Below are 144,179 nucleotides of genomic sequence, written 5' to 3'. Positions count from 1 at the left end.
ACCGAATAGTGCGCCCCGCCCTCTTCTTCTCAAGTCCCTTTGTGTCCACGCCTACAGCAATTAGCACCCACAGGCCGCCCTTCCCCAGTCATAGCATGCCTGTGTACGGAATACATGCCTTGTAGGCTGGAAACAGAGCAAGGATCCCTAATGGAACATTGCATTTGGATATAAACTGGGCAGTGGGGGGAAATAATGTATGCAAAGTACAGCAAATATTAATAAGCACCAACCATAAGGCTCTGACTGTATTTTCGGTGCAGTTATATGAGCCTGCAGGCAGAATGTATAGAGAGATGTCTGCCAATGGGGAGAATGCAGATGTGGGCACTGATACTGAGTATAATGGCACAGATCTCACCTTCTATTTACATCCAGGCTGGCATGCATTGACCTGCCCAAACATTAACTTGTAAATGGGCCTGGCTGATTGCTGACGGTTGCTATACTTTACACATTTATGGAATCAACTGAAATGTTTAGAATGTGTTCCTTTAGACATAATCCAATCATTCAAGGATCCTGCAATTACAGTAGTGTAGCGGGTGACCATGTGCAAAACCACCCGCCATGCTTGTGGTGCCATTTATTGGTGTGCATTCCCTATTCTATAATACCTCATTCTGCACAGCATGCTGTACATTCCCTATTTAATACCACCTCATTCTGCACACTGTGCTGTACATTTTCTATTCCATAACACATCATTCTGCACACCGTACCGTACATTCCCTATTCCATATTACCTCATTTAGCACACCATACATATTCCTATTCACTCAGTGCCGGCTGGTGCTCAAAGTTTTTGGAGGGGTGCAAACAAACTGGAAAAATTCAGAAAAAAAAAACATCACTGTGCCCATCAAACGCAGCCACTGTACCCAACACAGTCACTGTGCCATCAAACGCAGCCACTGTGCCTATCAAATGCAGCCACTGTGCCCATCAATCGCTGCCACTGTGCACATCAAACGCCACCACTGTGCCCATCAAAACGCAGCCATTGTGCCCATCAAACACTGCCACTGTGTCCCAAATGCTGCCACCATGCCCATCAAACACTGCCACTGTGCCCCAGATGCTGCCACTGTGCCCAATAAATGCTGCCACTGTGCCCCAAATGCTGCCACTGTGCCCTAAATGCTGCCACTGTGCCCATCAAACGCAGTCACTGTGCCCCAAATGGCTTAATAGAGGAAGGCTCAGCTAAGGGAAGGTGACCAGATTTTTAAAATGAAATCCAGGGACATCTTTTTTTTTACTAGTAATGGTGGCAATCAGCAACTCTCTGCCCGTCGCCCACCTCACAGCCTGTCATGTCTTACTCTTCAGGCCCCGGGTACTACTGGGTGGGGAGCGGAGGAAGATCTCTCCTCCAGGGAAGACAAGGAGATAAGCAGGCAGGCAGCTGGCCGGGGAAAAAAGGGGGGGTAAATTCTGCGCTAATAGGACTGAAACAATATTATTGATAAACTGGAAGTGAAAAATAAAGCTGCAACATAAGAACATGTGATAATCATGTGGAAAACAGTAAAAAGAAACGATAGTGGTGCAGTGAGTAGCACTTTCGCCTAGCAGCAAAAGGGTCGCTGGTTCGTATCCTGACCACGACACCATCTGCCTGGAGTTTGCATGTTCTCCCTGTGCATGCGTGGGTTTCCTCCGGGTACTCCGGTTTCCTCCCACACTCCAAAGACATGCTGGTAGGTAAATTGGATCTTGTCCAAAATTGGCCCAGTATATATATGTATATCTGTGTGTATGACTGTGTGTCCCAAGCGTGTCACGATCCTACGGGGTAAAATGACCGCACCAGCCAAGCAGACTCTGGCTGGAAAAAGCGCCCAGAGGCGATTCAGTTCGCATGAGTTGCGCTATACAAGTCATTCATTCATTCATTCACTAAATAGAGCAAATTATGTGAAAAATAATATTGAAAAAAACATTGAAATATACATTGAGTAAAACTAGTGAATGTACTCCCAATGACAGATCACTCTGTCCGCATATATGAATATAAATCACCTTGCATATATATATATAAAAACAAAAGTGACAAAATATAATATATTCAGGTGAATAAACAATAGTGTTATATGTCCTAATAGGAACAAACATAAATGTCCAAGAAGAGCCAATAAGTAAATAAGTGAACCGTAAAGATGTTCCAGATAGATGGGGCAAAAATATCTGTTGTAAAGAGGAAACATACAAAGGGCAGATAGATGTGCACTGCAAGGACAGAGAATGAAGCTGCTATCCACCACCACCATGCTGTATCTTTCTCCAGTGCCACACAGAATAATAAGGGGGGACCCTTACCAGAACAGTAGGACCTCAGGGGATAAGGTCAAAAGCGCTTCTGCAGATATAAACCTCTGCAAAGGTTATGTGGTGAACCGGATCGTCCAAACTCCAACCTCCTCAGGATCTCCTCCTCTGAAGCGGATAATAGGGATGGTATCACCTCCTCCAATGGGGACCAGCCCGTGGGTCATAGAAATTAGTAAAAAATAAGCAGCAATGTGCGTTATCTCTTAAAAAAGGGGGTATTTTATTGTAAGGCTCACAAGCATTACAAAAAAGCAATAGAAAGTTAAAAAGCCGGCATAGATATAAAAACACACAATATGAGCGCCCGTGCTTCCGGGGTCACGTGGGAACGTGGTGATGTCACTGGCCAGGGACTTGAGCCAAAGCAGAAGAACATGCGAGCGGAGCGGAATGGGCATGCACCCGAAACTGAAGAAATATTCACTCTGCTCCTAACAGCACATGATCATCAGAAAGGGGCACAGATAACGGAAGAAAATACACCCCCCCTAAGCTAGTGGGAGCAGCGGAGCGAGGGCATGCAATTCAGATTTTCTTATTTTTATTCTGCATTGACTGTCTTTGAAATTACCCCAGTCCCTGTTCAAATCCAATCCGGGGTCAAAACCGGGGACAGACTTGGTCCGGGACAGTTTCCTCATTCCGGGGACTGTCCTCCGGGAACCGGGGATGTCTGGTCACCCTAAGCTAAGGCAATTTGCCAGTGAGTTCCCGCAGCAAGCTGGCCACCCTCCCACACTTTGTCGCAAGGCACTTTTTGTAGTTTTGTTACCCTTTTTATTAAAAAGGGGGACTTGTGGTTATGCTTATTCATTTAGCTCAAGTCCTTAATGACTGAGCAATTTATTCTGGAGAGATAAGTTGTGTCTTGAGTTTTAATTAACCACTTCCATACAGGGCTTTTATACACACCTCCATACCGGGCCTATTCTGGCACTTCTCTCCTACATGTACAAATCATCATTTTTTTGCTAGAAAATTACACAGAACCCCCAAACATTATATATGTTTTTTTAGCAGACACCCTAGGGAATAAAACGACGGTCATTGAAACGTTTTATCTTGCACGGTATTTGCAATAATTTTTCAAACGCCTTTTTTTTGGAAAAAAATTGTTTCATGAATTAAAAAAATAACAAAACAGTAAAGTTAGTCCAATTTTTTTGTAAAATATGAAAGATGATGTTACACCGAGTAAATAGATACCTAACATGTCACGCTTTAAAATTGCACAAACTCATGGAATGGCGCCAAGCTGCGGTACTTAAAAATCTCCATAGGCAACGCTTTGAAAATTTTTACAGGTTACCAGTTTAGATTTACAGAGGAGATCTAGTGCTATAATTGTTGCTGGCACTCTAACGCACGCGGCGATACCTCACATATGTGGTTTAAACAGCGTTTACATATGTCGGCGGGACTTGCGTGTGCGTTCGCTTCTGGCAAGCTACTGGGGACATTAAAATTCTTTTTTTTTTTTTTACATATTTATTTATTTTTTTACACTTTTTTTTTATTTTTTATTATCACTTTTATTCCTATTACAAGGAATGTAAACATCCCTTGTAATAGGAATGTGTGTTAAAGGTACTCTTTATGGAGAGATGTGGGGTCAATAAGACCCCACATCTCTCCTCCAGGCCTGAAAGCATGAAATCGGTGAAAAAAAATTCACCGATCTCATGATTACAGTTGCTTAGCAGCCGCAATCGCGGCTTTGTTTACTTACGGGGACCTGGGCGTGACGTCATCACATCGCGCCCGGGTCCTCCGACGGTCATAGAGATGACTGGTGACCATCTGGTCACCAGTCATCTCCATGCTTCCTGCCAGCGCCGGACGATTCGTTCTCCAGGCCCCCGATGGCACGGGAGAGCCCGGAGAAGCACCGGATGGCGGCGGGAGGGGGGAGATGTCCCCTCCCGCCGCCTGTAAGAACGATCTAGCGGCGGAACCGCCGCTATGATCGTTCTTACGTTGTGCAGAATCGCCGGCAGAAGAGAAGGATATCTGAATGATGCCTCTAGCTGCAGGCATCATTCAGATATCCCCCCACAAAGCCCAGGACGTCATATGACGTCCACTCTGAATGGTAGAGATCCTTTGTGGACGTCATTTTACAATGGGCCGGTATTGAAGTGGTTAATAATTATAGATTTTATATTATATTATTGATTATTATTTATTTATACCAATAAATGTGCTGCGGCCAAAATTTTGACAGACATCTATTTACTATAGATGGTTGTATTTATTAAGGGTAAAAGGTGTGGCCTGCATTCTTATGCTCTTGTGGCAGTTTTGAATTGTAGGTATGATTTACAGAACTGTTCAGAATTGTCTTCCCCACAACCGTTCTTCTGCCTACCATAACACACTATATTCCAATTTCCACAGCATACCTAGTGCCAATGTTATATCTGCCTGTTGTATCTTGTTGTTTTCAGTGTCTGGTGTTTTTTCCCCCCAAAGTTCAGCTATTCTATCTAGGCCCTACTCACATGCTAGCTGCCTAAGTGGCAATCATCTATCACCATTACTATCATAGGGGAGGGAGGGGAGTGAGCCTCATGTTCTTCCACATACAGTACCATGTATTTCTTTTTACTTCTGGTGGCCAAACTGAGCTCTTTTGCTTTGGCCTGCAGTTTGACTTTTTCTATTCCTGGGTCCTTTTTGGTCCTAGCTGGCCCACCTGTGCTATAAAAAGGGGGAAGGCTGAGTTCCAGGGACATTCTTGGCAGGATCTTCCCAGTTGACTTGGTTCTGACTGTATGTGGAATCGGGATTGCTGCTAATGACACTGGGACTTTCAGGGACCTTCAGCCATGGACATTGCCATTATGAACTCTCGCCTCACAGAGGTATGCCTGGGCAGCCACACCACAATAGTTAGAATTAGGGTAAAGACATTGTTCATATGAAACTGTTATGCCATCAGGGGGGTACAGGCAGTACACCTGTAAGGGGCCCGGAGGTCCCCAGGGCCCCGGATGGCAACCCCCCTTTTTTTTTATTAAAGGGCCCAGAGGTTTATTTTTTTTATTTTTTCTAAAAGGCCAAGAGGTCCCCAGGGGCCCGGAGGTCCCCATGGTCCAGGATGGCAACCCCCTTTTTTTTAAATTTTTTTAAATTTAATTTTTTATTATTATTATTATTTTTTTGTAAGGGGTCCGGAGGTCCCCAGGGCCCCGGAGGTCCCTATGGCCCCCGGATGGCAACCCCCCTTTTTTTATAAAAAATAAATAAAAATAATATATATATTTTTTAAAGGGCCCAGAGGTCCCCAGGGCCCTGGATGACAACCCCCCCTTTTTTTTTATATATATACATTTTTTTATTAAAGCGCCCAGAGGTCCACAGGGCCCCGTGTGGCAACCCTCTTTTTTTTTTTATAAATGCTTATTTATTTATTTTTAGATATATTTTAATAATAAAAAAAAGGATGGCAACCCCCCCCCTTTTTTATAAATTTTTTATTAAAGGGCCCAGAGGTTTCTTTTTTTTCTTTTTTCTAAAAGGCCAAGAGGTCCCCAGGGGCCCGGAGGTCCCCATGGATCCCGGATGGCAACCCTCTTTTTTTAATTTTTTTATATATATATATATATTCTATTTTTATTAAAAAAATGTAAAAAAAAGGGGGTTGCCATCCGGGACCATGGGGACCTCCGGGCCCCTGGGGACCTCTTGGCCTTTTAGAAAAAAGAAAAAAAAGAAACCTCTGGGACCTTTAATAAAAAAATAAATAAAAAAAAGGGGGGTTGCCATCCGGGGCCCTGGGGACCTCTGAGCCCTTTAATAATAAAAAAATTAATATATATATATAAAAATAAATAAGCATTTATAAAAAAAAGGGGGGTTGCCACACGGGGGTCTGGGGACCTCTGGGCCCCTGGGGACCTCTGGGCGCTTTAATAAAAAAAATATATATATATTAAAGAAATAAAACATTTTAATAAAATAAAAAATATATAAAAAAAATGTATTTATTTTTATTAAAAAAAGGGGGTTGCCATCCGTGGCCCTGGGGACCTCTGGGCCCTTTAATAAATATATATATAAAAACGGGGGGTTGCCATCTGGGGCCCTGGGGACCTCTGGGCCCTTTAATAAAAAAAAAAAATATATATATATATATACATTGGCGACTAGAACTGTTTGCTGAAAGCAGGAGTGTTTCCTATTCATGATTATGCACCTGAAGCTACCTACCCTTTTACCACTTTACTTCTTTTCTACTAAAGTTCTGCAAATAAATCTCAGAAAAAGAAGTGCATTGTGTGGACATTGAAATTCATCAGACTCTCCTTTCACCCTGGACAGCGAGAAGATAGAGGTAATGTGCCACCCAAAAATACTCAGCAGCTCCTTCGGGGGTAGTGCTACATATAGTATATAGAAATATGCCACATATATAGGGTAAGCATTTAGACATATATGGAGAAACACCCACCTAAATAGCGATTAATAAAGTAATCCAAATGACTTGAAAAATCAAGTGCTGGTTCATATAAGATCAGAGGATAGGATAAAGCTCGGGTCCAGGGAATATACCTGTATGATATGGTGTTTCTCCATATATGTCTAAATGATTACCCTATATATGTGGCATGTTTCTATATACTATTATATTATATAGAGATGTGGTTCTACTTTGTTCTTTTCTTCACATCAAATTTCCCAATTTAATTTATTATTGGTATCCAATTTAATATACAGACAGCCCTTTACATTCTGGGAGTGAGTTTTGGATCCTCATTGGGAGCATCTGTGGACGGGGCTGGCAGGCTCTTGCCGTGTACGCATGACCGTTTTTCATGACGAGAAAAATGCCATTTTTAAAATTGGTCATTAAAAACGATTGTGTGTGGGCTCCAGAGCATTTTTCTCGACGAGAAAAATGGGCATTAAAAATTTAGAGCCTGCTCTAGTTTTTCTCGTCGTTTTTCTCGTCGTAAAAAACGGTCGCGTGTAGGCTTTAACGACGGGGGAAAAAACATGCATGCTCAGAAGCAAGTTATGAGAAGAAAAGTTTGCATAATCAGCCCAAAGGGTGGCGCTATTTGAATGGAACTTCCACTTTATAGTGCCGTCGTACATGTTGTACGTCACCACGCTTTGCTCGAGCATTTTTTTTTCACGATCGTGTGTATGCAAAGCAGGCTTGACAAGAATCACGTAGAGAAAAAATGTGTTTTTTTTAATGACATGAAAAACGGTCGTGTGTACAGGGCATCTCTTTTCTCTCCTGTTTTCCGTATACCATCATCAGCTGCTGTGATTTGCCTTTTCGGTTTTATGTGACAAGTGGATTCTTTTGCTGTAAGATACTCTACTCTTGAAGTCCCCTGTCTCCATTTTGTATGCTCTGTCTGTTCTCATGTTTTTATTGTACACAATAACTATTTTTGAATATTTGCTGTACTAATATATATATATATATATATATATATATATATATATATATATGTTTTACTAGATGATTGGCTCTACATGCTTGAATAAAACCCCTGAAGAAGGGCTTGTTTGCCAGAAACGCTGGGTTCAGCTGTGAGAGCTTTCCACACAGGCATCCACATCCATCTATTTATCATATTTGCAATCGGATGTTATCGAATTTGTAATGCTTTTCTTGTCTGTTATCAACCATATATTTTTAATCTTTATATGTATATCAATAACAGCCATGTACTTTTTTACTTAAATCTCATTGGTTTTCTCAGTCGTTTTTAAAGTCCCATCCTCCAAAGTTCTTTTGAATTTATATTACAGCCTGGTCACGAGGTACGGGACGTAAAAGCGTTAATAAGGCCCGCGCTATGTGCTCGGAGGGACCCCATTCTGTTTCTGGGTGTGAGAAAACAGAAGTACGCTGGACTGGTAGAGTGGGCACAGGCCAGCACGTTACTCCTAATGCAACGTACAAGTTACAGTTAGTGACATGGGACAAGTCGCTTTTCAGAAGAATTCTGTATTTTATTATGGCACACAGTGAAGGTTCACCTCTAATGCCACGGTCTGAATTTCCGACAACAAATGTTCGATGTGAGCTTGCTGTCGGAAAATCCGACCATGTGTATGCTCTGTCATGGACTTTGGAATGCTGAAGTATATTTCCTTGAAATCTGTTACACAGTGGGGGGTCTTCTGCCCTGTCTTAAAGCGGGGGTTCACCCTAAAAAAAAAAAAATCTTGGTCTACCATGCCATCCAGCATACTAGCGTCAGCTACAGTATGCCTTTATTTTATTTTTTTTGCGCTGTACTTACAGTTTAATCCTTTAGTTTAGTTTCAGACTCCCGTGGGGAGTAGGCGTTCCTATGAAGAGGGGAACATGATTGACGGCCGGCTATGGCGCATCACGCGTTCCAAAAATAGCCGAAATAGGACTCGGATCTATACGGCGCCTGCGCAGTCAGCTCCTAGTCTGTGCGCAGGCGCCGTATAGCGCCGTGAAGAGCCGAGTCCTACTCTGGCTATTTTCGGAACGCGTGACGCGCCATAGCTGGCCGTCAATCATGTTCCCCTCTTCATAGGAACGCCTTTCCCCGCGGGAGTCTGAAACGAAACTAAAGGATTAAACAGTAAGTACAGCGCAAAAAATAAAAAAAAAGGCATACTGTAGCTGACGCTAGTATGCTGGATGGCATGGTACAAAGTTGTTTTTTAGGGTGAACCTCCGCTTTAAGGCTAACCCCCCACTCCCTCCAGACATCTCCATGGTCTGGAGGAAAAGCATTGTTCTGTGTCTGGCTGTTTGTGTACATTGATTGCCCCCTGGGGCTTCTGTCTCATTACACATAGCAGTCCTTCTATTCAAGTTATCGGACCAATCCCTGCTGACACGGTTTCAAGTCCTCATTTGCATGGCTAAGAGGACCTAATTGAGAACTACAATGTATTTACAATTGACCAATAGGAAAGTGGTTGTTGGGGGCGGGGTGTTCGAACTGCTGTATAAAAGTGTGTTGTATGCATCCATTAAAAGAGTTTCCTGTTTGAACTTACATACAGCCTGCCTGGTGTTTGTTCTGATGGATTTCGAACGGCACATAGCTGTAGTTCGAGTCCCGGAGCCTTGGATGACCGAACCATCAGACGTTGCGATCTGCAATCTGATTCAATAGCAGCAGAGGAGTGTCGGGAGAGTGGAACCGAGCGAACAAGGGTCTCGTTACATTGGTTGGCAGCAGTGGGATTTGCTCTCCAGTTACTGGGACACTCCAAACCACCACAGTCAATGACCAGCTATGCAGCATGCAGGAGAGCTACACTGAAAGACTTACTTGAGAGCCGTGGAGGGACCGGTGGGACAAAGAACAAAGCCACCCTTATCAGTGGGCTAGCCGAGATGGATCAGAGGGATGGTGATGCAGGACCCCGGTCAGTTGAAGACTTGTTTCAGCAACGAGTTCGAGAGCGGTTAGCATTATATGGTGCTAACCCATCAGAGACCGCCATACAGAATGCCATTAGGACATCCAGCTGCAGGATGAGCGACAAGAGAAAGAACGAGAGCGACAAGAGAGAGAACGAGAGCGGCAACATGAGCAGAGAATGGCAGAAATACGGCAATCAAAGAAATGCCTAAAGATGCAGCACCTTTCTGTAAGTTGCCCTTTCGGGCGTTCAAACTATTTAAGGAAGGAGAGGAGGAAATTGAAGCATTCCTGCAGGACTTTGAGAGACTATGCCAGATACATGAAGTACTGTCCCAAGCATAGGTGTGCGCAGCCTATTGCATTATGGTGTGCACACCAAAGCTCAAACACACATGCGTGTGTAATATACCATATATGGCAGTGGGCAAGTCAGGAGGGCTTTGTCAGCAGGGCAGATTGGTGTCAGTAGTTTATCTTTATTTGTATTATTATTATTATTATTTTTTTTACATTTTTTTTTTTTTTTTTTGTAATATTATATTTTTTGGTTTTTTTTAGGAGCCCTGTTTGGGGGCTTTGGTGAAATATCAGTGGTCTAAACAGACCCCTGATGTCTAACTTTTGAGACAGAGAAAGGGACTGAGGACAGAGATTCCCCAGTCCCTTTCTCTGCAGCCAGGCAGCAGGGGGAATCTGCATAGTACAGGGTGATAAGGGTGTGACAATACCGCCTATGGTCCCAAGATTGGGTCGCCTTACTGGCGAGTAATTTAACTCACAGAGCGGCGGATGCGTATCGGGTCCTGGAGGACGAGGACGCTAAAGACTATGACCGGGTAAAAGAAGCTTTGCTAGCCCGATTTGCCATTACACCTGAAGCCAGCCGGATTAAGTTTCGAGAATCCCGGAAACAAACCAACACAACATACGTGGAGTGGGCACATCGTCTGCAGCGGAACCTTAAGAGCTGGTTCAACCATAGAGGACATCACCCAGCTAGTACTCTTAGAACAGTTCTTTAACCACACCCCTCCGGTAGTACAGGATTGGGTGCGAGATAAGCGACCACAGACTGTACAGCAAGAGGCTACTTTGGCCGATGAATATCTGGACTCTTGAAGGTCAGGCGAATGTGAGCGCTATCCACTGTCTCGGCCCAGTTTACCAGCCTCTAAGTCAGCTTCAGTACCTCAGTGGTCCGCCTCTAGACCCCCAGCCCGACCCAACACTCCTACCGGACCTAAGTGCTATACCTGTAACCAAACCGGTCATCTGCAACAATTTTTCCCTACCCAATCCATGAGGTATCGAGAGACTAATCATCCATCCAGACCAGCGGCTCATTGCTTCCAGAATGAGCCCAACCATTGAGATGTTCAGGAAGAGTGCGGCAAACTTTTCAAAGTGGATCCTGTCCAAGCTGCTGTCGGAGATAATCGGCAGCACCATCGCCAGGCAGTATGGGTTAATGGGCCGCCGGCCCAGGGACTCCGCGATTCCGGGGCTACGATTACCCTCATCCAGCCTCACATGATTCCCCAGTCAGCCCGAACCGGCCAGACTGTTGCAGTCAGAGTAGCAGGGGGCAAGGTGCTACGTTTATCCACCGCCCAAGTCCTCTTGGATTGGGGCTCAGGGGAGCAACATGTGCAAGTGGAATTACTACGCGAGTTACCCGCAGAAGTACTTTTGGGGAACGATTTGGGCCATTTAACTTCCTCGTATGCCCCAGAGGCCGCCATGGTCGTGACCACCAGACATCAGAGCCAACTTCAAGGCAACTCCACTCCTATGGGGACCCAGGTAAGACCAAATCCTCCTACGTTACCCCGACTTGACAACACCGTGTCCTGGGATTCTCCCTCCGACGTTAGGCAAGAGACTCAGAGTGACCCACCTTTAGCTGGTTATCGGGACAGGGCGGGCAAGGATCCAGGTGGGTTGGGGGAAGACAGAATAGAGTAGGAGGGAGGGTTTCTTTATCGTTACACTGAGGGAATGGACACTGGGAAGCGACAGGGTCCCCACAAACAGCTAGTTGTATCCCAGAAATACAGACGGGAGCTATTGCGACTGGCTCACGACATCCCCTTAGCCGGACATTTAGGGATAGCCAAGACCCGGAGTCGGTTGTCTCATGCTTTCTTCTGGCCCAGATTACATGCTGAGGTATGAGAATACTGCCGGACCTGTGAGACTTGTCAGAAAGTAGGGAAGACAGGGGATCACCCAAAAGCCTCGCTGCAACCCCTGCCGATTATTAGAGAACCCTTTAGCCGCATAGCGGTAGATATTATAGGCCCACTGTCCCGCCCCAGTGCCACCGGGAAGAAGTATATTCTTACGGTGGTGGATTACGCCACCCGCTACCCAGAGGCCATTCCCTTATCCAATATCCAGGCGGATACAGTAGCAGATGCCCTACTGCGGGTATTCACTAGGGTAGGGTTTCCCCAGGAGATATTGTCCGATCAGGGTACCCAATTCACAGCTGAGCTGACGCAGCAGCTCTGGCGTCTCTGTGGGATTAAACCCCTCCAGAGCGCTCCCTACCACCCTCAGACTAGTGGGCTGTGTGAGAAATTTAACGGGACCCTAAAGCAGCTGCTTCGGGCCTTCATGGAGAGTAGGAAGGATTGGGAGAAATATCTTCCTCATCTACTGTTTGCCTATAGAGAGGTACCCCAAGAGTCCACAGGGGTTTCCCCATTTGAGCTGTTATATGGGCGAAGGGTTAGGGGACCCTTAGACTTAGTGAGGGCCCAGTGGGAGGGGGTAGAGGATCCGGAAGGCCTCCCCATCCTTAGTTATGTCTTGGAACTCAGGGAGCGACTGCGGGAACATACTGATCTAGTCCATGAGAATATGCAATCGGCCCAGAGTCAGCAGAAGGTTTGGTATGATCGGTCTGCGCGGAATCGCACCTTTTATATCGGACAGAAAGTCCTGGTACTAAAACCCCTGAAGCAAAATAAATTACGGGCCTCCTGGCAGGGCCCCTATCAGGTGGTAAAACAGCTGTGCGATACCACCTACGTGGTTGCCAGTTGTGCAGACACAAAAATTAAGAGGACGTTCCACATTAATATTATGAAGGCCTTTAATGAGAGGGCTGAGGCAGTAGCCGCCATATGCGCTCCGGCTACCTTCCAGCGGATGATAGATGAACTCCTCGATGGTCTGCAAGATTTTGCATGTGCATATCTTGACGACATCGCAATCTATAGCCAGACCTGGGAGGAACATCTTAGACACCTGGGAATAGTGCTAGATAGTATCCGAGCCGCAGACCTGAACCTAAAGCCAGACAAATGTAATATCGGGATGTCTGAGGTACAATATCTGGGACATAGAGTGGGATGTTGGAAGCAGAGGCCAGAACCTGCAAAAATAGAGGCTGTCCTAAACTGGCCGGTTCCCAGAACCAAGACCCAGGTACTTGCATTTTTAGGGACAGCAGGGTACTACAGGAAGTTTGTACCCCACTATAGTGACATAGCCAAACCCCTAACGGACCTGACCAAAAAGACTCTCCGAGTGCAAGACAGCATTTCATCAGTTAAAAACCGCCCTAACGCAAGCTCCCATACTGGCGGCACCCGATCCTAACAAACGCTTTGTCGTTCATACAGATGCCTCCATGTTCGGACTGGGAGCTGTACTAAGCCAAGTTGGCGATGATGGGAAAGAGCACCCGGTGGCGTATCTCAGCCGCAAGTTGTTACCCCATGAAGTTGGATATGCTGCTGTGGAAAAAGAGTGTTTGGCTTTAGTCTGGGCTTTAAAGAAATTGCAGCCCTACATGTATGGACGCTCTTTTACCGTCATGACGGACCACAATCCCTTGATATGGCTTAACCGGGTGGCGGGAGAGAACGGGCGATTACTGCGGTGGAGCCTGGCTTTGCAACCGTACAATTTCACCATACAATATCGGCCAGGGACTCAAAACGGGAATACGGATGGGTTATCCCAGCAGACAGACCTGGAACCTTAAGACTGCTTTTTCAACATCCTCGAGTTGACCCGTTCGGGGTCCCACTGTGGCTGTTGGACTGTTTCCCAGGGAGGAGTATTGTCATTGGCTTTGGAATGCTGAAGTGTATCTCCTTGAAATCTGTTACACAGTGGGGGGTCTTCTGCCCTGTCTTAAGGCTAACCCCCCCTCTAGACGTCTCCATGGTCTGGAGGAAAAGCATTGTTCTGTGTCTGGCTGTTTGTGTACATTGATTGCCCCCTGGGGCTTCTGTCTCGTTACACATAGCAGTCCTTCTATTCAAGTTATCGGACCAATCCCTGCTGACACGGTTTCAAGTCCTCATTTGCATGGCTAAGGGGACCTAATTAAGAACTACAATGTATTTACAATTGACCAATAGGAAAGTGGTTGTTGGGGGCGGGGTGTTCGAACTGCTGTATAAAAGTGTGTTGTATGCATCCATTAAAAGAGTTTCCTGTTTGAACTTACATACAGCCTGCCTGGTGTTTGTTCTGATGGATTTCGAACGGCACATAGCTGTAGTTCGAGTCCCGGAGCCTTGGATGACCGAACCATCAGACGTTGTGATCTGCAATCTGATTCAATAGCAGCAGAGGAGTGTCGGGAGAGTGGAACCGAGCGAACAAGGGTCTCGTTACATTGGTTGGCAGCAGTGGGATTTGCTCTCCAGTTACTGGGACACTCCAAACCACCACAGTCAATGACCAGCTATGCAGCATGCAGGAGAGCTACGCTGAAAGACTTACTTGAGAGCCGTGGAGGGACCGGTGGAACAAAGAACAAAGCCACCCTGATCAGTGGGCTAGCCGAGATGGATCAGAGGGATGGTGATGCAGGACCCCGGTCAGTTGAAGACTTGTTTCAGCAACGAGTTCGAGAGCGGTTGGCATTATATCTCCAATCTGATTCAATAGCAGCAGAGGAGTGTCGGGAGAGTGGAACCGAGCGAGCAATGGTCTCGTTACATGCTCCATCGGACATTTCCTGTCAAAATTTCCGACAACAAATGTTTGAGAGCTGGTTCTCAATTTTTCCGACAATGAAATCCCGATCTATAGCCAATTACGACGCACACAAATCCTATGCATGCTCGGAATCAATTTGACGCATGCCGACACATTAGAATAATTGAACTTAATTTTCTCGACTCGTCATAGTGTTGTACGTGACCTCGTTCTTGACGCTCAGAATTTCCAACAACATTTGTGTGACTGTGTGTATGCAAGACAAGTTTGAGCGAACAATCCATTGGAAAAAAATCCACGTTTTTGATGTCGGAATGTCCGATCGTGTGTACGTGGCATAAGTCAGGGAACTGCGTTATTATTCGACTGCTCACACGACCGCAGTCTCTGTCTGCTCCTGCGCAAAAGGTACCCCCAGTGTGAACGGCAAGAAGGCACTGCCCACACACTGGCTGAGCAAGAAACAAATCATCTAAGGCAAGCTAAAGGGTCCTGTGACAGTGACCCATCCAGGGGCAGACTGAGCTGCTCATGGGGCCCCCCTGTCCCTGGGCCATCGTTCAGTGCCCAAATGGTCAGTCCGCCCCTGTCTATTTTTGTGTGCTCCATAGCTGTGCACATGTGTACGATGTAGCTTAGTATTGCAGATCTTCACCCACTGGGTGTACCAGTATGCGGTTGTGGTTTTGTAGTACAGAGTGATATCATTATTATCCAATGGGGAGTTCAATGATTCCAGATGTAGCAAGAACTCCTTTAGGAAGGTCACTGTTTCTACACTTGATCTGATAATGCGTTAGAGACTCAAGGGATACCGTAGATGTCTGACACACTGCAAGGAATAGTGAGTCATGGTTAATGTGATTTCCTAGAATGCTCTTCTGCAGTAATACAGTTATACACAGATATATTAATAATTCGTATCACCATTTATCTTTAGAATCTGCTGCTGTTCCTGTAATTAAAACCTAAAATATATATTAAAGTTATTGTTATAAAGAGCTAGAATATTTCTCTTAAGATGCAATAATTATCAAATATCTATATTTAATCATAATTAAAGCTTTACTTTTGGGATGATTTATGACACTTTGCAATTTATAATTAGATTTTTAGGGACATTTTCTCAGTATAAAAGTATTCACACGTATTTATAAAGCTAGGAAACAGCTCATTTGTAGCGGTGTGCTCTACTAAAGTGTAAGGGCTCGTTCCCACTGCCCACACGCTAGTTTTAGTTCCGTTACCATGACCTGTGGTGAGGTGGAGGTGTGATGCTTTAAAATTAAGTGTTAAAAAACGACACTTTATTCATGTCCCCACACAGCACTATGCTGAGCTATGCTGCAGTGCAGTGACATGCGGTGACTCTTGGTGAGCTGGAGTAAAATGCTGTGCTGTGTTGAAGTGTCAGCGGGCACATAGGAAAGGGTTGTTTTCTATGTGCTTTAGCAGTGACTGGCATTTATCCAGTGCAGAAAAATACCAGCCATCCATAGATGTGCCAGGTGTGCCTTGGAACACCCTAATCACTTTGTGTGGTGCCGCCTCCCCCCGAAATCCCCTCATGCCCCCCTCCCCCTTGCAGTGCCACTAGCTTATCTCCAGGGGTCAAGTCCTGGGGAAAAAAGTGTGGGAACTCCCACTCAATATCCACTCCCCCACCAACAAAAAAAAATGATACGCTCATATGCATAATTACTAAACCACATTTTTTTTAAAGCAAGTTCTTTCTAAATCCCGCGGTTATTGCGGCAGACCTCCGCAATGTCTCTTGGGAACAATGACAAAAGCTCCCAGGAGACATTGCGGCATCAAGGAAGTGACGGAATACCCGCACGCTACCCGATGAATCCATATACAGGACGCGGCCAGTAACATAAAGGATTACTAAGGTTCGCCTGCCCCTGACAGTGACTCGAGCTGGGCATCGCCACTTAGTGAAGGATTGGCTCGGGCGGCTCGGCTGCTCTAGTCCTTCAAAGGGTACTGCGTTCTTGCTGTGAAAAAAGTGCAGGAACTCCGTTCCCACGCGTTCCCGCAGGACTTGAGCCCTGCTTATCTCCTCTTCTCACCTCTCATCCTCGGCTGCTGTGGGGGATGTTTCAGAATGGAGAGCGGGGAAAGGGCTAGTCAGTATGTCACTTAACAGCCCCTTTCCTTTTCTAAATGAACACAGTGAACCTACTAAAGCATAGTAATCACAGTTTACTATGCATTAGGGCATGCCAGGGGTGCACACCCTAATGCAATAAGCTGTGCACACCTATGCAGTCTTTATACTATGTGTGAACGAGTCGTCAATGTAATTTGTTATGAGGTTTAGGTAGTGTATTAAAGGACTTCAGTGTATATAAGGCTTTGTAGAGATGGGGATTGACAGTATAATATAATGGCTGTGCCAAGGTCACACCACACAGTCCTGTGCCATGGCACTGAATGGACTTTACAAACACGCAGAATGTTTTTCCTAATGCCCAAAGAACAATTTAATATGTCTCTCCCGCTAGCAACATATAAGCTCCAATAATATGGATATGTTAGCATATGGCTAATTAAAGATGGTTGTATGAAATCCGCTTTATTTATTATTTTATTATCTATTACAGGTACGTATATAGCCCTGTAAGCTTTACACACATATAGTACATTCACATCAGTCCCTGCATACAATATCTCACAAAAGTGAATACACGCCTCACATTTTTGTAAATATCTAAATATATCTAAAAATGTGACAACACTAAAGAAATAACACTTTGCTACAATGTAAAGTAGTTACATAGTTAGTCAGGTTGAAAAAAGACATGAGTCCATCCAGTTTAACTATAATATATATATATATAAAATATCATACAATCCCATATACCCAATTCTATACCCACAGTTGATCCAGAGGAATGTGAAAAACCCCAGCAGAGCATGATCCAATTTGCTACAGCAGGGGAAAAAATTCCTTCCTGATCCCCCGAGAGGCAATCGGACTTTCCCCGGATCAACTTTACCTACAAATGTTAGTACCCAGTTATATTATGTACATTTAGCTCTTACTGTGAAGAAACCTTTCCGTATTTGGAGGCAAAATCTCTTTTCCTCTAGTCGTGAACAGTGCCCTCTTGTCTTTTGTGTTGACAGTAAAGTGAATAACTCAACACCAAGTTCACTATATGGACCTCTTATATATTTGTACATGTTGATCATATCCCCCCTTATTCTCCTCTTCTCAAGAGGGAATAAATTCAGTTCCTCTAATCTTTCCTCATAGCTCAGCTCCTCCATGCCTCTTATCAGTTTGGTTGCCCTTCTCTGCACTTTCTTCAGTTCCCTGATATCCTTTTTGAGAACTGGTGTCCAAAACTGAACTGCATATTCCAGATGAGGTCTTACTAATGATTTGTACAGGGGCAAAATTATATCTCTCTCTCTGGAGTCCATACCTCTCTTAATACAAGGACTTTGCTCGCTTTGGAAACCGCAGCTTGGCATTGCATGCCATTATTGAGCTTATGATCAACTAAAACCCCCAGATCCTTCTCCACTACAGATCCCCCCAGTTGTACTCCCCCTAGTATGTATGATGCATGCATATTCTTAGCCCCCAGGTGCATAACTTTACATTTATCAACATTAAACTTTATCTGCCACTTAGTCGCCCAATTAGACAGAGCATTGAGGTCGGCCTGTAAATTGGCGACATCCTGTAAAGACGTTATTCCACTGCATAGCTTGGTGTCATCTGCAAAGACAGAAATGTTACTTTTAATCGCAGACCCTAAAGATATTAAAAAGTAAGGGTCCCTGCACTGAACCTTGTGGGGTACACCACTGATAACCTTAGACCATTCAGAGTAAAGCCCCATACACACTATCAGTTTTCCTGCAGGTTTTTGTCCTCAGGTTTACCAAAACCATGTAGTGCAAGGGCTGGCCTGATTGTATATGAATTAAAACTCTCATGCCGCGTACACACCATCGTTTTCTGCGATGGAAAAATGCGACGCTTTATGTGCTTTAAAAAAACGTCATTTTTCAAACTTCAATTTGAACAACGACGTAGCATACACACCATCGCTTTTTCACAACGCTCTAGCACAGCGCAGTTCCGTCAATCACGCACGACGTCACTATAAAGGGTCGTTTCCATGCGGAAGACGGCCTCTTTTGCTGATATCGTGTTGCTGCGTGTTAGTAAAAGTTTGGTGAGATACGATTCGTGATTTTCAGTGACTGTGCTTTAAATTTCGTTTTCTTGTCTATAAGCTGAAAAACACCTTAACGAATGTGCTGATTCCATTCTGAACAGTCGTTTTACATGAATGAGCGCTGCCGTCTCCTAACTTGCTTCTGAGCATGCGCGGGCTTAAATCGACGTTTTTACGTACACACGGTCAATGTTTAGAACACAGAAAACGACGTCGGCCAAAAACGACACATAAAATTGAAGCATGCTTCAATTTTTTTCTGTCGTTTTTTAGAAGACATAAAACGACGTTTTTGCCCACACACGGTCAATTAAATTGACGTTTTTGAAAATGACGTTTTTTTCCATCGCAGAAAACGATGGTGTGTACGCGGCATTATGCCGCGTACACACCATCACTTTATGTGATGAAAAAAAATGACGTTTTTAAAAACGTCACTTTAAATGACCGTGTGTGGGGGAAAACGTCGTTTTATGTCTTGTAAAAAACGACCAAAAAAAATTAAAGCATGCTTCAATTTTATGTGTCGTTTTTCAAAACTTCATTTTTTACTTCACAGAAATTGACCGTGTGTAGCAAAAAACGTCGTTTAAAACGACGTTTTTTCACCCACGCATGCCCAGAAGCTAGTTATGAAGCGAGCTTCAATGGAAAAATGTGGTGGAACGTAACCTCGCTTTGCTAGAACATTGTGAGAAAAACGATGGTGTGTAGGCAACTTCGTCTTTGAAAATTGAAGTTTAAAAAACGTAATTTTTTACTTCACAGAAAATGTCGTTTTTTTTTCATCACATAAAGTGATGGTGTGTATGCGGCATTAGGCCCCGTACACACGGTCGGTTTGGTCCGATGAGAATGAACCGAAGTTCATTTTCATCGGACGAAACCGACCGTGTGTATAGGCTATCGGTCTGGTTTCCTTTGGTCCAAAATTTCTAAACATGCTTCAAAACCGAACCGATGGTTAGTACAGAAAAGCATCGGTTCAAAACCCGCGCATGCTCAGAATCAAGTCGACGCATGCTTGGAAGCATTGAACTTCGTTTTATTCAGCACGCCGTGTGTTTGACATCACCGCGTTCTGACCCGATCGGATTTTGGACTGATGGTGTGTACACATATCAGGCCGTACGGCCACTTCAGAGGTGAACCGATGAAAACGGTCCGACGGGCCAGTCTCATCGGTTTGGTCCGACCGTGTGTACGGGGCCTTAAGGTTTGACCTCATATTAGATGGTTTTGGTAAACCTAAAGACAAAAACCTGCAGGGAAACTGATAGTGTGTATGGGGCCTCAGAATCATTAACCACTTAAGGACCGCCTAACGCCGATATACATCGGCAGAATGGCACGGCTGGGCACAGGCACGTACAGGTACGTTGCCCTTTAAGTGCCCAGCCATGGGTCGCGCGGGCTCCGCCGCCGGGGGGCTCGCAGCACAGTCCGAAGCTCCGTGACCGCGCCCGCAGGAACCGCGGACCTGATCGCCGCCAGTGTCCCGCGATCAGGTCACAGGAGCTGAAGAAGGGGGAGAGGTGTATGTAAACAAACCTTCCCCGTTCTTCTCTGTGGCTTGTCACTGATCGTCTGTTCCCTGTGCATTCCCTGTTCTAATAATATTAGTCTATGTCAAAAATACTTTAAATTAGGTAAAGATATATGTATGTAATGACAAGACCTATTTAACAACAGTGTGAATATACCCAATGGTTGATACAAAAGTGAATACTTTATAATCTAAATTGGTGATTGGATTGTGACATATGAAGATACAAAAAAATGAATAAAGACTATTGTGAATATGGGGCCAAATCCTCAAAAGGGATACGCAGGCGGAACTGCTGTTCAGCCTGCGTATCCCTGTGCCTATCTTTGGAACTGATCCTCAGAAGCAGTTTTCCAAAGATAGGCAGAAGATCTGACATCTGTAAGACACTTACACTGTCAGATCTTAGGATGCAGTACCGCATCCGCAGCTGGGGGCATTTCGCATTTCATTTGCGTATGCAAATGAGGACTTACGGAGATCCACAAAGCTTTTCAGCTTTGTTTTTTCTGCGTAAGTTTACGTTTGCATACGTAAAATTAGGGCTGCTTTTACAAGGTGTAAACTGTTTACACCTTGTAAAAACAGACCTTTTTTTCGATCGCCGCGATTTTTTTAAAATTTTGAATTTTATTTTTCGGCGCATAACTTTTTTTTTACCCGACGCAACTTTATTGTCCCGTCGCAATCCACAAAGCCCGGCGTAACGTAATTTCGCGCGCTGCCCGTCGGGAAAATGACGTCACAAGCATGCGCAGTACGGCCGGCGCGGGAGCGCGCCTCATTTAAATTGTCATCGCCCCCAGGACCGCCTTGCGCCGGGAGAATTTAGGTTACACTGCGTGAAATTTCTAGGTAAATGCTTTGTGGATCGGGCACTTAGGTAGAAATTTCCCGCCAGTGTAACTTAAATGGGAAAAATTAAGTTAGGCTACGATTTTGAGGATTTGGCCCATGGTTCCTGTCGGAAATAGTGTAAAAAATGATTGAGTGATATATAGATAAATGAATAGTGACCAACTAAAATGCAGATAATAATCAAAAATATAAATAAATAAATCTTTTAAGTAAAAGCATATAGATCGTGTAAAAACCGACCCAATGACATTAATATATTGTTATAATTAGTGGAATTATAGCGTATTAAAATATAAATGTAATGAAGATGAATGTGTGATAATAAATATCGATGGAAATAACAATTCCCTATAGATATGCATATGAGTGCACATGCATAACAATAAGCACATCCATTTGATATCAAGTGTAATTTAGCAGAGGCAAGATGTCAAAATTTACACATACAGTAAATAATGAATGTAATCCACAATATTGGATGCATATACCGATGAAAAAGAAAAAATTTATCAAAAGACATCGATCTCTATTTAGGAAAATCAGCCAGATATTTTAATTGCCTTATTATCATTCGGATGCATATTCCAGTGGCGGCTGGTGCTCAAATTTTTTTTGGGGGGGGGGGGGGGGGGGGGCGCAAACAAACTGAAAAATACTGGGGGAAAAAAACATTGATTGCGCCTCATTTAAATTGTCATCGCCCCCAGGACCGCCTTGCGCCGGGAGAATTTAGGTTACACTGCGTGAAATTTCTAGGTAAATGCTTTGTGGATCGGGCACTTAGGTAGAAATTTCCCGCCAGTGTAACTTAAATGGGAAAAATTAAGTTAGGCTACGATTTTGAGGATTTGGCCCATGGTTCCTGTCGGAAATAGTGTAAAAAATGATTGAGTGATATATAGATAAATGAATAGTGACCAACTAAAATGCAGATAATAATCAAAAATATAAATAAATAAATCTTTTAAGTAAAAGCATATAGATCGTGTAAAAACCGACCCAATGACATTAATATATTGTTATAATTAGTGGAATTATAGCGTATTAAAATATAAATGTAATGAAGATGAATGTGTGATAATAAATATCGATGGAAATAACAATTCCCTATAGATATGCATATGAGTGCACATGCATAACAATAAGCACATCCATTTGATATCAAGTGTAATTTAGCAGAGGCAAGATGTCAAAATTTACACATACAGTAAATAATGAATGTAATCCACAATATTGGATGCATATACCGATGAAAAAGAAAAAATTTATCAAAAGACATCGATCTCTATTTAGGAAAATCAGCCAGATATTTTAATTGCCTTATTATCATTCGGATGCATATTCCAGTGGCGGCTGGTGCTCAAATTTTTTTTGGGGGGGGGGGGGGGGGCGCAAACAAACTGAAAAATACTGGGGGAAAAAAACATTGATTGCAGCCATTGTGACCATCATATGCAGCCACTTGTCCCCAACTTGTGCCCATCATATGCAGCCACTTGTGCCCATCATATACAGACACTTGTCCCCAACTTGTGCCCACCATATAAAACCATGTGTGTCCAACTTGTGCCCACCATATTCAGCCACTTGTCCCCAACTTGTGCCCATCATATGCAGCCACTTGTGCCTAACTTGTGCCCATCATATGCAGCCACTTGTGCCCAACTTCTGCCGATCATTTGCAGCCACTTGTGCCCAACTTGTGCCGATCATATGCAGCCACTTGTGCCCAACTTGTGCCGATCAATTGCAGCCTTTTGTGCTCAACTTGTGCCCATCATATGCAGCCACTTGTGCCCAATTTGTGCCCATCATATGCAGCCACTTGTGCCCAACTTGTGCCCATCATATGCAGCCACTTTTGCCGATGATATGCAGCCACTTGTGCCGATCATATGCAGCCACTTGTGCCCAACTTGTACCCATCATATGCAACCACTTGTCTCCAACTTGTGCCTATCATATGCAGTCACTTGTGCCCAAATTGTTTCCGATCCCTTTAATTGTCGCCGCTGTGCCAATTGTCCCTATTGATGTCACTGTGCCCTTCGTCGCCGCTGTGCCCCTGTCCCCCCCCCCACACGGCACTTACCTTTACATCCACGTTCTCGACCCTCGCCTCGATGTCTTCTCCCGCCCTCGATGACGCTTCAGCCAATCAGGTTACCGGTAGCCAGAACCGGCCAACCTGATTGGCTGAGACACCTGTCAGTCTTATCCAAGGAGCGCACATAGTGTGCGTTCCAAGGATAAGCTTCTGGGGACCCGAGGGCTGTACTCGGAAGGCCTATCAGAGCCGCTGGCTCTGATAGGCACTTCCGTACAGCCAACCAGCTGCCGTTATTCAGCTGGCTGGCGCTCAACATCTGACCAGCTGAATAGTGGGCGGCAGCGGGACAATAACATAGATTTGTGCAATGCATGAATCTATGTTATTAGACTCAGTGGTGGTGAGAGCCATAGGGGGCGGCCCTCCAGCGCCCTCTATGGACGAACCGCCACTGGCATATTCTAAGTTCTGGAGAGCAGCCCTCATCTTTGGAAAATTTGCTCTCTTGAAATTAAGTGTTTTTATCTTTCCTGTATGTGATTTTTGCTTACAGCTAACATCAAGTGAAATCATGTTATGATCACTGCTACCCAGGTGTTCCTTATCTGAACAATAGTAATACGCTCTGCATAGTTTGAGATTACCAGGTCCAACAGAGCATCATTCCTAGTTGGGGCCTTAATAAACTGGACCATAAAATTGTCCTGTAATAGGTTTATAAATTTTTGCCGTTTAACTGTCCCAGCAGTGCCATTACTCCAGTCAATTTCTGGGTAGTTAAAATCACCAGCCCTTGCCATCTGTGCAAGGAGCCGAGTCTCCACCTCCTCATTAAAATTGGGTGGTCTATAACAAACTCCAATGATTAACTTTGAACTACGCACATCCGTATACAGTTCCACCCATAATGCTTCAGACTCATCACACTCGCCATCCACCGTGTCCTCTTTCACACTCACTTTGAGATCACTCCTCACAGAGAGACAGACCCTTCCACCTTTCCTTTTTACCCTGTCTTTCCGAAAGAGTGCATAGCCAGGAATATTAATAGCCCAGTCATGTGAGGAATGAAGCCAAGTTTCAGCAATACTGATTACATCATAGCTCTCCTGATGCTCCAGAGCTTCCAACTCACCTATTTTGCTTGGCAGACTTCTAGCATTGTTGTACAAACACTTTAATGCATTAATATATTTTGACCAGTCACATACTATCCTCTTTAGTGTTCCGAGATTGCAACTAGGACTTGCCACTATACTTACCTTGGGTTTATGTGCTTTGGTTACCCTACCACTAATAACCCTAACACTACCCTCTGGAATATGTTCCACGCTGACTATCTCTATCTCTGGACCCTCCCCCTCGTAGTGAGTGTACAGCTTCAAAATAACTATATACACAGCCATTAACGTTTAAACCACTGGCAACAAAAGTGAGTACACCCCATAAGTGAAAATGTCCAAATTGGGCCCAATTAGCCATTTTCCCTCCCCTGTGTCATGTGACTCATTAGTGTTACAAAGTCGCTAGTGTGTTAAATTTGGTGTAATCCCTCTCACTCTCTCATACTAGTTACTGGAAGTTAAACATGGCACCTCATGGGAAAGAACTCCCTGAGGATTTGATCAGCGATTGAACAGGACAGGTTGCACTCAGAACAGTGCACTCAACGACCAAATAAGTTGAGTGCACGTGCTCAGCATCAAATCCAAAGGTTGTCTTTGGGAAATAGACATATGAGTGCTGCCAGCATTGCTGCAGAGGTTGAAGGGGTGGGGGGGTCAGCCTGTCAGTGCTCAGACCATACGCTGCACACTGCATCAAATTGGTCTGCATGGCTGTCGTCCCAGAAGGATGCCTCTTCTAAAGATGATGAACAAGAAAGCCTGCAAACAGTTTGCTGAAGACAAGCAGACTAAGGAGATGGATTACTGGAACCATGTCCTGGGGTCTGTAGAGACCAATTAAACGTATTTGGTTAAAAAAAAAAAAGATTTTCCATTAATGTGAGGCCTTTTGATACTTCCTGGTATGTGGTATAATTTGCCACCACATATGTTTATACAACTATATTTTAATTTTTTTGAATTTTGATTTAATGTACTATTCATATTAATGATATATGTTTTTATTAGGCTCTATATGTGTATATAACCCCTGAAAAAGGGCATCAAGCTGGAAACGTTGGGTTTAATCGAGAGTCTACATATATGTGTCTACATAACCTCTACATTGTATGGATTTGTATACGCTGTCTTCCATGATTTTGTTTTTATATAATACTTTTTTGTAATTAATAAAACAACCCTTTAACATATCTATAGTGTTTTTGGCCACTTTTAAAATCCCATTCCTTCAGGGGTTTTTTTCTTTCTATATAAACCAGGGATGTGGTGACCTAAAACCTGTTTCTGTAGATATTGGGGCTCTTTTTCTTAGATGACAGGAGTGGCACTCGGTGTGGTCTTCTGCTGCTGTAACCCATCTGCTTCAAGGTTCAATGTGTTGTGCATTCAGAGATGGTATTCTGCATACCTTGGTTGTAACCAGTGGCGGAACTACCGCCATAGTGACCCACGCGGGAGCCTGCCGAGTGGCTACAATAGAGCTGCTGTGCTGCCCACCCCCCGCCACCGGTCTGTCTGTCATCTGTGACCTGTTGTGGAAAGGGGTGGTGGGTGGGCGGTGCCGCAGCTCTATTTCTATTGTAGCCACTCGACAGGCTCCCTTCTCGTTTATAACTCGTCTGTGGTCTTCTTGAAAATGTCCGCCTCTAATTTGCTCCCCCTCAGCCTTCAGTAATAGTGGCAGAGACACCGCTGCTGGGATATAAAGGGCTCCAATGGGGGGGACAGTGACACCTGAGATGTAGCATGTTTAGGAGATATTTCCACTACCTATAAGTAAGCCTAATTCTAGGCTTACCTATAAATATGTAAATGAAGCACAGATACTCAAATCACTGAACACCACATCCCGATATAAACAGAAAACAAGAAATGCGGGAAAGGGTGACAAACCCTGGGATTTTAAAGGTGTTAATATTGGAAAATTCAATCCAAAACAATGAAATAAATATAAAAATAATAATTTATTCAGACATATAAATTGGTTTTTAAATAACACAGAATATCAAACAAGACATGGATGGTCTCATAGGTGATGTTAGCGACTAAAACAGTAGTAGAGGAACCTGTTGGAGGAGGCCTCCTCCAACAGGTTCCTCTGCTACTGTTTTAGTCGCTAACATCACCTATGAGACCATCCATGTCTTGTTTGATATTCTGTGTTATTTAAAAAACAATTTATATGTCTGAATAAATTATTATTTTTATATTTATTTCATTGTTTTGGATTGAATTTTCCAATATTAACACCTTTAAAATCCCAGGGTTTATCACCCTTTCCCGCATTTCTTGTTTTAGGCTTACCTATAGTTAGAAGTCACTAAAAAGGGTTTACAACCACTTTAAGCATGGTGGTGGGAGTGTCATAGTCTGGGGCTGCATCAGTGCTGTCAACACTGGGGAGCTACAGTTCATTGAGTGAACCATGAATGCCAACTGTGACATACTGAAGCAGAGCATGATCCCCTTCTTTCGGAGACTGGGCTGCAGGGCAGTATTCCAACATGATAACGACCCCAAACACATCTCCAAGATGACCACTGCCTTGCTTAAAGAAGCTGAGGGTAAAGGTGATGGACTGGCCAAGCATGTTTCCAGACCTAAACCCTATTGCGCATCTGTAGGGCATACTCAAAGCTGTGAAGCTCTGGTGAACGTTATGCCCAAGAGGGTTAATGCAATGCTGAAAAATAATGGTGGCCACACAAAATATTGACACTTTGGGCCCAATTTGGACATTTTCACTTAGGGTGTACTCACTTTTGTTGCCAGCGATTTAGACATTAATGGTTGTGTGTTGAGTTATTTTGAGGGGACAGCAAATTTACACTGTTATACAAGCTGTACACTCACTACTCACTAGATTGTAGCAAAGTGTCATTTCTTCAGTGTTGTCACATGAAAGGATATAATAAAATATTTACAAAATGGGAGGGGTGTACTTACTTTTGTGAGATACTGTATATATACAGTATATTCTAATGTATTGATACCGCCGCAGGAGCTGCTTAACCACTTCCCGCCTGCCATATAACAATATGACGTCAGAAAAGTGGTTTAATTATCCTGACCTTACATCATATGATGTCAGTCAGAATGCACCGCTATTGCGCTCCTTGGGGGGCATGCACAGCAGTGATCGGGAATTACGCTTTTCCCTCGGAAACAGTGCATCCCGATCAGGGTAAACAGCCAATGAAATCGTCTGTGTCCAATTACAACCGGTCACAGCCCATCTGTCACACAAGCCACCACCAGTAGCTTTTTTCTGTTTTTTGGCCGTGGCATGTTGTTTTGTGATCAACTTTTAATAAACCAGGATTTTTTTGGAGTGCGGCTGTCCCAATCTTCTTTCCTCACACCAGTACTGCCGTCGGTACCGCCATCAGTACCATCTGGATCTGTCACAGCCCATCTGCCACACAGACCATCTGTCACACAGGCCTGCCACCAGTACCGCCATCGGTATGCCATCAGTACCGCCATCGGTACCACCACACAGGCCCGTCATCAGTACTGCCATCAGTATCGCCACACAGTCCCGCCATAAGTACCATCACACAGGCCCGCCATCAGTGACCTTTCAGTACCAGCACCAGTTCCGTCACACAGGCCCGTCATCAGTGACCTGTCAGTACCACCACCAGTACCGTCACACAGGCACAACAAAAGTACCGCCATCATGTGTCAAAGAGTTTATACACCATATAACATCCTTACCATGTCGGATGATGAGAGCAGCGGGGAGCTGCCATCATCCGATTCTGGTTTGGAATACGAGCCAGTGGAGGGTAGTGGATCGGAGTCCAAGTCAGCAGAGTAAACCGCCCCTCCTAAAAGAATAAGGAGATCAGTACTAAGATCAGAAGACCTATTTATTTGGTAAGTACATGCTGTGTGTTAGAAATATGCAGGGCCTTTATAAATGTGTAATTTATGCTCCGAGAACACCTGGAGGTGCTACTTGGATGTTGGGCCTCTGTATCTGGCCAGGCTGTGTAAAAGTCTCACATATGTGGTATCACTATACTCAGGAGGAGTAGCAGAATGTATTTTGGGGTGCAATTTTTCCTATGTACATGCTATGTGTTGGAAATATCTTTATACTTTGTGTAAAAACAAGTGTTTTGATTTTTTTCCCCACTTTTTCCGAAAATCAACCGTTCAAAAGACTCATTATGCCTCATAGATTATACGTTGGGGTGTTTACTTTCCAAAATGGGGTCATTTTGTGGGCGTTTCCATAGTCCTGGTGCTCCAGGGCCTTCAAAAGTGTAATCAGTGGTTGAGAAATCAGTTGTGTAATTTATGCTCATAGAACGCCTGAAGGTGCTACTAGGCAGTGTAAAAATCTCACACATGTGGTATCACCATACTCAGGAGTATCAGAATGTATTTGGGGGTGTAGTTGCAAGTATGCATATGCTGTGTGTGAGAAATAACCTGTTAATATGATAAGTTTGTGTAAAAAAAAATGTTTCCAAGAATTGTGGGAAAAAATTAAAACTTAAAAAAACTCACCATGCCTCTTACTAAATACCTTTTACTGTCTACTTTCCAAAAAGGGGTAATTTGGGGGGTATTTGTAGTTTCCTGGCTTGTTAGTGTCTCTCTACTTTGGGTTATTTTTTACCACAGATATGTAGCAGTATACATTTTGGCCCAAAAAATAAACATATTTGTAAAAATTTACAACAGAAACTAAAACAAATAAAAAAATTCACTTTTTCTTTTGCTTATATCGCAATTTTTTTTAAATAAAACAGCAGTGATTAAAAACCACCAAAAGAAAGCTCTATTTGTGAGGAAAAAAAAAGATAAAAATATAATTGTTATTGGTCTGGGAGGGAAGGTGTATAAGTGCCCTGTATTGAAGTGGTTAAGTTAGTTCAGTCCGTTACTCTGCCTCTCAACCCTAATAACAGCCTCAGCCCCCTCTGGCACACCTGGCAATAGTGTAAGTTAAGGTGGCCAGATTTTTTAAATGAAATCCGGGGACATATTTATTTTTTTCCTAGAAATGGCAGCAATCAGCGACTCTCTGCCCATCGCTGCAGCTGCCCGCCTCACAGCCTGTCAAGACTTACTCTCCGGGCCCCGGCTACTACTGGGTGGGGTGCGGAGGAATATCACTCCACCAGGGAAGGTAAGGAGATAAGCAGTCAGGCAGCAGGCTGGGATTTGAGCCAAGGCAAAAGAACATGTGAGCGGAGCTGAATGGGCATGCACCCAAAGAAATATCCCCTCCGCTCCGACCAGCACATGATCATCAGAAAAGGGCACAGATAATGGAAAAAATACACCCCCCTAAGCTAGTAGGAGCGGCAGAGCGGGGGTGTGTAATTCAGAATTATTATTTTTTTACTTCTGCACTGACTGTCTTTGAAATTGCCCCAGCCCCTGTTCAAATACAATATGGGGACAAAACTGGGGACAGACTTGGTCTGGGGACAGTTTCCTCAATCTGGGGACTGTCCCCTGAAACCGGGGATTTCTGGTCACCCTAGTGTATGTGCATTGACCAATGAGAAACACACACATTATGATAAAGCACAGAAATTGTCTTTACTGCAATATTTCTGTGGAAGAATAACAGATAGTAACAGTATATAGTCAAGTAATCAACTAGAGAGAACAATATCTGAGATTTAGGAGCAATTCCAAACTTGAGAATGTCCCCAAGAGCTGAGGCATACTTAAATGGCAAATAAAGTACAATATGACACTTTAAATTGGATTGGGTACCTTTACTCAGGTTAGCTCTGAGTCCAGGCAGGAGGAGAGCAGAGGAATGACTCCCTTTGTGTCAGGCCTCTTTCTCTTGTCCCTTGACACCACAGGCCCAACTTTAAGCACTCTATACAAGTCAACCGGTAATGGCTTAACTTCTTAGATAAATTGTTCCACACCCCCAATGCATATGCAGAGCCCTGAATATGTGTGTGCGGATCTGTATGGCACTAGAAGCTTCAGTCCTTTTGAAGAAAAGATACGATTTGGTGTCTTCAGCTAGCCACTTTCGTTGGTGCACGTAAACTCCTGTATAGCGGTCCAAACAACACAACTGGCCCAGCTTATCAAGTGAAACAGGCAGGATCTTCCTCAGCAGGGCAAACACAACAATGATGTCTGTATACAGTGTCCCAGAAGTGGATAACCTTATCCCTGTGGCACTACAAGTGTCAGCAAGATGACTACCAGCAATGATGTCTGTATACAGTGTTCATACTCCTTCTATAGTGCAGTGTCTCTGTTCCCTGCAGATGGGCAAAATGCCCTCTCACCAAATCATGTGATCAAGGACCAAACGAACATCCTGGAACAGCAGGCTTTCTTGGTGACCCGACTAGACGCCTCACACTGGAACGCTTCACCATCGGTGCAGGTGCGCCTCGATATGCACGTGGAATCCCCCTCTTTCAGGCTGAATTTCCTGACTGGCGGTGGAGGCCTGAATTGCACGGGAGATCATCTGAGAGACAGCATCTCTCCTACAGGTCTGATCTCTCTTACTGACTCATCGTGACGGACTTTCCCTCAGGACACAAAATGAAGTCCTCAACCCCTTTATGTGCAGAGCATCCAGGGTTTGTAGTTTCTCTCTGTATACCAGTCTTTGGGGCTGTTTTGTAAGGGAACTGCATGTCCCATAATCCATTGCAGCTGCTTCCTGCAGTTCAGTACAATCTCCCTGATTGGCTGCTGTACTGTGCCTTTCTTCTTCCTGCCAATAGGGTCACAGGGGAGGCTACAGAATAAACAGTTTTGTGTGTGAGAGCTCATATTACATAAGACTCAGTCAGTGAAACAGGGAGAAGCAGGGGGAGGAAAAAGCCCATGCAGACACTGACAGGTGCTTTCCCCCTAACTCAAGCTATGAAGCCTGTGTACACTGCTCCGGCCAGCTTGGCAGGGTTGCGGGAGAAACGAGACACCCGCTACACCAATACAGACATTTTTGCATTTTAAAATCATATAAACTTATGAAAATAAAGAAAAACAGAAAATTGAAAAGGGAGCCATAAGGAAAAAAATGTGTTTGAATATCTAAAAATATATTGTGCATTTATAGGGGCAGATCCACAAAGATCTGCCCCGGCGCAGCGTATCTGAGATACGCTACGCCGCCGTAACTTACTTTTTTTGGTTTGAATCCTGAAAGAATTTGTGCCGTAAGTTACAGCGGCGTAGTGTATCTCTCGCGGCGTAAGGGCGCGGAATTCAAATTGGGCGCGTAGGGGGCGTGTTTCATTTAAATGAAGCGCAACCCCGCGCTGAACGAATTGCGCATGCGCCGTCTCTAAATTTTTCCGCCGTGCATTGCGCTAAATGACGTCGCAAGGACATCATTGTTTTGACGTGGACGTAAATTACGTCCATCCCGATTCATGGACGACTTACGCAGACGAAAAAAAAAATTCTAATTAAACGCGGGAACGACGGCCATACTTAACATAGCAGGTTTAACTATACGCCACCAAACAGCAGCTTTAACTATATGCCGGAAAAAGCCGACTAGAGACAACGTAAACGAATGCGACGGCCGCTCGTACGTTCGTGGATCGTCGGAAATAGCTAATTTGCATACTCGACGTGGATTACGACGGGAACGCCACCCAGCGGACGCCGAAGAATTGCATCTTAGATCCGAAGGCGTACGAAGACGTACGCCTGTCGGATCTAACCCAGATGCCGTCGTATCTTGTTTTGAGGATTCAAAACAAAGATACGAGGCGGGAAATTTGAAAGTACGCCGGCGTATCAGTAGATACGCCGGCGTACTCGCTTTGTGGATCTGCCCCTTAATTTTTTACTCAAAATGCAACAATTAGGTTTTTAAAGTCCTAAGCCCAATATATAAATATTTATAATGTAATACAGTACATGCAAAAAACAATATATTTTCTTAAATAGTACAGTCATGATAAATGATATATAAGAAATATGTAGAATTCAGAAAAAGTCAGATTTAGTTTAAATGTAATGCTATGCTATGTGATGGTAAGTAGAAGTAACATACAACAATTAGGTAATCTTTACTTTTTGGAAATACATTCAGTCATCAAGCTTTTACCACACCAACTTTACAATATACAGTATATTTATAGTCCACCTTCATAGGATTAAGTTTTTTTTTAAGGGTGCTGTTGCCATGAAGCAAGGAATGTATGTGCCCTCAGGGTGCAATCAGGTTTAGGCAGGAATGCATCACTCATTGGCAATTATCAACATATTTGTTTTATTTTTATATCTGAACCACCTTTAATGTGCCAGGCTTCTGCTGGTTATAAGGTAGCTTCAGCAAGGACCTTTTTCCCCCCCCGTAAAGACTGTGTAGTCTACAGTGGTTATGTGCAACTCCCAGTAAAATGGCAGCCATTTAGAGTTCCACTGACAATGTTTAGGTCAGTTAGACCGATTGTTATTGGTTATTATACCTAAGGTGACCATATACAATATCAATTTGTGATCAATCTAAATATAAAATATGTCAAACAAGCGAGTCATCAAATATCAAAGACTGCAACACTTATGGTATTCATTTAAAATGCTATATTTTTCGTGGTTTGGTAGGTTGCATAATCTACAAATTAATGTTTTACCTCGAATACTGTACTATTTTGAGACCCTAGCTATAAATAACTTGGACCTACTAATGGTTTTTCAATGGAAATAGTTTGATTCATCTGGGGGGGGGGGGGGGCAAGAGACCCAGGGTAATTAGACATACTCTTTTCACTCCAAAAGCAAGATTCAGCTTGGGGGTCATAGACCTCTGGAATTATTCATACTTGCAAAACACTGATGCCTTGGATGTCCACAGAATGCATGAAGATGACCCATCGGTCTTCCAGCCATCTGATGTGGCTACCGTCTAAAGCAAGGCTGCCTGCCCTTAATGGACGGGCCGCCCCTGCCCTACTTTTTTTTTTTATTATTATTTTATGGGACTGGCTTAATGCATCTTGTTATTATTATTATATAGGATATATATAGTGCCAACAGTTTGTGCATCGCTTTACAACGTTAGGGCAGACAGTACAGTTATAATATGATATTTGGGGCGTGGCCAAGACCGGCATGTGAGAAGACGTGTGTCTCACAGCTCCTCTGCAGCACAGTCTATTGATCCTCTCCCAGCACCGATCCGACGGTTTTCAACGGCTCTCCAGCTGGCTACCACCCCGGTCACCCTCCCGGTTCACCGGGGCTCGAAATCCAAGATGGCGCCGCCGCGGCCCTGGCTCAACGCACACCACGAGGCAGTGAGAAGTCCAAAGAGGGGGCCAGTAAAAGAGCTACAAAGGTGCAGGGTAAGGTCTACCTGAGGGATATGACATATTACACCCAAAAGCTGGGGGGCCCACAAGATCAGCACGTGGGGGGAGCCGCAGAGCATTGCCCTATGGCCGTGCAGGCCTTGCAGGAGCAGTCTGATGGAGAGGCGGGGAGCAGTGGGGAACGTGCTGGGACAATTGAGCAGTCTCTCACCCTGCAAACAGATACAGATGCAGAGACAGAGGACACTGAACAACCAACTCTGGCTGAAATACTTAGAGCGGTTCATGTATGTACTGCTTCGGTGAATACTCTTAAAGATTAAAGGGGATTGAGAGAATATGTGTCCCTGCTGCAACAGGATCTACAAAAGATCCGTGAGCGTACGACGGCTGTAGAGAGCAGAGTGAGCGAGATTGAGGATAAGCTGACCCCGGTTGCCCGGGAGGCTTATGTGGCCCATCAGCTCGCTAGGGACACTAATAACAGAGCCGATGACATCGAAAACCGTTTAAGGCGCAACAACGTCCGTATAGTGGGGTTACCGGAGAAGACTGAGGGCCGGGACCCCACCACCTTTGTTGAGGGCTGGCTGATGGAGGTCTTCGGGAAGGAGGCCTTTTCCCCATTTTTCACAGTTGAAAGAGCGCACCACACGCCTGGCCGCCCAACACAGCCTGGCGCCCCCCCTAGACCCATCCTGGCCCGGTTACTACACTACAGGGATAGGGAGGCGGTGCTGCGACATGCCAGGGAGAAGGCTAATGTCCAGGTGAATGGAGTCCGGGTGTCCTTCTACCCGGATTTCTCTGCGGAGGTGCAACATCGTCGGGCTAAGTTCTCGGATGTGAAGAGGCCCCTGCGCGTGCTACAAATACCCTACGCTATGCTATACCCTGCCAAGTTGAGGGTTACTGCCAACCGGCAGGCCCATTTTTTTTAATCAGCACAGGATGCTGCATTGTGGCTGGATCGTAATGAACAAGCCTTGCGTCACCGTGATAGAGAAGAAGGAGACTGATTCCATGGCTGCTGATCCAGGTCACTAAGTTCTATTTCTAGTGCATTGCCTGCACGCTCTTCTGAGAACAGTTACAATACAGGAGGAATCAGGAGGCCCTGCTCATTAGAGCTTACAATTTAATTTGTCAAGTGATACAAGACCTAATAACTGTGGGGGATGAGCTGATGGAGGAAATAAAATAAAAGTACAGCTGATAGGTGGATGCAGGATAGGCTTCTCTGAAGAGATAGCCTAAAAGTGGATAGAGTAGGAGATAGTCGGACAGATTGAGGTAGGGAATTCCAAAGGATGTACATCTCAGGAGAAGTCCTGGAGGCGAGCATTGCAGGACATTTCAAAGGAACTACAGAGCAGGACGTCTTGGGAGGAATGAAGAGAACGATTTGGTTGGTATTTAGAGACTTGGGCCCAGATTCACGTAGATCAGCGCATCTTTATGCCGGCGTAGCACAATCTCATATGTGTTACGCCATGTAAGTTAGAGAGGTAAGGTCCGTATTCTCATATCAAATGCGCCCAATTTTGCGCCGGCGTAAAGTAAATTCGTTGGCGTAATCCGGCGTAATTCAAAGTAGGAAGGAAGTGGGCGTGATCCATTTAAATTAAGCGTGACCCCATGCAAATGAAGGGCCTAACGAATGGCGCATGCGCTGTGACATGATCGTATGTCCCGCAGCCCTCTGCGCATGCTCACAACTACGTCCGGCGTAAACCCTGAGATACGCCGGCCCACCACTTACGCCCAGGGCATAAATACGCCCAGACATGTGCTCGTCGAGTGCAAAAGTACACCCATCTGTTTGTTAGTGGTGTAAGTGCTTTTGCTGTCTTTCTTTGTGCCATGCCTGCTCCTCGCAGTGATAGGAGGAAGAAAAACTTCTCCCCAGAGGAGAGGGCGATTATTATATCGGCCATGGAGAGGTATGATGCTCGCCTCCATGGGGCACAAAGTAAAGGCATGAGCAAGGCGAAAAGGGATGAGATCCTGATGAGGATCACCACCCAGGTCAATGCCCTTGGGAATGAGGTAAGGAGGCCCCAGGACATTGTTAAGAAGATGAACGACCTGCGTAGGAAGGTCAAGGAGAAGCTGGGCAAGATGAGGAGGCATGCCAGCGCCACTGGAGGTGGACCAGCCTCTACTCTTAGGCTGACTCCTGAGAAGCATCCCCCATGCCAAAGACGATCATGCACGTTCGGTATATCCTCTCCCGTGCCCTCCTCCTTCTACGCGCCTCTGCACACACTAGTAGTGCTTTGACCATGCCTGCCCCTGGCATGTTGGCATAGGGATGTGTTGTCCTGCAAGTGTGGTTGCTTAGCTCGTCCGTAACGGTGCTGCTGTAGTTGTTCTCCAGCTGACTTGCGCACGTCTGGTGCAAAGTTACCCCTGCTTTATGAGGGGTAACTTTAGGCCGGACGTATGTCTTACGCGCACTGTGCGTAGCGTAGCCTGCGTCGGACGCACGTACGTTCGGGAATCGGCGTATCTCTCTCATTTGCATATTTGAATAGGAAATCAATGGGAGCGCAAGATGCGCCCAGCGTAAATATGCGCCCACGCAATGCCGGCGTAGAAAAGTTACGTTGGTCGGATGAAGCCTATTTTCAGGCGTATCTGGTTCTGTGGGTACGGCGCATAGATACGCCGGCGTATATATACACTTACGCCGCGCATCTCGAGATACGCCGGCGTAACTTCTTTGAGAATCTGGGCCTAAGTTAGTGATGTAGCTTGGGGCCAAGTTGTGGATGGCTTTGTAAGTTATTGTTAGTATTTTGAATTTAATTCATTGAGTGAATGGCAGCCAATGGAGGGATTGGCAGAGTGGGGTAGCAAACACTGAGTGGTTAGTAAGGTGGATGAGCCTTGCAGCAGCATTCATGATGGACTGAAGGGGTGATAGCCTATTTAAAGTGTAATCCAGTGAAAAAGGGAGTTGCAGTAGTTGAAGTGAGGGATAACCAGGGATTGAATTAGGAGCCTTGTGGTATCATTGGTTAGGAAGGGGCGTATTTTGGAGATGTTGCGGAGGTTGAGGCGGCAAGCTTTGGAAAGTGATTGAATGTGGGGTCGAAACAAGTGTTCAGAGTCCATGACAACACCAAGCACCCTGGTAATGCGGGGATGAGTTGATGGTTGTGCCATTGATCTTGACAGAGCAGTCAGGGGGAAAAGCATGTGGGGGAATCAATTTAAAAAAAAAATTGACTTCCGTTTATAAAGTCTTTACAACACCATGGTGATATTTTTAGTCGGACTGCCTTTGCATCTTGATGCAGATCGTGTGATAAACAATCTGGTTTCATATCAGCAATTTACTCCATGTTAATGCCACAACCCTCTAAACAACAATTAGCCAGATTCACGTAGACTTACGCTGGCGTATCAGTAGATACGCCGCTGTAAGTCCGAATGCGCGCCGTCGTATCTTTAGGCGTATTCTGGAAACCAGATACGCCTGAATTTGGCCAAGATACGACCGACGTAAGTCTCCTACGCCGTCGTATCTTGGCTGCCTATTTACGCTGGCCGCTAGGGGCGTGTACGTTGATTTACGCGTCGAATATGTAAATGAGCAAGATACGCCGATTCATGAACGTATGTACGCCCGTCGCAGTAAGCTACGCCGTTTACGCAAGACATACGCCGGTGTAAAGATAAACCACCAAAAAGATGGCGCAGCCCATGCAAGGTATGGACGACAGAAACAGCTGTCGTATTTTACGTAGTTTGCGTAAGCGCACATGAAGGGGGCTGGGCGTAGGTTACGTTCACGTCAAAAGAATTGAGTATTTGCGACATGATTCTGAGCATGCGCGCGCATGCGCCATACCAACGGCCCTCATTTACATGGGGTCACGGTTACTTTACATGTAGCACGCCCACTACCTGCCTAATTTGAATTAGGCGGGGTTACGCCGGGCCATTTGCGCTACGCCGACGTAACTTAGGGAGCAAGTGCTTTGTGCCTTGCCTCTCTATTTTACGTCGGCGTAGCTCAAATGAGCTGCGCTACGCCTGCTTAAACATACGCCCATGTATGTGAATCTGGCTAAATATATGTTAAAGTGGGAACATGACCTGAATGTGGAAATGGCTCTCAAGGATTGGCATAAACTAGCGGGGACTTGCTTCCAGATCGTATACTGTATTAACACTTGCCCACCGTGCTATAGCCAAATGACGGCTACAGCGCGGCCAGCCAGTTCTGGGAGGGCATCATATGATGTCCTCCCGTGACACTGCTGATCACAGATTGAGTTAAAGAGCCAATCACTGGCTCTTTACCATGTGATCAGCTGTGTCCAATCACAGCTGATCACGATGTAAACAGAAGCTGGCTTGTGTAAAAGGGAATCTACACTTTAGAGGCAACGGGCCAGATTCACAAAGAGATACGACGGTGTATCTCCTGATACACCATCGTATCTCTGAGTTCCATCGGTCGTATCTATGCAACTGATTCATAGAATCAGTTACGCATAGATATGCCTAAGATCCGACAGGTGTAAGTGACTTACACCGTCGTATCTTAGGCTGCAATTCCAGGCCGGCCGCTAGGTGGCGCTTCCGTGTCTTTTACGCATCGAATATGCTAATGAGCATTTACGCCGATTCTGAAACGAACGACCGCCCAGCGTTTTTTTTTTACGTTGTTTGCGTTCGGCTTTTTCCGGCGTATAGTTACCCCTGGGTCTATGAGGCGCAGCCAATGTTAAGTATGGCCGCCGTTCCCGCGACGAAATTTGAATTTTTTACGTTGTTTGCGTAAGTCGTTCGCGAATACGGATGGACGTAATTTGCGTAAACGTCGAAACCAATGACGTCCTTGTGACGTCATTTGGAGCAATGCACGCTGGGAAAATTTCCGAACGGCGCATGCGCTGTTCGATCAGCGCGGGGACGCGCCTGATTTGAATAGTACACTCCCCCGGAATTTGAATTCCGCCGGGGGATTTACGATACGCCGCCGCAAGTTTTGAGGTAAGTGCTTTGTGAATTAAGCACTCGCCTCAAAAACTTGCGGCGGCGGATCGTAAATCAGATAGGTTACGCGGATCTAAAGATCCACTAACCTATCTAAATCTGGCAAAAATGTCCCTTTATATGTCATCTACTATTTTGAATGTTACTATTGGCTGATTTTGCTTGATAAAGGCTTTTTCAACTGTTTACAATTGTTTTGTATGTATTGTCTAAATTCTGTCAATATAAATTATTGGAAACAAAAACGCTATCTTTTGGAAATAATCTACTAAATCTGTTCATGTATTCAATCTGTGTTCATTAGATCGATTAGAAACGATTAGTACAAATCCACCACAGCCAATCGAATTGCTCTTGTCAGAATGGATTAAAAGCATCTAATGGTGGCTTCACACCGATACACTGATTCACTGCTATTTACACGCAGTGTACCCGCAGTTTTTGTGTAGGTTAGCTTCCCTTTTTCCATAGAGTTCTGTTATGTCCAACGATTTTTGTGTGTTTTCTAAAAGCGCACCAATTAAGGCTTGCTTGCGCGACTTTTGTAGCTGCCCGGACCAGGAAGAGTCAGCTGGCTTCTGATGACTGAGAAGGACCAAGATGGTAGTGTGGACTTCTGAACATCACATTGCAGCAGGACGATAGGGAAGTAAATTTTCTCTTTAATTGTTTTATTTCATTATTATTGAAAATACGTTTGTCATACAGAGCAGCTCAAATAGGCCAAGCATGCCACATTCCTTATTCTTTTATTTATCCTTATTACTCAGCTTACTGTTTATGCTAATGTACCATGGACCGTGTAATTACTGGCAGCGGTTCCCAGAGATCTGAAAGTTATTTCAAGGGTTCCAGCATATTTAAAACATTAAGAATGGCTGCTCCAGTAGTCAACATAATGTAGCTCAGCTCACGCCACTCTCCTTTCTGAGAACTCCTGTTCTCTGCTTACATCATATATTAGAAAGCTGAGTCATTGTTGAGAGGGGTAGCTGAGCTCCTAGAAGAGTGACTTGAACAACTTTAGTGCTTCTGCTGTTTAAAGGAGAAGTATGTTTTTTTTTTTTGTTTTTTAAGACTCACACTTACCTAGGTGGATGCAGCATCGGTCCCCCGCCAGCTCTAACACTCAGAACCAAGTGAACAAACACTGCAGATTGCTCAGCTCTCAGAGCTCCCTGAGCAGAGAGCTGGTTACTGTCAGACACTGCTGTCTGCTCTGACCCCCCCCCCACTCACTGGAGGGCTGGGCTGTGTAGGGGCGGGAGGGGCTGGCTGAGAGGATGAGCTGGATGCTGGTCCAGATATGTGGGCAGATCCTGACTTCATTGTTGCAATCTTACCCGAGCCTGGACCGGCTCTATGACGTCAGCAGACAGCGAGCTTCAGCCCGTTGTCTGCTGAAAACAGGTCACAGAAGTGCAGAACGAAGAGCTTTGGCTGTACTTCTCCTTTAAACTTTGAGTATGAATTGCTCTGTTGTGTCTTCAGTAAATAATGTATTTATGGTACGTCTCTCACCCTGCACAGCCAGGCATATGAATTCCCAGACATCCAACAGTCAAGAAACAGCCTTTGTACTTATTTTTTGATGTTTTAATTTAGGGGATTTAACTTGGATGGAGATAGGGTACTTATGGGATGCCCTCAAGTGGGAGGAAATTAGGGACTAAAACTATAACTATATACTAAAACTATATACACCACTGGTACACACTCACACGTCTCCTCTTCTGCCTCCAACACAAACTTGCTTGCAGAACTCCCAGGACCAGCTAGCAATGAATTGCAGACCTGACACTGGGTAAGCCAGACCCAAGCAAAAATGCCCTTTGCAGGTAGGGACTGCGGGCCCCTATGGTGTAGAAAAAATGGTAGTCCTAGTGCTAGCTGTCCCACATGGCTATTGATCCCAGCACCACCTCTTAAGGCCCTGTCAGCTCTCCTGGCTGCAGCTGCCTATTTCCACTGCCTGTGCCACCGCAGTCCTCCTTCCTGGCTCTGCACCCATCCCAGACTGCTTGCTCCCAGTCCTCTCAGGTGTGCCTCCCTAGTCCTAATGAGTATGTGTCACTTACCAGCCTTCTTGGCTGAACCTTGTTGTTCCTCCTGGAGACTTTACCTGGCAGTGTTCTCCTGCTGTCCTCTCCTTTCTCCCATGCCTCCTGTCCAGGACACCTCTATTGGCTGTAGGGAGGTCCTGTCTGCATCCAAGCCCAGACCCAAGGTCACCCCCCCTCCTCCAGACTGGGGAGCTCCCTCAAAGGTCACAACAGCCTAACACTCCATCTCCAGCTACAACACAAACAACTCCTCCACAGCTGGGCTGACCCTGAGTATTTGAGGGGGCCTACCCCCTGCCAACCCAAGTTGGGGATTGGTTAGGGCCCTCCGAATACTTCAGGCAGCTCCACCTCATCTTTCCTCCTATCTTTCCAGAAGGTTCCAGCACGTTTTAGAAATAAGTGGGAGGTCTTAATGATGCTGCCTGTTCTCCAGCTCTCCCTAGATTTCTGCCAACCCAGGAAACAAAAACAAGCAGGTTCGGTTACCAGCCAAGCTTGCATAAATGTGCCTACACTGACAAAAAAATTATCTTTCACATCTAGCACACTAAAGGGTGCTATAAACACATTTTTCATCATTAGATGTTTTGTGTAGTACTTACAATATTTTGCCTTCAATTTATTCTTTCCCTTGGCCACTAGTGCAGACTTATGTTGCAAGAGTGACCGCTTGGCTTACAGGGTACAATGATGCCCCGATGCAGCTACCCTTACGTACCTGCTTTCAGAATAATGTTATGATGCTGGGTTTGTAGGCAGCCCAACACCAATAGACATGACTCTTGCAGGTGAATGGCCGCGCATGCGCCATGGCACTATGATTTATGGGACATGTAGTCCTGAGGAAGGTGGTCAGATTACTGTAAATTCCTGATTTTTGGGGAAGCAGCACAGATGGATGTAGAGCCTGAGAGTGTAACAACACAAAAAGGTATCTGATAGTAGATATTTATTGCAATAATAATTTAAAGTGACATTGAACTCTGGTTTAAAAAAAAAATCAAGTATGTATTCTTAACCCAAAAAAGTACCTTTGTTTGGTCTCAGACTCCTCCAAATCTCCAAATTCCTTCTTTTCACTGCTATGATCCAACAACTTCCTGTTAGAGGGTGGCTATGATTGTTCTCCATGGTCCCACTGTATATAGGAACATAGGGCCAAATCCACAGAAGAGATACTCCGGCGTAAGCCGTCGTATCTCTGGTTCTAACTTTGGAACTGATCCTCAGAAGCAGTTTTCCTAAGTTAGGCAGAAGATCCGACATCTGTAAGGGACTTACACTGCCGGATCTTAGGATGCAGTACCGCATCCGCCACTGGGGGCATTTCGAGTCGAAATGCCTCTGCTAGTATGCAAATTAGCACTTAGGGCGATCCTCAAAGCTTTTGTGCCTAGTTTTTTCGCCGTAAGTGTTAGTTTGCCTGGTGTAAAACTAGGGCTGCTTTTACAAAGTGTAAAGTTAGTCACACCTTGTAAAGGCCCATTCAAGCGACGGCATTTGGTATGCATTCCCGAGGGAGAACTCCACGGCAATTTGTAAATTCCAAACCGGCATGGGTTCCCCCCCAGGAGCATACCAGGCCCGTAGGTCTGTTATGGGTTGTAAGGAGACCCCCCCTCCGCCGAAAAATTGACGTAGGGGGTCCCCCTACAATCCATACCAGACCCGTATCCAAAGCACGCTACCCGGCCGGTCAGGAATGGGAGTGGGGACGAGCGAGCGTCCCCCCCCCTCCTGAGCCGTGCCAGGCCGCATGCCCTCAACATGGGGGGGTTGGGTGCTCTGGGGCAGGGGGGCGCACTGCGGGCCCCCCCACCCCAGAGCACCCTGTCCCCATGTTGATGAGGACAGGACCTCTTCCCGACAACCCTTGCCATTGGTTGTCGGGGTATGCGGGCGGAGGCTTATCGGAATCTGGGAGTCCCCTTTAATAAGGGGGCCCCCAGATATCGGCCCCCCACCCTAAGTGAATGGATATGGGGTACATCGTACCCCTATCCATTCACCTGTAGGCAAAAAGTAAAAGTTAATAAACACACAACACAAGGCTTTTTAAAATAATTTATTATTCTGCTCCGGATGCCCCCCCTGTCTTCGTTATTAGCTCAATTACCAGGGGGGGCTTCTTCTTCCACTCTCCGGGGGTCTTCTCCGCTCTCCGGGGGGGGTTTCTTCTTCCGCTCTCCGGGGGGGGGCTTCTCCGGACTCCGGGGGGCTTCTTCCATCTTCTCCCCTCTTCCGCTGTTGACTCGGCGAACCCCGGTTCTTCTGCAGCTCTCCGGTGCCTTCTTCTTCAGCGCTGGCCACGTGGGTACCTGCCGGAGCATGATGGGACGGTGATGCCTATATAAATGTGATGCAAGGCGCGCTTCCATCATTACAGCGACAACAGGCGACGAGGCAACATCGGAAGAGGGGAGAAGAACAGAAGAGAAGATGACGTCACAGAAGACCGCGCCGGCTGCCTGTTTGAAATCGAGCTAACACACAAACATAGCAGGCAGCCAGCGCTGAAGAAGAAGGCACCGGAGAGCTGCAGAAGAACCGGGGTTCGCCGAGTCAACAGCGGAAGAGGGGAGAAGATGGAAGAAGCCCCCCGGAGTCCGGAGAAGCCCCCCCCCGGAGAGCGGAAGAAGAAACCCCCCCCGGAGAGCGGAGAAGACCCCCGGAGAGTGGAAGAAGAAGCCCCCCCTGGTAATTGAGCTAATAACGAAGACAGGGGGGGCATCCGGAGCAGAATAATAAATTATTTTAAAAAGCCTTGTGTTGTGTGTTTATTAACTTTTACTTTTTGCCTACAGGTGAATGGATAGGGGTACGATGTACCCCATATCCATTCACTTAGGGTGGGGGGCCGGTATCTGGGGGCCCCCTTATTAAAGGGGACTCCCAGATTCCGATAAGCCTCCGCCCGCATACCCCGACAACCAATGGCAAGGGTTGTCGGGAAGAGGTCCTGTCCTCATCAACATGGGGACAGGGTGCTCTGGGGTGGGGGGGCCCGCAGTGCGCCCCCCTGCCCCAGAGCACCCAACCCCCCCATGTTGAGGGCATGCGGCCTGGCACGGCTCAGGAGGGGGGGGGACGCTCGCTCGTCCCCACTCCCATTCCTGACCGGCCGGGTAGCGTGCTTTGGATACGGGTCTGGTATGGATTGTAGGGGGACCCCCTACGTCAATTTTGCGGCGGAGGGGGGGTCTCCTTACAACCCATAACAGACCTAAGGGCCTGGTATGCTCCTGGGGGGGGGAACCCATGCCGTTTTTTTCGTTGAAAATTGGCATGGAGTTCTCCCTCCCAGGAATGCATGCTGAGCGACGCTGTCATTTTTTTTGTAAATTATTTGTTTTCCCGGCGCGTCTTTTTTTCACCCGTCGCAACTTTAGTGTCCCGTCGCAATCCACAAAGCCGCCCGGCGTCAATTACGTTCGCGCGATGCACGTCGGGAAAATGACGTCACACGCATGCGCAGTACGGCCGGCGCGGGAGCGCGCCTCATTTAAATTGTAAACGCCCCCCGGAGAGGAGGAACGCCTTACGACGGCGGCACTTAACTTACACGGCTTGAAATTTTTACGTAAGTGCTTTGTGGATCAGGCACTTAGGTAAAAACTTTAAGTCAGTGTAACTTAACTGCTGAAAGTTAAGTTACGCCGCCTGGCTGAGGATTTGGCCCATAGTAGCATCTATTGCCTGCTCCTGAGATGGACCAAGGGGGAAAAGCAGCCATTGTCAACCAAGCGATACCATTATATAATTTAACATACGAAGCTAGAGGATGCCCAAAAAAGTTCTCCAAAATATGGGACTCCTGGGTTAACTCAGAGAGTACCATACCACCTGCCCCCTAGGGTACAGCTCTTAATAGGGATACTATGGTTCCAGAACTGCCAGTGCCTAGGCCCTGACTAGGGTATATTGTGCTATGTGATGATATTTTCTGTATGCTGTTTCACAATGTTTACCTGTATACCCGAGTATTGTATTGCACTTTGACTGAAGCGATGTTCGCTAGGATAATACACCTGTGTAGTGTTTGTTTGTTATGTTTTTTTTTATAAACTATAAAAAAAAGTTAACCTTTAAAAAAAAAGGGGGAAAAGCAGAGATTATGGAGCTCACAGAGAATGCTACAAGGAGGCAGAAAAACACAGTAAGAAACAATTTCATGACAAATAGATTACAGAGTCATTAAAGTGGTAGTAAACTCTGTTCTACCACTTGTACTTACAGGCAAACCTATAGTAGGGCTTACCTGTTGGTATTTTGAATATCTCCTAAACTTGCATTTGCACATACAATGCCAGACCTTCAGAGACTGTGCTGTAAACGGGGGCTCCTGCATGCCTGCAGGAGTGACATCATCATGCCTCAGCCACTCATGTACCCAGAGGATGCGAACCCAGAAGGAAGACTGGGGAAAGATGTCAGCCCTCTCAGTGGTGACAGCATGGCACTGGGGGGGCTTCGTTCTAAGGTAAGTCTCTCATAATGCGCTAAAATGCAATGCATACTAGCACATTATGACATTGCCATGCAGGGGATTTCTTTTTTTTTTTACATAAACTGCCTTTTACTACCGCTTTAAGTAGGGTAACTTCAAAGCTGGATTAAACTGAACGGCTCGGGTGAGCAAATCGCTGGATCATGGGATAGTTGAGTGTCTGTTTATTAAGAGTCAGCAGCTACATTTAAAACTGCTTTTAAAATATAAGTTCACCCTAAAACTAAAATCTGTGGGGCAGATTCACATAGAATCCGCGGCGGCGTAGTGTAAGCCATTTACACTACGCCGCCACAACTTACTGGAGTAAGTGCCGTATTCTCCAAGCACTTGCTCCGTAATTTGCGGCGGCTTGTGTAAATGGCCCGGCGTATGGGCCGCGTAATTCAAAGGGGGCGGCTTGTATTTAAATTAAGCGCGCCCCCGCGCCGATCGAACTGCGCATGCGCCGGCCGTAAAAGTAGCCCAGTAAGCATGCTCCAGCTCGCGACGGAAAACGTCAATGAAGCCGACGTGAGCGTCATTGACGTAAAGTCCTATTCGCGAACGACTTAGTAAAACAACGTAAACAACGGAAAAAGACGGCGCTGACCCGACGCCATACTTAACCACTTCCCGACCGCCTCATGTACATTTACGTTGGCAGAATGGCACGGACAGGCACATCAACGTACCTGCACGTGCCTGCCTAGACGTGGGTCGGGGGTCCGATCGGGACCCCCCCGGTACTTGCGGCAGTCGGATTCCCTCGGGGAGCGATCCGGGACGACGGCGCGGCTATTCGTTTATAGCCGCTCCGTCGCGATCGCTCCCCGGAGCTGAAGAACGGGGAGAGCCGTATGTAAACATGGCTTCCCCATGCTTCACTGTGGCGGCGTATCGATCGAGTGATCCCTTTTATAGACTGCAGCCACACCCCCCTACAGTTGTAAACACACACTAAGTTAACACTAACTCCTACAGCGCCACCTGTGGTTAACTCCCAAACTGCAACTGTCATTTTCACAATAAACAATGCAATTTAAATGCATTTTTTGCTGTGAAAATGCCAATGGTCCCAAAAATGTGTCAAAATTGTCCGAAGTGTCCGCCATAATGCCGCAGTCACGAAAAAAATCGCTGATCGCCGCCATTAGTAGTAAAAAAAAAAATAATTAATAAAAATGCAATAAAACTATCCCCTATTTTGTAAACGCTATAAATTTTGCGCAAACCAATCGATAAACGCCTATTGCGATTTTTTTTACCAAAAATAGGTAGAAGAATACGTATCGGCCTAAACTGAGGAATTATTTTTTTTTTATATATGTTTTTGGGGGATATTTATTATAGCAAAAAGTAAAAAATATTGCATTTTTTTCAAAATTGTCGCTCTATCTTTGTTTATAGCGCAAAAAATAAAAACCGCAGAGGTGATCAAATACCACCAAAAGAAAGCTCTATTTGTGGGGAAAAAAGGACGCCAATTTTGTTTGGGAGCCACGTCGCACGACCGCGCAATTGTCTGTTAAAGCGACGCAGTGCCGAATTGTAAAAACCCCTTGGGTCATTTGGCAGCATATTGGTCCGGTCCTTAAGTGGTTAACATGGCATACGGCGGACTGACGTAAGGTTACCCCTCATATAGCAGGGGTAACCTTACGCTTACGGAAACGACGTAAACGACAAAGAGGCGGCGCAAAATCGTTTGGGAATCGGCGTATCAGGCTCATTTGCATAGTCAAATGAGAAATCAACGTAAACGCCACCTAGCGGCCAGCGTAGAATTACGTCTAAGATCCGACAGTGTAAGTGACTTACACCTGTCGGATCTACGCCGTATCTATGCGTAAATGATTCTAGGAATCAGACGCATAGATACCTGGGGCCAAAAACAGAGATACGACGGTGTATCTTGAGATACACCGTCATATCTCTTTTGAGAATCTGGCCCTGTAAATCTACTTGTATCCACAATCTCTGACTAGCCTATATAGTAAAGAAGAAATCGCTATACACACCTTTTCTGAAGCCGCTCTGGTCTGGTCCCATGCTAAGCTGTCAGTGGCGGCCTCTCTGTGGATGAGGGTGCAGAGTAGGCAGCTGACAACAGGAACCCCATAGTAAGTCTATGGGAGACATCACTTTCCTGGCATTTCACAGCCGTCATCGGCTATCTCCTGCACAGAGCATCCGCTGCTGGAGTTCGGACCGGAGCGACTTCAGAAAATGTATGTATGAAGATTTCTTCTTTACAGGGCTATATCAGATAGTCTTATGCCCCGTACACACGACCGGGCTTTCCGACGGGAAAACTGCGAGGAGAGCTTTTGGCCAGGCCATGTGTATGCTCCCTCGCAGTTTTTCCAACAGGAAAACTGCCAAACCCACCGGACAAAAAAAAAAAGAGAACCAGCTCTCCTTTTTCCCGCCAGGATTCCCAAATGAATTTTCCCGTCAGAAAACCTGGCCGCGTGTAGCAGAAAACTGCAATTTTTGGCTGTTTTCCTGTGGGAAAAAACTCAGATGGAGCATATACACGGTCGGGATTCCAGAGGAAAAGCTCTCATCAGAGTTTTTTCGATTGAGAAAACCGATCGTCTGTACAGAGGGAAAAGTAGAGAGCAGGTTCTCGGTTTTCCCCTTGGAATTTCCGACGGAGCTTTTCCCGTCGGGAATTCCGGTCACGTGTACTAGGCATGAGATTGTTGATGCCAGTAGATTTACAGATTTTAGTTTTAGGGTGAACTTCCACTTTAAAGCGGAGTTCCACCCATATAAAAGTCAGCCGCTACAAAAAGGGTAGCTGCTGCCTTTTATTAATCTGACACTCACCTGTCCCAGGGTCCAGCGATGCGGGCGAATGAAGCCCCGCTGGTCTTCCCCTCCTCTCTGCGGCGCTGGCATCGTGACTGTGGGCGCCCGGCTGTGGCTTCACAGCGAGGCACGCACTGCGCATGCACGAGCTGCGCTGCGCACCGTGACTGGCCGGGCAATCATCTGGGACCTTTGATGTGTGCCAGATGATTGCTGAGAAGGAGGGGAGAGAGGCGAACTTCCTTCCGTTGCCGCAGTGCCTCGGGAGGAAGTGGGAGCTGGATCCCTAGAAAACTAGGGTATCTGCTCCCCCCCCCCCCCCAAAAAAATGACATGCCAAATGCACAGATGCAGCTGGTCCGGTGCGATTTTCTGGAAAAACGTGTGCTTTTTTTTGTCCGTTTCAGGTCTGAGTTCAGCCCCAAATTTGGGCTGAAATCGGACCTGAAATGGTGAACTGGCACACACTGGACCCCTGCTGTGCTATGGATCCGGCGATGGTGTGAGCCCAGCCTAAGGCTGGGTTCACACTATCTTCGCATGCGGCTCACAGCAGGGGCCCAGTGCGTCCACGTTCACCGTTTCGGGTCTGATTTCAGCCTGAATTTTTGGCTTAAAGCGGAGGTTCACCCAAAAAATATCTATATAAGATCATATTCTTTATACTTCCAACATGTACAGTAGGCCCTTTTTTTTGGCTGTACATACCTTATTATGGCTATTTTCAATCCGGCTTCCGGGTAGTCACTCATAGGCGTAGGCGTTTCTATGCTGCGGCGCAATGTCATCTGGGACTTCGCCCAGATGATTGACGTTCCTTGAGAAAAAGTTCCCCCCCGGCCGGATAAGGCCCCCCCCCCCTATTGCGTAGGCGCGTCACTAGTGTCACTGAGTTTTCGAAAGAACCCGAACATGCAGAGCTGCGAGTCAGCTCTACACGGCGCCTGCGCACCGACTAGGAGCTGTGTAGAGCTGACTGCGCAGGCACCGTATAGAGCTGACGCGCAGCTCTGCATGTTCGGGTTCTTTCGGAAACTCTGTGACACTCGTGACGCGCCTACACAATGGGGGGGGGGCCTTATCCGGCCGGGGGGAACTTTTTCCCAAGGACGTCAATCATCTGGGCAAAGTCCCAGATGACATTGCGCCGCAGCATAGAAACGCCTACTCCCGCGGGAGTGACTACACGGAAGACGGATTGAAAATAGCCATAATAAGGTATGTACAGCCAAAAAAGAGGGCCTACTGTACATGTTGGAAGTATAAAGAATATGATCTTATATAGATGTTTTTTGGGTGAACCTCCGCTTTAATTCGGACTTGAAATGGACCAAAAGACACACAGGGAAACTGTGCAAAATTGCACCTGAGCCACAGCAGAGATATGTGATCCGGCTCCATAGAGAGCAGGTCAAAATCTCCTGCTATTGCGAATTGTCCGCATTCATATTTGCAATAGTGTGAACCCGGCCTAAAGATTTTCTTTACAAGAGCCACATTAAGATTTATTTACTAAAGCTGGAGAATGCAAAATCAGGCTTACTTCTGCATAAAAGCCAATCAGATTCTAACCTCAGCTTGTTCAGTTAAGGTTTGGCAATAAAACCTGGAAGCTGATTGGTTTCTATGCAGAAGTGAGCCTGATTTTGCTTTCACTCCTCAGTTTTAGTATACCTTCCAACTCTTTGAGATGGGAACGAGGGACAACTATAAGGCCCCTTTCCCACTGAGGCGCTTGTAAACTGCCAGTAAAACACTGAGTGCGTTTAAAGAGATTTCAATTCATTTCAATGAAGAGGGGTGTTTTTTCACCACTCTGTCAGTGCAATCCCCCAGTGTGAAAGCATTCATTGATTTTAAAGGGGTTGTAAAGGAATGTTTTTGTTTTCATAATAAGCATCCTTTACCTGCAGACATTCCTCTTTTCACTTCCTCATTGTTCGTTTTTGCTCAGAAGTTGCTCTATTTCTTCTCTGTTCTGTTCACTTCCTGCTTGTCTGATTGTTACTCACCACCGTGAAGGGAGGCTTTACTGCGGTGGTCAGTAACGTGCTCACTAGGGTTGCCACCTCATCCCTTTAAAACAGAACACATATGAATTACACAGGTTCTGTGGCTAATTAAGGTGGTAATTAGACTCATTTGGTGCCTTACCTGCATTAAATCAGCCACATAACATGTGTAATTCATATGTGTTCTGTTTTAAAGGGATGAGGTGGCAACCCTAGTGCTCACCCCCTCCTGGGAACTACATCTGTGTGGCAGGATGCTCTCTATGTGTTAGAGACTTCAAGGAGGTGTGAATTACTGGGCGTGTCGCAATGCATACTGGGAAATGTAGTTCTTACATGAACGAACGATGCAAACCAGGAAGTGAATGAGAGAACAGAAACTAGGTATTTACTCGTTTTTTAACAGAATCATTACACTATTCTGTCTGTCTACCTTGCAGACATTAATTTTAGGCAAAACATTTTTTTCCTTTACAACTCCTTTAAAGAAAATAGGTTTTAGTAAGCTTTTCAGGCACTTTTTTTAGTGTGAAAGCACCTGAAAAGCGCCTCAGTGTGAAAGTGGTCTTAGCAAAAGTATGTATGCATAGGACACACCCCCTGCCACGCCCCCTTAAAGGAGAACTATACAAAAAATATTATTAGTTAAACCCACAGGTGCTTTTTTTTTACCACTATTCTTCCTTTATACTGGTTTTTGAAATTGAATGAAAGGTTTAGCTCTGGGAAACACTTTTTGAAAGATAAATTGTGCATTTTATATACAACTATATATAGTAGACCAGCATATATACATACCTCCTAACTGTTTGGGCTTATGCACACAGAATGTTTTTGCAGCTGTCTTTTTTTTTATTTCATTTTTTTAAAGAAAAAAAGTAAAAAAAGTAAAGTAAAGTAAAAGTAAAAAAATGCCTGCCAGTGCTCCAGAAGCAGAGGCTGTTTGGCTGTAGAAATGCAAAACACCAAAAGGCGCAGCTAAAAGCTGCAACCTTTGGGCATTTTTACATTATAGAGTTTTTTTTACTGTAAAATTCCCCAAAAACGCTAATGGGAAAAAAACATGCATAAATGCTAGTCAAAAGAGTGGCTAAAAGCATATTTTTACAGCTGCTTTTTCCTGGCAGCAGCGCTGGCGTTTTTTTTTTAAATGTCCTGTGTGCATGAGGCCTTTGAGATGGGAACAGGGGATACCTATAAGAAAAAGTAGGTAGGTATAGGACACATCCCCTGCCACGCCGCCTTAAAGGAGAATTATACAAAAATATATATTAGTTAAACCAAGAAATGCTTATTTTTTCTTTGTTTTTACCACTATTGATCCTTTTGAAATTTACAAATGTAGCAATTTAGAAATTGGGTGAAAGGTTTAACATTGGGGAACACTTTTTGAAACATAGCTCCCAACTGTCCCTGATTTTGAGGGACTATCCCTGATTTGGAGCAATGTCCCTCTTTCCTCTTCATTTGTCCCTGATTTTGGTCTGATCTATATAGATATAAAATGTACTTTTTATCTATCAAAAAGTGTTTCCCAGCGCTAAACCTTTCATCTAAATTTCTAAATTGCTGCATTTGTAAATCCCAAAAGCCAATATAAAGTAATAGTAAAAAAAGCACTTTAACCACTTAAGCCCCGGACCAATATGCTGCTAAATGCCCAAAGGCGTTTTTACAATTCGGCACTGCGTCGCTTTAACAGACAATTGCGCGGTCGTGTGACGTGGCTCCCAAACAAAATTGGCGTCCTTTTTCCCCCACAAATAGAGCTTTCTTTTGGTGGTATTTGATCACCTCTGCGGTTTTTATTTTTTGCGCTATAAACAAAAATAGAGCGAAATTTTTGGAAAAAAATGCAATATTTTTTACTTTTTGCTGTAATAAATATCCCCCAAAAACATATATAAAAACATTTTTTTTCCTCAGTTTAGGCCGATACGTATTCTTCTACCTATTTTTGGTAAAAAAAATCGCAATAAGTGTTTATCGATTGGTTTGCGCAAAATTTATAGCGTTTACAAAATAGGGGATAGTTTTTTGGCATTTTTATAAAAAAAAAATTTTTTACTACTATTGGCGGCGATCAGCGATTTTTTTCGTGACTGCGACATTATGGCGGACACTTCCGAAAATGTTGACACATTTTTGGGACCATTGTCATTTTCACAGCAAAAAATGCATTTAAATTGCATTGTTTATTGTGAAAATGACGGCGCCGTCCAACTGGACAGGCGCTCGCCTACAGGGAGGGGCTGTGAAAAGGCGATTAAGCTAATCGCCTTTCCAGTCCCTCGGCGGAAGGAGGAAGTGGGACAGGAAGTCCCCTTCTCCTGAAGCCCCCACTCCCCCCCCAAAAAAATGACATGCCAAATGTGGCATGTAAGGGGGCGAGGAGTGGGTTAAGCGGAAGTTCCTTTTTCAGGTGGAACTCCGCTTTAACCCATCTTGTTTTTTTGTACTATTCTCCTTTAAGGGGGCGTGGTAAGGGGGTGTGTCCTATGCCTGCATACTTTTGCTGATAGGTGTCCCTCATTTCCATCTCAAAAAGTTGGGGGGTATATTTGAAGGATAAACAGTGCATTTTATATACAACTATATAGACCAGACCCAAATGAAGGACAGATGAGGAGGGAAGAGGGACTTTGTTCCAAATCAGGGACGATCCCTCGAAAAATCAGGGACATTTGGAAGCTTTGTATATATTCTAAAAAAAAGTGTTTTAATAAAGATTGTTCAAAAAAAGAGAAAAAAAAACATGTAGACGCCACACCCACTGCAGCAAAGCGTGAGGGAGTTCCCGCCTCTTGGTCCCGCCCCCTACGCCCCTCCTATACACACCCAGCGGGCGGGAAGGCGTTAGCCAGGCAGCGCCTCACTTGAGCACCGACCGACAGAGCGAGTACGACACGGGCCGCCGCCTCTCCTGACCAGCTGAGCAGGACGAGACAGGCCGCGAAGGCGGAAGGAGAGACTTAGAGAAGGGGGGGAAGAGCCGTACAGAGCCCGGCATACACGTACTTGTCTCCTCAGAGCGGCAAATATGGCGGCTGCAGCTGGGGCCTCGTCTAACCCCGGAGGGGGACCAGAGATGGTGCGAGGACAGGCGTTCGACGTAGGCCCGCGGTACACCAATCTTTCCTACATCGGGGAAGGGGCCTACGGCATGGTGTGGTAAGTAGCCAGGAAGTCGTGTCTGTGTGTGAGCGGCTGTCTGTCCACCTTCCTCCTCCCTGTCCCGGGCCTGTACACTTCCCTCTCCAGCCTGTCACCACCCCTCCCTGAGCCATGACTGGTGCTGGTGGACGTCTGTGCACACACTCCGCTCTCACTGAGGAGGGGAGGAGGAGTGCCATGTTTTTCCTTCACTCTTCTGCTCCTCGTACACACCGTACCTGCCCCCGGGAGCCCTGCAGGCTTGCATTGCTCGCATTCTCCCCTGTGTCACCACCCGGTCCTTATAGTGCAAGGGGATGGGCTGATCACCTGAGCCCACCTGTTACTACTGCCAGGACTCTCCAGATCATAGACATGGGGGACAGGACGACTCAGCTGGACTTGACACTGAAAGAAGGCAACCCCCCCCCTTCTGCACACCATGGTCCAGCCCATCAGCAGTCCCCTGTGTGCTGCAACATTGACAGAGGCCGCCTGTCACCTCATGCTGCTGTCACTGAGGTGTCCCTATGCTGATCAGCACAGGATCACTGCTCCTGTTACCATTAAGCCTATGTTCACACCTGTGCATTTATTAGCACTTATTCAGAAACACAATTGATTTAATGCGGTTGCCAATGGGTCCCGTTTACATCTGTGGTTTCCTGCAGTGCGCTTTTGGAAGAGGTACAGGAACCCCTTATTTATTTTTTCTTGCAGGACGGTGGCTTTTTGGGTCCAAAGACTTTAGTGGATACACATAAACGCACATGCATTTTTGGTAGGGTTTTGTTTAACCAGTCTCCTACAAAAAAAATAACACATGAAGCAACAATAAAATCCATTAAAACATGCACAGGTGTTGACGCATGTGCTTTTCATGCCTTTTTTCACTTTTATGGTGTGCTTTCATGCATTTTTGTTGGGAGACTGGGTTGTTAAACACTGACACAAATGCATTTTTAAGTGTCTTCCATGATCCTTAAAATGTAACATTCTGCATTAAAATTGTAATGTTACTGTACAAATGATTGTATAATGAAGAAAAAAAATCCCTGCGCCTCTTCCAAAAACGCACTGCAGGACACTAAAAATGGGGCCCATAGCAAAATATGTTGCCGTGTGTTTCTGTACGTCTGAAAATGCGCTAAATACACACAGGTGTGAACCTAGCCTTGGGCTACGTGCAAGCGGCAGGAATTTTTTCTTTTTGCTGAAACTGATCTGCAATCAATATTGGCACACACTGCCTGTTCTTTGACACCATGCCATCCAACGCATAAAGATCTTAGAAATGTCATCTAAGAATCGGTTTGTGTGTGTATACAGTATTAATGCTAACTTCAGGCTGTAGTGCTCTGCAGGTTGTAAACATATTAAATGCAAAAGATCCCTGTCACCATGTGTACAATTGATCTCTGCATTCTCATTGATGCTGTGTTTTTTTTTGGCATGAAATATATATCGATCTCCATCCCCTGCAGAGTACTGAACATTGTGAAATGTCATGCGTTTGTTTTCTAGACTGTCTTCTCTGTTCATTTATACACTAAATTTCATTTTGGCTGCCATTGTTCTCAAACTGTGTGTGTGTGTGTGTGTGTGTGTTTTTTTTTGGTACATATTTTGGTTCCCTGGTATTTAGTAGTCCCGTCCGGAAGACTGCATGACAGTCATTATAGAATCGGTATTTCATATCAATATTTACCATTTTGTTTGGCTTTGGTGTTTGGCCAGCAATAGAAAATTGTGTGGTGTGTGTGTTATGTTCATATTCTTGTTACGTATTTAGTCTCTAGCGGCCTAACATTCATCAGTGCAAGTGATGTATATACTTTGCCCTTGATTGTCGATGTTTCTACACTGCATTGAGATGTCAAGCGAGTGTCTAACAGCGGTGGTATTAATTTTGTCACTATATGAATGCTTCTTTTTAAAAAAAAAAATGGCTTTAGCAGTCTTTTGCAAATAGTGTTGCGGTTAAATCTGTTGCTCACAGATCTGATTATTTTTCTTGTACCAGATGACATGAGTTGTTAACTGGAGTGGAGTTTTTCTTGGTTATTTGTTAAATAATTTTTAACATTAAAACCTAAATTTATAAAATGAAGCATTGGCTATATAAACATGCATTTGAATATAAACCTCATTTTAAAAGCTAGCTGCTTCTTTATTCCACATTTCCACATGGAGTTTTTTATTTTTGCATGAAGATGCTTTCATCTGCTTGTGTATGCCGCCGCCTTTTTTGGTACGTTGGGGAGGGATCAAACCTTCTACATAAAATAAGTCTGATGTGGTAAAAAGCACAACTATTCTATGGTACCAGTAATCTACCCTTCTATAATAACATTTTTATTTTTGATACCTTTTTATTAGGGACACACCAATACCCTATTTTTTTTTTTTTTTTTTTTAAACGTGAGCGCAAGTACCGATACTTTGTGATGCAATTTGCATCCATACAAAATAGGCGCAATTGTATTGCAAAAAAAGTGCATGCAATTTGAACAGGAATGTGGTGCGATGCGGATTCCTGAACCACTTCTGTGTGAACCCTGGCTTGTTATAGTGATTTTGAGCCTTAGTTCACACAGGAGAGCTGTGGGGAAACCTTCCTGCATTGACTGACTTGTTTCACCAGCTCTGGCTCCCGATTCGGCTATAGACTCAATCAGCTGCGGCTTGGGCTCATCCTGCCTCTACCATGGCTTTGTTCCTCCCAGCCTCCGCGGTTCGAAACATGCACTGGACTCCACCCCCCGGTCCCACTGCACCTGATTGCTGGGATCCCCTGCTTTCAGACGCCAAAAAGCAGCTTCATCTGACATTTGAAATCCTTGCGGCTTTCTCTCCTCTCCTTACAGTGCTGACCGTACAGACTACATGGATTCTAATTGGTCAGCACTCGTATGGAAGGTGCTGACCAATTGGAAGCCATCTAGCCACATGCAGTTCGGACAGGAATTGCGTTCCTGTTAGTGCTTTGAAAAAAGATAAAACTACAGATAGATGTGCCCAGCTCAAATTTCATGAATCCTGTTTACATCCACTTTTAAAACAAAGCCCTCTCATGCTGAGATTTTTGAGCTGCAGCGGGCTCCCATTTTGTGATGTCATCATGGCTCTGGCCACTCAGATCCTGAGCCTGCGAACCCAGAAGCAAGACTGATGAAAATGGGAGCCCGCTGCAGCTCAAAAATCTCGGCATGAGGGCTTTGTTTTAAAAGTGAATGCAAACAGGATTCATGAAATTTGAGCTGGGCACATCTATCTGTAGTTTTATCTTTTTTCAAAGCACTATGTCCTGTAGCTTTCTCCTGCTCTGTTCTTCTGTTATCAGCCTGATACATCCTCACGTTCTGTCACACATGATAAAAGCAGCTGGAGTTTTGTGTTGGGGAGGATGCACAGAACTGAAGGATTCAACAAACAGAGCTGAAAATCTCTACCTATGACAGGGGGGTGTATGCCTCTCCTCCAATTGGCTGTGTTGGCTTGTATTGCCCAGGCTTCACTGCAGCGCACACCAGGAAAAGACGTGGACGTGTGACGTCATTGATTGTCTTTCCCTATATCAGGGAACAGATGATCAATGACGGCGCCACTGTGAAGAACGAGGAAGGTGTGTTTACACACCTCTCCCCGTTCTTCAGCTCCGGGGACCAATCGCGGGACTCCGGCTGCAATCAGGTCCGCTGAGCTTCGGACCGGGTCGCGCGCCCGCGACCTACGGCTGGGCATTTAACAATCACATACCGGTGCCATTCTGCCGACGTATTTTGGCATTAGGCGGTCCTTAAGTGGTTAATAGCCAAGACAACTTGTTGGGGGGTGTTAAAAAAAAAAAAAAAAAAAAGTTTAACTGATGCATCGCGATTCAGCCTTAAAGGATTCTGCATCTATGCAGAGAACGGCTGAATTGCTATTGCATTGATGTCATCCCAGCACGCCCCTGTCAGAGTCCTCCCCTCCCTCCTCCTGTATGTCACAGAGCGGGTATCTGAAATGCCCAGGGTGGCTGCTTACCAGTGCCTGGATCGCACACAGCGGGCATCTCCTGCTGTTTCACAGAACTTGGATTTCAATGTCCCGGCTTATGTGATAGACGGCACACTGACCCAATGCAGGGAAATTGAATCAGTGTGATGTCTGTCTATCACAGAAGCCAGTCTAGGAGGCGGGACTTTGTTACAGCGGCCAAAATTTAAATCCAAGCTCTGTGACACAGGAGGAGATGTTCGCAGTGCACGATCCAGGCACAGTGAGGCTGCATGTACGGAGGGCAGGTCTGGAGCATGTTGCAAATTAGATATGGATGCAACTTGTAACCTGCAAAAGGTGCATTTTGCTTTTAAAAGAACCATTGACCGCATTTGTTATATCTGCTGAACAGTGTTATTAGCGTTGTTTAATTTACCACCGTGAACCACAGAACACGTTGCGCCTAGTGAAACAATGCTGCTCCTCCACAGATGCAATGTGACCAGTGAGTTTTGCACAGCATACTAGCTAATTATGTGGCACTTGCCTAAGATCAAAGCCCCCGAAGTCCTCCTCGGTCCCATCCACCGCCATGTCCCCTCTGAGCTTCTTTCTGTTATCGCTGCTCCGGGGGTGACGTCACTCCCACGCATGCGCGTGGGACCGGCAGATCCCCGCACATGTGCGGAATTATGGCATTAACCCCGCATTATCACATTGACACACATGGCTCGCTCAGTGCACCTGTGCTGTAGACATCGGTGCAGTCCTTACTGCAAATATCTCCTTAACCGTGTAGGTTAAAGAGATATTTTTTGCATGTTTTGAGTTACAGAGGAGGTCTAGGGCTAGAATTATTGCTCTCGCTCTACCAATCGCGGCGATGCCCCACGTGTGGTTTGAACACCGTTTACATATGTGGGCGCTGCTCATGTATGTGTTCGCTTCTGCGCGCAAGCTCGTCGGGACAGGGCGCGTTTTCTGGCTCCTAACTTTTTTAGCTGGCTCCTAGATTCCAAGCAAATTTGTCAACCCCTGCATTATATGATAGTTTTATTTATTTTTAATCATTTTTAAAAGGAATCAGTTAACTATTATGTCTCTATACCCTGTAAACGGTCATTTCAGCAAAAAATGTGTTTTTCCTTTAGTGACCCTTTAAGGTTAGGTGCTTTTTAAGCAGCCTTGTAAGATTTAAAGCGGGGGTTCGCACTAAAAAAAAAATTCTAACATTGCATGGAGTCGACCTATGAGACGTCGGTGCGCAGGTGCCGTATAGAGCCGCACCGACGTTCGGCTTCTTTCAGCAAACACAGTTTACAAATGTGTTTGTGACCTATGTATGTGTTTACTGCATGTGGGGACAGGGGTGCTTAAAATATTTTTTTATTTTTACTTTTTTATTTAACTTTTTATACTGACCCCTTTATAAAAAAAAAAAAAAAAATTGATTGCTGTTATTGCAACCCTAACCCAGGGTTTGACAAATTTGCTTGGAATCTAGGAGCCAGCTAAAAAAGTTAGGAGCCAGAAAACGCACCCCATCCCGCCGAGCTCGTGTGCAGAAGCGAACACATACGTGAGCAGCGCACGCATATGTAAACGGTGTTCAAACCACACATGTGAGGTATCGCCGCGATTGGTAGAGCAAGAGCAATAATTCTAGCCCTAGACCTCCTCTGTAACTCAAAACATGCAACCTGTAGAATTTTTTTCATCGTCGCCTATAAACATTTTAAAGGGTAAAAGTTTGTCGGCATTCCACGAGCGGACGCAATTTTGAAGCGTGACATGTTGGGTATGAATTTACTCGGCGTAACATTATTTTTCATAATATAAAAAAAAAATGGGGATAACTTCACTGTTTTATTTTTTAATTAAAAAAAGTGTAAGTTTTTCCCAAAAAAGTGCGCTTGTAAGACCGCTGCGCACATACGGCATGACAGAAAGTATTGCAACGATCGCCATTTTATTCTCTAGGGTGTTAGAATAAAAAAAATATATATGTTTGGGGGTTCTAATTAGAGAAGAAGATGGCAGTGAAAATGGTGAAAAATGACATTAGAATTGCTGTTCAACTTGTGATGCTTAAAGGGTCACTAAAGGAATTTTTTTTTTTAGCTAAATAGCTTCCTTTACCTTACTACAGTACTGGTTTCATGTCATCATTGTACGTTTTTGCTTTGAAGTAGCTGTAATTCTGCTGTGATCTCCACACTTCCTGGTTGCCTGTTTCCTTATAACCATGGTACTGGGAGATTTTCACGGTGGTCTAAGCTGTCATTACTGTGTGTCTAAAACTCCTCAGAACCAATCAGATTCATTTTAAAAACAAAACACTGCCCTGGATTTGTTGTTTTTGTTCTGTGAGTCTTCCCGACTCACCTCTCACCCGGAACTTCATGTATGTACCTTTAAAACCGAACGTGAAACTAGAGGCACATTATATGATAGATTAAATTCCATTTTTAATCATTTTTAAAAGGAATCAGTTAACTTTTATGTCTCTATACCCTGTAAACAGTCATTTCAGCAAAACATTTTTTTCCTTTAGTGACCCTTTAACTTGTAATAACAACGGCCACCACCAGATGGCGCAAGCTCACACAAGGAAGAGCTGGGGACTTCACAAGGCCGTAAAGCCGCGACCTCAATTACCGGACATCACAGACCCCCCGCGACCGAGTGGTGGGGACCGAAACCGCGGCCTCACCTAAAACATCCTGCCCGCAGCAATCCTGGGAAAAGGCCACAAGCGGCAGATTTTTAGAATGTTATTTTAACGTCCATTGAGCATGAGGCCTTAAAATTTCTCAAATGTTCGCAGTACAGTGCTTTGTCATATGCTGCAGTGCACTGATGAATGTTTGTGTGCTGTGCATAAATGCATATACTACATTTTTTATGGTGTCAACAGGGCACATCGAGAAATTGTTTTCTATGCATGCTTTTATTGAACCTGTGTCGATCAACACATCTGATGTGAATGAACCTTTGTTGCATCAACATAAATGGGTTGTATTCTGTTTTTAGTCCTGTTGCTAGTGGATCCATTCTGGATAATCAAAATAATGCATTACTTTGCATGTGTACTTTGCCTGAGATCTTTGGAATGCAATGTCATGTTGGCACTAGTATTGCTTTAAATCTGTACGTGTCTACCAAACATGCACATTTTCTAGTTAACAGTACTGTATGCTAAATAAGCAGCTAAAGTGGAACAATACCTCAGCTCAAGCAATGCAGCCTCTCTGAGCTCCCCACCCAGCCGCTGACCTCTTCTGGCGATCGGTTTCCAGTAGTGGTGCAACGGATTGTCATTGATCCGTGATCAACACGGATCAATGACTTTGGATCGGCACACAGTGTGTGTATATAATATAGCACAGGCTATTACCACGGGGCACTCATTGTCATATGGACCTATAAGGGTCTGCGGTTCCATAGACTATTGTCTGTTCTGTTTGGCTATCCACACAAACAGTACCTGGATATATGCTTTGTTTGTCCACGCCACACCGTGGTTTGCCCCGGATTTAAAACCGCTACCTGGATTTCAGATTTGGTTTCCGGTTTACGTACTGGTGATGCCCCCTTCTCCCTTTTTTCCTTGGTTTGTTGGATTCCTATAATAGGCTCAACTAATCTCGGCATTGGATTTTGAAGACTGTCCGACACAATTGGATTTTTCTACATCCCCCCCCCCCTTTTGATATTTCTATACGTCTCTTTGGAATGCTCTGGATGGCTATATCCACTATGGTGCTATAGATTATGAAAAATATATTTTTACATTGCTAAATCTCTTCTGCTCGTCCTGAGGAAGCCCAACGGCGAAACACGTAGACGATGTACAGAGGATATTGTCCATATACACTAGTCAATCTATATGGTTTTATTATCTCTATTGTTTGTTAAATTTGTATTTTTGTAATTTGTATTTTTTTATATACTTCCGTCTTGCCTCCAAAATCCGACCATCAATTGCTACTTTTCTGAGTAATTGTTCCTTTCTTGTTTATTACTAACGGATGTGGCCAATGTGAGTGCTTACCCCGTCCCTGTTCCCCCTTTTTGTTTTTTGATTCAGAGCAAAGCGGTAAAACGCACATTGAAATTGTCTCCACTGCTCGCACACAGCCCCCCCTGCTCCTAACCACGTGGGGTGATAGACAGAATGCGGGTCCAATGCGCTCATGTGTTCTGTCTATCACAGCGTGGGTTAAGGAGGAGGTGGGGCTGTGTGCAAGCAGCGTGGAGACGGTTTCAACATACAGCGGTGAGTTGGTTTCTAGCAGAGAATGTGCTGCCGTCCCCCCCCCACATACCTCTCCTGGCTGGCTCTCTTTGGGTCTCTGTCCTCCCCCCCCCTCCCCCCGGCTACTGAGTCTCCTGTCCCTGCCGCCAATGCGCACAGTGAGGGGTGAGCTGTGCTCTTCCATCTCAACTGTGAGGACTGTTTTTGGAGGTGACAGGGTCAACAAAGAGAACCTGTCACCTCCAATTGCTATCACACAGGGAATTGTTTTCTCCTGTGTGATAGCAATAAAGTTAAATGCAATAAGAAATAATTCAATTAATAAAATAAGTAAAGAATAGGAAAAATAATATTAAGAATTATACAAAAATAAAAAAAGTAAAATGACGAGCTACAAAAAAGTGATGGAGTAAAAAAAAAAAAAGAAACAAAAAATATTTGAACTAACCATGCCGCCCCTGCCATCCAATTGCTATTCTCCGTTGATTGGGGGGTGGTTTGGTGGTGAGGGGGTACATTGCGGAACCTAGCCTTGGGGTGGCAGGGAAAGGAAATCCAGCCCTACTGGCTGCCCTCTCACTTCCTCCGCCCTGGCGAGGCGGCAATTGGGGGCACAGTGAGGCGGCAATTTTTTTTTAATTTTTTGCTAATCCCCAAAAAAGAGCCGATCCATGACTCTGACCTGAGGAACGATCCGAACCGTGAGTTTTTTTGATCCGTTGCACCCCTAGTTTCCAGGGCACGATTGCCAGCCACTATCATTGACCAGGCAGGGATGACATCATTCCCTCTCCGAAGTTCAGTTAGATTCGGCATTTGTACAGTGAGCTGTGGTTTTAGTCTCCACCTTCAGTTGACGATCCCTAGCAGTTTTCTCCTACTATGACTGCTAAGCTTACATGTTGGAACATATTGTACATCCATCCTTTTTTTTTTTTTTTTTTATATTATATAGATATTAGGATGCCAAAAGACAGCCCATAGTGCTGATCAAACGCCAGTTAAAGGGGTTGTAAAGGTTTTTTTTTTTTTTTTCTAAATGGGTTCCTTTAAGCTAGTGCATTGTTGGTTCACTTACCTTTTCCTTCAATTTCCCTTCTAAATGTTTTTTTTGGTCTGAAATTCTCACTTCCTGTTCCTCAGTAAGCTTGCCACCATTATCCAAGCTGTACTGGCTGGGGGTTAGTCGGCATGCTCGCCCCCTCCCTTGGGACTACATCCCCACGGGGTTTAGTACAGCTTTAAGGCTTTGTTCACACTGGTGCAATGCGGGAGCCCTGCAAATCCAGTGCAGGAATCCGGCATCGTACCTGAATTGCATAGTGGTTCACACAGATGTGCGTTAATGTAAAGTTAACGCCCCCAGATCGGTTCGTAGATCGTAGTGCGAGCTGTGAAATGGTGCATAAATCGGATTGCATAGGTGTTAACACCCATGTGGACCAAAAAAGGTCCTGCGCTATTTTCGTGCGAATGTGATTTTTCAACCATGCAGTTTGTATGGCTGAAAGCGCATCACACAGACATTGCATGTGATCTGCACAGCCAATGCAGTGCGAATCACATGTGATGTCTGGCATCGCATTAGTGTGAACTGGGCCTTGGCATTACATTTAAACATTTATCATGATCCTGACCTTGGTAACAATGTTGGTGTTTTGTAAAGGAACACCACACCCCTAATACTATCTTTTGTTTGGATATGCAGATATGGTTGTATTGCGGCGTACCATTACTGACATTGTTAAATATTAACCTTTTGGCTTTGGAACTACTGTGTCTGGAAGAATAAACTATCTCTTCTTCTTTTTATTTTTTTATAAAGAATCGGGCTCCAATTCAATAAAGGTAATATTACTTAGTGGTGGTCTGGCCAAAATTACACTTTTTTTAAATAAAAATAGCTCTAATACACAAGCTTAATGTATTCTAGTAAAGTTAGTCTGTAAACTAAGGTCCGTTTTGTTAGGTTATTACTGCATTTTGAACGTGTTATAAACTAGCATTAGACCGTGGCCATCTTAGGTGTGGGCATCTGAATCCAGACTGTACTACTTCCTGGATTTCATGCTTGCAGATCTCGCACACTCAGTGCTGCACAAGCAGTGTAATGGGTTTCAGGTCATGTTTCCATAGCAGTGGCAGTGTTGGAGGAAGTTGTCCTTATCTATGCACACTTCCCCCCACCCCCTCCCTGCAGGAACCCGGAAATATATTCTTGTTATATATTCGTTGAGCATGCAGTATATTTCTTATTCTGTGTGTGTGTGTGTGTGTGTGTGTATATATATATATATATATATATATATATATATATATATATATATATATATATATATATATATATATATATATATATATATATATATATATATATATATATATATATATATATATATATATATATATATATATATATATATATATATATATTTATATATATTGTGTGTCGGTATATAATTTATTTGTGTGTGTGTATATACACACGCTACTTTTTTACGTACAGCTTTTTGAAGTTCAAACTGTGCATAATAATGTTGAAATGTGTTCTGGTGTTATATGGGATGGTGGGAGTATTTCAAAAACTGCTTATTTACAACTATTTGCACAAACGTTCTCTATGTTGTATAGATAATCGTGTGAAAAATTGAGTAAATATTCCCACATTGCATCGTGCCCCCGCCAAATCGCATTGCATCGCCCCAGCACATTGCATTGCCCCCCACCAAATCGCATTACCCCATCGCATCGACCTCACCACCAAATCGCATCTCCATCGGAGCCAAATCGCATTGCCCCCAGCACATGGATGCGTTTGACAGTATAGTTAGGCGGTCCTTAAGTGGTTAAAGTATAACTACTAGTTTTAAATAGAGTGGCGAGGGATTGGAGCCCCTGTCAATTGTTTACTGTCTGTGCCCCTGTTAGGCTTTATGTACACGTGACGTTTTTACAGCCTCAAATAGAAAGTATTCAGCGCTTGAAAATTAATAAAATGGCAAAAAATATATATGCAAGCCAGCACTAAAGACTAATAAAAAAATTCCCAAATTCCCAAATGGACTATATGGTAAAAACAGTGCAGCGCAAAAGGTGAAAAATCAAACTAATATAATTAAATTACAGCCTCTCCTGAACGATTTAACTTGACAGATACTGACCCACATTTAAAATGTCCGCTTTGCCGCGTTTACATGCTGCGTTTAGCAGCGTTGGCGCTTGGAAGCGTTTCTAAAACGTTTCAAAAAGACCCCAGCTCTTGTATTTGGACTAAAATGCAGTAATAAAAAAAATACACAAGTTGGCTCTTTTGAGAGCTTTGGGCGGAAGTGACGTTTTGTCTTTGTTTCCGTCCCTGCTATGCTATGGAGATGGGTGGGGGCCATCTTCTCAGCCACAGCAAGGACCCGATCGCCTCCACTGCTGCTGACGACTCTGGTAAGCGGTGAATGGTGCGGGTAATGACGAATACACCGCAGAGACCACCATTATCCTAAACGGGACCGCTCACTAAAGAGATGGATACCTGGGTATTATGCTGCCATAAGATATCCATCTGCAAAGTGCTGACGTATATGTATACAGTGGACGGCCCGGAAGTGGTTAAAAAGCATACGCTTGCAGCGCTCTGCCGGGAGGGGCGGGGCAAGTCGGGATGGTATCACCCAGCAATCGTTTTTCCGGCCATATGCATCGATGCTACCTGAATCGCAATTTCAGCACCCCTAATGTACAGTAAAGTATACACTGACTCAATACTTTTGCTTGAATTATTGCATGAATGTGGCATGGATCAGCCTGTGGCACTGCTCCAGGTGTTTTTTTTTTCCCCCAGCTCATCTGCATTGTTGGGTCTGGTGTCTCATCTTCCTCTTGACAATACCCCACTGATTCTCCGTGGAGTTTAGGTCAGGCGAGTTTGCTGGCCAACCAAGAACAGCGATACCATGATCAATAAACCAGGTATTGGTACTTTTGGCAGTGTGGGAAGGTGCGAAGTCCTGCTGGAGAATGAAATCTGCATCTCCATGAAGCTGGTCAGCAGAGGGAAGCATGAAGTTCTATTGGATTTCTTGGTAGAGGGCTGCACTGACTTTGAACATGATAAAACACAGTGGACCAACACCAGCATATGACATGGCTTCCCAAATCATCACGGACTGAAAGTTTCTCTTTTTGAAAGTTAACTTTTTGATATTCAAATTTTGATGCACCTGTATGTGTGGGGTGTCTTTAAAAATAAAAAAAAATAAAGTGTTGAAAAGCATAAAGCTTTCCAAATGCCCATGAAAGTCTTGTTTTTCTAGGGGTAAGTGATGTAGAGGAAATTATCTGCTTTGAGGTATATTTGGGTGGTGGTTTGGCATTTTTGTGATTTCTTCAAGATGGAATCGAAATCGTATACTTTGATTTCTTTGACCCTTGGCTTGTCCCAAGTCAAGATCACGAAAAGAAAAACTTGCTGCCATTAGTGGTGCAACGGATCGTCACCGATCCGTGATCTGAACGGGTCACCTTGTTCGGATTGGCACACCACGCACTCCGCAGCCTCGGCCATAGGAGAGTCCCCGACTTTGGCCTAGTTCCAGGGCGGTGTCCATCTTGGTACACCCGGCGGCGGCTGTCTCGTCAGGAAGTGACGTTTCGTCGCCACCATCTTGCTCCACCCCACACCCCTGCGCAGTAATGATGGTGAGAAGGGGGCAAGCAGACATCTTGTTGCACCCAACGGAGTTGTAGATTTCAGTTATTTTCAACACAAAACTGAGCTTATATGCTTAAATACAGTATTCGGAAATTCAACGGACTGTTTACATGTTAAATTTTAAAAGCAGCAGCAAACCTTTTAATACATTGTTAAACCTTACATGCTTGCTAATGTGACAGAACACCTCTGATATTCACATTTAGTTAAATGTGAATATCAGAGGTGTTTTCACATTAGCAACCATTGTAAGGTCAGCAGGTTTGCTGTGGCTTTTAAAATGTAACATGTAAACAGTCTGTCAGGTTTACATATACTGTATTTAAGCATATAAGCTATGTTTTGTGTTGAAAATAACTGAAAACTAAAACTCCGGTGGGTGTAACAAGATTAGTCTTTTTTTTTTGATCCGAAAAATGATCCGACCCGTGACTCTGATCCAAGGATCGATCCGTGAGTTTTTTTTGATCCGTTGCACCCCTAGCTGTCATGGTCACTTGATTGTACAAACACTTGCCAGCATGGTCGCTTGCTGGCAGGGACTCTTGGCATTGAAACACATCTTTGATACAAGAATGCTCAATGCCTCTGCCTATTGCCGGGCACTGTCAGTATTGCTGGTGGCTTGATGCTTTTGCCTGCACGCAGAAGCAAATAGTATTACCACATGGCTGCTCTGTACAAACAGGAAGTGGCTAGAGCTGCTATGTCAGTACTGTTTTTTTTCCCAGTGCATTCTGGGATACAGGAACATTCACAGCCTTGCACCCAGCTAACACCCAATGTTTCACTAATGAGCCTTAAACACTATAAGCTACAGTTATGGCATGCTACCATTGAAATTAAGGGTCCTTTCACACAGGCTTGTCCTCTTGCTCAGTGGGTGATCGATCCGCTGAGCTGGCAGTTGACAGGTCAGTCTCCGCTCCATCTGCTGAGGAGGACCTGTCGGTCCTGCTCACCTCTGTGGAGAGATCGGATGAAAATGGACCGCCTCTCAGCTTTTCATCTGAGATACGCCAGCTGAATGGAAAATAAGGTTACCATCCGTCTGGATTTCCTGGATCGGATGGCAGCGGGTGTCAGTGGACATGTCACCTGAAAAACTGATCGGGAAGCCTGTGTGAAAGGGGCCTTAAGGTACATTCACACTTGTGCGATCAGCTGCGAGAACTACAGCAGGGGTTCCTGTAATTGGCCGAGAGTAGGCAGCCCTGTTGAAAGCAATGGGAAGCTGTTGTCTCTTGTAGCTAAGCATGCCCACTCGCATGTAATAACTCAAGCAGTGATCACATGCGAGTCATTGTCCCTGAATGCAAGCAGTCTGTGTCCAGGGCCGATCACTTGCATGTGATCGCTTAATGAGTAGTTACATCTGAGTGGGTTGCCTAGTTTTCGTGCTTTCAGAAATATTGTCAACAAATGGTTATAGATTTGTTTACTGTTGCATGAAGTACATGGCCCATTTTTCCTCTTTGTACATGTGCCGCTACTCGAGAGATACAAAAATCTCATTATGGTTAAACCTTTACTAAGTGTCTGCTAGTTGTCTTAAAATGATTAAGGGATGTCGGCACTTGGACTGCTTCTACTAGTTGGCGCTTCTGCCAACTGATCATAGAGCGGATCCAATCTTTGCTCCCATCTATCTGCCTCTGATCGAAATGATCAGCATGCATCACTTCCGGGTTCCCTGGTGCCATTTTTAAAATGTTATCACACAGATCTTGGTATGATCAAATGCTTTTAAGGGCAGAAGAGGGATCTGGGGTCTTGCTGACCCGGATCTCTCCACAAAGAGTACCGGTTACTATCAGAAGGGATGTTTACATTCCTAAAAAAAAAAAAGTAACGGCAAACATTTTTTTTTTTGAAGCATCCCCGTACTCGAAAAACGCATGCGTTGGTCCCGCATGCAAACAGATCATCCCACACGTGGTCGATCACCGTAAAATTCAGATCATGTAGTAATGCAGTAATTCTAGCACCACACCTGTGTAAATCTAAAGTGGTAACCTGTAAAGCAGGGGTCGGCAAATCCCGGTCACCATGGCGACTAGAAATGGTGTCCTAGCGACTTGGCTTGGAAGGTTGGCAAAAAAATAAAAAAAAATTGTGAGCTGGCGCCATCTGGTGGTGAGCCTTTGATATTACAAGTTATGACCACCAGATGTGTGAGCTGGCGCCATCTGGTGGTGGCCGTTGGTATTACAAGTTAAAGCGGTGGTTCACCCTACTAAAATTTTTTTTTTTTTTTTTAATGGCATTAAATTAGGCATAGTAACGCGAGCTACAGTATGCCTGTATTGATTTTTTTTTAGCCCCGTACTCACTGTGCAATCCTATATAGAAGATTCTGACTCCCCGCGGGGAATGGGTGTTCCTATCAAGAGGCAGGATGATTGACGGCCGGCTATGGCACGTCACGCTTCTCCGGAAATAGCCGAAATAGGACTTGGCGCTTCACGGCGCCTGCGCATAGTCTGTGCGCAGGCGCCGTATAGCGCCGTGAAGAGCCGAGACCTGTTCCGGCTATCTTCGGGGAGCGTGACGCGCCATAGCCGGCCGTCAATCATCCTCCCTCTTGATAGGAACGCCCATTCCCCGCGGGGAGTCGGAATCTTCTATATAGGATTGCACAGTGAGTACCGGGCTAAAAAAATCAATACAGGCATACTGTAGCTCGCGCTACTATGCCTAATTTAATGCTAAAATGTTGTTAGTGTGGGTGAACCACCGCTTTAAACAGCAATTCTAATGTCATTTTTCACTATTTTCACTGCCATCTTCTTCCCTCTAATTAGAACCCCCAAACATTATATATATTATCCGAACACCCTAGAGAATAAAATGGCGATCGTTGCAATACTTTCTGTCACGCTGTATTTGCGCAGCGGTCTTACAAGCGCACTTTTTTGGGAAAAAATTATACTTTTTTTTTAATTAAAAAAAATAAAACGAAGCTCTCCCCATTTTTTTAATATTATGAAAGATAATGTTACGCCAAGTAAATTCATACCCAACATGTCACGCTTCAAAATTGCGTCCGCTCGTGGAATGCCGACAAACTTTTACCCTTTAACCCCTTCCCGACCGCTGCATGTACATTTACGTCGGCAGAATGGCACGAACGTGCACATTGGCGTACCTGTACGTCCCTGCCTTTCCACGGGTCGGGGGTCCGATCGGGACCCCCCCGCGACATGCGGCGGTCGGGTTCCCGCGGGGAGCGATCCGGGACGATGGCGCGGCTATTCGTTTATAGCCGTTCCTTCGCGATCGCTCCCCGGAGCTGAAGGACGGGGAGAGCCGTATGTAAACACGGCTTCCCCATGCTTCACTGTGGCGGCGTATCGATCGATCCCTTATATAAGGGAGACTCGATCGATGTCAGTCCTACACTAGGTGAACAATAAATCCTACAGCGCCCCCTGTGGTTAACTCCCAAACTGCAACTGTCATTTTCACAATAAACAATGCAATTTAAATGCATTTTTTGCTGTGAAAATGACAATGGTCCCAAAAATGTGTCAAATTTGTCCAAAGTGTCCGCCATAATGTCGCAGTCATGAAATTTTTTTTTTTTTACCAAAAATAGGTAGAATACGTATCGGCCTAAATTGAGGGGAAATTTTTTTTATATATGTTTTTGGGGGATATTTATTATAGCACAAAGTAAAAAATATTGCATTTTTTTCAAAATTGTCGCTCTATTTTTGTTTATAGCGCAAAAAATAAAAACCGCAGAGGTGATCAAATACCACCAAAAGAAAGCTCTCTTTGTGGGGAAAAAAGGACGCCAATTTTGTTTGGAAGCCACGTCGCACGACCGCGCAATTGTCTTAAAGCGACGCAGTGCCGAATTGTAAAAACACCTTGGGTCTTTAGGCAGCATATTGGTCCGGTCCTTAAGTGGTTAAAATCTTCATAAGCAACGTTTAAAAAAATCTACGGGTTGCGTGTTTTGAGTTAGAGGAGGTCTAGGGCTAAAATTATTGCTCTCGCTCTACCAATCGCGGCGATACCTCACGCGTGGTTTGAACACCGTTTACATATGTGTGCGCTGGTCACGTATGTGTTGGCTTCTGCGTGCAAGCTCGTCCGGACAGGGTGCGTTTTCTGGCTCCTAACTTTTTTAGCTGGCTCCTAGATTCCAAGCAAATTTGTCAAACCCTGCTGTAAAGGCTTTTAAAGTGTCCTCTATGGATAGTAAAATGTAAGTGGTTTCCGTTGCATCGACGTGCTCAATTGTAAATTGTTTGGCATTTACTCGGCATAACAAACTTTTATATTTTTCCCAAAGTTGGGTTATGTATTGTTTTTTGCAAAAGTGTATCAAATAAAAAAAATATTTGTCTAGAAAAACATGTGATCTAAATTGCAACGCCTGCCAATTCCCTTGCGCCTCTGTTTTAAAAAATAAGTTTGGGTTATTAAAATTTTCTATCAAAGAATAAAACCTATTAAGTTTAAGTTGCCGTAAAGCCCCTTTATTTGTAACCACTTGCCGACCATCCGCCACCATTTTACGGCGGCAGAATGGCACGGCTGGGCGAAGCGCATGTCCAGCGGGCGAGATGACCGCTGGGGACCTGCGATCACTCGTGACAGAGCGAGAACCGGGATCTGTGTGTAAACACACAGATCCCAGTTCTCTCAGGGGAGGAGACTAATCGTGTGTTCATACAATGTATGAACAGCGAGGGGTTTCAGAGAGGCGATGTGCTGGCATGACATTAAAAAATGTGCCACTGTAGCAGCGCTTTGCGAGTGGTTTTTAAACCTTTGTCGGCCACTAGCGGGTTAAAAGCGTCCCACTAGCAGCCAAAAACCTTCACAAAAACGGCAGTAAAGCGCCGCTAAAAATAGAGGTGCTTTATCACCGCCCCTGCCCCAGTGTGAAAGGGGCTTTTAAGGGCTCTGTGTAGGGAGGCTAATGGGCTGGAGGCTAATGTTAGAGCTGCACAATTGTTTAAAAAATCGTGATCTCGATTAAACCCCCCTGACTATCTCCAATGCAGAGTTAGCCGATTTTTTTATTTTTTTTTCCAATACAACAAGTAGAGACTTTATCTGCTCGCTCAGCTGTCAAAAGAAAATATCCGGCAGTCTGCCAAGTTCTTAATAAACATTGTAACTAATGTTTCCTACTTAGATCAAAGGGATAAACTTCTGGGCAGTCTGCCAATTTTGTAATAACATGAAACATTGTAACTAGCTTCCTCCTTGGAGCAAACTGTGTGTAAATGCAGGAAGTTTAACCACTGAAAGTCCAAATCGTTTTCTGATACTTTCTTAAAGGGGTTGTAAAGGTAAACCCCCCCCCCCCCCCCCTCCTTAAATAGCTTCCTTTACCTTAGTGCAGTCCTCCTTCACTTACCTCATCCTTCGATTTTGCTTTTAAATATTCTTTTCTCTTATCGTCCATGGACGGACACAGCTCCTTAAATCTTGACAAGTGGGGTTATGTTTCCTGTTTACAGGAGAGGACTAGGCAGAAACATGTTGGATAATTAGATACATGTTACATTAACAGAGTTGAACAGCCCCACCCAGGGGGCGGTCCCTCCAGACATAACCCTCCTCACTGCAGCCTCGGTTTCGTTCTGCCTAGCAAAGGACGTATGGCTCCCTTTGGGCCCAGCGCCCCGAGGAGAAGTTTTATTTTTCTTATTTTTTTTAAGAATCTTCTTTCAACTTTTTGCTGAGACAGGCTGGATAATATAGATCCTTGTAGTCTACTCAGTCCGACCAGCAAGCGTGGGCACACCTTTGCAAAGAGGTTGGGTCTGCCACGCCATACCCCATGACTCCTGGGGTGGCCGTGAGCTTTGCTCCGAGGTCCACATATGACTGGGCTGTGGTGTGGTCTCACTCGCAGTGGACCGGGCCAACAGCTACCTCCATTGCGGTTGTAGTTCTGTCAGGAATGCGTCAGCGAGTCCTCGCTCGGACGGGTAAGTACAGTCCCTCCTGCTTCGGTGGGTTGGTACGGCTGGGCATTCCTGGGGTTCGGGGGTCCCTTCTCCCTTCCCTGCTCCTTTCCCTTGCTGCATTGCTAACATTGCCGCTGTCAGGGGGAGGGGGCCTTCCTGAGGGGACTGTTATCTGGCCTGTGTTTTTTCACTGTTAAAAAGCCCTGTGATGAGCACAGATGTTTATGATTACCCTGTGTTATACTTCAGTCAGTAGTTAGACGCTGACTGTGGTGATCCTTACTAGAGGTCGACCGGTATGTGTTTTTCTCTGGCCGATGCCGATATTTGGAAATCGGGGTGGCCGATGGCCGATATGTGTGGCGGATATTTTAGGCCGATATTTTAGGCCGATTTTCTTTCTTTCTTTTTTTTTTTTCTTCATCTCAAAAAACCTAGGGTGGAGAGGTGGGGAGGAGATAATTGTTTAGGGTGGAGAGGTGGGGTGCAGCCTGTCAGTGACCACTGGTGCAGTCCATCAGTGCAGCCTATCAGTATCCATTAGTGCCCACCAGTGCAACCTCATCAGTACCCACCAGTGGAGCCTATCGGTGTCTAGAAGTTCCACGATAGTGCCCACCAGTACAGCCCATCAGTGCCACCTCATCAATGCCCACCAATGCACCAGTGCATCCCACCAGCGCATATCACCAGCGCATATCACCAGCGCCTCACATCAGTGCCCACCAGTACAGCCCAATGTCATTCACTGCCACCTCATCAATGCCCACCAGCAGAGCGCTCCAGGCTCCGTTGCATCTTCTAGCCTAGCACAAGAAAGCTCCATTGGTCAAAACAGACAGTAAAACAAAGTAGCAACTATTGAAAGTCCCAAAGTCCAATATAATACTGCAGCAGCGCTATTTCCAAACAAACGTTTGAAAAATGAAACAAACTTCTATATTGATTATATAGAAGTTTGTTTCGTTTTTCAAACGTTTGTTTGAAAATAGCGCTGCTGCAGTATTCTATTGGACTTTGGGACTTTCAATAGTTGCTACTTTGTTTTGATGTTTACATTTTTTTTTTTGCAGCTGCTGATCATTGTCTCATTTCTTGTGGCCAAATTTCTGTATTGCCTACTCCTGAGCGCTGAGCAGTGCTAAAACAGAAGGAAGGGCGATATTAGCACTCTATCCACAAAGCTCCATTCGTCCCTGTTGTGCTGCCTACAATCACCAGAATGCAGAGCGGGCCTTTAACAACCAATCGGCGGCCGCCGCTGCCGTCATCCTCCACTCTGGAAAAAAACGTCCCCTGACATGCTGCGCGCTCTGCCTACAAGCCCCAGAATGCAGCGCGGGCCGACAGTTACCGGCCCGTGCTGCATTCTGGAATTTGTAGGCAGAGGCAGGGCACGCAGCACGTCAGGGGACATTTTTTTTACAGTGGAGGAAGTCTGCAGCGGCGGCCGCCGATTGGCTGTTACCGGCCCGCTGGTTGGCTGCAGACTTCCTAAATGGAAAAAAATATAAAGTCAGCAGATAGCAGCGAGCGGGCAGGCAGGCGGAACAATTCCACCCAGCACAGATCCTAGACAATCGGCCTAATTTACGCAATAATCGGCCGATGCCGATATCTTTAAAAACGCAAAATATCGGCCGACCGATATATTGGTCGACCTCTAATCCTTACCCACCTGTAACGGTTTTGTATGGTCATTGCAATGTATCTGTGTCTTATCCTTTAACCACTTAAGCCCCGGACCGTTTTGCAGCTAAATGCCCAGGCCAGGTTTTGCGATTCGGCACTGCGTCGCTTTAACAGACAATTGCGCGGTCGTGCGACGTGGCTCCCTAACAAAATTGGCGTCCTTTTTCCCCCACAAATAGAGCTTTCTTTTGGTGGTATTTGATCACCTCTGCGGTTTAAATTTTTTGCGCTATAAACAAAAATAGAGCGACAATTTTGAAAAAAATGCAATATTTTTTACTTTTTGCTATAATAAATATCCCCCAAAAACGTATATAATTTTTTTTCCCCCTCAGTTTAGGCCAATATGTATTCTACCTATTTTTGGTAAAAAAAAAAATCGCAAAAAGCGTTTATCGATTGGTTTGCGCAAAATGTATAGCGTTTACAAAATAGGGGATAGTTTTATTGCATTTTCATTAATTATTTTTTTTTTTACTACTATTGGCGGCGATCAGCGATTTTTTTTTTTTTTTTTTTTTTTTTTTTTTTTTTCGTGACTGCGACATTATGGCGGACACTTCGGACAATTTTGACACATTTTTGGGACCATTGTCATTTTCACAGCAAAAAATGCATTTTAAGTTGCATTCTTTATTGTGAAAATGACAGTTGCAGTTTGGGAGTTAACCACAGGGGGCGCTGTAGGAGTTGGGGTTCACCTAGTGTGTGTTTACAACTGTAGGGGGGTGTGGCTGTAGGACTGACGTCATCGATCGAGTCTCCCTTATAAAAGGGATCACTCAATCGATACACCGCCACAGTGAAGCACGGGGAAGCCGTGTTTACATACGGCTCTCCCCGTTCTTCAGCTCCGGGGAGCGATCGCGACGGAGCGGCTATAAAGCCGCGCCGTCGTCCCGGATCGCTCCCCGAGGGAATCCGCACGCAGCGGAGGGGGTCCCGATCGGACCCCCCACCCGCTAGAAGGCAAGGAGATATATATATATATATATATATATATATATATACATACATACATACATACATACATACATACATACATACATACATACATACATACATACATACATACATACATACATACATACATACATACACATACACGCCCTTCTGCCTGTCCGTGCCATTCTGCGGACGTAAATAGTCGTGCGGCGGGCGTTGAGGGGTAAAAAAAAAAAAAGCCCTAGGAGGCTTATCCTGTTTAAGTGCGGCATTTTGCCGCCATTTGGCACACAGGTCCCTGCAGATGCCGCACAGTTACCTCACGGTTCTTTTCCTCTCACACGCTGTGTGCTGAGAGCGGACGGCAGCGCTGGGCAGTCTCCTCCTGAGGTGAGTCCCCTGGTCAGTGCAGCAAGTGGGTGAGAGGCCCTGAATAGGGCTCTAGGAGCTTTTGTTTATTTGTGAGGACAGGTGTGCATATTATAATACACACTATGTAAATATTATTAATATCTGGAGTCAGTATCTGGGTCCTTCCCCACATGCTGGTGGTGGCAGTAGGTGTTAGCACCTGGGATTCCCACAGAGGTTTTATTGTTATTCCTGGACACGTTTGTGCCAGGGTGGGGGTGAACTGCGGACGGGCGGTAAGAGTGCCCCCTTCCCCCGTTATCCCCTGGGGAATGCTCTGTTATGGAGCCATGGACCAGGTACCTGGGTAGTAAAAAAAAAAAAAAAAAGCAAGCTAAGGCATTTATGGGTGCGCTTTTTACTGCTGCAAGGGACTCTCTTAAAGCGGTAGTTCACCCCCCCGACACGATTTTACCATCGAGACAGGCATTGTAGCGCAAGCTACAGTATGCCTGTCCCGATTTTTTTAACCCCGGACTCACCTTGTAATCGGACATCGTAGATTTCGGCTCCCGCGGGGAATGGGCGTGCCTATGGAGAGGGAGGATGATTGACGGCCGGCCCTGGCACGTCACTCTCCCCGAAGACAGCCGGAGTAGGTCTCGGCTCTTCACGGCGCCTGCGCACAGGCTATGCGCAGGCGTCGTGAAGAGCCAAGCCTATTTCGGCTATTTCCGGAGAAGCGTGACGCGCCAGAGCCGGCCGTCAATCATCCTCCGTCTCCATAGGCACGCCCATTCCCCGGTATCTTCGATCTACGCGTACAAGGTGAGTAGGGGGGTAAAAAATTCGGGACAGGCATACTGTAGCTCGCGCTACAATGCCTGATTTTATGGTAAAAGAAAAAAAAAAAAATTTTTTTCGTCGATAGGGTGAACCCCTGCTTTAAGCTGGATAGTGCAACTGGGTTTTTGCCGAGGGCTCTGTCTTTTTTGGATCACACAAATCGGACCGCTCTGTGTAGGTTTTCTTTTCCTTCTGTGCCCTTCTTTGATAATTTCTGAGATGCGGAATGAGAAAAGCCATTGAGGGCTTTTGTAGTCCCTCACCGCCGGGCGGGAACCCCCGCTTGTATGGATCTGACTGATAGAAGATCCGAAGTACTGACCCGTTTCAGGTTTACCATGCTGGGGTCTGACTTGCGGCCTATTGTGGCCACTACTCTGGGGTCTCAGTCGGCACTGGCGCCATTTTTTGGGAGGTTTTTCAATTACTTTGAAAACTCCCATTGGGGGCCATTTTTTGTATGGCGCAGCTTACATTGCGGTCGGCCATTTTCCTGTGGCCACGTTCTGAACGCTCGGCGGCCATCTTGGAGTAGTCCTGACCCCTAGTGCTGTATACAACTCACGGAGAAATCCACATCAGGGGTTCAGAGAATACACTGGCAGACTATCTGAGCAAAGTGAGCATCGGTTCCAGCTGAGCATCAAGGCACGTTCCAGGAGATTGTGCGAAGTTGGGGCCTTCCTGCAGTGGATCTTTTTGCCTCCAGTCTCAACAGAACGCTGACGGCTTTTTTCTCGTTGAGAGAGACGGGGTCCTTGCGGATGGATGCTCTCTCCTTCCTGTGGGATTCCGCTCTGGCTTACTTTTTCCCTCCTTTTCCCCTCCTACCTCTGGTAGTTCGGAAAAATTTTCAGGATCGGGTAGAAGTGGTTCTGATTGCTCCCTGGTGGCCCAGGAGGAGTTGGTTTTCCTCTCTGAAGACCCTCTCTGTGGATCTTCCCTGGCTCCTACCAGATTGGAAGGATCTACTGCATCAGGGACCAGTGTTGCATACAAATCCTCAGACCTTCCATTTGACGGCCTGGAGGCTGAGCGGCGCATCTTAGTTGAGAGGGTGTTCAGAGAAAGTTATTTAAACTATCCTGGACAGCCGCAAGTTGGTAACTAGAAGAATCTATAGGAAAGTTTTTGGAAAACTTTTAATTCCTGGCAAAGGAAATCTAGTTTAGATTTTTTTCCACTGTATATTGGATTTTTTGTACAAGGAAGTGGAGAAAGGTCTATCTGTCGGCACCCTTGGGGTTCAGGTTGTGGCCCTGTCTGTGTTTTCAGACAAGAGGCTAGCGGAAGATCCTTTAGTCAGAAGGTTCCTTTCAGCCAGATCTAGACATGCTCCCAGGATTGTCTAACAAGGTCTCCTTTTGAGCCTTTGCATGAAGCTTCCCTGAAATGTATTTCCTTAAAGATTTCCTTTTAGCTATTGCGTCAGGGAGAAGGATTTCTGATCTACAGTCCCTTTCCTGTAAAGATCCCTTCCTGAGGATTCTAGAGGACAGGGTAGAGATTAGGCCTGATCCTTTCTATTTGCCCAAAGTGTCTTCTAACTTTTCATAGGTCCCAGGAAGTAGTCCTGCCTAGTTTCTGTACCTCTCCCAAAAATGCGAGGAGGAGGAAAGATTTTGTTTTTCAGACGTAAAGAGATGTCTTCTACTTTACCTAGAGAAATCCAGTGGGTTTAGGAGTTCCTCCCAGCTGTTAGTATTCAGTGGCCCCAAGAATATGTCCAAAGCGTCTAAAAGCTCTATTGCTAGATGGATTTGGGAAGCTATCTGCAAAGCTTACAAAGCGTCGGTCGTATTCCCCCTCATAGAATTAAGGCCAATTCTACAAGATCCATGGCTATGTCATGGGCAGAGAGCGGGGGCATCATGGGAAGAAATTAATAAAGCTGCCGTCTGGTCCTCCTCTCATGCATTTGTAAAACATTATAGAGTTCAGATGCTTTCCAGCCAGGACCTCCCCTTTGGTAGGAAAGTGCTTCAGGCTGTTGTCCCTCCGTAAGGCCGCATTCACACCTGAGTGTAGCGTTTTCGGGCGTATTCCCGCGTTTGCATACAGCGTTGTCCGACGTTTTTGAACTTCAAGCTAGACGCTTGAATCGAGCGTTTCCATTAGTTTCTATGGGAATACAAACGTTTAAGAACGCCAGATTCGCGCGACAAAAAAGGGTCCAGAACTTGTTTGAGCTTCAGGCGTTATTAGAGAATAATGTATTTTTTCCCCTCTACCGTTTTTATAGTGTTTTTTATTTTTTATTTATTTTTTAAATCTACCCAACAACAAATTGGCCCAAAAAAATAAAATGCAAATCGCAGCAAAATTACTTTTTTTAAAGCGGGAGTTCACCCAAAAATTTTTAACATTGCATTCAGCCGGCTGATTTTATTTTATTTTTTTCCCCGTACATACCGACTTTCACCGCTGCTTCCGGGTATGTCGTCTTCGGGACTGGGCATTCCTATCTGATTGACAGGTTTCCGACCGTCGCATACAGCGCGTCACAGGTTGCCGAAAGAAGCCGAACGTTGGTGCGGCTCTATACGGCGCCTGCTCACCGACGTTCGGCTTCTTTCGGCAACTCGTGACGCGCAGTATGCGACGGTCGGAAGCCTGTCAATCAGATAGGAATGCCCAGTCCCGCAGAAGACATACCCGGAAGCGGCGGTGAAAGTCGGTATGTACGAAAAAAAAAAAACAGCCGATTGTCATTAGGACAACTCGGCTGATTGTAATGTTCAAAATTTATTTTTTGGGTGAACCTCCACTTTAAGGTCATTTATCGATTATGAAAATAATCGTTTGTTGCAGCCCTAGTTAAGAGGAAATAAAGAACCACATCCCTTAAACCACTTCAATACCAGGCACTTTCGCCCCTTCCTGCCCAGGATAATTTTCAGCTTTCAGTGCTGTCGCACTTTGAATGACAATTCATGCTACACTGTACCCAAACTAAACTGTTATCATTTTGTTCCCGCATAGAGCTTTCTTTGGGTGGTATTTGATCACCACTAGGGTTTTTATTTTTTGCTAAACTAAAAAAGACCAACATTTTTGAAAACAAGTTTTTCTTTTTGGTTATAAAATGTTTTCTCCTTCACTGGTGGTCACTTTATTGTGCCGCACTGGTGGGCACTTTATTGGGCACTGACTGGCAGATGGGTACCTTTTGGGTAACTGGTGGCACATCTGATGAAGCTGTGATGATAATCAATGTGCTCTTCAGCTTTGTAAGTTTTTACCCCCTTCCTGACCAGGCAATTTTTTGCGATACGGCACTGCGTTTCTTAAACAGACAATTGCGTGGTCGTGTAACACTGTACACAAATAAAATTGTGTCATTCCTGCGGCTTTTATTTTTTGCGCTAGAAACAAAGGCCGACAATTTTGGGAGGGGAAAAACGTTGTTTTACTTTTCTGCTATAAAACATTCCCAATAAAAAAAATCAAATGTCGTAATCAGGTTAGTCCAATATGTATTCTGCTACATATTTTTTGTATAAAAAAATATAAAAAATCTCTAAGTGTATATTGACTGGTTTGTGCAAAAGTTATAGCATCTAAAAACGATGGGATAGGTTTATGGAGTTTTTGTTTACTAGTGGTGGCGATTAGTGAGTTATTTTTTATTTTTTGAGACACTGACATTGTGGCAGACAAATCTGACACAAAGTGACACTCTTTGGGGACCAGTGACACAGTACAATGATTGGTAAAAGAGAGCGCTGTATAAAATACACTGGCAGAGAAGGGGGTTAACACCTGGGGCGATCAAGGGGTAAGTGTGCTCATAGGAGAATGCTTTCTAACTGGGGGGAGTGGATGCACTGGAGGAAAATAAGTCTTTTACTCTCTGACCGAACAGCAGTCTGCTTTGTTTACAAGGGCAGACCGGTGTCGTGCCTTTCCTTCGAACGATCAGCGGGTCCCGGCAGCCGCTGGACCCCATGATTGGCTAACACTGTCCAATCACAGCGGGAGCAGCGCGCTCTTAAATTGCGTGCACAAAATCGCATACAGGTACATGATTTTGTGCAGCTGGGCTGCCCTGCCACAGTATAAATGCGGTGGGCTGTCTGGAAGTGGTTAAACTGACTTCATTTGCAGACCAAAGTTCATCCACTTGATCTGTAAATGAACATAAAGATGTCATTTTTTTTCTTTCAGCGCTGAGCAATGTTGATAAATTTTGCTGGTTGCCTTTTTTTTTGGGACAGATGGGAGCAGGGAAAATGCTGGATTGTGTGTATCGAGATCACGATCTTTTAACGATTAATCGTGCAGCTACTGAGAATGTGCTCTGGTTGGATGAGCAACTTTATCGAAATGTATCTTTTTCTTGCAAGGTCTACAGTCTAACATGAAAATATGAAAAAGATAATGATGTCTGCGCTGTGAAACACTAATACTACAAAAGGGGGGGGGGGTGAGGGATGTGGGAGTGAGGTACAAATGGGTCTGTGGGGACAGAGCAGTGATGAAGTGTAATATACAATAAGAGTTCAACATAAACCTGTGCAAACCTGCGATAATGTAAAACGTAAAACTGAAACTGAAGAAAAAAACCTTCAGTGCATTTATATAACAGTCCCAGGTTAAAATGAAAAGAGGAAGCCAAAGTTCCAAGGAATACTGTTGCAGAAAAACAAATGAGTGGATGATCGAAGAGTGAAAAAAGTTCCAAAGCCAAATGAATGGAGATGTGCAGGAAAATCAAATCCAAAACGTGCACCCACACCGTTGGTGATCCTAGCAGCTTACCTCCCGGCTGTCACTCAAAGCCAAAATGTCAGTGCTCCAGTTTCTCGGTGAATGGTTATCTTCCTGGTAGATCTCGGTAATCAATCATATATGTGGGAAATATAATAGAGATGCTATAGCAAGATGCTCATAACATACACAAGGGTGACTCTATAGGGTGGATGGAAGTGAACTCACACAACTTACACGCTGTGTAGAAAAGGAGTGCCTATCTCCACGAGCGCCGAGCTCGTCTCCCAGGCTTCTCACTGCCACAACTCTCTCCCTTCAATATCCCTAGAGCCGATCGCTCATGTGAAAATGGAGGGAGTGGAGGAAGGAGAAGGAAGGGGGCACATAGCGTGATACCATATAAACAGGTTTTATTAAAACGAAAAGACCATAAATAAAAACTCACATGGAGCAGTCTTGTGGAGGTGACATATCCTACGAGCGCCGCGCTCGTTTACCGTCCGTCAGGTGCTGCTACCAGTGCTCAAAGTCCCGACGCGTGTTCGTCACATCACGTGACTTCATCAGGGGATATTTACTCGAGTGCTGGTCTATGTTTAAATAGAGTCTCGCTAATAGGACATGACGGCGGCCATTTTGTTGAAGTCCGCAAGGTAAGCAAAAATAAAAACCACAGAGGTGGTCACATGCCACCAAAAGAAAGCTCTATTCCTGGGAACAAAATAACAATTCAGCTGAAAGCTGAAAATTGGCGGGGGCAGGAAGGGAGTGTACGTGTCTGGTATTGAAGTGGTTAAAGTTGGCGTTCCATACACGTCAAATGGGGATCAAATGTATGTACAGTAAGTACATATAGCTAATCACAATGAATCTGGTAATCTAAGTATTTTTTTCCTACTAGTTGTAAGCAGCAGTTATTTACACTTTATACTTTGCAGTTTCACGTAATCTTTATCCCAGGCGACAAGTTAATTTCTATTATTCAAAGTACTGTAGTAGTTACTGCACTATAATTAACATGTCTGAATTCCAATGCCTTAGTTCTGTCAGTAGATGAAGTCTAAAAATAATCTGGTGAATTTTCATATCTTAAAGACTTTTTATACAAAAAACAACTTGTCCAAGAGTCTCAATTGGGGTCTCAATCTACTTGTTTTGAGATAAAAAAAAAAAATTATATATATATATATATATATTAGATTTTTAATCAAAACTGTATTTAAATCTGAGGTGCTTTTAGGAATGGGGCTTCAACCGATTCCCGACCGGCTCACGTCTGTTAACTGGGTCAGAATGTTACCCCTGCACGAAAACCTGTATGGGTTTCCTTTAAGAGCCACCAGAGGACACACGTAAGGGACATGAGGTGTGCGTGCAAATACCTGTGCTGCCAGACACATTTTGTTTGTTCCTAGTAAGTAGGAACAGCAATATGTCTCCCCTCCTACTCAGTCCTATCCCCATACAGTTAAAACACACAGGGGACACATTTAACCTCTTGCGTGCCCCCTAGTGTTAACCCCTTCCCTACCAGTGACATTTACACAGTAATCAGTGCATTTTTATTGCACTGATCGCTGTATAAATGTCAATGGTCCCAAAAACGTGTCGAGTGTCCAATCTGTCTGTCGCAATACTGCTAAAAATCTTATCGCCACCATTACTAGTAAAAAGCCATAAATCTTTCCCATAGTTTGTATGTGCTATAACTTTTGCGCAAACCAATCAAATATACGCTTATTGTTACCATTTTTAATTTTTTTTTACCAAATATATGTAGAACAATATATTGGCCTAAACTGAAGACATTTTCAGAATTTAGAGAATCTGAGCGATTCTAAAAATAAAATACGCACCTCATCCTAGTAATTAACCACTTGCCCACCGGGCCTATTCTGGCACTTCTCTCCATGTGAAAATCACAATTTTTTTTACTAGAAAATTAATCAGAACCCCCAAACATTATATATTTTTTTTTAGCAGACATCCTAGGGAATAAAATGGCGGTCATCGCAATACTTTTTGTCACACCGTATCTGGGGTCAAAAAGACCTCAGATCTCGCAGCGGTCTTACAAGCGCACTTTTTTTGGGGAAAAAATCACTTTTTTGAATTAAAAAATAAGACAATTTTTGCCCAATTTTTTTATATATTGTGAAAGATAATGTTACGCCGCGTAAAATGATACCCAACATGACACGCTTAAAAATTGCGCCCGCTCGTGGCATGGCATCAAACTTTTACCCTTAAAAAATCTCGATAGGCGACGTTTAAAAAATTCTACAGGTTGCATTTTTTGAGCTACAGAGTAGGTCTAGGGCTAGAATTATTGCTCTCGCTCTAACGATCGCGGCAATACCTCACTTGTGTGGTTTGAACACCGTTTTCATATGCGGGCGCTACTCGCGTATGCGTTCGCTTTTGCGCGCAAACTCGTCGGGACGGGGCGTTTTTAAAAATTTTTTTTTTTTATTTATTTTTATAATTTTTTACACTGAAATAAAAAAAAAAAAAATCACTTTTATTCCTATTACACGGAATGTAAACATCCCTTGTAATAGAAAAAAGCATGACAGGTCCTCTTAAATATGAGATCTGGGGTCAAAAAGACCTCAGATCTCATATTTAGGCTTAAATGCAAAAAAAGAAAAATAATTAAACTGTCCATTTTTTTAAATGACAGAAAAAAAAATGTTGTTTTAAGACGCTGGGCGGGACTGACGTTTTGACGTCACTTCCGCCCAGCAGAGCTATGGGGACGGGCGAAGGAGATTTTTCCTTCAGTCTCGTCCCCAGTCACTTGCCGAACGGACCCGATCGCCTCCGCCGCTACCGACGGCTACGGTAAGCGGCGGGAGGGGGGCCCTCTCCCGCCACCGATAACGGCGATCTCGCGGAGACCGCCGTTATCGTTTACAGGACCGTCGGCACTAAAGATGCATACCTCGGTTGTGGCAGCAGCTGCTGCCGTTACCGAGATATACATCTTTAAAAACAGGACGTCTTTTAGACATGAGGCGGTGGGCAAGTGGTTAAAGAACAAGAGAGGAAAGTGGGATTGTAACAGTGCTAGACACATAAGACAATGCGCATAAAATATAGGTTTTTTTATTAATACAAAACCTCTACAAAAAAAGTTCATTCAAAATTATCGGAGCAAATATTGGAAATGGTGGGTCGCTGGTTTCCCAAAATTCATAAGATGATCACAGGAGGATGTCCCATCCCTACATGTTTCGACGTTTAGGCTTCCTCAGGGGGTTTAATCTGGGGCCACCAGTCCATAGTCCAGTTCGAACATAAGGTATGAAAACGTATTGACAATTTGCAAAGTACATATATTTAGACATAACAAAAAAGATTTATTAACCACTTTCTGCCCAGACCAATTTTTAGTTTTTAGCGCTGTTGCACTTTGAATGACAATTGCGTGGTCATGCAACACTGTACCCAAATGAAATCTTTGTCCCCCCCCCCCCCCCCACAAATGGAGCTTTCGACAATTAAAAAAAAAAACATTTTTTTTACGTTTTGATATAATATCCCAATTTTTTTAAAACAATATTTTTCTTCAGTTTAGACCAGGGATATGCAATTAGCGGACCTCCAGCTGTTGCCAAACTACAAGTCACATGAGGCATAGCGAGACTCTGACAGCATCAAGCATGACACACAGAGGCAGAGGCATGATGGGACTTGTAGTTTGGCAACAGCTGGAGGTCCGCTAATTGCTTATCCCTGGTTTAGACCGATACATATTCTTATTTTTGGTAAAAAATGTATTTACCGGGAAGAAAATACGTCATGACGTCCAACTGGAGGGAGGGAGGGTTCCTGCCGGTGTCGTTTTATAATGGCCCGGTAAGAAAGGGGTGAAATGTGAGTAAACACTAATTACCCACCTTCATCCAGCCCTGTAGTTGGGCACGGCCCTTTTCAATCGACCTTTGGACTATTTTCCATCTTTGTAGGGTACCGCATGCATTTGCCCCTCGTCTGGGCTGGGTGAAGGTGGGTACTTTTTTTTGACAACTTTTTTCATACCTTATGTTAGAGCTGGACTATGGGCAGGTGGCCCCAGATTAAATCACCTGAGGAAGCCTAAACAGTGAAACATGTAGGGATGGGACATCCTCCTGTGACCACCATCTTTATGAATTTTGGGAAACCAGTGACCCACCATTTACAATTTTTGCTCTGATTAATTTTAAATTAACACTTTTTGTAAATGTTTGTATTAATAAAAATTAACCAAATTTGTATGCACATTGTCTATGTATTGTGTGTCTAGCACCGTTACAATCCCACTTTCTTCTCATTCTTTGAAGAAATTTGTTTAACATTTTTGGGTATATTATAGCAAAAAGTGAAAAATAAATATAAATATAATATAGCTTGTTTATAGCACAAAAAATAAACCAGAGGTGATCAAAATGCACCAAAAAGTTCTTTTGGTGGGGGGGAAAAAGTCGCAAATTTAGTTTGGGGTACAGCATTGCACAATTGCTAGCTAAAGTGATGCAGTGCTAAATTGTAAAAACTGCTCTGGTCAGGAAGGGGGTAAAACCTTCCAGGGCTGAAGTGGTTACAAAAAAAAATTGAAAGCCTTTATGGGGACTTTACATTTTTTTTTAATGCTTTTTACGTTGCCCTGTTACGGTGTTTTTCCTAAAATAATAAAATAAGCCCGGGTCTTATATTTTGGCAACAAAAGACACAGGGCTCATTTTCGGGGTAGGTCTTGCCATGTAATGTTCTGTTTCCTCTCCCCTGTAATCCCCAGTGTGAACTGAGTTAAAATGCTTGTAAAATTCTATAATCCACTCTTACAGTAGTAAATGTAATATGTGTGTTTCATCAGATTGGCTTTAAATACAATCAGAGGTCAGATTTTAGCCATTTGAGCCTATCAAGGAAATTCCATTAGACTTGCTGTCACACAAGCTAGCCTTTCTAATGGCCATCACCTTGGCTGGAAGGGTATCGGAGTTGACGACCCTTTCGTGCAGGGAACCATACCTGATCCTTCACCACTACTTGCAGGTTCCGCATGACTGAATCATATAGTAAGAATAAGTTGATGCTGGATTCCTGAGCGGACACATTTATTTTCCTTCCCCCCCCCCTTTTTTTTTTGTTTTCCCTGTGCTTGTTCTCTCCATTTTGGCCAGCCTTTGTGTCATGTCCTCTTAGCTTTTCCTTCTTCCTTAAGCTCTTGATGTGAATATTTTTGGGGGTCTGGAGCCCCTTTGTGGAACCATTACAATGCTTGGCAATGAGTAATACTATGCGAGCTGTGGTCTCTGGATGTGGGCTTTAACCACTTGACCACTGGACACTGAAACCGCCTTCCTAACCAGACCAATTTTCAGCTTTTGGTGCTCTCACAATTTTGAATGACAATTACTCGGTCATACAACTCTGTACCCATATGAAATTTGTCTTTTTTTTTTTTTTTCCACACAAATAGAGCTTTCTTTTGGTGGTATTTAATCACATTGGGTTTTTCTATTTTTTTTTTTTTGTGCTATAAGACTGAAAATGCTGTAAAAAATTATTTTTTCTTTGTTACAAAATTTAGCAAATTGACTATTTTTCTTCAAAATTTTGGCAAATTTTTACTGCTACATATCTTTGGTAAAAATTAAGTACAAACTGGTGTATATTATATTTGGTCTTTGTGAAAGTAAGAGTCGGTTCACACTAGGGCGACACGACTTTCAGAGGCGACTCCGACACGACTTGAGCATGAACCACAGGGCGATCTGGGGCGATTTACAACACGACTTGAAGTCGTCTCCAGGACAGGAGACTTTCCAGTGGCCAATCAAACAACAATCAGCTCTAGGGGGGGGGGGGGAGAGGTTTGCCTGAGAAATGTATGTTCTCTTCCTGGAAAGTCGCTTCAGTTAAGACAGTGATCAGACTTGGAGGCGACTTCCATTGAAATCAATGGGTACAAATCGCCTACAAGACGGATTGAAGTAGTACAGAAACTTCTTTTGAAGTCGGAGCGACTCGAGTCGTGTGTATTAACACCGCTCCCATTCACTTGCATTGTTTTTCTCGACAGCGCGACTTGGGACGTCTTGAGGCGACTTCAAGTCGGATCCCAAGTCGCCCCAGTGTGAACCAGCTCTTAGAGTCCACAAGCTATGGTGCCAATATCTGAAAATTGATCACACCTAATGTACTGACGGCCTATCATTTCCTGAGACACTAACATGCCAGAAAAGTACAAATGCCCCCTAAATGACCCCTTTTTGGAAAAGACATTCCAAGGTATCAATTTTTCCCTTCTTTGCAAAAATCAAGTTTTTTTTGTCCCCCTCACGAAATTGTCATATTAGCAGGGTATTTCTCGCACACAGCATATGCATACCACAAATTGCACACCAAAACACATTCTGCTATTAATCCTGAGTATGGCGACACCACATGTGTGAGACTTTTACACAGCGTGGCCACATACAGAGGCCCAACAGGGGTTCTGGAGCACCCAGGCCAATTCTGAGATTTCTCTCCTACATGTAAAATTCATCATGTGCTAAAAAACATAATGTTTTGGGGTTCTATGCAATTTTTTAACAAAGACCCTAGAGAATGGCGGTCATTGAAACGTTATCTCACACAGTATTTGCGCAGCAATTTTTCAAACGTGTTTTTTTGGGGGGGGGGGGGAATGTTGTGCTTTAAAAAAAACGTAACGTTGGCCCAATGTTTTTGCATAATGTGAAAGATTAAGTTAAGCTGAGTAAATGGGATACCCAACATGTCACCCTTCAAAATTGCACACACTCGTGGAATGGCGCCAGACTTAACTACTTAAAATCCCTATAGGCGACGCTTTAAATTTTTTTTTTTTTTTTTAACTGGTTACATGTTTTCAGTTAGCGGAGGTCTAGAACCAAATTTATTGCTCTCGCTCCAACGTTCGCAGCGATGCCTCACATGTGTGGTTTAAACACCTTTTTCATATGTGGGCGGGACTTGCGTTCGCTTCTGCATGCAAGCACATGGGGACAGGGGCGCTTTAAAAAAGTTAAAAATATATTCATTTTTACAGCCACTTTTTTTAGCCTTTTTTACAGCTCAAAAACGCCTGTCCATGTTAAAAAAAAAATATATTTTTATTTTTTGAGCTGGAGCTCAAAAACGCAGCGGTAGCGTTTTTGAGAGTTTTTGAAAGTTTTTTTTTATGTCTGGCGTTTTTACAGCTCTAAGGCTGGAGCTTCAGAACGCACTGGTCCTGTTATTTTTTTTTGCAGCTTAAAAACGTCTCGGCCCTCTACAGGTCAAAAACGTCATGGTGGGCATGAGGCCATAGACTAACATGAAGAGACGTTTTTAAGCTGCAAAAAAAGCTCAGAAAAGCGGCTGTAAAAACGTCCATGGAAATGAAGCCTTAGGGCTCTTTCACACGTCCGCTCGTCCGTGTATTACAAGTCCGTTCACGGACTTGTAATCAGGGCTGTGGAGTCGGTAGATAAATGTTTTTCCGACTCCTCAGTTTTATGTACTTCCGACTCCTCTGTATTAATATGCAAATGTATTTTATACATTCCTTGAGTGAAAGAAACGCAACCTACCACAGGACTACTGGCTGGGAAGCCAACAGTCTACTGTATTGCACAGTTTAAGCAAAAGACAAACACAATGAAAACAACGTTTTTTATTCTAAAACATGATTTTCCTAGGAGAATCCCATAGTCATGTTTAAAGTTTAAGCTAACAATCGGAGTTTACAAGTTTTTATAGCCTTAGCTAAATGACAGCAGTTTTTCCAATGGTTTACAGCTTCAGTCTTGAACTATTGGCCCTCCATTCCCTTCACTTATACAAGTGTCTCACTCTCTAGTCCTGCAAAAAACATATTTATTTAATCCCTTATCAGTGAGAGGCTAGGTTACACATGGACGCTGCGTTCCCTGTAACAGCAGAACACAACACTATGGAAAGTATAAGTATTGCAGCTCCTAATTGTGCGTTGCGTGCCATATAGTGAAGCACATGAAAAGCATGCTTCTTCACGGTCACTTAACGTGTTCGTTTTGCGGTTACGTGAGGCACTGCATGCATTGGTCTTTATTCTTACAGTAGAGAAGTCATTATAACTTTTTGTGAATTGGGACATTTAAACTTGCTTTTTTTTTTTTTTAATTCCAATCTAAATTTAGTAGGAGTCGGTGCATTGTTTGCCGACTCTGACTCCAGGTACCCAAAATTTCCCTCGACTCCGACTCCACAGCCCTGCTTGTAATACATCCCTATGGGATCGCGTCCGTTAGCGGATGGAGCATCTGCTAACGTCCGCGTCCGGCGGGATCTGCTTTTGCGAACGGAAGAAACACTATTTTTCTTCCGTTCGGCGGAACGGATCGGATGCAGACGGTCCGTCTGCATCCGATCCCCCATAGGGGAGAGCGGAGCAGAGACAGGGCGGTCTCTGCACTGTGTGCGGGGACCACCCTATCCGCCGACAGCTCAGCGGGGATCCCCGCTGAGCTTTGGCGGACACAGAAACGGTCCGCTCCATGTGAAAGAGCCCTAAAGGTTTAGAAGTTTGTGTGTGTGTGTGTGTGTGTGTGTGTGTGTGTGTGTGTGTGTGTGTATATATTTTTCTGCTCCATGCTTTTTGCCTTATTGTTGTATATACTGGATGGTGACAGTTTTAATTTTATCTTCAGTGATTTAGAATTAAAACCTAACAATTTCAATGGTTCTCTTTCTTTCTAGTTCTGCATATGACAACGTGAACAAAGTTCGAGTTGCTATCAAGAAAATCAGCCCTTTTGAACATCAAACATACTGCCAGAGAACACTGAGAGAGATCAAAATTTTGTTGCGCTTCAAGCATGAGAATATTATTGGAATAAATGATATTATCCGAGCTCCAACTATCGAGTCAATGAAAGATGTGTATCCTTTTCTTAACCATAGCTACAAAACCTGTTTTTTTTTTTTGTTTGTTTTTTATATTGGGCCCTGTTCTGTTCACTCCTGAGCAATTTTCTGTTTGAAGCTTGTAGCTCTAAAATGCTGAACCAGCCAAATCCCATTCATTTCTATGGCCCCTTTTCACATCTGAGCGATCTGTCGCTTGAAGCAAAACGCCTGTTGCTCAGTACATGAGCTTCTTTTTGGCAGATTACAAGTGTGTTTGGCCCCATAGACTTGAATAGAAATCTCCTGACTTGAGCATTTTACGATCGCTTTGTCGCTTGTTTTCTGCTCTCCACCCATAATTTCCTCTCCCATTAGTGCTTTCTATTGGATAAAAAATAATGCCTGAAGCTGTAAAACACTTGAAATACCCTTTACAAAAGCTTGTCACAAACTCCAAAACTTTTTAAACAAATTCCGAAAAATGCCACTAAATCGATACGCCCAGGTGTGAATGGAGCCTTAAAGTGCAGTTAGGTTTTCATTTTGCATATTTAGGCTCATTTTCAAGGATGCAGAGGCACCTACAACATGCAAGAGCCAGTTTCTAAGCAGCATGGCGCTGTATGCAGGCAGCCTGTGTAAAGCCTGTTTTTTTTTTTTTTTTCAAACCTTTCTTCTCAAGGTGGCCTTTTTTTTACCTTAAAGTGGTTGTAAACCCTGTTACACCACTTGTACCTACAGGTAGGCCTATAATGAGTCTTACCTGTAGATAATGTAAATATCTCCTAAACTGTGCAGGTTTAGTAGATATTTGCCATATATAAGCTTGCACCGCCGAAATGGCTCACTCGTGCAGTTTCTTCAGCAGCGTGCCATGACTGGTGCTAGAGTGACGTCATCACTGCTCCGGAGCCTACGTGCCTGGAAATAACTCAGAGACATGTCGCTGGGCACAGCGGTGTGCGGGGCTGCTGCAATGGCTTTGATCTAAGGTAAGTATTTCATAATAAGCTAGCATACGATGCATACTAGCTCATTATGCTTTGTCTTACTGTGTGTGTGTGTGTGTGTGTGTGTGTGTTTTTTTTTTTTTTGGAGGTTTATACCCACTTTAACCAGAGCATTGTTACACCATCGCTCGTCCTGCTTTCTATCTGGCTGTGGTACACTGTTTGAGTTTTCCTTCGGCTACAGCTCCTTTTTGACAGTTGACCTTTTTTTATCATTCCTAAAGGTCTCTGTAAGGGACAATGTGCTTTTTGTTCCACTATTACCAGATTTTAGAACTCCCTTTTCAAGACGGACCACAAGGGCTATATGCCACCTTTTCCTTTCAAGGAGCGCTCTACCTGATCAGTTGATGCTTTTTGGTCCTTTCAGCGTGTCATTGGTTTCTCAGATGTGCTGGACCACCACCCGGTCTTTTGTTGACACTTGCTGTTTTAAGTGGCCATTCAGTTCTATGTGATGCTGGCTTTGGTCATAAGGTTCTTTAGAAGGCTCTGTTAAACTGTTAAATATTTTGGGCTTAATAGCCATTTGTTGCTCTGTTGCCCATAGCTTAGTTGGACTGCATTTGGACATTCCAATTTCATCCTGTGTTCCTTTAGTATGTGGTTTCAGAAAAACATAGGATTTTTGACTTCCTGTATATCCTTTTATTGCTGTACATTAAGGAAAAAAGGGCAATGTGCTTTGTTTAGATCCGCCACTACTATTGCTTGTTACAAAATGAAGGCAGGCTGGGAGTGTCGGGGTGATAACGGGCTGCTGTCGTAGCTTTTGTTTGCCAGTGTCAATTCTCCTGAGGGCAGCATCATAACCCAGTGTACCTAAAGATTTCACCCTGTGTCCCTTAATGCAGGGCTCGACAAATCCCGGTCTCCATGGCGACTAGAAATAGCCTCCTGGCGACTTGGCTTTGAAGGTGGGCAAAAAACAAAAAAAAATAAATGTATTTATTTTTTTTGCGAAGTCCCCAGCTCTTCCTTGCCGTTGGTATTACAAGTTAAGCATTACAAGTTAAACAGCAATTCTAATGTCATTTTTCACTATTTTCACTGCCATCTTCTTCCCTCTAATTAGAACCCCCAAACATTATATATATTTTTTATCCTAACACCCTAGAGAATAAAATGGCGATTGTTGCAATACTTTCTGTCACGCCGTATTTGCGCAGTGGTCTTACAAGCGCACTTTTTTTTGGGAAAAAAATTGCACTTTTTTTGGGAAAAAAATTGCACTTTTTTGGGAAAAAAAATTGCACTTTTTTGGGGAAAAAAATGCACTTTTTTGGGAAAAAAATTGCACTTTTTTGGGAAAAAAATTGCACTTTTTTGGGAAAAAAATTGCACTTTTTTGGGAAAAAAATTGCACTTTTTTTGGGAAAAAAATTGCACTTTTTTGGGAAAAAAATTGCACTTTTTTGGGAAAAAAATTGCACTTTTTTAATTAAAAAATAAAACAGTAAAGTTATCCCCATTTTTTAAAATATTATGAAAGATAATGTTACGCCAAGTAAATTCATACCCAGCATGTCGCGCTTCAAATTTGCGTCCGCTCGTGGAATGCCGACAAACTTTTACCCTTTAAAATCTTCATAGGCGACGTTTAAAAAAAATCTACAGGTTGCATGTTTTGAGTTGCAGAGGAGGTCTAGGGCTAGAATTATTGCTCTCGCAATCGCGGCGATACCTCACATGTGTGGTTTGAACACCGTTCACATATGCGTGCGCTGCTCACGTATGTGTTCGCTTCTGCGCGCAAGCTCGTCAGGACGGGGTGCGTTTTCTGGCTCCTAACGTTTTTAGCTGGCTCCTAGATTCCAAGCAAATTTGTCAAACCTTGCCTTAATGCATCTCAAGAAAAACATTTAATCCTAATTGTTTTTTGGGTGTGTGTCCCTTTGGGAAGATTTCCCTTCACTTCTGGGGAAATCTGTCCAAAGCAAGGGTCACTGGAATAGATGTTCATTCAAAGATTTACCTTCACCGCCTGTTTGACTTTTGTGATTGCCCAACAATTTCTGTCTCGATCACTGACCATGGTAACCATGAGATACAGACTGCAATGAAAATCTGACGGATTTAAAACTTTATTGGCAACACTGTGGACAGGAGAAGAGTTAAGTATACAAAAATAAAATGATTTACTACCCACAAAACTTCCCCTTTTTTAGAAGTGTTCTTCACTATATAAGGCCATTATATATCTTGAAAGCAGATCTGCCACCACCAGTGTTTGATGATGTCTTTGACTGATTAGATGGGCGTGTTGCCCTAGAATCAGAACCTTTACTGTTTTTTTTTTTTTTTTTTTTATTCTTGCTTTTCAAGGACCAGGTTTTACAATGCACAAATTGCAGGGAGCTATCAATATTGGTAATGTATACAACTTTTCTGCTACTACAAATTAGTGGTACTAAACCCATAAATTGCGTTCACTAAATCTGGTCGTACACAGAACATGAAAATGCAATCATTTTATTAAATATAAACTGCTAAATACCCTTTCTCATCTGCAGTATATGGCAATCTTGTGACTTGTATCACTGACTGCTTAAGCTTGTAGGAGGAGTTTTCATTCTCAACCGATCCTCTTTCTGGACAGTGCTGATTGGCCCTGTGCTGATCACATGCACACTCGCAAGGAAAAAAAAAAAAAAAACGCTAGCAATGCACACCAAACTAAGCATGTGCAGCCTTACTCCTAATGCTCTGTTCAAGAGATAGGTTGGAGTCAGTTAAAGAGGATCAAAGACAGGCGCACACAGCCTTTATACACAATTCAGAGTATTAACCCTTGACTTGCTGAGTTGCAGGGTCATTTTACCTGTTCCGCAGGACGAGAGGTTTCAGGGATTTTATTCGAATCGGTTTGTGGTCCCGAAGGAGGACGGAGTCCGTCCAATCTTGGACCTCCAAGCCCTAAATGACTTTGTAAGAGAACAGAAGTTCCGTATGGAATCAATAAGTTCGGTGGTGGCTGTGCTCCATCCATGGGACTTTCTGGCATCTTTGGACATCAAGGACGCATACTTGCATGTCCAAATTTGCACAGGACACCAGAGGTTTCTGCGCTTTGCGATCGGCGAAGACCCCATTAGTTTGTGGCTCTTCCCTTTGGCCTAGCGTCAGCGCCAAGAGTCTTCACCAAGGTGCTTGCCCCAATTCTAGCTTTGCTGAGACAGCGAGGCATTGCCATCGTGGGCTACTTAGACGATCTTCTTCTGAAAGCAGCTTCTGGCTCAGAATTAGAGGTAGATGTGTCTATAGCCAGACCCTCCGAGAATTTGGTTGGGTGTTAAACATTCAGAAGTTGGTCCTGGTACCGACTCAGCATTTGGAATACCTTGGGTTGATTCTGGACTCCGGAGGTGAGTCTTCCTTCCCTTGGAGAAATTGCAGACTCTCCAGTCTGCGGTGAAGCTGTTGGCATCCCGAAAATGGTCGTCTCTCTGTTGTTTCATGCAAGTCCTGGACCTTATGGTAGCCTCATTCGAGGCAGTACCGCATGCCCAATTTCACACGAGTATTGCAGAGGGAGATCCTGTCCAAATCTCCATTGTCTCTGGATCGTCAGATTCAGGTAGGTCACCTAGTCAGTCTCTGAATCGGTGGCTGAGATCCCCGACTCTTCGTCGTTTCTCCCCTTCCATTGGACGGTGATTACGGCGGACGCCAGCCTCACAGGGGGGGGGGGGTCAAGTCTCATGATCGAGGAGGTTGCAAGGTCGCCCAATCAGGATCCAGTTGGACAACGCCACGGCGGTGGCTTATGTCAACCATCAGGGGGGAACACAGAGCTTGGCTGCAGCAACCCGAGGTCGCTCACATCCTGCGGTGGGTGGAAAGAAATGTGTCGGCCGTCTACATTCCGGGCGTAGAAGACTGGCAGGCCGACTACCTAAGTCGCCAGATGCTGGACCAGGGGGAATGGTCATTGCATCCGGAGGTGTTTCAACTCCTTTGCAGGAGGTGGGGCACACCGGACATGGATCTCCTGGCTTCTCGACTCAACCACAAGGTGTCGAGGTTCGTGGCCAGATCCAGAGATCCCTGGGCAGACATGTTGGTGGCCCCGTGGGGTCAGTATCAGCTACTTTATGCCTTTCCCCCACTCAAGTTGCTTCCTCGTCTGCTCCGCGGAGTGGAGACCGAGGGGATCACAATGATTCTAATCGCTCCAGATTGGCCCTGGCGTCCTTGGTACGCCGATCTTGTGCGCTTGGTGTGTATCTCAGATCACTGTAGCTCAGATCACTCATTACAGGCTCTAGAACAGAGCATAACATACACAGTGAGGGATTTGAAAAGCTTAGGCTGGATCATAAATACTGAAGTCGGCCTCAAAACAGTCAAGTATTTGTCTGGTCCAAGCAAGAGTATTCTTGCCACCTGCAAGTATCAGGTGTGTCAGATAAGGGGCACCAGACAACCCTCCATTAGACTTTGTGTGAGTTTTCTAGGGAGGATGGCATCTTCGTTCGAGGCAGTGCCCTATGCCCAGTTCCATTCCAGGCCTTTACAAGACATCTTTTTGGCTTGGAACAGAAGAGGACAAGCCCTGGATTATCCAATACTCTTATCTCCTCGGGCACGCTTAGCCTAAACTTGATGGTTGCAGGATCAAAATCCTTCCTCCCGGTAACTTGGAGAGTACTGACAACAGATGCCAGTCTCTCAGGCTGGGGAGTGACCCTAGAGGGGCTCAGAGCTCAGGAGAAATGGTCAAGGACAGAACAGACTGCCCATCAACGTCTGGCCCTACGGTCAGGACTGCCCTATCGGTGTTCAGTCTGACAGCCCCTGTAGTGGCCTGTATAAACCACCAAGGCGGTACCAGGAGTCATTCAGCTCTGAAGGAGGTGAACCACATATTGGCCTGGACAGAGAGACATGTGCCGATTCTATCAACAGTCCATATCCCGGGAGTAGAGATCTAAAAGGCAGATTATGTCAGGTGCCTGGGGAATGGTCCCTACACCCAGGGTTGTTCCATGAAATTTGCCAATGTTAGAGATGGCCAGAGGTCGACCTACTGGCATCCAGGTTCAACAACACAACTACAGCAGTTTGTGTCCCGAACAAGAGATCCTCTGGCAATCACGGTAGATGCTCTAGTATTTCCATGGAGCCAGTACTCCCTGGTTTATGCTTTCCCTCTGATCCCTCTCCTTCCACACTTGTTGCGCAGAATTCAGAAAGAGGGAGTTCCAGTCGTTCTGGTGGCACCAGCCTGGCCCACAAACCCCTGGTTCCCGGAGATTGAGACTGTCAATAGACGGGCCATGGATGCTTTCACGTCGCCCCGATCTACGCTCTCCGGGTCCTATATTCCACCCCAATTTACAGTCTCTAAATTTGACGGCATGGCTATTGAAGCCAGGGTGTTAAAGGATTGTGGCATCTTGGGACCAGTGGTGTCTAGCCTAGTGAATGCTAGAAAAGCTGTCACTAGGAAGATCTATCATAAGGTCTGGAAGACTTATATTGGTGTGAAGCCAAAAAATGTCATTTTCGGAAATGCGTGATTGGCAGAATTCTCTTTTCTACAGTCTGCTGTGGAAATCGGATTGGCTTTGAGTCCAATCAGAGGTCCGATTTTGGCCCTGTCAGTATTCTTCCAAAGGCCTTTAGCTTCCTATTCGCTGGTCCGAACCTTTATGCAGGGGGCAACTTGTTTGCTCCCCCCCCCCCCCCCATTAGGTCACCTATGTGTCCTTGGGACTTGAGCTTGGTGCTGTCTGTGTTATAGAAACAACCATTTGAGCCCATCATGGAAATTCTATTAGACTTTCTGTCACCTCCGCTAGAAGGGTGTCGAATTTGGCAGTCCTTTTGTGCTGGAACAATACTTTATCCTTCACCATGACAGGGTCGTGTTACAACCTGTTGCATCCTTTTTGCCAAAAGTGGTGCCCAGATTTGTAAGACGGCTACCTGGTCTTCGGTGCATACGTTCACAAAATGTTATCAAGTGGATGTTCAAACAGAGATTTGGCATTTGGCTGCAGTGTACTGCGGGTTGCTGTATAAGGTCTGATGGGTATTGTTTGGCAGGGTGTCTCTCCCCCTCAAGGCTATTGCTCTGGGACGTCCCAGCAGGTAATAAATATTGGCCTAACTCTGTGTCCCATGATGTATGAAAGAAAATAGGATTTTTTTTCATCATACTTGCCTGTAAAATCCTTTTCTCTTGAGTAAATCATGGGATACGGATCTCTCCCCTCTTTTTGAGGATTCAGTGCTTGCTACAAAAATGAAGTACTTCCTGTATGAGAGGTTTATATAGGGGATCACTCCCTGTCTACCAGTGTCCATTCACCTGGAGATTATAATCCAGCAGGTAATGGTAGCCTAACTGTGTCCCATGATGTACTCAATAGGATTTTTTTCGTCATACTTGCCTGTAAAATCCTTTAACACCTGAAGATTTTTCCCCTTTAACTGACAATTGCGTAGTCGTGCAACGCTGTTGTAAGTAAAATTGATGTCCTACCCCCCCCCCCCCTCCCCTACAAATAAAGCTTTGTTTTGGTGGTAATCTCTGCGTTGTTGTTTTTTTTGTGCTATAAACCAACAATATTTTTTTGCTATATCCCCAAATTTTTTAACCATTTCTTCATCAGTTTAAGCCAATATGTATTCTACATATTCTTGATAACATCGCAGTAAGAGTATATTGGTTTGCACAAAAGTTAGTGTCTGCAAAATGGGGGATAGATTCATGCCATTTTTATTTGATGTAGCAATATGGCGATTCACGGGTACGTGCCAACCTGCCGCTGTAAATGTGCGTGAGCTGGTCGGCAAGTGGTTAATCGACAACTGTTTTAAAAAAAATCAAATAAAAACGCTCTTTTCTGTCTGTATTTTACAAAAACGTGTGGTAAAAAAAAAATGACATCTTCAAATGACTCACCATTACTTTTTTATTTGTTTTGTTGAAGATACCTTGGGGTGTTGGCATTCCAAAATGTCATTTTGTGGGTGTTTCCATTGTCCTGGAGCCTCCAGAAATGCCCTTGAATACCTGATGGTGCTCTTTGTGCACAGACCAGGTCTATAAAGACATGGATGAGCGAGGTTTGGGGTGCAAGCTACAATTACAGCCTAAAATCTGAGTATGATGCTATAAGCTTGGCACACCTATTTTTGGGCAGTCTTTCCCAGTCTTCTTTGCAGGACCTATCAAGCTCCATCAGGTTGGATGAGTAAGGGTTTGATATTAAGTTGGCACACCCTTTGCCGCTATAACAGCTTTAACTCTTCTGGGAAGGCTGTCCACAAGGTTTAGGAGTGTGTCTATGGGAATGTTTGACCATTCTTCCAAAAGCGCGTTTGTGAGATCAGGCACTGATGTTGGACGAGAAGCTCTGCTCTAACTCATCCCAAAGGTTGAGGTCAGGACAGTCAAATTCCTCCACCCCAAACTCTCTCAACCATGTCTTTATGGACATTGCTTTGTGCACTGTTCCAAATCATTTGATTGAGTGTGTGTGTGTGTGTGTGTGTGTGTGTGTTTTTTTCAGGGGGTTGGGCTTGGTTCCAGTGAAGGGGAACTCTTGAGGCATCAGCATACTAAGACATTTTGGACAATTTTCATGCTTTCATCCAACTTTGTGGGGATGGTTTGGGAATGGTCTTTTCCTGTTCCAACATGACTGCGCACCATTGCACAAACCAGGTCTATAAAGACATGGATGAGCGAGTTTGGGGTGAAAACTACAATTGCAGCCTAAAATCTGAGTATGATGCTATAAGCTTGGCACACCTATTTTTGGGCAGTCTCTCCCAGTCTTCTTTGCAGGACCTCTCAAGCTCCATCAGGTTGGATGAGTAGTGTAGGTGCACAGCCATTTTCAGATCCCTCAGGAGATGTTCAATCAGGTTCAAGTCTGGGCTCTGGCTGGGCCACTCAAGGACATCGGGTTGTCCCGTAGCCACTCCTTTGTTATCTTGGCTGTGTGCTTAGGGTTGTTGTCCTGTTGAAGGATGAACCGTCGCCCCAGTCTGAGGTCCAGAGCACTCTGGAAAAGGTTTTCATCAAGGATGTCTCTACATTGCTGCATTCATCTTTCCCTTGATCCTGACTAGTCTCCCAGTTCCTGCTGCTAAAAACATCACCACAGTGCTGCCACCACTGAAAAGTGCTTCACTGTAGGAATGATATTGGCCAGGTGATGAGTGGTGCTTTGGTTTCCCCCAGACGCGATGCTTGCCATTCAGGCCAAAGAGTTCAAGCTTTGTTTAATTAGACCTGACAATTTTGTTTCTCATAGTCTGAGTCCTTCAGGTGTCTTTTGCCAAACTCCAGGTTCTTGGTCACCACCTGTCAGGGCTGGACTCTCAGCCCTTTTATGTGCTCAGGTTGCTCAGCTGTCGTATAATTGCCAGAACTCATCTTCAACAGTGGCTCACCTGTTGATCACCTCCTGCTTGTCAGTCAAGACCACAGCCAGCCCCTCCTGGCTATTTAAACTGCCTGGTTTATTTAATCAATTGCCTTCACCTTGGTCAAACATATCTAGAGACTCTGCTGTGTAGTTGTTGAAGATTTGCCTGGCTGACATCCCCTTCTGATCCCTGATCCCATCTCCCTGATTTCCTGGCTTGTTCTGACTACCCGATTTGGCTACCGAACGCTGGCTAGGTTTTGACTACTTGTCCTGGTGGTTCAAAACTTACATTTACGGATGATGGAGGCCACTGTGCGAATTGGGACCTTTAATGTTACAGAAATTTTTCTGTACTCTTCCCCAGATCTGTGCCTCAATACAATCCTGTCTCGGACAATTTTTTGGCCTTCGTGGCTTGGTTTGTGCTCTGACATGCACTGTTAACTGTGGGACCTTATATAGACAGTTGTCTGCTTTTCCCATTCATGTCCAATCAACTGAATTTACCACAAGTGGACTCCAAGTTGTAGAAACATCTCAGAGGATCAGTTGAAACAGGATGTACCTGAGCTCAATTTTGAGTGTCATGGCAAAAGAGTTAAATACTTATGTACGTCTGATTTTTTTTTTTTTTTTTTTTCTGGACTATCATTGTAAAGATTTCAAACAAACTTCTTTCATGTTATAGGGTTTTGTGTAGTTTTCTTAGGAAAACTGATTTAATCAATTTTGGAATATAGCTAACAATGTGCAAAGTGAAGTGCTGTGAATACTTTATGTATTCTTACACTCGCGCACACTGAGGGAATAATGTATTTGATTCCCCCTGCTGATTTTGTACATTTGCCCACTGACAAAGAAGTGATCACCCTATAATTTTATTGGTAGGTTAATTTTAACACAGAATAACAAATATCCCCAAAAAAAAAAACATATTTTACAAAAGTTAAATTGATTTGCATTTTAATGAGTGAAATAAGTATTTGATACCCTGTCAATCGGCAAGATTTCTGGCTTCCAGGTGTCTTCTATACAGGTAATAAAGAAAGTTTACCGCTCAGAGAACTGCAAAGTGGAGTCCAAACACTTGGGTGCAGGCACTGCAATAGTATGCAAAAATGTATAAGAAAGAACCAGGACGGCCGCACTCCAAAAATAAAAATGTGTTCCTTTTAATAAAAACTGGTCACAACATGGATGTCACGGCAAAAAATCAGGAAAAAGGGCTAACGCGTTTCACACTCTCATACAGTGCTTATTCATAGAAACTACCCAAATGACCCTGATCTGACCTAATCTGTTTGTTACCTGTATAACAGACACCTGTCAACAGAAACAATCAGATTCCAATCTCTCCACCATGGCCAAGACCAAATAGCTTTCCAAGGATGTCGGGGACAAGATTGTAGACCTACACAAGGCTAGAATAAGCTACCAGACAATCGCCAAGCAGCTTGGTGAGATTGACTGCGATTTTTCGCAAATGGAAGAAACACAACTGTCAATCTCCTCTGGTCTGGGGCTCCATGCAAGATCTCACCTTGTTGAGTTTCAATGATCATGAGAACGGTGAGGGATCGGCCCAGAGCTACAAAGGAGAATCTTGTCAATGGTCTCATGGCAGCTGGGACCATAGTCGCCAAGAAAACAATTGGTAACCCACTATGCTGTGAAGGACTGAAATCCTGCAGCGCCCGCCATGTCCCCATTCAAGAAAGCACATGTACAGGCCCTTCTGTTTGCTAATGAACATCTGGTTCAGAGGAGAACTGTGAAAGTGTTGTGGTCAGAGGAGTCCACAATCAAGCTTTCGCATCAACTCAATGCACTGTGTTTGGAGGAGGAATGCTACCTATGACTTAAAGAACACCATCCCCACCATCAAACATGGAGGTGGAAACATTATGCTTTGGGGATGTTTTCCTGCTAAGCAGACCAGACAACGTCACCACATCAAAGGGACAATGGATGGGGCCATGTACAATCAAATCTTGGGTGAGAACCTCCTTCCCTGGGTATTCCCGCATAATGACCCAAAACAGACAGCAACAAAGGAGTGGCTCAAGAAGCACATTAATGTCCTGGAGTGGCCAGTCTTCAGACCAGGGCTCGACAAATCCCAGTCGCCATCTGGTGGTGGCCATTGGTATTACAAGTTAAACAGCAATTCTAATGTCATTTTTCACTATTTTCACTGCCATCTTCTTCCCTCTAATTAGAACCCCCAAACATTATATATATATATATATAAACACCCTAGAGCAGGGGTGTCAAACTGGCGGCCCTCCAGCTGTTCCAAAACTACAAGTCCCATCATGCCTCTGCCTGTGAGAGTCATGCTTGTAACTGTTAGCCTCCGCTCGTGGAATGCCGGCAAACTTTTACCCTTTAAAATCTTCATAGGTGACGTTTAAAAAAAATCTACAGGTTGCATGTTTTGAGTTGCAGAGGTCTAAGGCTAGAATTATTGCTCTCGCTCTACCAATCGCGGCGATACCTCATGTGTGGTTGGAACACCGTTTACATATGCGGGCGCTGCTCACGTATGTGTTCGCTTCTGCGCGCAAGCTCGTCGGGAAGTGGTGCGTTTTCTGGCTCCTAACTTTTTTAGCTGGCTCCTAGATTCCAAGCAAATTTGTCAAACCCTCCTTCAGACCCTAATCCCATAGAAAAATATGTGGAGGGAGTTCAAGGTTCACATTGCCAAACTTCAGCCTCAAAACCTTAATGACTTGAAGAGGATCTGCAAAAAGGAATGGAACAAAATCCCTCCTGAGATGTGTGCAAACCTTGTGTCCAACTACAAGAAACATCTGATCTCTGTGATTGACAGCAAGGGTTTTGCTACCAAGTCATGTTTTGTGAAGGATTCAATAGAAAAAAGCAAGGAGCACCAGACTAAGTGCAGTATTACAGTATACTTTATTATGACAATACAAACAGCCAAATGGCTCCACGCCGAGGCGCACTTCCGGTTCCTGTCCTGGTCCTTCGCAGGTAGCTGTAACTACACATTACGCTTGTTAGCCAAGCCTTGGGATTCCCCTGCAGACGCCTCATCGCTGCCTGATCCTTTGGGTTACTCCGCTGCCCCATTCATCCACTGACCCTTGTATGCCTATTTATGCCTCCGCCCTGCTTCTGCTTCTATGGTAGCTGCCGTCCGTGCATACTTTTATAGACTGTACCTTCTGCCCTACATATTATATTGGACTCTTATAGAGACTATGCCCATTTGATCTTTGCGCCATCCTACCTGTTCCCTGTTTTGTGAAGGAGTCAAATACTTTTACTTGTTAAAATGCAAATCAATTAAACTTTTTTTAAATTGCGTTTTTCTGGATCTTTTTGTTCTCTCTCGCTGTTAAAATAAACCAACCATTAAAATTCTAGACTAATATTTTTTTGTCCGTGCGCAAACGCACAAAATCAGAAAGGAATCAAATACTTTTTTTCCCTCACTGTGTGTGTACAGTTGTGCTCATAAGTTTACATGCCCTGGCAGAATTCGTTTTTTGCCCATTTTTCAGAGAATATGAATGATAAAACACAAATGTGGGAAAGTAACATTTAATTGATATTTTAACCCGTGTGCCACCTTCTGTGTCTGTACCAAGCCAAACATTCCAGGGTATGTAAACTTTTTTGATCATGGTCATTTGGGTAGTTTCTGTTGTCATGATTTAAAGAGTAAACTGTGTTGATTTGGTTGATAAATGGCTCCAGCCAAACACTAACTATGAGTGAAAGTTTGTGTTATCATTCATATTCTCTGAAAAATGGCCAAGAAATCATAAATTCTGCCAGGGTATGTAAACTTATGAGCATTAGTTTGTAGACTGTAACCACAAGACCAATATACACCCATTTTGTTTTAAATGCCACCAAAGAAAGCTGTCTCCAAAAATATATCGAATTTACTACAGTATTGCATGACTGAGAACTGTTCAAATTGTTACAGCACTGAAATCTGAACAATTGCTTGGGCAAGAAGGGGATGAAACAGTCGGATCTTGAAGTGGTTAAATTCCAGTTTGCATTCACTGGTGTAGCCCTCTGTCTTATGTTTATGGTAACGTTAATTTGCCAAAGTCCCCTAAAAGGTGTCTTTCTTTCAGTGTCTGGAGTCTTATGCTTTAGTTGGGATGACTTGTTACAAGCCTCCTAAGCTTCTCTATCTTTGGTCCTGCTCTACAAAGTGATTAACTTGTATGGTTTCCCAACGCGTGGGGTATATTTTGCTGTGGAAATTGAAATGTAAAATTGTGTAACATGAATGCAGAGAAACCGATTTGGCCATGTGACAGTTTACTCTGGTTATTGCTAGCTGTCTCCAGCTGTTTTCCCCCCCCCCCCCCCAACAAATAGCGCTTTTCTTTTGGATGTATCTGTTTTTTTTTTTTTTCCCTCAGTTTAGGCCGATGCGTGTTCCTCGACATATTTTTGGTAAAGATCGCAATGAGCGTTGATTAGTTTGCGTTACAGCGTCTACAAAATGGGGGATAGTTTTATGGCATTTTATTTACTAGTGATGGTGGTGATTTATTTTATTTTTTTTATTTTTCCGTGACTGCGACATTATGGCGGACACTTCTGACGCTATTTTGTGACCATTGTCATTTATACAGCAATCTGTGCTATAAAAATGCACCGATTACTGTGTAAATGACACTGGCAGGGAAGGAGTTAATCAGGGCGAGAAAGGGGTTAAGTGTGTCCTAGGGAGTGATTCTTCTAACTGTGCGGGGGTTGGGCTACATGTGACACTGATCACTGCTCCCGATGACACACAGGCACCCCCCCTGTTCTGCAGCTCCGTCACACATTTACAGGACATAGTCCGCGGGCACGGAGCTCACGGCAGGGGTGCATGGCGCGAAATTCAAAGCGATGCATGTATATATACGTTGCTTTGCGCAGCCAACGTTGATCATGAGATGGTTGGCAAGCAGTTAAAGCCACATTCCAGGCAAAAGTGACATGCAGAGAGTAACAAGGGCACTCAAAGGATCCTGCAGGAACTAAATTCATGTGACATGGCTTTAGGTAAACTGCATTTACAGTTTATTTTCAATCTGTCAGGGGGAAAAAAGGTGAGCAAAGAATAGTTTTATTCTGGGTAAAGGTTTTCATCTGTGCTTAGATAATGTTTTTTTTTCTGCAAGCTCTGACATTTTGCAGAATACCTTGTACTGGTCGGCGCCTAGCGGAGCTGGTACATTATATAATTTTTGCAGGCAGAACTAAAGGCTACAAAAGGTGTGAAGGTGCTACATGAGCAAATAAAGCTTAATTTCTCATTTGCCTTAACATAAATATGCATTCAGATATATTGTTCAGGACCTTATGGAGACCGATCTGTACAAGCTCCTAAAGACCCAACACCTTAGCAATGACCACATCTGTTATTTCCTCTACCAAATCCTGAGAGGGCTGAAGTACATTCATTCAGCCAATGTTTTACATCGTGATCTTAAACCATCAAACTTGCTGCTAAACACTACTTGTGATCTGAAGGTATGCAGTTCTGTTCTACTCTAGCTGAAAGGATTCATTTATGGTGTTCCCTGGTTAAGGAATTCTGTATGTGGCTTTTGCCAATTATGTGCTTGCTATACCATATATCGGTTATGACATTTTATGGAGACTCTCCCTCCAATTGCGGAGTTTCACTTCAGAGAACGTTGGACCATTTCAGCCGCTTATATAAGATAAATTAAGAGTGCATGATCTCTTTCTCTCCTTGACAGAACTGTACTGATTCTTGACCATAGGGTTTAAAACGCCACCTACAGGAGTAGGCCACTAGGCAGAAAAAGGGCACAACACCTCCCATGGACAGTCCTAGCTAATATAAACCTGTGTTCTGCTATGGGAAAGCTAGTTACTTCTGCTTGGTGTTTCAGGAGTAAGGACCTAGTTTCCTGCTGGGACCTATTCTAAAGCTTTTTTTTTTTTTTTTTTCCTCTTACTGCTGAGATCTTGAATCAACGTCTCAATGACGGACTGGATAATCGCGATCCAATGGTCAGCCCAGTCTGGTCAACGAGTGCATGCAGACGCTTGCCCTGACCTCATCCACAGGTGGCATCCATGTTGGCCACCCACAGCTCTTCCCTGGTGGTCAGGTGGTGGGGAGCCCTTCCTGGGCCATTTCCCTTTTCTGCTGTAGTTTGCCTGGGGAGGGGTGTTTTTGTTGCTCCCTTTCTCCTGGGTGGCTTAATTTTTAGACATGCTTTGCCAGAGTGGGTTGGCCATATGGAGTCTTGGGTGCATTTATTCCCTCCTGATCCCCTTATGGAGGTGGATCCCCTTTGTTCCTCTAGACATGCTTTCGGTGGTCCTGGAGTTCATCTGCCGGGTAGAAGGCAGTGTTTGGGAGCAAGGCCAGCCGAAAAGCACCACTTGCCATCTGCGTCTTCAGACACAAACTCAATGGTCAAGAATCAGAAGATCTGTGTTTGTCAATGATTCAGAGAGGGATCTTACATTAGTAAATTTTAGTAACAAAAATCCTGTTTTTTGTATCCAGTCTCTGAACCAGTAAACCTTTTTTATGGGTGTTTTTGGGCTATACAAAAAAAAAATCGTGGATAGTGGGAATATAAATTACTATCTACATACACTTAACCTTAAAGTAGTTAAATATACCCCTGGAAAAGTGGCAGTCATTATTTTTATTTTTTTTAGATGTTCTGAAAATGTGAAACTCCAGCTATGAGTTCTTAGTTGGCTTTTTTTTTTTTTTCTTCAATATATAATGGTAAACGTTGCATTACTGTTTTCTAAAATTATCTTTGGTTATGCTTGTACTTTATGCCTTCTAACTTGTTTGTTTCCACACAGATCTGTGATTTTGGATTGGCACGTGTTGCAGACCCGGACCATGATCACACTGGTTTCCTGACAGAGTATGTTGCAACTCGCTGGTACCGGGCACCAGAGATCATGCTAAATTCCAAGGTAGATGGCTATATAAGATATGCTGTGGTTTTACGGCTTTCAAGGCCCACCTCAGCTGTACAAAACAGCAAGCAGAAACAAGTGTCCTGGTGACGACTTGTAACTTCTCATTCTAGTCTCTTGGGGCTTGGAGAAATGCCCCCCCAATGAAGTGAGATGGCAACAAAAGAACTTGCAAATTCTAACCTTTCCCCATTCTAGTAAAAGCTAGAAGGAATGCTGTTGGCAGGAGATGGCTTTAATCAAAAATAATTTAAGTGAAGTGAACTCCTGCGCTGTCTAGAGTGAGGGGACAAGTGAAAAGTGGGGATACTGCTGCAAATAAAAAAGAGGTCTACCTCGATAGACAAAAAGTGATAATTGTAACAAGTGAAATATTTGCGCTGTAAAGTGTTATACAAATTAATGTGTGTGTGTGTGTGTGTGCGCATATAACCACATACATATACAAGTACAAAAAATGGGGAGTGACACTAATATACCAGTAAACAATATTGTTGAATAGTCATTAATCGAGGGCACAGTGCTGAAGAGGTCCAGGTACAACAAAATCCAACCATGTAGGGGTGCAGTTCATCAATACTTTATCCAATCAATAACGTTGTGAAGTGAAAAATGTTGAAAAACACAACAATAAAAATAAAATATAGAAATAAAAATAAGAATAAGGGTCAAAGTATTTCAGAAGAAGGAGGCCTTGTATCCAAAAAGGGTGAAAGATAGAGAGTGAGCCGTATCCAAGATCTCATATATGCACCTCTAGTGATCCCAGCAGCTCACCTCTAATCTGGCAAGCTGGATTAAGTCAGCCTGATCCTGATGGGTGTGGTCCGTTGAATATCACATACGGGTCTCCATAAAGTGCATTACATGAAAAAGTAAAAGGAGTAGAAACCAAATGGTGTGATAACGTCACAGAGAGGGATAGCAATGATCCCCTGATGAAGTCACATGTTGACGATACGCGTCGGGATTGGAGGGCTTGACACACTCCAGCATCCGACCACTGGATATACGAGTTCGCCACTCGTCGGATTGATGCAGCAATTTCGATTTTAAATGTGAGTTTTTAAGTGCTTTTAAAATAAACTTTTCACGTCTGACTGGGCTACGCTGTGGTTGTTTATTCCACTTCCCCCCATGTATGACTGCCACATCTGAGTGTCCGGACTGAGCCACAGATAGAGGGGAAGTGTTGGAGGCACAGATTTATTGCGAGTCCGCACTCGTGGAGGAAGGTCTTTTATGTTATATTGTTCATGTGAGTGCATTACTACCTGGGCATTCCTGGGGGTTTTTTTGTTTATTGTTGATGATATCACATGATCAGGCTTGTCCTCTCTTACCCCACATACACCACCGAGATCCTCATACATAACAAGAGCCGACTCGTGAACCATTGAGGACACGGGACTCCTAACCCTGGTGAATCAGTAAGGGAGAGGAAGGAGGGACTGACGAGCTCGGCGTTCGTGGATAAGAGCCCCAGTTTTTTCACCCACATGTGAGTGCATCTCCACTGGTTTAAATCAGAAGACATTGCTATCCCTCTCTGTGACGTTATCACACCATTTGGTTTCTACTCCTTTTACTTTTTCATGTAATACACTTTATGGAGACCCGTATGTGATATTCAACAACGGACCACACCCATCAGGATCAGGCTGACTTAATCCAGCTTGCCAGATTAGAGGTGAGCTGCTGGGATCACTAGAGGTGCATATATGAGATCTTGGTTACGGCTCACTCTCTATCTTTCACCCTTTTTGGATACAAGGCCTCCTTCTTCTGAAATACTTTGACCCTTATTCTTATTTTTATTTTTATTTCTATATTTTATTTTTATTGTTGTGTTTTTCAACATTTTTCACTTCACAACGTTATTGACTGGATAAAGTATTGATGAACTGCACCCCTACATGGTTGGATTTTGTTGTACCTGGACCTCTTCAGCACTGTGCCCTCGATTAATGACTATTCAACAATATTGTTTACTGGTATATTAGTGTCACTCCCCCTTTTTTGGACTTTCCCCACCCATTTTTTGTACTTGTATATGTATGTGGTTATATGCACACACACATTAATTTGTATAACACTTTACAGCGCAAATATTTCACTTGTTACAAAAATAATTTAGTGCCGTGTTTTTTTGTTTGTTTTTTTTTTACCAAATTAACATTGCATGTATTTACCAAATGATTTGAACATTGAAGGCATTGATTACTTTTTACTGTTGCTGCTGTGACTGTTATGATGGAAGAGCCGTGTTTGCAGCTTGCTAGGTCAGTAACTTTTATGGTGGTTTATTTACTTCCATTAAAAGCTTATGATAACTAAATTAACCCTGTCTGTGAAATTGTAAATATGATCAATAGCTCTTTGGTCAGCATTCAATTCACTAGTCCTCTAAACGTGGCAGCTGCAGTTAAAATGTGTGACATTTTTGCACAAGAAACGCATATCTCAGCTCTTCCACAGGTCCTTCACAATGTCCCATGTATACTTCTAGTGCTTAATTGGCTTTTGGGAGGTACTGCCTCAGTGTGTCCCATGTTTCATAAGAAACTGAGAATGTCAACCTTGTACGTAGTTGTGTGGGTATAATTAAGAGTATGCAGAATTTCTCCTGGGATCCTGAACAAGAAATTTCTTAGTAAGGAGTCATCTTCAGGCATTGACTGTTAATGTAAGAGGTTTGGTCATCTCTTACCTACTGGAACCCTGTGCATATTATATAGGAAGAGTATCAGAGAACATACAATATTGTGGGTAGTTTCACATTAACAATGGATGCCAAATACTCCACGAGAGCCAACTAAAACTGCTCCCCGTGCCCGATTGCGACAAACCAGGAGAAAGCTCTGGCCTGACAAATGTTGTTCTCTTTGACCCATTTGTTTTACCCCACTCTGGGTTGATTTGCATGTGTCCCCCCCCCCCCCCCCCCACACACTTTCTATTCTGAAAATAGTAGTTGCTTGAACCTCTGACATAATTTCTCTGAAAAATGTATTCACCAGATCTGCATACTTCAGGTCAGTCAATTCAGATTACTTTGCAGTCAATGGACCAAAATGACAACCTTGGAGCTAGTATTTTCATAAAAGAACATTAGTAATGACAGCTTCCATACTTGTGCAGTACAAGTTTCATTTGATGACTTTCCTGACCACTTTCCGTCTGTGCTGCAGTATTTTTTGAGCCGTCTTGAAAATGGATAGGTTTGCTGTCTTTGTTTTGGTAAACAGATATAGTCCAAAGAGCAGCAACATTTTGTGTAATGTTTAAAGCAACGCTATCACTTGTTTATAAAAAATAAAAATAAAAATGTCATACTTGCCTCCATTGTGCAAGTTTTTTTGCACGGAGTGGCCCCCGAACCTCCTGTTCTGAGGTCCCACGGCGGCTCTCGGTACTCCTCCCCGCATTAGATACGCCCCTCTGGGAAGCTCTCTCCCGAGGAGGTTACCTTGCGGGAGCGTTTGTGTCATACTCGGCGAGGATCCGAGAAAATTCTGAATCTTAAAAACTTCTGTGGGGGAACCCCCCCCCCCAGCTCCACCTTGTAACCGCAGGAAATAATTGAGGTGACTCACTCGTTTAAATGTTCGTAAAGTGTAACAGCCTTCCCCCCCCCATTCAATGGAGTGGCTTGGTGCTGGGTTTTAAAATGACTTTGGACCCAGGGCCCTTTCTGGCCCTTCGGCTTGCCCCTGGCCCTAGCGACCTGTTGGCGGAACCGCCTTGACCCTGAGACATTTGAGGAAGCAGTTCTGAGGGTTTTTTTTAACAAGGGACGTCTGATGCTTTTCTTCACAGGAAGTAGAGAACTCTTCCTTCCGGAAATCCTTTGGATGTATTCATCCAAATGATCGCCAATAAACATTCTCCATGAAAAGGGAAACCTGCCAATAACTTTAAACAAGGAAGCACAGCTGTCCAGTTCTTAAGCCAAAAAAGGTCTGTGCACATGTACAGACTAAAGAGCCAAACAAACCTGTGGTATTGAATCCTTTTTAACCAGTTAACTGCCTTATAGACGATATACGTCTACACGGCGGTTGCTTAACTCTGGGAGGACGTCCATGGACGCCGTCCCAGAATCGCACACACGGGAATGTCCGTGACCGCCGGCTAATAGCGGCGGTTTGCCACGTGATCGCTCCGTCCAGTCTTTTTTCTCTTATAGCGCAAAAAATAAAAAACCCAACGGTGATTAAATAACACCAAAAAAGCTCTATTTGTGTGAAAAAAAGGACGAAAATTTCATTTGGGTACAGTGTTATATGACTGAGTAATTGTCATTCAAATTGTAAGAGCACCGAAAGCTGAAAATTGGTCTGGTTATTAAGGGGGTTTACGTGCCCAGTGATCAAGTGGTTAAAGGCATCAACAGCAAAACCCAGCGTTCGAGGGTTATCCGTCTTACTTTGTCAGATCGCACACCATGAAACTTGCCTGCATATGAAGCTCTCCGCCAATGCATTGTCACCATCTTCCTTCTGGGTCTACGGACTCTGCCTGTGTGGATGGCTGGAGCCACGATACGTCGCTCCCGCACGCGGGAGCCGCTGGTCACGGCACAGGGATCTGAAGAAACGGCACGAGTGGCCGTTCCTTCAGAGCACGTGCGCTGATGACGTCATTCGGCTGTAAATCTCCAAAATGATGCCAATTTAGAAAATATTTACAGTACTTGTAGGTAAGCCTTATAGGCTTACCTATAGGTACAAATCATTGAAGTTTATTTGTACTTGTAGGCAAAGCTGGCCGCAAACTGTTCAATTCTCGGCTGGTTCAAAAACCCATGTGTGGGTAGGCTGAATGTACCAAGTTGATCGATGGACTTGGGTACAACCACCCTGCTGGATTCACTTGCGATTATCACTAGAACCTGCTGTCTTATCATGGAAGGGATGACTCTCGCCCCCAATTCTGCTGGGTACTGACCGCTGAGTTTTAGATGACCTGCTTTTTTTTTTTTTTTTTTTTTTGAGCAAATTTGGTGCTTGATTAAGACCACTAAATAAAAATGTTGTATTCTTAACTGTATTTCATTTTCTCTTTTAATAGGGATATACCAAATCAATTGATATCTGGTCTGTCGGTTGCATTCTTGCAGAGATGCTTTCTAATAGGCCCATATTTCCAGGAAAGCATTATCTTGATCAGCTTAATCATATCCTGGGTAAGGGCAACCGCTATAGGTGTTAAAAATGATGGGGTAAAAATGTGATTCATATTAATGTTTTTTCTATATTTGCAGGCATTCTTGGATCTCCTTCTCAAGAGGATCTAAACTGTATAATTAATTTGAAAGCTAGAAACTACTTGCTTTCCCTCCCTCATAAAAATAAGGTTCCCTGGAATAGGCTGTTCCCAAATGCAGACTCCAAAGGTAAATGTATTCATTTTTAAAAGCATTCTGCAGGTTTAGAAATCTAGGAATTGCCATCTTGGTGTGCCAGATAAAAGTTCAGAGGGGAGTTGCTGCCCCAGAAAAAGCATGTGTGGATCAGGTTGTCTGATACTGGGCTGCGTGCTTTTTCTGGGTCTGTCTTTCACAAAGTGGTTGCGCGTCTGGAAAAGAACCATGTTGTGACTCTCCTATTAACACTTGGCAAGATAAAAAGTATAAAACTGTCAAATGGCCCCATATTTAAGTATATGCAGCCTGACTGCTGTAAAATAATCCAGGTTTTAAATGGATTTTAAGCAAAGCCATATTGGCAGCTCACACTTGATCTTTATAGTTAGTTTTACTCAAGGTATTTTGTGTTTATATATATATATATATATATATATATATATATATATATGACACTAATCTTTTGTCTGCATTCAGGTTTAAAGTACTATGACATTTATGACATAATTATTCTGTTAGAAAATAGGAGTTCCTTGTAGCAGTAATCTAAGATTTCCCCCCTGAATTTCTAACAGTGCCTGGCTTTCTGTGTACTATAGAGCAGTGGTCATAAAACCATGTCCTCAGGGCCCACCAAGATGGCCTAGACTATAAGAAGATTGCCAAGATCCTGAAATTGAGCTGCAGCACCGTGTCCAAGACCATACAGCAGTTTAACAAATCTGGTTCCACTCACAACAGGCCTTGCTTGGTCGACCAAAGAAGTTGAGTGCACGCGCTGTGTCATATCCAGAGGTTGTCTTTGGGGGAAATAGATGTACGAGTCCTGCCAGCATTGCTGTAGAGGTTGGTGGAAGGGTGGAACAGCCTGCCAGTGCTTAGACCATATGCTGCACACTGCATCAAATTTATCTGCATGGCTGTCATCCCAGAAGGAAGCCTCTTCTAAAGATGATGCACAAGAGAGCCTGCCAACAATTTTCTGAAGACAAGCAGACTTAAGCACATAGATTACTGGAATCGACTCCTGTGGTCTAAAGAGAGCAAGATAAACTTATTTGGCTCAGATGGTGTTGGGAGTGTCATGGTCTGGGGCTGCATGAGTGCTGCCGGCACTGAAGAGCTACAGCTTGAGGAAACCATGAATGTCATGTACTGTGACATACTGAAGCAGAGCATGATCTCCCTCCCTGCAGAGACTGCGCCGCAGGGCAGTATTCCAACATAGCGACCCCAAACACGCCTCCAAGATGGCCACTGCCTTGCTAAAGAGTTGGGTAAAGGTGATGGACTGGCAAAGCATATCTTCAGACCTAAACCCCATTGAGCATCTGTGGGGCATCCTCAAACGCAAGGTGAAGGTGCGCATGGTCTCTGACATCCACCAGCTCCATGATGTCATGGAGCTGGGAAAGAGGACTCCAGTGGCAACCTGGAAACTCTGAACTCCATGCCCAAGAGGGATAAGGCAGTGCTGGAAAATAATGGTGGCCACACAAAATATTGACACTTTATGTCCAATTTGGACATTTTCTCTTATGGGGTGGTACTCGCTTTTGTTGCCAGTGATTTTAAAAAAAATGAACCAAATGAAAGTGTTTTTTTTTTTTTTTTTTTTTTTTTTTTTAAGCATTTTTCTTATAAAAATTTTGCAAATTGGTAATTTTTCTTAATTTTTCATAAAAACCTGAAAGGGTTGCCTCGGCAACTAAAATTTTTATACTGCTACATATCTTTAATAGATCTAACCCAAATAAGTTCATTTTATTTAGTCTTTGTGAAAGTTAGTCTACAAGCTATGGTGCCATTCACTGAAAATTGATCACACCTGATTAGAGCTGCACGATTAATCGTCAATCGTTATCCCGCTGCAATTCTTGACACAGGGTTTGGCGATCTTTGACATGAAAATAATTTTCTCTCTGCACTTTGGTATGCAAAGAATTTCCTGTCTGCTCTCAGCCAAAAGTCAGTCTGGGCAGCCTGCCAAGTTTTAAAAACATTCTTTATCAGTGGAAAGTTAAGTCTAAACATTGTATCACTTCAAAGGAATAAACTTCTGTATGTAAATTAGGGAACGTTTAACCACTTAAACGCCAATCCTTTTTCTGACAGCTCTTTTCAAGTTAAAATCATTATTTATTTATTTTGCTAGAAAATTACTTGGAACCCCCAAACATTATATATTTTTTTTAGTAGAGACCCTAGAGAATAAAATGGCGGTTGTTGCAATATTTTATGTTGCACTGTATTTGGGCAGCAGTCTTTTTAAATGCAATTTTTTGGGAAAAAATTACTTTCATGAATTAAAAAAACTAGCCAGTAAAGTTAGCACAGTTTTTTTTTTTTTTTTTTTTTTTTTTTTTTTGTATAAATGTAAAATTTTACGCCGTGAGAATCGTGATCTTCATTCTAAGCCAAAAAATCGTGATTCTCATTTTGGACAGAATCGTGCAGCTCTACACCTGATGTACTGTACATTTCTTGAGCCACTAACAAGCCAGGAAAGTACAAATACCTCTCAAATTACCACTTTTCGGAAAGTAGACATTCCAAGGTATTTAGTAAAGAGGCATGGTGAGTTTTTGAAGTTGTAATTTTTACCACACCCCAAAAATTACACCCCAAAACCTTCTACTACTCCTGATACCACATGTGTAAGACTTTTAACCATTTCCATACTGGGCCTATTCTGGCACTCCTCTCCTACATGTAACTGTTTTTTGCTAGAAAATGTACTCGGAACCCCCTAACATTATGTGTTTTTTAAGCAAACACCCTAGTGAATGGAGGTCGTTGCAACTTTTTTTTATCTTCATCTCAGACAATTTTTTCATGAATTAAAAAATAACAAAACGGTAAAGTTAGCCCAATTTTTTTTTTGTATATGAAAGATGTTAAGCCGAGTAAATAGATACCCAACATGTTGCCAAACCTCGTTACTTAATCTCCATAGGCAATGTTTTTTTTAACAGTACAGGTTACCAGTTTAGCGTTAGAGGAGGTCTAGTGCTAGAATTGTGTTCCAACGCGCACAGCGATACCACACGTGTGGTTTGACCGGCGTTTACATATGTGGGCGTGACTTGCATATGTGTTCGCTTCTGAGCGCGAGCTACCACGGATAGGGGCGCACGGGAAAGCCTGGAGAAGCACCGGATGGTGGTGGGGTGGGGGTGTCCCCTCATCACCTGTAAGAACGAAAAAGTGGTGGAACTGCCGCTATGATTATTCTTATGGTGCACAAAATCGCTGGCTGAAAACGAGGATATCTGAATGATGCCTGTAGCGGCTGGCATCATTCAGATATTCCCACTGAAATATTAAATGCTTGACATCCTTGGGCTGGAAGTGGTTAAACAGTGTGGCCACATAGAGGGCCACCATGCAGGGAGCACCATCAGGAGTTCTAGGGGCATAAAATACATGTATAATTTCTTGACTACCTCTTACACTTTTGAAGGCCCTGGAGCACCAGGACAATGGAAACTCCCAAAAAATGACCCTATTTTGAAAAAATGCCCCAACGTATATTCTGAGGCCCATAATTTCCCTTTGTGCTTGTATTGCCACCCACTGCTAGGAATTCAAGTTGACTGTCAACAGCCGTATAGCGCCGACTCGCAGCTCGGCTATTTATGGAAAACTGGTGACGCGCCTTGTGCGACATGGGAACTTTTTCACAACACGTCAATCATCTGACCCAGGGATAGGAACGCCCAGTCCCGCGGGAATCAGAACCCGGAAGCCGGGGAGAAAATCACACTATCGGTATGTACGGCGAAAAAAAAAAGACCTGCATACTGTTAATGTCATTCGTATGCTGGATGTAATGTTAGAATTTTTTTTTAGGGCGAACCCCCGCTTTAAGCATCAGACAGCTAACAGCCATATGCAAAAGGCTTTTTTTTTTTAGAATCTGGTTGTCAGGTTGTGCTTTAGTTGCCAAGGCAACCCCTTTCAGATCCTGGTTAAAGGCATGTTTAAGGAAAGTGTGTGTGTGAATATATATGTATCTCACAAAAGAGTACTCCCCTCGCATTTTTTAAATATTTTATATATTTTCATGTGACAACACTGAAGAAATTACACTTTGGTACAAAATTTGCGGTCCCCTCAAAATAACTCGCAGCAATTAAAGGGCAAGTTCACCTTTTGTACACTTTTTTAAAAAAAATTGCAGCTCCCCTATGCTGGCAACTAAAGCACAACCTGACAACCAGATCATAAAACAAACCCCCTTTGCATACGGCTGTTAGCTGTTAATTGTAGTCTTAAACCTGGGGAGGACAAGACTGTGAACCAGTCTGATGCTTAAGGCTGTTGACAGGCAACTTGAATTCCTAGCAGTGGGTGGCGCAATACAAGCACAAAGGGGAAATTATGGGCCAAATGGTAATTTTATCCTATGAGATGCCACCCGTGTTAGGCAATGGCACTGTATTTGGCAGCTGCATGTGCTGTTATGGTTAAATACAATAGTTGACAGTAGGGTCATCGATTAATAACCAAACCCCCATCCCAATTTGCAATTGAGTCGTGCATGGCTAGCTTAACTGTATTGTTTTGTCAATTTTGGTACAGTAAACTTGTGCAACCTTAACTCAGGTTTTCTGTCTCTCTAAATAGGTTGGCTCAAGCAAACTTTTTCCTAAGCGATGTAGCTGTTGTGTGCTGTATCATACTATATGTAGCATCAGCTACATATATATTATGCAGCACTGTGTTTCAGAAGCCTTTTTGTCTGCTGCTGGAACAAAACGGTCATTCTCAGCTATTTACAGGAAGCCTTGTATTTTTACCAATGAATATAACTTCCTCTGATTGGCTGGGGTTAAGATTGTGGCATCACCTGACTGTCTTTCCACCTCCGTCCATCAGCCTTGTATTGATAAAATTACAAGGCTTCCTCTGGCTGAGGAGGAGCGCTCGGCCTGACTCAATTTAGTTTGAGCAGCAGATAGGATGTTGAGTAAGGGCCAATTAACATGCAACGTACTGTCCATGTTGGCTGCATTAGGGGGTGGTGTACACACGGCTTTTTTTTTTCTTAACTTTTATTTGAAGTGTACAAAAGTACACTTCATGTCACTGTACAGCACCGCTCTGTGCTGCTGTACAGTGACATGCGATCATGTACAGTGCATTGAGATAAAATGCAGCCTGTCTGCATTTTATCACGGCTCTGGGCTGCGTTGCAGTGTGAATGGGGCGTGCAGAAAAAAAATTGTGTACTTGTGGTAACTGCCATTTTACACTGCATTTTAATACCAGCCACTGCACTATGTGCGAATACGGCCTTGGGCTTAAATCAAAGCATTAAAGTGGAGTTCCACCTATAAATATAACATTACATCAGTAGTTTTAAAAAAAAATGTCATTAGTCCTTTAACCACTTAAGGACCGCCTCCTGCACATATACGTCAGCAGAATGGCACGGCTGGGCACAAGCACGTATATATACGTCCTGTACGTGTACCCAGCCGTGGGTCCGAAGCTCCGGGACCGCGGGTCCCGCGGACCCGATCGCCGCTCGAGTGCGGCGATCGGTCCCCGGAGCTGAAGAACGGGGAGAGCCGTGTGTAAACACGGCTTCCCCGTGCTTCACTGTGGCGGCGTATCGATCGCGTCATCCCCTTTATAGGGGAGACGCGATCGATGACGTCACACCTACAGCCACACCCCCCTACAGTTGTAGACACTCACACAGTGAACCCTAACTCCTACAGCGCCCCCTGTGGTTAACTCCCAAACTGCAACTGTCATTTTCACAATAAAGAATGCAATTTAAATGCATTTTTTGCTGTGAAAATGACAATGGTCCCAAAAATGTGTCAAAATTGTCCGAAGTGTCCGCCATAATGTCGCAGTCACGAAAAAAATCGCTGATCGCCGCCATTAGTAGTAAAAAAAATAATGCAATAAAACTATCCCCTATTTTGTAAACGCTATAAATTTTGCGCAAACCAACCGATAAACGATTATTGCGATTTTTTTTTTTTTTTTTTTTTTTAACAAAAATAGGTAGAAGAATACGTATCGGCCTAAACTGAGGGGAATTTTTTTTTATGTTTTTGGGGGATATTTATTATAGCAAAAAGTTAAAAATATTGAATTTTTTTCAAAATTGTCGCTCTATTTTTGTTTATAGCGCAAAAACTAAAAACCGCAGATGTGATCAAATACCACCAAAAGAAAGCTCTATTTGTGGGGAAAAAAGGACGCCAATTTTGTTTGGGAGCCACGTCGCACGACCGCGCAATTGTCTGTTAAAGCGACGCAGTCCCGAACTGTAAAAACACCTTGGGTCTTTAGCCAGCATATTGGTCCGGGGCTTAAGTGGTTAAGAAATGTTTTTTTTTTTTTTTTAAGATGCCTTCAAAGTGTTGCTAGGCAGAATAGTTAATCCTCCCTCTTCCTGCACCTAGGTGCTTAAGCTTCCTAACCTACACTGCACACACTCCTGGGAATGTAGTGGGTGTAACTTTCCAGGAGTCTGTGCACTCCCCAGTCTCGAAGAATCATGTGACTTGGACAGTACAGGTACCTGATCTGAAACCTATTACACTGCTTGTGCAGCACCGAGCATGTGCGAGATCTGCAAGGCTGAAATCCAGGAAGTCATACAGTCTGGCTTCATGATGGCCCCAGTCAATTTCTATTTTATAAAGTGTCTAAATGCTGTAACAACCTAACAAAACGGACCTTGGTTTACAGACTAACTTTACTAGAATACATTAAGTTTGTGTATTACAGGGGTATTTATATTTAAAAAGTGAAATTGTGGCCGGAACTCTGCTTTAAGCCACAGATATTTACAATTGCTTCTTGCCTTGCTTGGAGGAGGAAAAACAATGTCCATTGCTTTTCATATATTTACTGTATGATGTAAGAAATAAGCTTGCTAGCTATTTTTATTGCTTTGTGCATAAATTGTAACTGAATAGTGTGAGTATAACAATCATTTGTAGGTACATTTTAGAAGCGGTTTCAATTCAGTCTGTGAAAATAAGTTTTATGCAAAGGATCCAATCGCAGTAAAATCTTGGTGACGCCACTTAATCACTTTTTTTTTTTTTTTTTCCAGCCCTTGATTTGTTGGATAAAATGTTGACCTTTAATCCACACAAACGAATCGAAGTAGAGGCAGCTCTTGCTCACCCTTATCTGGAACAGTATTATGATCCAAGTGATGAGGTATGTTATGGATGGTATACGAAAAAGTGTGTATATATTTTACACTGTGTGTGTGATGTAAAGCTGGTATTGAATGATAATACATGGGTATTTAATTTTCCACAATATTGCGATTTCTGCATATATTTGCTTATGTCATCTGGACAGAAATGAAATGATGGTAAACTATATTCACAAAGGATATTGCTGGAGGTACTTGACAAGACTACACTGATCACTGCTACGATCTCCTGCTGTTCTGGCAGTCTTCAGTCTTTCCCACCATTCAGCCTAGAACAGTGATAGCTAACCTTGGCGCCCAATGTTTTGGAACTACATTTCCCATGATGCTCATGCACTCTGCAGGGTAGGTAAGCCTTGTGGGAAATGTAGTTCCAAAACATTTTTTGTGCCAAGGTTCGTCATCACTGGCCTAGAGGAAGCACCATCCCGCATCTGTTCCTTGAACGGTCTGGTTGTATTACTTAATGGATGCAACATTTCCTAGCTAAGACCCAGAAAGGACAGTCCCACTGCTATGAATGTCCCCAGGAGCATTTATCTGTTATACCTAGTAGGAACAGTCACCTGTAATCTGCATCCTGAGACTTCTCTTGTTACAGGGTCGTCGTCCTCCACGGCTCCTTTTGGATTTTTGAATTTTCTAGTGACTTGTGCTATGCTACTGGTGCACTGTGCCCACAGAGGCTCTAAATGTGCTTCAACATCACACTCTCTTACCTCCTGAGCCCTTATATAAAGCTGGGCCTCTGTGGTACCTTTTTTCATCTCTTGGACAGATGGGCTATGAATCTAGCTCTGAAGTGGCTATTTTAAGCCCCTGCAATCTCCAGCCATCACAATTTACAGGGCATTGTCCTACCCATAATTTAGTGCATTCTTTGCGGCTTCTGGAGGATCTCATGTGCTGTTCCAGGCATTGAGTCTGTTAGACATCCTACAGCTTCAAATATCCTTTCACCAAACCTGCAGTTTAATATAGTCATTTATACAGAATGGGAAGTCCCTGAGAGTTCTGACTTTCTCCTTTTTTTGAGGCAATTGGTAAACCGGTAGCCTGTTTCCACTGTAAATGTACTAGTAATCCACCTCAACAAGCACACCATTAAATTGGTTTAGGGAATGCTGACCTTTCAAGATTTTGCTGATTAACATCTAGAACCCTTCTTTTAAGTCTGTTTGAATTGGCTTGTTATACTCTTGGCGACTTTAATCTGTCAGCCCATGTTAGAATGTGTATGTTCTCTCAAAAGGGATCCCTCCACCACCTGCGTAGGTCCCCATTTTCTTGAACAAATCTCTGGAGCCTTATGTTTCAGTTCTGATGACTTCTTGCAAACATCTAAACTTGTGTATCCCTTGATGCTGATTTCTGTATAGATGCACAGAGCACGCTGGCTGATGCTGCATACAGGTAGACTTGACTTGTTTAACCTTTTGGGAGATGTGATCTACTTGGTCCTGACATTGACACTGTGATCAGCAATGCTGTGGGTGGAAGGAGCGTTCTCCCACGACACAGGAGGTCTGGGAAGGGATCAGAATAATCGCACCCCTCTAAATTTGCTGGTACTCGCAGGCACTTGGAGCCCAATTTCCAGAAGCCAGCTAGCACCTTTGAAAAAAACCTACTACACTTAAAGCGGTGGTTCACCCTGCTGAACAACATTTCAGCATAAAATTCGGCATAGTAGCGCGAGCTACACTATGCCGGTCTTAATTTTTTTTATCCCCGTACTCACGGTTATATCGTACATAGACGATTCCGTCTGCCGCGGGGAATGGGCGTTCCTAGCAAGAGGGAGGGTGATTGACGGCCGGCTCTGGCACGTCACGCTCCCCGAAGACAGCCGGAGTAGGTCTCGGCTCTTCACGGCGCCTGCGCACAGGCTATGCGCAGGCGCCGTGAAGAGCCAAGCCTATTTCGGCTATTTCCGGAGAAGCGTGACGTGCCACGGCCGGCCGTCAATCACCTTCCCTGTCCATAGGAACGCCCATTCCCCGGAATCTTCTATGTAGGATATAACGGTGAGTACGGGGAAAAAAAAATACAGACAGGCATACTGTAGCTCGCGCTACTATGCCGAATTTAATGCTAGAGGGAAAAAAATATATATATATTTTTTTTTATATAGGGTGAACCCCCGCTTTAACTTCCTGTAGTCACTTCCTGCTCTGAGCTCACGAACCAGTCTTAACAGGTTCGTTAGCGTATACATTAAGGAATCTTCGCTTCTAAGACAATAAATGTTCTTAAAATGTAATTGTTCCTTTATGCTATAAAAATCGCTAAGATGGCCATGGCTACACATTTTAGCTTGATTTTTATAACCTGATTTAGGGGGAAAAAAACTCGAAACTAGCATTTCTCAGCAGCTCTATAAACCTTTGTCGGGGAAAAAAAGGGTGAAATCTCCCATATTGTAAATGATCTGGGTAATTTGGGTAGTTTCTTCTATTATGATTTAACGAGTAAAAACGGTTGATAATGGCTTCAGCCAAACACTAACCATGAATGAAAAATGTTTTTGTAGTCATAATTTCTGAAAAATGTCCAAGAAATCATAAATTATGCCAGGGTATGTAAACCTATGAGCACAACTGTATAGTTCCACAAGTGACTTATATTTTTTTTCTAATTTAGCCTGTTGCTGAGGCACCTTTTAAGTTTGAAATGGAGCTGGATGACTTGCCCAAGGAGACACTGAAGGAGTTAATTTTTGAAGAAACTGCTAGATTCCAGCCAGGGTACTGACCATAAATTGACCACAGGTAATATATATGTAAGATCATTTGTAATTTAAATGCAGATTTTTTTATTTATTTATGCAGTCCTGTTTTGTACACCTGTTGCTAATGTCTTTAGTGTATCAGATGCACAACGGTGTACAAAGAATCAGTGACACACAATTGCACCTGTGCTGTCGTCACTCCTTTGAATTCACATGGATGTTCAACATCATGCAATTTTTTGCTGGCTTGGAGCCATTAAAGTGGAACCAAACCCCGAAAAATACTTGCGGCCTCTTTCCAGCAATGCTATAGTTAAATTTCTCACTGGCTGTTATCTTCTCCCCACTTCTGGGTGCCGGGTTTTAAGCCTCCTGATTGGCCTTCAGGGGTGACATTGTCTCACGCATGCACCTTGGAATCTGGCACTACCAGAGTGTGATGCTGTGCATGCGCAGCTCGGTTTACATTTGTTAGATGACTGAGCAGGCAGGTAAGTGTCTTATTGCAGAAAAGGCATAGCATGATGCCCCTTCTGCAATAACTTGATTGTAAAGTCCTTTGTTATATAATTTTTTTTTTTTTTATCTACCTGCCCTGTGCAGTGGTTTTGCTCAGGGCAGACAGATCCTTTTCTCTGGTCACTCTTAGGTGCTCCTGGCGAGTGCCGCCACAGCAAGCAGCTTACTATGGGTGGCTCCGAAGCCAAGGTACAGCTCCGTCTATCCATTCAGATGCGGAGCTGTGGTTCGGTCCCACCCCCCCTCCTGATTGGCTAGCTAAGTTTGACAGCAACGGGAGCCAATGTTGTTGCTGCTGTTGTGTCTCAGCCAATCAGGCGGGAGATTCCTGGACGGCCAATTCACTCGTGAACATCGCTGGATAGAGATGAGGCTCAGGTAAGTATTAAGGGGGCTGGGGGAGTCTGCTGCACATGGAAGGCTTTTTATCTTAATGCATAGAATGCATTAAGATAAAAAACCTTCTGACTTTACAATCACTTTAATGATGCTTGTCTTGGAAGTTTTAGTATATTCTACAGGAATTTTTCCTGCTGGTTGATAACTGCAATTCCAGGTGGTTTAAAAAAATGCATTAAAAGGCACCTCCACCTTTTTTTTTTTTTTATGCCAAAAGCGAAATTTGTTTCTAACGGCTTCCTTACTCCCCATGCACTTATGTCCATTTACATTGGAATCGGTATAATCGGTACACTTTAGGCCAGTTCACACCATAGAAACGCAGTCCGGATGGGTTCCGGATGCTTTTCTGCATATGTGTGTTTGACGTTTTCCAGTGTGTTTTTGATGCAGTGCATCCAAGCCACCCCCCCCCCCTTTTTCTTCACTTTTCCTTCACCTTGTATGAGGGAAAGTATGTGCCAGTCAATTGTGCATTCATTCCAGTAAGTTTTTGTGGTGCGTTTTACTGCGTTCTGGTACAGTTTAGTGCAGAGAAACTGCATATTTTAATACTGAAACACAGGGAACTGACCGCACTGTTGTGAACTTGGCCATTGAAAACCATATAACCTACTATGTGTTTTTGATGTAGAAAAAAAAAACACACTGGACTGCATGTGGTGTGAACTGGCATACATTTATTTTAGATCTTTTTCAAAGCTTCAGCACTGTAGCATTCCTTTAGAATCCCTTAGGGCAGGGGTGGCAAACTCAAATTCATCGGGGGCCGCATCAGCAGTATGGTTACCCTCAAAGGGTCGGGTGCGCTGCGTACACAGTGCATGGGTCAGGATTGCGCTGCGTACACAGTGCATGGGTCAGGATTGCGCTACGTACACAGTGCAGGGGTCAGGATTGCGCTACGTACACAGTGCAGGGGTCAGGATTGCACCTAAAAATTCCTCACATCTGTACTCTATTCTACCTTCCTACCTGGACCAGCTCTGGTACCTCCCTGTGTAGGCTGCTCCCTCCCTTTGTATTGGGCTATAATACCTTTTTTTTATTGGGCTACAGTGGTACCATCCCTCTGTGGGTGAATCTTCTGTGTCATCAGTATTTTTTTTTTTTTTTTTACTATAACTGTAAAATAGCAGCACACAGTGCAAAACTGCCAGCAATCTCTGCCACAACATTCAGTGGCATTCAAAAAAAAGCCAGGATCGCTGGCTGGAAGGACTGGGGAGGCGAGGTGGAGACGGGGCGGTGGTAGAGGCGGAGATGGAGGTGGGCACCAGATCGGCATTGTAAGCCGTCATGCCTGCAGAACGAGCGGAGGCGGAGATAGGGCGGAGGAGGAGGCGGGCACCAGAGCGGCATTGTAAGCCGCCTTGGCTGCAGAAAGGGAGACAGGGCGGAGGCGGAGACCAAAGTGGCAGCCTGGGATGCAGCGTTGGAGGCGGAAACGGAGCGGCACAGAGTCAGTAAGGGGAATATGTAATGATTACATATTTCCCTTACTCATTACATCTCCGTCCCCAACGCTGCGTCTCAGGCTGCCACTCTGGTCTCTGCCCTGTCCTCGCTCGCTGAAACCTGGCAAAATGAGGTGGCTGCTGTGCGGGCCACATTACAAGGTCCTGCGGGCCGGATTCGGCCCGCGGGCCTTGTGTTTTCCACCCCTGCCTTAGGGGGAAAGCTCTGGGCTAGTTCAATAGGTTCACAGCCTGTGTTTTTATTTTTTTTTTATTTTTTTTCCAACCCTGTTTGTAAAATTCCTTATTCAGTGCAAAACTGATAGCGACCTTGAAAAAATGCTTTTACAGCAAATATATTTAAAGTAGAAAACCTAGTCACTAAAATCAATTTCAATAACGTAATCTGTAACGTTTGATAATACCACATCCTACCACAAAGTTCTTATTTAGGCACTTGTTATGGGGTGTCAACTCTGTCCCTTTTTTACAATTAATATGCCCATTTAACCCTTTCACCCCGAGCATACGCATATATGCGTCCTCGGCTTTCGGGGGTTATACCAGGATGATGCCCGCAGCTGCAGGCATCATCCCGGTACCGTTGTTTAGAGCCGGCGATTGGCTATCCAGGCATGACAACCGATGCAGCTAAAAGCCGCTTGGTTGTTATGCGGAAGGGGACACCCCCCCCTCTCGCCGCTCTGACAGGTCCTCCCGTCCCACCGGGACACCCGATCCGGCACCTCCGATGTCCGGGCGCAGACTGAAACGAAGCCGTAAATGGCTTTGATTCAGTCTCCGCAATGTAAACACGGAATCAACGTCACTTCCGGGTTTCTCGGCTGCCAATGGCGCCGGTTTTAAAAAAAATACACAGTATTCAGAATTGCCGTTTTCGGTGATCTGAATACTTTGAAGTGCAAAGGAGGGATAGGGGGTCTTTTAGACCCCGATCCCTCCATAAAGAGTACCTGTCACCACCTATTACTGTCACAAGGGATGTTTACATTCCTTGTGACAGCAATAAAAGTGATCAAAATGTAAAAAAAACACAATTTTATTATTATAAAAATAATAAGGATTTTTTAAAGCGCTTCCCTGCCCCGAGCTCGCGCAACAAAAAAAACGCATACGGAAGTCGCGCCTGCATATGAAAACGCTGTTCAAATCACACATGTGAGGTATTGCTGCGATCGTTAAAGCGAGAGCAATAATTCTAGCACTAGACCTCCTCTGTAACTCTAACCTGGTAACCGTAAAAAAAAGTTTAAAGCGTCGCCTATGGAGATTTTTAGGTACCGTAGTTTGTTGCCATTCCACGAGTGCGTGCAATTATAAAGCGTGACATGTTTATCTATTTACTCGGCGTAACATTATCTTTCACATTACACAAAAAAATTGGGCTAACTTTACTTTTTAATTTTTTTTTAATTCATGAAAGTTAATTTTTCCCAAAAAGTTGCGTTTAAAACACCGCCGCACAAATACCGTCCAACATAAAATATTGCAGCAATCGCCATTTTATTCTCTAGATTCTCTGCTAAAAAATATATATATAATGTTTGGGGGTTCTAAGTAATTTTCTAGCAAAAAATATGGATTTTAACTTGTAAACACCAAATGTCAGGCTTGGGCATGAAAGGGTTAAATGCGCTTTCAGAAAGAGACCATAGCCAGGCATGTTTATTCCAGCACAGGCAAGTAATGCCTATATCACTATTGAGTGATTAAGAAGCTCGGCCATAGCATTGACATCCCGCTGCATCCATATAGATGTGGCCTCAAAGAAAACGAAGGACTTCAGCAACACAAAAACCAAAATATGAAAACGGTGTCTTCTAATAGAGCAGTTTTTTTATGTGCTTTAGCAATCTAAATGTCGTCCAGTTATGGTTTAGATCTACTTTACAAAAAAAAATCCCTTGCAGATAAACAGATATGTAGTCCTTGAACTGATTGAGACTATACCAGCATTCTATTACTCATCTTTAACAACTTAAGGACCCCTTCACGCTGATATACGTCGGCAGAATGGCACGGCTGGGCACAATCACGTACATGTATGTGTCTCTTCAAGCCCAGCCATGGGGTCGCGGGCGTGCTCGTAACCCGGTCCCAAGCACCGCGCCCATGGACCCGATCGCCGCCGGTGTCCTGCGATCGTTCACCGGAGCGTAAGAACCAGTTCTTCATTGTGGCAATGTCTGTGATCGTCTGTTCCCTGATATAGGGAAAGACGATCACTGACGTCACACGTCCAGCCCTGCCCCCCTACAGTTAAACACATATGGTCACACTTAACCCCTACAGTGCCCCCTAGTGGTTAGTTCATAAACTGCAATTGTCATTTTCACAGTAATCGGTGCATTTTTATAGAACTTTTTGCTGTGAAAATTACAATGTGTCAAAATTGTCTGTGTCCGCCATAATCTCGCAATCACGAAAAAAAATCGCTGATCGCTGCCATTAGTAGTAAAAAAAAAAAATTATAAATGCATTAAAACTATCCCCTATTTTGTGAATGCTATAAATTGAGCGCAAACCAATCGATAAACGCTTATTGCGATTTTTTTTTTTTGATTTTTTTTTTTTATACCAAAAATAGGTAGAATACATATCGGCCTAAACTCAGGGGAAAGTTTTGTTTTGTATATTTTTGGGGGATATTTAAAAAGTTAAAAAAAAATGCATTTTTTTTTCAAAATTTTCGCTCTATTTTTGTTTATAGCGCAAAAAATAAAAACCGCAGAGGTGATCAAATACCACCAAAAGAAAGCTCTATTTGTGGGGAAAAAAGGACGCCTATTTTGTTTGGGAGCCACATCGCACGACCGCGCAATTGTCAGTTAAAGCGACGCAGTGCCAAATCGCAAAAAAGGCAAGGTCCTTAACCTGCATAATGGTCCGGGTCTTAAGTGGTTAACTGATGGGAAGTTGAAATTAAGCGTTTATTGCTTGTTCACCAAATGTTGAGGATTGTTTTGGCACCAGCAGGAGCAAAATATGTAGGAATGTGAAATTTAGTGGCAGTATGATCTGTGTGGGTCGAGTCCTTATTTCATTTTGGCAGTTGCACGTTGTGCTCAAAGGTAGAACAAACATGGCACAATTTTATATTGCATGACGAGTAAAGACCTGGGTTTGGTGTGAGGAAATATTTGGGCTGTAAAAAGTTTTTTTTTTTTTTTTTTTAACCCAATTAAGGTAAAAACAAAGCTGAATACAAGAACCCAAAGCTTATATTGCAACTTACACATTTCTCCAATATTCATTGAGGGGCACAGGATTTCAGAAGCAGTTTGGGTTATGCTGCCGCCTACAGGAGTTTGGGACATTGGTAAATGGAAAAGTTGAAAGCCAGCCTCAATATATATTACCTTCTCCACCCTGCTTGCCTTGATTTCTTTTGTTTCTGCTTGTTGAATTGAATGCCTTTTTAGCTCTGCCACTGCTTGTGACTTCAGTCAAGAATCTTTTGCTTTTGGGGCTTTTTTGGACCTTGTTATACTGGACTGTGACTTGGGCCAATGGCAGACGGCACTGATCAGGGTGCTCTGGCGCGGGGTCCGTCCCTGTCAGAACACAATAGCTCAGCGGGGGAGATGACTGAACTAACCTTGCATGGTTAGTACAGCGGCTCTGAATTTTAGTGTGTACCCTCCTTAAGGCTGATGAACAGAGTACCGATTTAAACAGCTGGTCACACCAGGTGACCAAGTAAAAGTATTTTATGTGTTGTCTAATGTTGGGCTTAGTTGCTCACCACTACACAGATCTTCAGTCCTGCCATGCGAGACTTCAGCCCATACTTCTCTAGTGGTTCTGGTTAAACATGTAATCTTGAACCTTGGACCTCTATTGTTATAGTGTCATATTTTGGAGTCTACTTCAGCTCCATCAGGTGGCAATGAGGTTTTTCCCGTGTCCACAGACCTTCGTTCTGGACTTTTTTTGTTTCTACCTAGTTACTGAAACAGACTGCCAAAGCAACTCAATTTGCACACATTCCTAATTTCTAGCAGAGCCTCTTGAGCAAGTAATTCATACCAGTCTTGTAGCAGCTGTTGCTGATCCAGATTCCGTCTGAAAAGCCCATTTTAGGTGACGTGGATTTGGATCACTGCAGTCTCCTGCAGGGGGGACATACAGGTGGCTGTTTTAAACGTAGCATTGTGTGTTGCCCTGCCTCTGAAGGATCAACCTGCTATTGCAGACCTTGAATGTTTGTTTTTATAACTCCTACAGCTGCAAATATCTTTGCACTATACTTTCTCTGAGTCAATTCTCTGTGCAGACTGGAAACGTTCTGAATTGTCCACCTAAAAGCGTGCCAGAACATTTTCCCCTTAAACGGTTTTGTAAACCATGGTCTGGGCCCACTGTGGATGTTCTAGTAAGTCTACTAAAAATATGTTGAGGGCTTGACCACATTTTAGAACTTCACTAACCGTTTCTCTCCCTAGATCCCAGTTTAAATGGTTTGGCCATTCACCCTGTGTTGGTAGTAACTGATTTGTCAAACTGCATTTTAGAGAGCATATGTAGCCCTGGGCCTTGGATGTGGCTGCTTGTTATAAGCCTAAACACATGTCTTAAATACAACTGATGTCTTTACAAGTGTATAGTGCATGTTGAGTGTGGAATAGGGTTGCCACCTCATACCTTTTAACTACTTGAGCCCCGGCATATAGTCAAATGACGGCGGCAAGGTGGCTCTATAAATCCCAGCCGCCGTCTTTTGACGTCTTTGTGTCCTCCGGCCACTGTGTAAACACAGAGCTCCACGTCCTGTCAGGGAGAGAGGAGACCGATGCTGTGTCCCTTGTACATAGGGACACAGCGTCGGTCACCTCCCCCAGTCAGTCCCCCTCCACACACAGTTAGAACACACCCAGGATACACATTTAACCCCTTCCTCACCCCCTAGTGTTAACCCCTTCCCTGCCAGTCACATTTATACAGTAATCGGTGCGTTTTTATAGCGCTGTTCGCTGTATTAATGTGAATGGTCCCAAAAATGTGTCAAAAGTGTCCGATGTGTCCGCAATATCGCAGTCCTGACAAAATTCGCAGATCGCCATATTACTAGTGGAAAAAAATTAATAAAAAAAAAATTCAGAATTCTTTCCCCTATTTTGTAACCACTATAACTTTTGCCCAAACCAATCCCTATACGCTTATTGCGATTATTTTTTTTTTTTTTATACCAAAAATGTGTATTGTTTTTTTTTTTCAAAATTGTTGCTTTTTTTTTTTGTTTATAGCGCAAAAAATAAAAACCGCAGAGGTGATCAAATACCACCAAAAGAAAGCTCTATTTGTGGGAAAAAAGGACGTAAATTGTGTTTTGGGAGGCACGACCACGCAATTTTAATTTAAAGCGACGCAGTGCTGAAAGCTGAAATTTTTGCCTGGACAGGAAGGGGGGTATATATGCCCAGTAAGCAAGTGGTTAAAACTGAACATATAATAATTACACAGCTTCTGTGCCTAATTAAGATGGTAATTAAACTCTGTGCCTTATTTGCTATGAATTTGCCTCAGAACCTGTGTAATTTATGTGTTCGGGTTTAAAGGGATGAGGTGGCAACCCTAGAGTGGAATGCTGATGTGAGTTTCAAGAACAAATCCGATTTTCTTATCCTTCAGAGGACATACTCTTGACACTGTCCTCAATGGTGCCAAAGGTGGCGACGTGAGCTTGGCTCCTAGCAGGAGATCTAAGAAAGGAGAAGGGTGCAATTCCTCAAACCCTTCATCTGCTTCTGCAGCAAGTACCCATTGGCTTTTTAGAGCTGATCTCCCAATCGGGCCACAAGGACCTGGAGCCTGGTCAGCTAATCCCACTCATGGGCCTTTCCATAGGTTTGCGGGGGGTTGCATGTACATCCAGATGGGTCCTTGGGTTGTTTGCCTCCCTGACCTTTTTGTGCTCAGGACAGTGCTTTTTTGTCTGGTAACTTCTTCCATATGAAACTTTCCTTTATTTAGTTGCCCCTCATCTTTGTGCTAATGCATTCACTAATGTGGCTTCTCTGCACCCTGGCACCCCCTGTTTTTCAGTTAAAGTTGCCTTCACTCTATAAATGTTTCCTTTTTGGAGGCTTCTGCAATTTCTCCTAGCTCTGAACCTGTTGTCTGTCCTAATCCCTTTCCCTGGCACCCTCATAGTGAAATGTTTAGATGACCTTCCTTGGAGAGAACGGTCTTTCTGGACCATTGCAGCTAGAGTTATTCTGTGGGGCCCAACAACTGCAAGTTTCAACCTCACAGTGGTTTGGTGTTGGTAACTAGATAGTCCATTGATGACCAGTAAAGAATTCTACACCCTGTGGTCTATGGACCCTTCCCTATTGGGTGCTTCTGGGGTCTTAAGGAAACACCATCCTAACATTGTGGTTGATTTACTAAAGGCAAATAGTCTGTGTGCTGCAAGTACAGTTGCTCTAGATCTGAGGGGAACATGCAAATAAAATAACAGCAGTATTGCTTGCATATGATTGGATGATAGAAGTCAACAGCACTTCCCCCTCATTTAGAGCTTCCCCCTCAGATCTAGAGCAACTGCAGTTGCAGTGCACAGTATATTTGCCTTTAGTATATCAACCCCACTGTTTCCCCTACATTTGTTGACTGTCTCCTGTAGTCTCCTTCTTGGTATCTGGATTTAACCACTTCTAGCCCAAGGACATCATATGACGTTGACTTTCAGTGGGGATATCTGAATGTCTGACAATGTCTGACAATGATTCTGCACCGTAAGAATGATTGTAGCGGCAGTTTACCTTTTTTGAGCGTTCTTGCAGGCGACATCCCCCATCCTGTGCTTCTCCAGGCTCTGCCGTGCCATCGGGGACCTGGAGAAAGAATCTGCTGCCGGATGTAGAGCATAGAGATTTCCAGTCAGAGGCCCGGGCACAACGTTATGACGTCAGGTCTGTGCTGCGGATGTCGACAAAGCGGCAATCTCTGCTCGAAAGCATCAGATCTGTAAAAATAAAAAATTGATCTGATGCTTTCCAGCCTGGAGGAGAGATGTGGGGTCTTATAGACCCCATAGCTCTCCATAAAGAGGACCTGTCACACACCATTCCTATTACAATTGATGTTTACATTCCTTGTAATAAAAGCGATCAAAAAAAGTTGAAGTGTAAAGAAATTACAATAAAAAATTTAAATTCAAAGCGTGCCCGCTCACATAAGTCCCGCTTGTTCAAATCACACGTGAGGTATCGCCACGTGCGTTAGATCAACAATTCTAGCACTAGACCTCCTCTAACTCTAAACATGTACCTGTAAAAAAATAATTAAAATAAAAAAAACTGTTTGAAGTTAACTATGAGCGCTGGTGCTAGAACATTTGCTCTCACTCAAACGTGTGTGCTGTGAACATCATTTACATACATATGCACACACTGGGCCCTAAAGTATTAGCTGGAGTTTGGCTTCAATTTGTTTAGTATGTTTTAAATCTGCTAGGACATCTAACACGTCTCTTCCCTGACTGTCAATGTTGAGGTCCAGTTGTGTCCCAAAGTGGGGGCACTCTAAGGCATGCCCAAACATTGATAATTTTTCATTCATTCAACCAGCAGGCTAAACGAAAGACCCGATTCTCCCATACGCACATTCAAGTAGGATGGAGTATGTAGCGTTAAATAGAATCAGTGTTGCTGGCTATAGCTGGCAGCATTGATTGTTTGGGAAAAACCCTGACAGCCTGGCTGTACCTGAGTCGATAGAAGATCTTCAGCTTCCACAGAACTGCACCAGCAGTACTTGTAGAGCTGCCGTGGCATCAGGTCTATATGAAATAATGGCGATGGTAAGGCTTAAGGGCCCGTTCACACCAGATGCAGTTCAGTTTTTTTCTGCACCAATGCAGTCAGTTCTGTTCAGTTTGCGGTCAATTTCTGCACCGGAAACTGACTGCACTGGTGTGAACTAGAGCCATTAGAATACATGGAAAACACTGTGCATGCATTTTTAGTGCAGAAAAAAAAAGCACACGGAACTGCGTCTGGTTTGAACTAGCACTTAAGGAAGAATGTAATGAAACAAAAAGGTATGCGTTTTTCCCTTTTGGACACATTTTAACATTTTACATGGTTATCTCACCAGGTTTCAAACTGTTATAGCTCCAAATATTTCCCTATAACCTGCAGCCTTGTTTTTTCTTTAAAAATGCATGCAATACGGCAACCTACAGGCATTCTGCACACAGTCGATTACAGAATTTCACAGAAATATAATTTTCCTGCTTTTCTGATTGGCCGTCCCCCCCAGGAGTCTGCATTAAGATACGAGTCACAAGCATAAAATTGTAAAAAGCCCATCAAAATTCTCATGGCACTGGAGGTAGCTAAAAACTGCCAGGCCTAATGCACAAACCTCAACGGATAGGGGTACTGAGATGGTAGTAACTGAACAAATGCACGAGAAATTTCAGTCCAAAAAATAAAAAATCTAATACCTGGACAATCCCAAAACACGTAAGAAGGTGGCAGTCTTTCAAACAATGCCAGCATGCAGATGAGTGCAAGGGAATGTTTTATGTAATCTTTGGGGAGTGAAATGGATTCTTTGAAAAATAATAACTTTTATTGATCTATCCCTGGCCCAAACCAGGTGTTCCCAATCCTCTGAATGTGCTACTTTATATATTGACTTTCATCATACATGGTGGCCACAGACCACATGGTTAGGGCTTAAGCATCGGAACCTCCCATTTCTGCCTCTACAGGAGAAAAAGTATTTGTTGCTGAAAGTGGAAATTGCCCAGTACATTGCGAGTGTACTTTAATTCCAGATACGAGGTTGATGTGATACAGGACAGTAACATTACCTTATATCTTCTATGTAAAGACCATACATGGAAGTCTGATATTTCTGTTTAACCTGTATTTCAAATCTTATACAATGCACTTCATAAATGTTTGGAAAGAAAAGGTTATCTAGTCTTGTAGAACTAATTGCTAGAATTAATTTCAGTTAAAGTAGAATAGCAATTGTATTCTGTTACTGCAATAAAATATATTGTTTTTCTTTTAAAGGGAAAGGCTGTGAAGGACTTCATACTCCGACATCTGTGTTCTTGACAGTTCTTCCTCCTTGGCCATGTCCTGTGACCCATCTCAGCTTGTCCAGTCTAACTCCTTTGGGCCATTAAGGAGGGCGGTTCCTGGTAGTTGTGGCTTTTTTTATGCTTCTGATGAATCTTTCAATCTGGAGAAGTGTTCTTGACACTCCTTTCGTAAAGCCCTTTTGCAGTGTGGTACAGCAAGCACTTGCTGATAACCGTAAATAACTGCTTGTAAATTTATTTTCTTTTTTTTATATATAAATACAGTGGTTTATTTCCCATGAAGTGGACAGTGTCCTGACTTTTACAGGCTTTACATATTCTGTTGAACCCATGTTACTGATGACTGTGGTAACTGGCATTATTTTTGTTTTTCTTCTTTTTGGGAGAGCTATTTCTCTGGGCACTTTAAATCAACAGAGAGCTCAATTTACTCACACATATCATTTTAAACCCATTGCAGTTAGAAGCTTTGAAAACCTGGTTGAAATCATTGTATAATATCCAGGTAATCTCTGGCATGTAGCTGAGCTGTGTGAACATTTTTAACCATTTATGTGCTTGAGGGACCTGATAGATACAAATCCTATTCATAAAAATCTGCTTACTTGTACATCAAACTCGATGGCAACAAAAAAAGCTGCTGCAATATACCATTTATAATATATATAAATATATATACGTATATATCTAACTTGGGGCATTGTGCCATGCACTGGCCTTTATAGGTCTGCGTGTTTCATGTATGGATGAGTTGGAGGAAGAAGAGCTTTCATAGGACAGAAATAAAGCAAGCAAGTGAAACCAAAATCTCATACGTTTTTATTTTCAATTGGTGTTGGCATGAGGCCCCACATATTGACTTAAAAAAGCATGCCAGTGCTATTTCTAGTGGAGCCATGTTCACTGAATGTTTTGACGCTTAAGTGTAAATTTCCCCATACACAAAATAACCAGTGATAGTTACCATGCTGTAACTAATGAATACTGTATCTAGTTATTGGGGATGCCAATGTTCTTCTCAGCAATCTCTCCCCTGCCCCCACTTCCCAAGATAAAAATACATCTGTATAAAGCTAACCTTTTTTTTTTTTTTTTTTTCTTGTCATGCTGGAGCAGCAATCAAGCAAGCACTAAACTCTTTTAAATTGTTAAACATTATTTTCTTTTCTGCAAGTATTTGTTCTTGGAGTTGTGTTCTGTGGAGTTTTAGATGTTCTGTCCCAGTGCAGTGCCTCCTACTTTTTCCTCACTGCTCTTTGTGGTGAAAGATTTGCCTTGTTTCAGATGACCGTGCCCTCGCATGACTGTTAAGCTTTTCTGTGCAAAGATTGTCTAAGTGCCACATGCCTATGATTGATTGGATTAAGATCTCTTACCTCTGAGTTGTGTTTAAATGAAATCTTATCCTGTAACCTTCATAAGGATTATGAAACAACTCTGTTTTAAATACCCTTCCCCAACCCTTCTCATGTCTATATTATAGCAACATTTATAGAGACTTGTTGAACTGCCTAGGAACATGAGCAAAAATTGCACTTGTAATTAAAAATAAATTTGAAAGTCTCCTCCATTAATATTTTTTTTTTTTTTTTTTTTTTTTTTTTTACAGTTTGCTTAGTGGGTCAATTTCTGTGATGTGGGTTATGTAAACATTTTACAATATTGGTGAATGGGATTAATAATTTTATTTTGCATATCAACTGATCAGACTAACCACTTGATAGATCAAATGCTTATGTCTTATTAAACGGTTGTGCACGATATTTTCTGTAGAGCGTATACTTTTTTTAAATAGTCTTTATTGATAGGCAGTGAAATGCTGAGCCTGACAAACCGTTTACATGAAAAAGGGATTGATTTTCTAGGGTGTTAGGCCTGCTTTACTTGCCTTATTTCTCTTATTTTATTTTAGTGTTTGAGGGAACCATTATAGCCATACTAGATCTTCACCAGTAATTCCTTTCATGCCCAGTACCTGTGATTGTTGTTTTAATAATCAACATGTCATACTGATAATGGATTTTGATCTATAGAGATAGTTTATTTAGTCAGGTCTTGATCAAAGGACTCTGCCTATGTTTCTTAAGCAAACTTATTTTTTCTAGAATTCCCCATCTCCAACATGCCACCAAAACCCTTTTTAAGAAATGTTAACTCTTCACCTTGCATTTAATAATGAAGCAAATGTTTATCTATGCACTGACAAAATTCACACTTTTTTCCCTTTGTAAGTGTAATGCATGGATAGTTTAGTCATAATTGCATCAGGGAAAGAAGAAGCCATATGTAATTCTAGAAATTTAGAAAATGGTCTGTCTCCCCATTAATTGTGAAAACATCATATTGGGAGGTTGGGTTTTTAACATAGTCTGGAGAAACCCTTGATAAACCAACTAAAGGTACACTAATATGCAGTAGCTCAACAGAGGCCAGTCTCCCTGTGATAGTAACTGCAACGTATATTCTGATCCGTTTTCTGTTTGAAAACCTTTTGCACCCAGGCAATGAGAAATATTTCTAGAATCCAGGATTGTCATGCTTGACGAGCATGTCTTGAAATTAGTATCATGTAATCCATTCCAGTTTAGGTATTGCATATTTTGCATGATACATCTTGCAGGAGCATCTGAACAGCCAAAACCGCCTGCTGCTTTCCACTTGGAAGTTTCTCACTACTAAATGCACTTCACCTACTGCCTTCAGATCTGCTCTTGTTCCCAAGACACCCATAACAACCATACACCAGTGTTTTCTTACGGTTGCTTGTATTCATTATTACTAATCAAATACCATTTTGGTGAAAAAGGGCATATGCTTATGGTCCATTTAAAAAATAAAAAAAAAGCAACCAGCAGTTGGAACTGGTGAGACTCCTTCCCTCATTGTCTTTTTGTGTTGTCCATATTCAAGCACTCTTAACAGATTACTAAAAAGAGCTTTGTACTTGCTTTGTACTGTTGGTGCCTTTTTAGTCTTGTATTCAAAATGTGTGTAGCTGATTTAAGTAGGTTGTAAAGTTTAGAGGCTTCACTGCTTAGTTGGACTGATATTCCCTTTGGATAAAGACTTTGAAAGAATTGACTGTCCATCAAGCAGTGAATAAATTGAGAGAAATATTTTATAACAGATTCCTGTATGTTCCTTTAAACTGTAATGTAACAGCTGAACATGTATTTTATTGTGAGAGATATGTAACCTGGTTAATCAATTAAGAAACAAAATTGTATGAGGTTTATATTTTTTGTTAATTATATTGATGTATTTAACTTTTTCCTCAATTGGTTGGATGTTCTATATTTCTGGTTAAATTGTGTAAAAAAAGAAAAAAAATCTTGTAAGACACCACAAAATGCAGATTAAATCATTAAAACTGTATTCCTGTATTACCAAAACAGGTCTATTTATATTTGTTACAACTTAAAGCTGAAGGCAAACAGAAGTGCTCAAAAAATATAATTTTTTTTACTTGCCAAATGATTTGTTTTGCAATCGGTCCTAAGATTTGCACAGTGAGGCAGATGCCACCCCTTTATGTGTTATAGAATGCAGAAAAGATGGTGGTATCCTTTTTCTGTCCCAAGCCTGATGATAAAATTGTGGGGAGCAGCAGTAAACCAATGTTATCTGTCTGCTCACTTTGTCCCCCTCCTGTCGGCATGTTTTGTCAGCCCATTTCTATGCAGCACACTTGATTGGCTTGCAGTCGGTGTGCTACTTTAGAGGGGATTGCAAGAGGCTGATACCAAGAGAAAGTAAAGTACTTAAAATAGTTGCAAGGAAATAAATGTAATTGCTAGCTGCATTGATTTGTCTTTTGTTTGCCTACAGTTCAGCTTTAAGTTACTGGAGAGAAATGCACACACGGCACTAAAACTTGATTCTAAACCTTTTCAGTGTTATGTTTTTGTGTTTTTTTTTTTTTGTTTTTTTATAAAACATGCATGCTTTTGGTATGTAGTAATCGATGCAACATTTTAAACTATTATTCACTATTATTCACCCAATTGGAATCCAAAGGACTTTGAACTGTGATAGAATTTTTCTTGACCCTGAATATCTCAGTAATTTTTAAGTGAAAACCCAGATCTGCAGAGTGAATGCAAATTAACTGATTGCATTTGTATGCTCCCCCCCCCCTTCTTTTTTTTGCGCATTCTTGAATCAATGTTGCAGCCAATTCTTTCTTTGAGTCACATAGTTTGTTAGCAAGGCCTGTTTATAGTCTATTATTATTTTTTTTTAAGTGATTGTTGTAAACTCACTGCAGCAATGGTGGCCAACTCTCTTGATTATAGGGGGCCTTAAGTGTGGCCACTGACATCACCAAAGGGCCGCCAGCTAATATAATACAACAGAATTCTGTCAGCCTGCACATATGCAACAGGATATGGTCAAAGACTATGGACAGGTAATAAGAGTGCAGACACGCTTTAGAAGTTGTTTGCGACTGGGTAACATGCTTAAAGGGACACACACTTGAGGTACATTACATGAGATGTCTAGAGATCACTGCTAATTTAGGGCAACAGGTAAACAGACTTTCTGCAGTGGCCTCAGTCCTGCACAAAATGGATAAATTGATGCTTATTTACTATCTGCAGGAAAAAGAGTCGCCCTTGGGACTTTAAATGAGGTGGTCACAGTTTGCCACTGAGTAACAAAAATAGTAACAGTATAGATTTTTTATTAAAATGTACATACATGAATAGTACAGCATGGTAGCTCAGCCAATGGATTTGCACATAATAAAAGGTAATTAAAATTGATACAAACGTTATACAATGCAGTATATATAAATGCACGCATCAGAGAACCCGATGCACGTTTCGCAAGATCATTGCTCGCTCATCAGGTGGATGCAGATGGAATGTATCTAAAATAAAGAGATGTGTCACAGTGGTAAATGCATGAACAATGGCAGAATGGGCCAGAACGAACTGGCCCGATACTTACCAATGAATGAAGCTAGTGTCTCCATTGCTGAACCCCCAAATGGACGGCAGCAGCCAAGGTGTGGCAAGGGAGCTGAGGGTAAGAAAACGGATACCCCCAGGGAGGACGTCAAGCAGCAGACATGGGTAAAGGTGAATGGTCCTAATTGTCTCAGTATGCGACTTGATAGATATCAGCTGTAAACATAATTATATGTGTCTCAATGATTTGCCAAAATTGGTAAGATAAATGTCAAGGTATATAGTATAAAAGTATTTTTGTGAGAGCATGTATGCTCTGACATGAGTATGTATATCAAACCTTACTAACTAAGCAAAGTAGACAAAAGTTATTTGTATAGAAACATGTATGGACTAACCTGATCCAATAATGGAGCAAACATAGAGACCATGGGTAAAAAAAAAAGTAAATCCTGGAGCAGTTTGTCTGTCTGGGAATTCAATCCCTATAGTGTGAAAAAAGAACTTGGTTTAAAAAAAAATGCAAAGAATTCAGGTGAAGCACCAGGTGAGTGCTGGGGTGGCGAAAATATGTTTTACCTTAATGTGTAAAATTGCTGAGCAGCAGTAGAGGTCCCTGTGATGTGCATGGTGTTGGTGAGTAAAGGAAATGACCTCAGCCATGTCTCACCACTGACTTATATCCCTGAAGGGGTGGGGTCTGCCCCTCCCCCAGCGCCATGTAAGGATGGATAGGTATGCTGATGCAGGGGCGTCCGCTGCCAATGGGAGTATGCATATGCAGTAGACTCCTGTCCATCCAAGAAAACAAACTGCACTGCCACTAGGTGGCAGAGCTATCGCAGATGCCACCAAATGGGGTGTAAAAGCATGGCGCCGATATGCTGGTGCCCCCCTGGAAAAAAAACGGACGGGGGGGGGGCAGCAGGAGACAGAAATCTCCCTTACCATATCGCAGCTCCCATGCCAGACAGAAACCGCCAAAGGAGACAGCAAAAGGACACAAGGCCACAAAACACCACCACTGTTGGGGGCAAAGTCAAATTCTAAAACATGTATATGGAGTATATTTGTAAGGCACAGTGGCTAGTGGGGACAGCAGGCCAGTTTTTGGGCTAGATGGGTGTCTTCCACCTGGATTCAATTGAAATAAAGATAAAAGATCTGCAGACACCGGTGATACACCTTCATCCCTGTATGCATATGCAGAAAAAGAGTCGCCCTTGGGACTTTAAATGAGGTGGTCACAGTTTGCCACTGAGTAACAAAAATAGTAACAGTATAAATTTTTTATTAAAATAGATGTACATACATGAATAGTACAGCATGGTTTCTCAGCCAATGGATTTGCACATAATAAAAGGTAATTAAAATTGATACAAACATTATACAATGCAGTATATGTAAATGCACGCATCAGAGAACCCGACGCACGTTTCGCGAGATCATTGCTCGCTCATCAGGGGTGGATGCAGATGATGAATGTATCTAAAATAAAGAGATGTGTCACAGTGGTAAATGCACGAACAATGACAGAATGGGCCAGAACAAACTGGCCCAATACTTACCAATGAACGAAGCCAGTGTCTCCATTGCTGAACCCCCAAATGGACGGCAGCAGCCAAGGTGTGGCACGGGAGCTGAGGGGGAGAAAACAGATACCCCCAGGGAGGACGTCAAGCGGCAGACATGGCATGGGTAAAGGTTTACTATCTGGAAGGTATGAGTTCTGGTGAGTTCATTGTGGCATAACCCACACCATGAAGACCTGAACACTAAACGTCATGAAAATATTTTTAAAAATCACAAGACAAGGGATGTATATAGGAAAACTTCCAAGTCACGGAGTGTCCCATGGAGTACAAGTTTACCAATTGGTAAGAAAAAGTATGGTATAGCAGGAACACAACACTGCCTAGAACAGGCCATCGACCAAAAGTGAATGACTGTGAAAGAAGTTTAGTGAGTGGGAGATCACCAAGAGATCTATGACAGTGGAGTTACAAACCCTGTGTTCCAAGACTGCGGCAGCTATGTTTTGCAGTTAAATATAAGAAAGCCTTGTAGCAAAATCTGATGCATTGAATGCAAGAGACCCATGCCTAAGAGACTATTTTCAGTTAAGCAATGTTTGTATGTATAAAGTCAAAACTACTCAAGAATGTTTTTTTTAAACACAAAATGCATATTAGCCCTTAGATTATTAGTCTCTAAAACCTATGATTTCTGAAAGCAAAGACCTATAGAATAAAATTGTGACAGTTGAAAAAAATATTTTGTCATCCAATATAAGCTCAACAGTTTATCAGATTCATACTTGGAAGTAAAAAAGAAAAAAACATTTTAGTGCACACTTTTTTTTTTTTTTTTTTTTTTTAATTTAAGATGAGGTTGCATTGAATAAATGGATATGAAACATAAATTATTTGTGCCTGTGAATGGGCAAAACGCTAAAGTGATAAATTGTCTTTTTAAAAAAAGTTCACCCCTCTAGGGGGAAGTGCTGAAGGCGGAAGCTTTTCTTCCACAGCATGTAGATGGGATCAGCCACTTGAATCCCAACTGCATAGTGAGTCTGTTTACATGTTGGTGCTGCTGACATCTATTATTTTTGGCAGTGAAAAGGTTAATACAACAATATTAACAAAGTTAATGTCCTGAAAAGGCCACATTCAGAAGACATTCCAATAGTGAATCTATGGGTGGACATGTAAAGGGCTTTTGACTTCACATCACAATATAATTTGAATAAAACCTGTTCTTATGGACGTTAAAGTATTCTAAACAGAAGTGTTAATTGCCATAATTCAGTCACTATATATATATATATATATATATATATATATATATATATATATATATATATACACACGTATAAAAAGACAGTGCAGTGCTGGAAAAAAGTCCATATATCGCAGGTAAACCAATATGTGGTATCTTCAGTGATGATATATAAAACATGCAGGTGACTTTGTGGGGGAAAACCTTCACCAATGAGAAATGGCTGCTCACCTCACAGAATGGACCCTTTAATTACAGAGGGTCTAATGCGCTTCCCCAAACAGGGTGTATTGGTAACCAACCACAGACCGAGCAAACAAATCCTAAATCGTCCCTTCTTGGGTTAGCAATGCCACTTTCAATGTGCCAGATGGTAATAACCTCAACTCCAGAATCACAGGAATTATGCGAATAAAAAACAGTGCTCTCCACAGGTATAAAACTTCAATTGTAGTAAAAGCAGAATAAAACTTACAAATTGGCACTATAGTGAAGTGCCTGGTATTACAGCGTGTGATGGCCGTGGGTGATGTCATGTGACTTCCGTTTGTCCGTACATGTTATGTCTCGCCCACTGGGACGTAACATGGATGGAAGTCATGTGATGTCGCCTGGGGCCACCACACGCTGTAATACCAGGCACTTGGCTATAGTGCCATTTTTGTAAGTTGTTTATTCTGCTTTTACTACAATTGGTTTTATACCTGCGGAGAGCACTATATATGTTCTTTTTATTCACATGATTCAAGTAATTCTGGAGTTGAAGTTGCTTCCATCTGGCACATTGAAAGTGGCATTGCTAACCCAAGAATGGACGCTTTAGGATTTGTTTGCAGTTGGTTACCAATACACCCTGTTTGGGGAAGCGCATTAGACCATCTGTAATTAAAAGGTCCATTCTGTGAGGTGAGCAGCCATTTCTCTCATTGGTGGAGGTTTTTCCCTATGAAATCGCTCGCATTTTTTATATATGATCACTATCGATACCACATATTAATAGTTTACCTGTGAAAAATTGACTTGTTTCCAGTGATGCACTGTCTTTTTATATTTATGCCTTAGGGAATTCAACTATTGACACTTGGTGTTCAGCAGCTTTAAAAGGGGTTATTTGTATTGCGCTGATTGTCTTTCTCTATATTTATATGGGGTGTGTGTCTTTCTCTATATTTATATGGGGTGTGTGTATGTTGATACAAGTACTTTATTTCTGCAGTGCTTTTGTGTGGTCACATCATCTTTCCTGGTTCTTTAGCATTTGCAGGTAAAGATTGTTGGGAGGGACTTCTATAACTCTGCTGATGTATGGTCTCTACAATGTGCATCAGTGTCTGGCCAGCCCTGATTGGTGCTCTGACAGTCACATGACTAAAAGTTTTTTAACCACTTGCCGACCAGTCGCCGTCATTATACTGCACCATGTTTGGCTCGTTGTCACAAATCGCTGTACGTTGGCTCTTTTAAGAGCCATAGCAGGCGCAATCGTGGGAAAGAGCCATAACGGCCAACTGTCAATGTAAACGGGCAAATCCCTTTTCTGACAGGGGAGGGGGAGAGAGATCTGCTGTGCCTAGTGATTAGGAACAGCGATCTCTCCTTCACTCAGTCCCATCCCCCACACAGTTAAACTTGCCTCCCAAGAAGGACCTTTAACCCCTTGATTGCCCCCCCCCCCTTATATATTTATATATACAGTGCCTTGCGAAAGTATTCGGCCCCCTTGAACTTTGCGACCTTTTGCCACATTTCAGGCTTCAAACATAAAGATATAAAACAATTTTTTTTTGAAGAATCAACAAGTGGGACACAATCATGAAATGGAATGAAATTTATTGGATATTTCAAGCTTTTTTAACAAATAAAAAATTGGGTGTGCAAAATTATTCAGCCCCCTTAAGTTAAAACTTTGTAGTGCCACCTTTTGCTGCGATTACAGCTGTAAGTCGCTTGGGGTATGTCTCTATCAGTTTTGCACATCGAGAGACAAATTTTTTGCCCATTCATCCTTGCAAAACAGCTTGAGCTCAGTGAGGTTGGATGGAGAGCGTTTGTGAACAGCAGTTTTCAGTTCTTTCCACAGATTCTCGATTGGATTCAGGTCTGGACTTTGACTTGGCCATTCTAACACCTGGATATGTTTATTTGTGAACCATTCCATTGTAGATTTTGCTTTATGTTTTGGATCATTGTCTTGTTGGAAGACAAATCTCCGTCCCAGTCTCAGGTCTTTTGCAGACTCCATCAGGTTTTCTTCCAGAATGGTTCTGTATTTGGCTCCATCCATCTTCCCATCAATTTTAACCATCTTCCCTGTCCCTGCTGAAGAAAAGCAGGCCCAAACCATGATGCTGCCACCACCATGTTTGACAGTGGGGATGGTGTGTTCAGGGTAATGAGCTGTGTTGCTTTTACGCCAAACGTAACGTTTTGCATTGTTGCCAAAAAGTTCGATTTTGGTTTCATCTGACCAGAGCACCTTCTTCCACATGTTTGGTGTGTCTCCCAGGTGGCTTGTGGCAAACTTTAAACAACACTTTTTATGGATATCTTTAAGAAATGGCTTTCTTCTTGCCACTCTTCCATAAAGGGCAGATTTGTGCAGTATACGACTGATTGTTGTCCTATGGACAGAGTCTCCCACCTCAGCTGTAGATCTCTGCAGTTCATCCCAAGTGATCATGGGCCTCTTCGCTGCATCTCTGATCAGTCTTCTCCTTGTATGAGCTGAAAGTTTAGAGAGACGGCCAGGTCTTCGTAGATTTGCAGTGGTCTGATACTCCTTCCATTTCAATATTATCGCTTGCACAGTGCTCCTTGGGATGTTTAAAGCTTGGGAAATCTTTTTGTATCCAAATCCAGCTTTAAACTTCTCCACAACAGTATCTCGGACCTGCCTGGTGTGCTCCTTGTTCTTCATGATAGTCTCAGAGGTCTGTTTTAAAGCGCAGAGAGCATCACAGTGCAGGTGCATTTATACAGAGACTTGATTACACACAGGTGGATTCTATTTATCATCATTAGTCATTTAGGTCAACATTGGATCATTCAGAGATCCTCACTGAACTTCTGGAGAGAGTTTGCTGCACTGAAAGTAAAGGGGCTAAATAATTTTGCACGCCCAATTTTTCTATTTGTTAAAAAAAATTTAAATATCCAATACATTTTCGTTCCACTTCATGATTGTGTCCCACTTGTTGATTCTTCAAAAAAAATTAGTTATATATCAGACAGGAGGCTTCGTATCTTATGCAAATCTCTCTTTACTAAAGCTCATAGCAGAAATACACAAAACCTTTATAGTAATCTAAAAATAAACTCAAGGAACCACCAATCCCAGCAGTCCCTGGGCCAACGTAGCCCCTCCCAGGCCTCAGCCTATATAAGGGACTGTCTGAGGTAACCACATCCTCTTTCTTTCTGCTCATGGCAGCTTACAGATAAGTACTACTTGTTTTTTCCTATACAGCTGTTTTAGAGTGGAGTTGGGAGTGGGGTAATCCCCTACCTCCCCGTTTTTCTTCCTCAAGCTGTTTATTCATGTACCGTTCGTTTTACTGTGTCTATATTATTAACTGGTTTTTACTGCTTGGTGGAGTCCTCACAGGTGAACCCCCTCTGTCCCTTCCACCATCGCTGGCCGAGAAGTGCGGGCACTTGCCCCGCACGCGATCGTTGCGGCATTGCGGTACCCCCGTCCTCTCCCCGTTTCTCGCCTGTCAGCGATCACAGCACTGCAGACGGCGCCATCTTT

The 144,179-nt window shown here is 43.7% G+C and overlaps 1 protein-coding gene across 1 annotated transcript; it reads left to right on the top strand.

Annotated features, from left to right (window-relative positions):
• Window positions 1-52,965: 52,965 nt before the first annotated feature.
• MAPK1 (mitogen-activated protein kinase 1) lies at window positions 52,966-136,126 on the top strand. Its single transcript, XM_040348350.1, has 9 exons — window positions 52,966-53,310; window positions 89,459-89,641; window positions 104,336-104,525; window positions 105,855-105,971; window positions 111,048-111,162; window positions 111,241-111,372; window positions 118,430-118,539; window positions 121,184-121,311; window positions 132,703-136,126. The coding sequence occupies exons 1-8, from the start codon at window positions 53,180-53,182 to the stop codon at window positions 121,292-121,294; spliced, it is 1,089 nt and encodes a 362-aa protein (XP_040204284.1). The 5' UTR covers window positions 52,966-53,179; the 3' UTR covers window positions 121,295-121,311; window positions 132,703-136,126.
• The last annotated feature ends 8,053 nt before the right edge of the window (window positions 136,127-144,179 follow it).

The sequence above is a fragment of the Rana temporaria genome, chromosome 1 (genome assembly GCF_905171775.1).
Source record: "Rana temporaria chromosome 1, aRanTem1.1, whole genome shotgun sequence".
NCBI classification, from domain to species: domain Eukaryota; kingdom Metazoa; phylum Chordata; class Amphibia; order Anura; family Ranidae; genus Rana; species Rana temporaria.
This window is presented reverse-complemented; position numbering and strand designations above follow the sequence as displayed.

Bases quoted from the DNA above. Each gene is read 5' to 3' on its own strand.
- MAPK1 (XM_040348350.1), top strand. From the start codon at position 53,180: ATGGCGGCTGCAGCTGGGGCCTCGTCTAACCCCGGAGGGGGACCAGAG. The intron at 89,642-104,335 runs GTATCCTTTTCT...ATATGCATTCAG, and splicing joins ATCGAGTCAATGAAAGATGT to ATATATTGTTCAGGACCTTA. The intron at 111,163-111,240 runs GTAAGGGCAACC...CTATATTTGCAG, and splicing joins TCAGCTTAATCATATCCTGG to GCATTCTTGGATCTCCTTCT.